The 137,748-nt window shown below is 45.3% G+C and overlaps 1 protein-coding gene across 2 annotated transcripts; it reads right to left on the minus strand.

Moving 5' to 3' along the window:
• Nucleotides 1-27,133: 27,133 nt before the first annotated feature.
• LOC144781658 (uncharacterized) lies at nt 27,134-120,561 on the minus strand. 2 transcript variants are annotated; one of them, XM_078660624.1, is made up of 8 exons: nt 120,405-120,561; nt 95,947-96,073; nt 84,121-84,228; nt 69,578-69,685; nt 52,268-52,360; nt 48,080-48,202; nt 44,640-44,750; nt 27,134-27,809 (listed from the first exon to the last, which is right to left on the minus strand). In XM_078660624.1, exons 1-8 carry the CDS (start codon nt 120,462-120,464, stop codon nt 27,175-27,177), a joined length of 1,365 nt encoding a protein of 454 aa, XP_078516750.1. In that variant the 5' UTR covers nt 120,465-120,561; the 3' UTR covers nt 27,134-27,174. The 2 variants fall into 2 exon arrangements, with proteins under 2 accessions (XP_078516750.1, XP_078516749.1); XM_078660623.1 differs by having other exon boundaries at nt 52,268-52,363.
• Nucleotides 120,562-137,748: the final 17,187 nt, after the last annotated feature.

The raw sequence follows: 137,748 nt of genomic DNA on the forward strand, positions 1-137,748 counted from the left end.
TGACCACTACCTATTTCTCATAAAATGTGTCTTCTTTATGCTACATAATGATCATCCTATATGAACTGACCACCCGGAACTTGTGAACTTGTGAACTTATTTCATATCTTGGACTGATAAGAACTGTGCCATTTTCTGCCACTTTTGCCAGTTCAGTTAATAACTTTATTTCGGCCAGCTCAGGCCATAAAAGTTCATCATTACAATCATAAAACCACAAAAAGAAAATTAAAAAATTGCCATTTTGCTACCCTCCATGGAAGACTTTGGTTCTTTGTAGACTTGCGGACACTCTTGGCTGATGCGTACGCTGCGTGCATTATTTACAGACTACTTTCCCTTTTGGGAGTGAGCGGTTGAGCTGGGATGATTCAGGCCGTTTACCTGAACTCTTCCTCTTGAGCTTGGCAATTAATGTGCCAAAAAAGAATAAAATGATTACTCTGCACTCCTAAATTCAAATGCCTGATATTGATGGATTTACTTTTTAATTAGTGATAAACATCCATCCATCCTTAAAAATGTGTTTCAGTCTCTCTGATTTGTGTATAGTGATTGATTGTGCATTCCAATCTGAGCATTAATAAGGGATGGGAAACTAATAGAGAGATCTCTGGTCAACAGATACTGATGTTACTGTTTTGCATTGCTCTAACTGAACTGATGATTTGCAGGATTCTAGTCCGACTAAATTTCTTCAGGAGATTTGGTCTAGACATGATAGTTTTGTATTGGTATAGACCAGTCTTGAGAGTTATATACATTCATTTAATTACTAGTCTGTAGACCAGTTACCTAATTCCAAGTCCTCATTGGATAACTGGATAGGAATCCCTTTATCCGACCCCACTCAGCATGGTTAAAAGATCCATCGGAGGACCAAGTAAATGACTCTGAGGTGTAGAGTAAAGAGACAAAGTGAGTGAAGTTATTGGGCCCAGTAGCGCTACAGCATCTGTCTATAACACAACCGGTGCTCATGAAAAGCGATCTAATACGTTCAGGTCCAGTTTGCTCTATATAAAACTCCACAAAAAAAAACATTCGTAGATTTTTTTTTGTCTGAGTCTTTTAAAAGCTTTTAGAGTGATTGCAGATCAGTGAAGGCTTGACTGACAAAAACAGCTTGGGCAACTTCCTACATTAATTTACAGACATCCTTACTTGCACACTTGTTTACTGAACTCTATCCTGGTCAAAGCCAAGAACTTAACGTTTGACAGAAATGCTTTAGCCTCAGCCACGGATAACTTCTTGGAAAAAATGGCAAACAGCAGTGGTTTCTGCTCCATCCTTCATTACCATCTCCGAAGCCCCTTCTATGCATCTTTACAAACCTAGAAAAAGCTATAAAGAAAAACATTAAGCTTCAAACAAAAACCGAAACTTAGCTTCCGACCAAAACTTACTGTGCCTAATTTGGGATATCTCACTAATAAGTAGATTGACTTACTTTTCTGGGAGTGTAGATTTACTTCCTTTTGTTTGAGATGGAAATGTTTAGTCATTTAAAAGAATGCTTCTCCAGTATGGGGAGGAGTATTTTTTTAATTTGTATTCCTTTCACCACCTTAATAAATGAATGCTGAAATGTGGATTTTTGCTCAAATCTCCTCACACGTTTGCTTTCGGAGCAGCCAGTGCTTAAAAAAAAATCACTGCTTCAGCTTTTGCATTAACTAAAGTAAGCTAGAGGCTGCAGAGAGACTGCTGCAATAGTGTGTCTGGTATGACCCGCTATTGAGCTGGGGTAACAGAAGAGAGCTGCTCATACCAATCCCTGGTGCCAGATTTTCTAGTTGATGTTCCAATTTCTTGTAGGCACTGACACCACGGCTTGGCAAAAAAGGCTGGTGGTAGGCTGGACCACGGGAGGTTCTAAAGGTCACAGAGACTAGTTTTTCTATCTCTCTGCTGTCTTCAAACCTATGTTCTCAACAGTGAGGGTGAGGTGCATACACTACACTATTAGTGATATAGACCTTCCCAACCCATTAAGGTCTTCAGGGCAAAGGGAGGCACGCCTCTGTCCTTCAGACCTCCCTTCTCCTCCCTACCCCGATGGTGCTTCAGGCTGGGATTAACAAACCTAATAGCAATGTCAACCGTTGGTTTGTTTTAGCAACTGCAGTCTTCCGGCTAGGTAGAACTACAGAAAGCTTCATGGGAAGCAAGGGGGACTCTAGAACTGGTTATATCCCTAGAAAAAGATCTAGATAAGCTACGAGCAGAATATCAAGCTAAGGTGGATAAGAAGCTACTAGATAAGTGGAGTATCAGTAAGCTCCAGCATTTTTCGTATGGAGAAAAGTGTGGCTCTTTGTTAGCTTGGAAGGCAAGAACGGAAAAGGCTAAGAATTTTATCAATAGCCTAAATCTGCGGGGTTCTGGTAGATCAATGTGTAGTGAGGATGAGATATTGGAGGAAGCAAGATGTTATGTGTACGATTTATACACAGAAGATACAAGTTTAGAACCGGCAGAAGTGGAGAGATGGTTAGACGCAGTTATGCTCCCCAAGCTGTCAGAGGAATTTAAGGTTTCTTAACAATCTGAAATCACAGAAGAAGATATTCGGGCCCAATGTAGAAAAACGACTAGGGGGAAAGCTGCAGGACCAGATGGGCTCCCGAGTGAGTTTTATCTGTTAGTTATGGAGAGCATAATGCCGATGCTGAAAATCATGTTCAATAAAATTTATGTTGGGGGCCAAAACACTCCAGCCTCATGGGCAGAAGCTACTGTTACACTAATTTTAAAACCTAATATTACTATTAAATTCAGATTATAAATTGTTTACCGGTATTTTGCCGGCGCGGGTGGCAAAGGTTATTAAGATGGTAGTTCATTCAGATCAATGTGGTTTCATACCTGGGAGGCAACTCAACGAGTCGACCTTCCAGGTAATGGGTGCCATCGACATGGCTGTAGTAAACAAAGCCCCACTGACTATAGTAGCCATAGACGCTGCTAAAGCGTTTGATCAGGTTAGGTGGCCATACCTTTGGCAAACTTTAAAAAGATTTGGATTCCCTGATAACTTTGTTCAAGCTCTCAAAAATGTTTATCTTGGTCCTAAAGCTAAGGTATTGGTAAATGGAGTGTTGTCAGATTGGTTCAATGTAGGGAGAGGCACCAGACAGGGGTGCCCCCTATCACCGTTATTATTCAACCTTTATATTGAACCTTTTGTTTGCAAGTTAAGGCAGGACACCGCTATGCGCCCTTATCGGCTGGGAGAGTTAGAACTTAAAACCACCCTCTATGTGGATGACCTGCTTTTATACACAATTAATCACATAGAAACCATACCACGGTTATTTGAGATGGCAGAAGAATTTGGAATAGTTTCTGGATACGCAGTCAATAAGGACAAAACTGAAATATTGGAGTGGAATCAAGTCAATAGCTATCCAGGGGCAACGTCTAGAATGAGGTATTTAGGGGTTCACTTAGTGCAGAATTTAGAGGACATCCTAAAAGTAAACTGGAAGAAGACCTCGTAGGAAGTAGTCAGTTTATTAACTAAGTGGGCAAATCTCCCCTTAAACATCTATGGGAGAGTAAACCTTGTTAAAATGATTATTTTGCCGAAAATAACGTTCTTATATAACACAATCCCTCTAACCTTTAAGAGAAAAGATATTGCTAAACTGCAAGGTAAAATTAGTACCTTTATATGGGCAACGAAGGGTTCCAGGATAGCTTGGAAAAAATTGAGAAGAGGCGGGGTTAGCCTTACCAGATTTATTATTTTACTGTTACGCTTTTCATTTTAAAAATTTTAGTATCCTGATGAATAACCCAGATTCTTCATCATTAGGTCTTTTGTTTAAAGCCATGTTACGAGACACGTCTCAGGGCCGGGTCTCTTTCCTGTTCAAGTACGGCGATCCAAAATTCTATAAAAAAGTAAGATTAAAAATACTAAGGGCCGCCTTGAAAACATGGATGTTTATAAGGAAAACATGGATATTCCATACTATGCGACACAGGCTCCAGTCTGGGATTCCCCCGGCACTCCGAAGTGCCTACAAGATCAACTGAGTATACCTCTTAAAAGAGGGGGAATAAAGAAGTGGGGAGACCTACAAGATGGTTGTAATCTAATGAGCTGGGAGGCAATGAGTAGGTTAAGCTCAGGATCGTTGACTAGGTTTAAATATTATCAGATTGCATCTTGGTGGTCAACACAGACTTGGCAGGCCAAGGAAGCTTATTCAGAGGTATTAGATCAAATTGTTAGAGATGGCATTTGGAAGAAGGAAGTTGCATATTGGTACAGATCGCTGCTTAATACGGAAGACCAGGGAAAAATGGAGGTAACCAGACTCTGGGGTGAGGAATATGGAGAGATCGGGGAGAATAGTAGAGATGTATATAAAGTTTGGTCTGATTCTTTTGTAATGTTACAGGAACTAGTAAAACCTGCAGCACTGAGGAGAAATCCTCTTTATACAGCTTATAGAGTATACTGGTCTCCAGAAAAGCTGACTAAGATAACGGGGACAGTATACAGCTGTCCAAGGTGTAAATTTACAGAAGCAGACGATGTCCATATATTCAAGGAATGTACAGAGATTAAACCTTATTGGAATGAGGTATGTGCTTTTTTGTAATCTATTTTGGAGAGATCATTTGATATAAGTCCTAGTTTGATTTTCTTCGGTCTACCAAATGATTATCTTATGAACCCACCTATGTATAATTTTATATTTTTTGGGATTATCTTGGCCAGGAGAGAGATATGTAGGCTCTGGAAATCAGCAGATCCTCCAGTATTCTCAGAACTTTTAAGAAATGTGATATACACTAGTGAGAGTGACATGGCTTGTGATACAAAAAGTAAGGTGAAGATATGGGCAAACTTGTTAAATTGGAGGGAAAAAGATACTGGGTCCAATGATTAAGCCAAAACACCGCTGGTCCAAATCTCCCCAGTAACTAGGGCGGATGAAACTGGATAATAGTGAACGGGATTGGAGAAGGTAGCGGTGATATCAAGAACGGAACACCCCATCTTTCTCCATGGCCTATCCGGATGGTTGGCGAAGTATGGCATGGAGTAGTTGGAGGTATTCCATTTTGAGTTTCTTTTTGGCACTATGAGGACAAAAAAAAGCATTAAGCACACTGGTAAGTTCAGGAGTTAGTGACACAACAGTCAGCTCCTGTGGTGGTCAAATAAATCAGCTAACTTACTCAAATTCATCAGGAATCAAATCACCAAATAAATTCCACAAAGGAACATCCGCTGCAGATTGGCACACCACCTCACAATCCCACCATACAAGAGATAAATCAGATGCCACATCTTTCTCTGTTCAAGCAGCTGTATTATGGAATTCATTACCCCCAAACATATGATTCACAGATAACTAACTTATTTTCAGAAGACTACTCAAGAGTTGGCTCCTTCTTACATAACCAAAAGACTCAAACACAAATGTAAAGCATATCCCGTTGTATAGAAACATTTCACTTAATTATATGTATCTGTGTATGTGTATTTCTTGATATAAATATGTACTTTTGTATCTATGTATTCATTACTTTACTCCTACTGTAAAAACAGAAAACTTTGACTCTCACTGATGCATCACCCTATTTTTCACTTTATACTTCTCTCAATATATTCTCTACCTCCACTCTCCGACTCATCCCAAACCGGATTCTTCTACTATGATCTCCAAAATAACCCTTTCTACACTTTTTCCTTCTTGGATCACCCCAAACCTCATTTTTTTAATACCATGATCTCCCAAACATCCATCTAAAATCTTCCCTCACCTATCTCTCCGTTGACTCATTCCAAAAGTCATTTTGGTACTATGATCTCCCTAATTCATTTCTAGAGAGTCTTCCCTCCGTCTCTCCTTATACTCATTCCAAAACTCATCTTACTATAATGATCTCCCATTAAACACTTCCCTCTTCTATTCCCCCACTCCCTCATTATCCTTTTCAATCCAACTATTAGAGTCACATGTCGACCACTCAAATTAACTCAAATTTCACTATACTAATCCACCACTAATCCTTTTTGGGTCCCGGCATAGCGTGCTACTCGCCGAAAACTGCTTTGAAGCCTCGTCAAGGGTAGTAAGCGCTATATAATTAAAATACAATACAACATTCAGGCCTTACAAATCAAGCAAGGGAATTTTCAGCTAATTGCTGTATGCAATATTGTTTGACTTGAAACAAAATCAGGAGTATTTGGAAAACATGTGGAGAAGTAAACAGCATTATATTCAGTTGGTTCTGCCTTAATGGTCAGTGTAGCCATCACCCTTAAGTTTCTCTTTGCCAAATATAATGAACCCCTCACCAATATCAAAAGAGAACCTATGCAACTTTATTGTGTATTGACAGAGCCCCTTCCTTCTCATCGCAAGACATGCTATCTCCAAAAGTGTTAAGGTGGTCACCTCTTGACAATAGAGAGTTGAGTATTAGATTTAATTTTCTAAATCACGAACAAGGTATGAAACCACTTTAGTGCTCTGGTAAAAACAAGACATGTGAAAATAGAAAATATGGCAATCAGGAGGTGGTTAATTTCTGGTAACATTAAAACTGCGAAAATAAAATAAGATGACTTTTGGCCAATTAAACCTTGCATCAGAAAGCCACCTAATGTTCAATGTGATAATTTTAGGACCAATCCTTTCTTTAGGATTAATCACAGGAGATTAATAACTGATTAAATCATATTGGATTCCTGTTTTATTATTTGATAACCATTGATGGAGAAAGGACTCATAGAAATGACCCAATCCTCTCATATAACTTTTAATCCTCTATTAACTTTGTCTCGTGAAAATTAATATGCACAACATTACATTTACAAGAAAGAGAAGCTTGCCTATGTGTCTTACTAACGAGTAACTTGAGTGAGATTCTAAAATGGCCGCTAACTGAAATTCTTTATTACGCATGAGTCTAGTGCATCTACGTAGCATGACGTACTTTCGCTTGGAGGGAATTTCTTGCGCTTGCGCAAATGCTAACAAAATGGCTGCTTTGAAACTCAAATGCTCAGCATCTGCTAGCTGAAAACGAAAACAAGATGTTTTATTAATGCTAACACAAGTAAAGGGTTAATAAGTTACTGGGGTTTCAAAAGAGATAGGTGGTATACAGTGAAACCATTTATTCTTGAAAATAACATCTGTCTTTCTGACTTTATTATTAGTGCTCTTTTGGGCCTCCCAAGCTTGACGGAAGTAAGCAGAATCATGTGATTGAACGGTTCATCCGTGTATGCCCATTGAGAGTGAATCCAGAACGATGACTACAAAACTTGAATACAAGCCAAGGCCACTGAGTGTCCTGGCCTGGGAACAAAGTGGTGAAGAGTTCACCAGGATGGAAGAAACTGTGAAAGCTATTATAAATGTTGCACAATAATATGAATGTGGGTTAGAAATAAAGTTTGAATAAAGAATTAAGGGGATGGGTTTATTAAAAAAGGGCAAACTGAAAAGAGTGATATGTAAGCATGGTGTGATGATCACCTCCCCTTGCCTGTCCAACCGGAATTAGGAGTTTCATGAAATTGAAACAATTCTGGGTGGTACATGTAGACCGTGATGCTGTCGGAGTGACGAGTGATGCTGAAGAAGAATCGAATTTCAGAACTATATATCTTAAGCTAATTAATTTAAAAGAAGATCGCAGAAGTACCTCGAGGAGGAAGAGAGTATCAGAGAGGGGTGCTGCGCAAGCGTCGGTCATAGAGAGGTCATCTGTCCTGATTTCTGTCCTGAAGCCTTTGGTCGCCAGATCTTTCCTTAAGGATCCTTTCCAGCCGCTTGGCCAGGGGGTTGGATTTTACACCATACTTGGTAAATATAATTATATGTCTGTTTATGTGCATATGTTCTTTCGCTCTATCCTCTCCTTTCCATCCATAGTCATTGCGTAGTATAACTGAATGCATTTGATAAATTGATTGGTTGAATTCTTCCTTCCTATGAGAAAAAGGAGACTGTTCCGTACTTTGTAAGTGATTCACATGAGATTAACTTTAGAGAACTATTTAAAACACTTCACGACTCTGTGATCATTTGATATTTACAAGTAAGTTAAATTAATGTCATTTAACATCAACTAGTTCAACTAATTTGGTCCATCGACCAGAAGAAAGAACTTTTTGATCAGTGAGTGGTTAGTTAGGAGCCAGAAAGTAACTAATCTTGATATGGTAAAACATTCATAAAAACAAATGACCTCAGCGGATTATTACCAGGTAGTGTGTATGTGTGTTTATGGGCCCAGGTGAGTATACGGTATTAGAGTACCTGTTGCTGGTAACCCGCTGGATCAGTTTTCTGGTAGCAGAGCTATGGTTATTATTGACTATTTTGGTGATAAAGTATTGATTATTGATTTATGTTTTAACAAAAGCGTTTGTGTTTTGTTTTATGTTATCGAGAATTCCCGGGAATTTGAATAGCGGGTAGCGACAGAAACCACACTGCAGTAAGGTTATTCGTCTGTTGGAATAGCACTGAGAAGCTATGCAGGGCTGGCAGTGTTAAACTAGGGACTATTTTGTTTAAACGTGAGAGTGATTGACAGTAAAGAGTTCGCTGGTGAAACTTTGGTCTGTTATCACTTAGTAAGGTTAACACCGAAGGGTAAACGGAAAGTTTTGCTCGCAGGTTATGAAGAGTAAATGGAAGGTCTTACTCAAAGAAGTGTAAATGGAAGGTTTACTTGCAGTTGAAAGAATTAATCTATCCTTTGATTTAGTGGAACAGATAGAGAAGCAAATGTTTTTATGTTGTTACTAAAGGATTTTATTTGGAAGAAAATAGAGAAAGAAGTTTCTCGTATTACCTTGTAAAGGGAGAGTCAGTCGGCGGAGTAGTACTAACGTCACAGTATGCCGCACAGGGGTTGGTGGAAACAGCAGTTGTGTGTGTGACAAACGCAGATTGTAAAGGAGGGGTCAGTAGTAAGGAGCAGGTCTGACGACATCTGAAAAGCTGCTCTAGCATTGATTAGACCACAAGTGTGACCTAAAGTTTGATTGGAAGCTTGAGTGAAAGCTGAATTTTGGTTTGTTAGCAGAAAGTCATGTGCTTGATTATCATTGTCATTTGATACAAGTTGTCTAAAAAGCAAGAAAGCTTGAGGGTGTGCAGATTATTGTTTATGTATTCACAGTATAGAATGTATGGTGAAGAGAGAAAGATGTCATTTATAAAGAAAATTAAGAATTTCTTTAAGAAAGATAGGCCTGTATTGACCAGAGAGGGAATTCCTATACCTCTACCAAAAACTCCTGCTTCATTCATGATGATGGAGAGAGGATATCATATGTGTGTATGGATGGAGAATTGGATAGAGTACACAAAAGGTGATGGGGTTCTAGCTTTTCCAGTAGTTGGTATCTTTAATGGGAGAATTTTGCAGAATTTGAGGATGAGGATGAATGACAGATCCTAGAACCAGGGTGACACAATATGAGGCATTAGAAGAATGGGAGACTGAATCAGATGAGCGAGAGAAGAAAAGAAGTGGAAGATGCATGGGTCATTTTCCTAGGTATTTGAGTGAATCACCTGAAGGTCAGATGAAGCACTGGAGGAAAGCAAAGGATTATATCCAGTGTTAATGGCTGAAGAACAGACAGGGGGCAAGTGTAAGAAAAAAAATAAACACATGAAAGTGACAGGTTATGGTGGATCAGATGATGAATTTATGGAGGACATCCTAACTAAAAAGCCTCCTCCGTATCAGGAAGGACCCAGTAGAGTCACTCCAAGTGCACCACTCCTAGGAACACCCTTAATTCCACAGATTTTACATGATCCAACTGTTAATAGAATACTTCATGACAAAGAAAAGGAAGCATTGAATAAAAACAGAGATGAATTAATACAGAAGATAGATCAACTAAATATAAACCCTGTAGCATTGACAATACCTGTAGCTATAGGTCCCGTTGTTCCATTGTATGGAGACAAGGTAAATTGTCCAAAGCCGCAAGTTGCAGCAAACAGTCCCAGAAAATAAATTATAATAACTGATGATCAAGCCAGTGAATGCGATTCAGTAATTTCATTAATGGATCTGCCAATAAGGGAACAGATAAATGAAACCCCGAAAAGTGTTACACCCAGTAGTCCAAAAGAAGGAAGGTCAGTGACAACCTTAGGAATCAGAAGTGCAACGACGGTAACTCCAGAAGATCTGGAGAGATGGGCACTGGGAATAGAAAAACAAAGCTCACCCCATAGGATGATAGATATTTACAAATTGAAAGTGGAATTGGAAGAGTTGATTGCTGAAAATGTGGGAATAGATAGACTAAATGCTTACAGTGAAGAAGAGTTAGTGTTCATATGTAGAAGCATAACTAGAAATGCAAAGATATTTCATGAAAAATTGACAGAACTGGCCTCTGAAATGGGAATTGAAAGAGGGAGATCAAAGGTATTGCAGAAACCCTATAGATCAGAATTTACTGACAAAGATTTGAAAAATATGAACGTGTCTGGAAGAAAATTACAAATAAAAGAGTTAATGACTCTCTTACAAAAAAGGGGGGACTTAGACAGGTGGAAAACTAGGTGGACAAAGAAAAAGGAGGCAGTACAGGCAAGTCGGACAACATCTGAAAATGTATTAAAAGAATCAGGAAAGGAAGAGAGATTATGTCCAATGAGGGAAGTTCCCAGAGGGGGATATGTGCATGTTTCATGGAGTAGACAAGATATTTTACCATTTACCAATGATTTCCCCAAGCTGAGAGAAAAAAACAGTTGAATGGTACAAGCAGATTTAAAGGTTTGTGAAGGGTTCAAAGGTTTTGCTGAAAGATTTGGATGGTCCGTTTGACATAGTAGTACCTGCCGATTTATGGACAGAATGTAAAATTACAGTTGATTGACCTAGTGATGAATATCCAAGAGATTCAAAAACAGGAGCCCCATCAGAAAAAGTGATGAAGAAATATCACCAAGTGATTACTTTCTTGAAAGGGAAAATTCCACCGAAAAAAACTAATTTGCTAAAAATAGATAGAACAACCCAAGAACCGAATTAATCCGTACATGCTTATTATGAACGATTGGTACAGGTGTTTACATAATATAGCTGATTTGAAAACATTGGTGATAAGGACATGGGTCATTTTGTGTATCGGTTTGTTTACGGTCTGAAACCAGAAATTAGTCAGATGATTCAACAGCTGTGCTGCCAGGGAAAGCCCATAGACGACATATTAAAATATGCCAAATGTTGTGGAGATGACATTGAGGCTAGACATAAAAAGTTGAAGGAAAAAATGATGTGGGCACAAGTGAAATTGACAGAACAGCAAGAAATGAGAATAAATAATCAAATGGAAGGTCAGGTATTAGAACAGAATACGAGTGATAGTGTGGCAGGTGGTGGTAAACAAAAAAGACTAATGAGTAGAGAGGATGCAAAGAAAAAGTTTCCTTGTCATGGGTGCGGAAAGCTTGGCCATTGGAAGAACAAGTGTAAGAATATTCAGAGTAATAATGGCCCAAATCAAAATTTAAATCCACAGAAGCAGAATGAGGTGTTTGTGAATCAACCGCAGTAGGTAGTTAAACAGAAGTATCAGTTACCACCTGCCCCTATGCCAAATTTTGTGACGCCGGATTTCAAGGAAGTGGTAAGAAACATTCTGTGGTTTCACAATATTTTCTGCAGAACAATAACAAAGAAAATAGTTATATGCAATGACAGTGCCTGAGGGGGGAGGAAAAGGAATGCGTACTTGGCGCATCCTTGCCGGGAGATCAGTCATGTCCATTTATTGATGGGAAAGTAGAAGACAATGATATCACTTTCCTTTTGGATACTGGTGCTACCCGTTCTACTGTGAGAACAGCAGACCCCAAACCTACCCCTCTCGGGTCAAGCTATCCAACTAGTTGGAGTTTCCAACCAGCAAATTAGAACCCCACTCACAAAACCTATGGAGGTGCAAATTGGAACATTCAAAGACATGCATAAATGTGTGGTTTGTGATTCTAGTCCAGTGAATCTATTAGGTAGAGACCTTCTATGCAAGATGAATTGCACAATTTATTGCACACCGGATGGTGTTGCTATTCAGACCCCAGATGAAGATATGATATACAAAATAATGCTAGCTAAGCAAGGCACAGAAATTGATATGTATTCTCTAATGACAAAAATTGACTTACCAGAAGATTTACAATCAACTGTGAATCCAGAAGTGTGGGATTTTACTGGTAAAGAAATAGGTCTAATGGCAGATGTAGATCCAGTGAAAGTAACTGTAAAGGAAGGTGCAGTTTACCCTAACACCCGACAATACAAAATGAGTCCAGAAGTTAGAGCAGGAGTGGTTACTGAAATTGACAGAATGGTTAAACAACGCCTTTTAAAAGAAATAATGAGCAGTCCTTGCAATTTGCCTATAATAGGACTTAAAAAGCCTAGTGGAAAATACCGGATAGTACAGGACCCGAGAAAGATTAATAAGATTATAGTACCATGTTGTCAGGTAGATCCAAATCCAGCAGTAATTCTATATCAGATACCCTGAAACGCTGGATGGTTTACTGTAATTGATCTATGCCAGGCCTTTCTCTCAATTCCTTTACACCCAGACAGCCAGTATATTTTTTCCTTCAAATTTGAAGATCATATTTATGTATGGAATCGAGTCCCACAAGGGTATACAGAGAGTCCTTCAATTTGCAATTAGATTTTGAAAAAATGTCTAGAGAAGCTAGTTATGCCCTGAAATTCAATCTTAGTGCAGTATATTGATGACCTACTTGTGGCATCGAAATCCAGAGATGATTGTGTCACTGATTCAATTGCATTGCTAAATCATTGGGCTGACGGGGGACACAAAGTAGCTCGAACAGGAGTAAAATATTTGGGTCGCCAAATAGAAAGAGGTGTGAGAAAAGTGACTACTGAGAGAATAAGAATAATTAAGCAAATGTAATTACCCCAAACTCAGAGATAGATAAGAATGTTTCTTGGAGTTGTGGGATAATGCAGACAGTGGATTGTGGATTTTTCCTTACTGGCAAAGCGGTTAATTCAGATGACACGAAAGAGAGTAAAAGATTCAATAGTTTGGGATGATGAAAGTGTTAAAGCATTTGTTAAATTACGAAACTTTATGTGAGGCCCCGGCTTTAGGCATGCCTAACTATACAAAAGAGTTTGCACTATTTTGCTGTGAGAGAGAAGGTTGGGCACTCTCAGTCTTAATACAAAGACATGGATTGAGCCGACATCCATTAGCATATTTTTCTGCTTCACTGGATCCCGTGGCTTCAGCATTACCTGGCTGCTTAAAGGAAGTAGCTGCTACTTGTATGAGCATAGAACAAAGTGAGTCAATTGTAATGGGACACCCAGTGAAGGTGTATGTTCCACATTCAGTTGAGATTCTTTTAACAAGAACTAGAACACAGCATCTTACCCCTAGTCGGATGACTAAGTATGAAAGAATAATTTTGGGAGCAGAAAATATTAATGTTATCCGATGTACCACGGTAAACCCAGCTACACTATTACGAGAAGCGAGATGTGAAGAAGTAAAAGATGAGACAGAACATGATTGCTTGGATGTGACCGAGATGTGCACTAAGCCCCGCCCTGACATACAGGAAGACCCTCTGAAGGAGCCTGACCATGAACTATTTGTTGATGGCTCCTGCCTTAGACTTGAGGAAAGTGGATGAAGCGTAGCTTATGCTGTATGCAAATTAACTGGAGTTGTTAAAGCATCCTGTTTACCTGGAGTCAAGTATGCACAAGTAGCCGAATTGATAGCTTTGATTAAAGCCTGCAAAATTGGGGAAAAATTGGAAAGTAACCATATTTACTGATAGCCAGTATGGTTATGGGGTTGTGCATGACTTTGGCCAACTTTGGATGCAGAGGGGATTTATGACTTCATCAAGATCCCCTATGCGGAATGGGAAATTTGTAAAAGAATTATTGGAAGCAATACAATTGACAAAAGAACTAGAGGTGGTCAAGTGTGCTGCTCATCAGTGAGGAAATGACTATGTGACAGCCGGTAATAAATATGCTGACCAGGTTGCTCAATATTGCGCTAAAACAAGCATATCAATAAACAAGAAAATGGAAACAAGTGGAATCAGCTGCTAACTTATGTCATTCTCAGTTATGGAAACATGGGAGGAGGCGAGACAGTTACAGGATGAAGTGGAAGAGAGTGAAATGGAACACTGGATAAAGCAAGGTTGTGAAAAGAGGGCAGAAGATGAAGTGTGGGTGTACCATGATAGCAGATCAGTCATGCCAGATTGCTTGCTCTCACAAATGGCGAGGATGTTCTATGGAGACACTCATGTAGGCAGGGATGAAATAATATGACTATTCAGACAGAATTAGTACAATCTAAGGTTTAGGGTAGTCACAGAGAGCTTATGCCAGAGATGCTTAATTTGTCAGACAATAAATCCAGGCAGAAAAACAGTGGTCAGTGGGGGGAAAATTGGAAAAGCAGAAGGACCTTTCATAAGGTTACAGCTGGACTTCATATCATTGCCACTATGTAGGGGAATGAGATAAGTCCTTGTGATAGTATGTTTGTTCTCAAAGTGGGTGGAAGCATACCCTACCAGGAGAAATGACAGTTGCCAATTTATTGTTGAGGGAACTAATTCCACTTTTCGGTTTTCAGTAACTTTGGAATCAGACAGAGGACCTCATTTTAATAATGAAATAATATGAATAATCTGTGAAGCATTCCACATTGAACAGAAACTGCACTGTGCATATCGTCCAGAGGCTTCTGGAGTGGTGGAACAATTGAATGGCACAATCAAGTTGAGACTGGCCAAGATGTATGCATCCACCTCGATGAGTTGGCCAGATGCATTGCCTTATGTACTGATGGGGCTCAGAAGTATCCCTGACAGAAACACAGGTCTGAGTCCTCATGAGATTATCATGGGAAGAGCAATGAGACAAGCATGTATACCAGGACATACACTTCTGAATATATCTGATTATCTGATATTTGATTCTTGCAAAAGATTGGCTGACCTAGTGCGTTCTGTTTCTCACCAGGTTGGAGAAGACGCAGTGACCAGGGAGCCGGATCAAGCACATGATTTGAATCCAGGAGATTGGATGGTAGTAAAGAATCACACCCTAGGGTCGTGCCTAGCATCAAGATGGGATGAATCAAGGCAAGTTATATTTGTCACCACCACAGCAGTTAAGTGTGCAGGTTTACCAAACTGGATTCATGCCAGTCATACCAAGAGGGTGCAAGCCCCTGATGAAGAAGGACCACAACTAACTCAAACAGTTTGGGCAGCTGAAGGTTGTACGTTGAAGAATCTATAGCACGAGATTCAAGGGAAACTGACAGAGAACAACCGAGCACAGGTCAGGAGGACTGGAAACCAGTGGTTGACATACCAAAACAAGGAACAGAACCAGATTAGAAGAGTAGGAGATTAGAGAGGACCAGTTAGGTATAGAAGAACATGCTCAGGAAAAAGAAAACCAAGGAAATAGCGACCCTGAGGAGAACCAGATAGGGACAGAAGGACAAACTCAGGTACACCAATCAGTCGAAGAACCTGATCAGGGGCAATCAGGCATAGAAGAACACGTTCAGGTGGCAGAAGATCAAATTGTAATAAGTCCTGAACAGGACCAGTTAGGAAAAGAAGAACAAGTTCAGGAAGAAGAAAAGCAGATTAAGAAAGTACCCGAACAGAAACAGTTAGAAGGAGTTCAGGCAGAAAAGGCCACACAGACTAGTCCTGAACAAGGAAAAGTAGAAAGAAACAAAACGAAAATAAGAGCTTGTGAAAGAAACAAAGAAGGTGAAAGTGCAGTACAATTTAAACTGGTCAGAAAAGGTGATAATTGGCCTGGGGAGTCAAAAGATTGAAATATCAACTGAGAAAAACAAATGAGAAACCAGAACAAGTAAATGAGATTACTAGCCAGACTCAGACTGGGCAGTCAATTACTATACATTTTCGAAGAAGTCCAAGATTAAAGGTTTTGAATAGCAAATTCAAGGGACCTGAATGGGACTTATGTGATTCTTGAAGAATTCGAAAATCTAGAGCTAAATGAAGAATCTGACGAAGAAATAAATGCTGAACAGATTGATGAAAAGGAAGTGAGGTCTCTTTGAAGTACTTAAAGATTCTAATTCGTAACTAAGGAAAGAAGAGAAATCTTCTTGAGTCCAAATGGCTGAGAACAGACTTACAGAAAGACCGAAACAACGTTGTACACATTTTTTTTATAGAGCTTGCATATGTAGTATATTATTAGTGATTTTAGTATGGCTATTTATAAAAATAGCGGCTCCTTATCTCATGTTAATGGATAAGAAGAATTACACAGACACTAATGAAAAGACTGCTAACCAGAAAGGAGATAGAGTAGAATTAGAAGCAACAGATGAGACTTACATCCCACAGTAATAGATAATGACACTTCATTAATTGTATTGACAAGGTTGTTGTTTCAGTATGTAGACACTATGGAGATTAGGGATTGTTATGTTTGTATGAAATTGCCTACTTCAGTAGGTGAAGTGGTTACATACCATTTAAATTTAACGCACAAGTTACTTACCTTCGGTAACGATATATCTGTAAGAAACAGTAGTTAGTGTTAGATTCCTTACCTTAGAATATCTCCATCGTCAGACTGGATCCGGAAAGTTTTGAGTAGCAGTACCCCTGCGTGTCGGTAGGCGTCTGCGGCTCCGCGTCTGTCGTCGGCGTCGTGGTCGTGGTCGCCAGGATGACGTCGGAAGACTTAGACGCCGCCCTCGCGCGCTGACGTTAGCTCTTGTACATGGCTTTCCGCGCCAGGAACGCAGAGCCATGCCAGAGACTGACACTGGTGCCATATAACTAGGGCCCTCAAAGGAAAATACCTTAACCCTAGATATTGGTCCGCAGAACGGGGAGGATGGGTGGGGCGGTAAGGAATCTAACACGAACTACTGTTTCTTACAGATATATCGTTACCTACGTAAGTAACTTGTGCATCTGAAAGAAACAGGTTAGTGTTAGATTCCTTACCTTAGAATAGATACCCCAGCAATACCAACCCAGGTGGTGGGTGTGCGGACCAATATCAAACCAGAAAGTCCTGGAGAAAGGACCGGCCGAAAAAGCCATCTCTCCGGACTTGGCTGTCCAGGCAGTAGTGTCTAGCAAACGTGTGCAGCGAGGCCCACGAGCTGCCTGACAGATGTCCTGCAAGGGGACTCCCCGACCCAGGGCTGTAGTAGCCGCTGTGGCCCGAGTGGAATGGGCCCAACAGGGGGCTCCTTCCGAGCCAAAGAGTAGCATACTTTGATACACAATACGACCCACCGAGTGATGGTCCGTTTGTGTACCGCCCGTCCCTTCTTAGCACCCATGTAACCAACAAAGAGCTGGTCGTCCACCCAGAACTGGTGTGTGCCATCAAGGTAGAAGGAGAGCGCATGTTTTGGGTCCATACGGTGAAGCCTCTCTTCCTCCTTGGAAGGATGCGGAGGGGGAAAGAAGGTGGGCAAAGTGATGGACTGCCCGATGTGAAAGGCTGTAACTACTTTGGGCAGGAAAGATGGACGCGTTTTCAACACAACTTTGTCCGGATGGACAGAAAGGAAAGGAGGTTCAGAAGAAAGAGCCTGGAGCTCACTCACTCTCCTGGCAGAGGTGATGGCAACCAGGAATGCAGTCTTAAGAGTTAGAAAACGGAGAGGACAGTTGTGAAGTGGCTCAAAAGGAGCGCACATCAGATAAGTAAGAACAAGGTTGAAGTCCCACTGAGGCATCACGAAAAGAACAGGAGGAACGTTTGTGATGCCCTTCAAGATTCTATTTACAATAGGGGACTTGAAAAGAGAAGGCTGATCAGGAAGCCTCAAGAAGGCGGAAATGGCAGAGAGGTAGCCTTTAAGAGTGCCCAGAGCAGAGCCCCGCTGGGCAAGAGAAAGAAGAAAGAGGAGAACCTCTGAAAGGGGGGCAGAGAGAGGATCCACAGCCTTTGCTGTGCACAATGCCACAAATGTATTCCACCTGCAGTCGTATACCGTTTTCGTGGAGGGACCCCTGGCTGCCAGACTCACACCACATACTTCAGGAGGCAAGTGAAATGGCCTCAACTGCCGCCGCTCAATCTCCATGCATGGAGGTGGAGGCTGGACAGGTTCGGGTGGAGGACCGTCCCCTGCTGCTGCGACAGAAGGTCCTCCTGAAGAGGCAGATGAATCGGAGGATCGACTGACATGCTGAGTAGCTCGGGATACCAATATCTTTGTGCTCAGTCTGGAGCCACAAGGATGACTTGGGCCCTGTCTCTTCTGATCTTCTTCAGCACTCTTGGTAGAAGTGGTATAGGCGGAAAGGCGTACAAAAGACCGCAGCTCCACTCGCTACGAAAAGCGTCTCCGAGCGAGTGCCGCCTTGGAAATTCCATCAGTTCTGCGCGTTCTCTTCGATGGCGAATAGATCTAACCAAGGCTCTCCCCACTGCCGAAAGAGGCCTTGCGCCACGTCAGAGTTCAGACGCCATTCGTGATCCATCATGCACCGGCTGCTCAGTTCGTCTGCCCTGGCGTTCAGGGAACCTGCCAGGTATTGAACCACCAGGGTGATTCCCTGGTGTTCCAGCCATGTCCAGAGGTGCAGAGCCTCCTGACAAAGGAACACCTGTACTACAGTTCCCCGGACAGAGGGAAGGAATGCCTTCAGTGCAAGCCGGATCGCCTGCAGCTCCAGAAGTTGATGTGGAGCAGGGACTCCGCCGGAGACCAGAGGCCTCTGATCTCCCTCTCTCCCATGTGGCCCCCCAGCCCAGGAGGGACACATCTGTCACTACCACGTGCTGCGGTTGGAGAAGGGAGAGAGATCTGCCGCTGACCCAATCGCGGTTCGTGAGCCACCACTGCAACTGTCTCGCAGTGCCCTCCGAGATCCGGACGTGGTCAGACAGGTTGCCTTGATGCTGTGCCCACTGAAACTTCAGATCCCACTGCAGAGCGCGCATCCGCCACCTGGCGTGATGCACCAGAAGGATACAGGAGGCCATGAGCCCCAGGAGCCGCAGCGTCAACCTGACCGAGACTCGGGATAAAGGTTGAAAGAACAGAATTAGAGACTGAGTCTCCCGAACCCACTGTTTGGGGGGATAAACCTGAAACTGTGCTGAGTCCAGAACCGCTCCGATGAAGAGGAGCTTCTGAGAGGGACACAGGTGTGACTTCGGCACGTTGATGGAGAACCCCAGTGAGTGTAGGATGTCGGCCGTAGTCTGGAGGTGGGAGACGACGGTTTGGGTTGAGCCCGCCTTCAACAACAATCGTCGAGATAGGGGAAGACTGAAACCCCTAATATGCGCAGATGAGCTGCGACCACTGCCATCACTTTCGTGAACACCTGTGGGACGCTGGTAAGGCTGAAGGGGAGCTCGGTAAATTGAAAGTGCTCGTGGCCTACCGTGAACCGCAGGTAACGCCGGTGGGCCGGCAGGACGGGGATGTGAAAATACGCGTCCTGCAAGTTCAACGCTACCATCCAGGCTTCTGGGTCCAGGGCAGCTAGGACCTGAGCCAAAGTCAGCATCTTGAACTTCTCCTTCCGGAGGAAGCCGTTGATGCCTCTTAGATCCAAGATAGGGCGTAGGCCCCCTTTGCCCTTTTTGAGCACCAGAAAGTAGTGGGAATAACAACCACGTGCTACTTCTGGCCCAGGAACGCGCTCGGCGGCCCCCTTGGCCAAGAGGGCTGTAACTTCCTCCTGCAGAAGTTGCAAGTGATCCCCCGACATGCGGTGATACTACGGTGGCATGGCTGGAGGGGTCGCCTCGAAGGGGAGAGAGTAGCCCCATCGGAAGATTTGCAGCACATACCCGTCCGATGTGATGGAGCGCCAGTGGAGGAGGTGATGGCAAACCCTGCCCCCCACTGGCGTCGGATGGGCCTGAAATCTCGGACTAGGAGGATTTTGAGGCAGATGCTGCGGGGGTGGGTGCAGACTGGCCTTGCCTGTGTCCCCCGGCACCGCCACGGTAGTTACCACTTCCGTGTTGAGGTGGGTTCTGCGACCTGTCCCTCGCTGGACATGAGGAGGCGCCCCTTCCTTCGCCACGAAAGGGACGAAAGGCGGTAGTCTACTGGCGTTGGCCGAGGCCCAAGGACTTGGCCGTAACCCTGGAGTCCTTAAAACGTTCCAGCGCGCTATCCCCCTTGTCGCCAAAAAGGCGACGGCCATCAAAGGGCATGTCCATAAGGGATGCTTGGACATCGCCCGAAAAGTTGGCGGACCTCAGCCAGGTGTGGCGGCGAACCGCCACCATCGTTGCAATCGCCCTGCCTAGCGAGTCCGTTGTATCCATTCCGCACCGAATGGAGTATCGTGCTGTGTCCTTTCTCTCCGCGAGGGGCTGGGTTAGCTTTGCCTGGACCTCCCCCGGCACTGCGGCAGCACTTCCGCAACCGTATCCCACAAAGAGTGGGAATAACAGCCCAAAAGGCAGGCAGTGTTGACAGACCGCAACCCCAAACTCAATGAGGAGAACAGCTTCTTACCGAACTGGTCATACCTTTTGGATTTCCGATCCAGAGGGCCGGTCTGGAATGTGGTCTGGAAAGTTGAGGCCTGGATCACCAGACTCGCCGGGGTGGGGTGAACAGACAGAAAACTGGGGTCGCCTGGAGCCGGGCAGTGGCGTCGGGCCATGTTCCTGTCCACAGGGAGGCCTGTAGAGGGCTTGGACCAGGTGCCCAACAGAACATCAGAGAGAGCCTCGAACGGCAGGAGAGGCTCCGAGGAGCTTGCCTGCGGTTTGAGGACCTCAGTGAGGAGGTTAGTCCTCACGGCCGCGACTGGGAGCTCAAGAGCCAAGGCCTTGGCTGCCTGAGTCAACACCACACTGTATGCAGCCCCCTCCTCCGTAGCCACGGTAGGAGGGGAGACAAAACCAGTGTCGGGCGAAGTGTCCAGACCACTGGCATCCCCAAGTTCGTCCGCCCAGTCCTGAGATAACTGACACTGCAGTGCCAGAGGGCCCTCAGACCCCTCCCAATCTCCCTCGTCATCCACCTCCTGGAGGTCAGGAAGAAATGATGGAGCCGGATTGCCAGTGAAAGGCTCGCATATCGGCGTCGAAGACGGCGCCGGTCCGACGCCAGATCTGGACCGGGGAGGGGATCGGGCCGCTGCCGCCTGAAGACCGCGCCGGAGGCGACACCCTTGGTGACGACGCCGGCGGAGGGGTCGTGAGGTTGACCGTCGTCGACCCGGACCCAGGCCTGGATCCGGAGGAGCCCTGCGGCGTTGGGACCGGTCCCCCGAGGCGCCAGAGCCGAAACACCAGACGCCGCTGGGGCCTAAGCCGCCGGCCCACCTGGGCTCCCAGATGGGTCCGTGGGGCCCGAAGGCACCTCGGCGAGACCCGATGGAGGGAAGCGCGACCTCATGGCCGTGAGGAAGGCGCTGATCTCCTCCGGCGTCGCTGGCGGCTAGAGCGGAGCCGGTGGGCAATGTCGCCCGAACCGCCCGCCGCGTCGAGCGTCGGGGGGGGGTGGGGTCGGGGGGGAGGGGGAGTCAGAAGAGCTATTCTTCGACTTCTTGTGCCTCGACTTATCTGAGGACTTCGAGCCCGACGAATGGTGTCGACTCGCCGAGCTGTGATGACTGTGACCCCTCGACCTCCTCCTGGACCAGGACCTCGAGTGGCGGGCCGACTGCCGGAGCTCAAGTCGCTTACAGGACTGCTCCCGCCTAGCTTTCGATGTCGGGGCACGACTGGTCATCATGGTCGGCCCCTAGGCAATAAAGGTACCGACGGTGGGGGTCGGTAACCGACATCAGTCGGCTAGAGTCGTCACAGGGTTTGAACCCGGGCATCACTATCGGCATCGGAGTCGGTAAACGACTCGAGAAGATCCAAAACAGATCGAAAAAGGAGTACTGCTCTTCCCGGATCTGCGCTTGCTGGTGCGGAAAAAAGAACTGATGTCAGCACGCGAGGGCGGAGTCTAAGTACTCCGACGACGTCATCCCGGCGACCACGACGCCGATGACAGACGCGGAGCCGCAGACGACGCCTACCGACATGCAGGGGTACTGCTACGCAAAACTTTCCGGCTCCAGTTTGACGCTGGGGATATTCTATTCTAAGGAAAGGAATCTAACACTAACCTGTTTTTTTCAGATATATAATATTTCATGTAGCATATTGTCAAGTTTATTTTATAGAAATGGAAAACTACAATATTATTATTCTAATCTAGATGCAGTGTTTACAGAAATTCCTATTCGAAAGAATATGAATCCAGTACGCAGTAGTTTAGACGCACAATTTATGGGTGAATTTTTCCTAACAATGAAGTCATTAGATATAACAAAGGCACACGAGAATAATAACCTGGCATGCTCATTAAATGAGGAAGAGTAAGTATTTTTGAATTTAGGATATCAAAGAAAAGCTGCTGAACAGAAATACCATATTCCACCAGGGGCTGATTAAAGAGGGTACTTGTACAGCTGGCAAGGCTCAGGCTGTGATGTCCCTAGACTTTGTGAAGACAGGAAAAACATGCCTCCATAGATTAGATAGATTATAATAACATATTTATTGGTTCCAGTTAATGTGAACCTAACTTCCTAATTTTGGGAGGTTGGGGACTAAAAGGGGGAACTGATCCAGTATTTCCTGGAGTTTACTACATGTGTGTGAATAAAGCTTATTATAAGCTGCCTGCACAGTGGTACGGGAGTTGTTATTTCGGAATTGTATTTCCGAAGATTTATCACGTAAAAAGAATCACTGGAAGCAATGAAAACACTAATGAACTAACACAAAGAAAGAGAGCTAGTTTTTCAGAGAATAATAGGTTAACATATTTAGTGCATGGATACCTTCAGGGGGTGTTGTTTTAAATTCACATAGAATCTGTCAGTTGTCAACAGTAGTTGATCGTCTATCGACTGATACTGCTGGAGGTTTCTTGATGATTAATACAGAAATGGTTGCAATTGGATCTATGGTTTTGCAGAATAGACTTGCGCTCGACATATTGGCAAAAGAGGGTGGATTCTATAAAATGTTGAAAGTACAACATTGTTGCACTTACATACCAGATAAAAGTACAGAAATTGAAGGATATATAAAGAATATTACAAAAATGCACGAAGAATTGAAACCACAGGAAGTCGACAATGTATGGGAAATACTAACAAAGCGCATTTCTTCTGTAGGAACTTGGATTACTAATATAGGGAAAAGTTGCCTTGGACAAATATTATTTCCCTTAGTAGGTATAGCAATTATAGTTTTGTCAAAATTATTATGGTGTAAGTGTTGCACTAATAAATTGAGAAGAAAGTGATATGAAATAAATGGAAAGGGAAACAAAAGAAAGTATGAAGAGATACAATTAGAAGAAATTAAGGAAAACTATGACAGGATGAGAGAAAATAAAGAATAATGATAAAAGAAAAAATGAAGAAAGTGAAGAATGTTAAAGTTGGCATCTGATTAGGGATGGGTAATTTTGTGATGGCTTTAAAATGCCATCAGTGAGGGGATTGATGGAGCAAGGACTCATAGAAAAGAGATTTGTTTGGAAGCAATCCTCTCATGTAAGTTTTAATCCTGTATTAACTTTGTTTCGTGAAAATTAATATGCACAACATTACATTTACAAGAAAGAGAAGCTTGCCTATGTGTCTTACTAACGAGTAACTCGAGTGAGATTCTAAAATGGCAGCTAACTGAAATTCTTTAGTACGCATGAGTCTACTGCACTTACGTAGTATGACGTACTTTCGCTTTGAGGGAAATCCTTGTGCTTGCACAAATGCTAACAAAATGGCTGCTTTGAAACTCATGCTCGTACAAAAGGGGGTGGTGATGGACGGAGCATGTGAATCAATCAAACACTCACACCCAGTCAAAAGATCTGGGTTTAATCCATCACCGTTCTTTAGCCCACTCTGCCACCCCAGTTCAGACATGGCTATATGCAAATCAGTCTGACCCTGTGCCTCATGGGAACAGTCCAGCCCGAACTGCCAAGCCATGTCTTCCCTGGACCGGAAACAAGCTTCCGAGGACCGGTTTCTGGCATTCCAGCCGTCTTCAGCCCGGCTCATACGCTCAGCATCTGCTTGCTGGAAACTAAAACGAGATGTTTTATTAATGCTAATGCGGGGAGAGTGTTAATAAGTTAGTGGGGTTACAATAGAGATGGGTGGTATACAGTGAAACCATTTATTCTTGAAAATAATATCTGTCTTTCAGACTTTATTATTGGTGCGCTTTTGGGCCTCCCAAGCTTGACGGAAATAAGCAGAATTATGTGATTGAAATGTTCATCCGCACATGCCCAATGAGAGTGAATCCAGAACGAGGACTACAAAACTTGAATACAAGCCAAGGCCACTGAGTGTCCTGGCCTGGGAACCAAGTGGTGAAGAGTTCACCAGGATGGAAGAAACAGTGAAAGCTATTATAAATGTTGCAAAATAATATGAATGCGGTGGGACATAAAGTTTGAATAAAGGGGATGGGTTTATTAACAAAGGGCTAACTCAAAAAAGAGTGATATGTGAGCATGGTGTGATGATCACCTGTCCAATCAGAATTATGAGTTCATGGTATTGAAACAATTTTGGATGGTACATGAATATTGTAGGGTATAATTGAGGTAGGTCTTAGTTCGTTATAGAGCATTGAGAAGCACAGAGCATGAGACCGGGATGCTATTGGAGTGACTATTGATGCTGAAGAAGAATTGAATTGCAGAACTTCATATCTTAAGCTAATTAATTTAGAAGATAGTGGAAGAACCTCGAGGAGGAAGAGAGAGTCAGAGATGGGTGCTACGCAAGCGTCGGTGATAGGGAGGTCATCTGTCATGTCCGGATTCCTATCCTGAAGCCTTTGGTCACCAGATCTTTCCTGGGGATCCTTTCCAACCCCTTGGCCAGGGGGTTGGTTTTCACACCATACTTGGTACATCCAATTATATGTGTTTATGCGCATATGTCCTTTCTCTCTATCCTCTCCTTTCATGCATAGTCATTGCGTGGTATAATTGAATGAATTTGATAAATTGATTGGTTGAATTTTTTCCTTCCTATGAGAAAACGAAGACTGTTCTGTACTTTGAAAGTGATTCACATGATATTAATTTTAGATAAAGAGTTCAAACACTTCCCGACTCTGTGATCATTTGATATTTACAAGTAAGTTGAATTTATGTCATTTCACTATCAATTAGTTCAACTAATTTGGACCATCGACCAGAAGAAAGAACATTTTGATCAGTGAAAGATTAGTTAGGAGCCAGATAGTAACTAATCTTGATATGGTAAAACATTCATAAAAACAATTGACCGCAGCGGATTATTACCAGGTAGTGTGTATGTGTGTTTATTGGCCCAGGTGAGTATATGGAATTAGAGTACCTGTTAAACAGCTGGATCACCATTGGATAAATAATGTTTTAATTCAAGGTTTTTTTTTTTATCTGCTATTTTTGTATTTCCCTTTAAATGAAGAGACTTTATTTACCTCCACTTTTTACATTTTCCGTACCCCAATTTTTTCATTTCTGATATTGATGTCCAGCATTTTTTTTTTTAAACCAATGTTGAAAATCCGAATTAATCAGCTGTCACCACCACCTATATTCTCATTAGAAAGGAGCGTTTTGCGCAGTGAGAAATTTAATTTAAATAGCAAAGTTCGACTTGCATATCATATTAGAATTGCACCTTAGAATGCGTTTAAATATTGCAGAAATGTTTTGGCTTCTTAATAATGGACTGCATTGAGAGAAAGCTCTTTAAATCCGATCCACCATTTCCTTCTCTAGATTCATGAAGAATACTCCAGAACTGTGCACCTATGTACCTTCTAATGCCGACTGTGCTAACTTTCACCATTTTGTGAGGCACCCCAAGATCCATCAAGCCTAAATAATATTTTGATAACTTATTAGGCAGAAAAGGAATCTCTTTAAAAGCTTACACAGGTGATGCTCAGGTGTACCCCTCTAAACTTTTAAGGGGCTTTCACATTACACCAAGCACTCGCCAGAACCCGATTAGTTCAAACATTCCTTCCATAACCGTGATGTTTTTGCAGTAGATGCCCTAAGTGTGACAGGCATACCCAGACAAGTGTCCAGAGCTCACTGTGCCGTAGGATTTAAGCTATACCTTTTTGACGAGACCCAAGTAGGTTGAAACAGGTCTGGGATTGCAGGTCTTCTTATCTGGATGGCACATGGCCTGCTAATTTAGGAAGGACTGTTCCTACTGGAGCAGGACGAAGACTGATTTGCATAAGGTGGGTAACTGTCCACCATGCCATTACAGTTTGGACCCAGCCATATGCAAATCAGTCTTGACCCTGCGCCAAATGGGAACAGTCCAGCCCGAATTGCCAGGCCAGGTCCTCCCTGGACTGGAAACAAGCATCCTAGAAACCGGTCCTAGGATGCTTGATTCCGGTCCAGGGAAGACATGGCTTGGTAGTTCGGGCTGGACTGTTCCTATGAGGCACAGGGTCAAGGCTGATTTGCATATGGCCATGTCTGAACTGGGGTGGTGTGGTGAGCAAAAAAACAATGGATTTAGGCCCAGATCTTTGTACTGGGGTGAATGTATGACATTGTTCTGCATCTGTCCATCAACTGTTGATTTTGTAACTGTCCAGAATGACATAGTGGGCGAAAAAATTATTGTCTGGAATGTGGCCACGAGTGCTCATCCGTGGCAGAGATTAATTCAAGCATTCCTTCTATCACCTTGTTGTTTTTACTTCATGATACCCTTGGTGCCTCTTCAATGACTGACACAATAGTCTAGAATTTGGGTATAAATAAAACCTGTACCTTGCTGGTGTAAGAGGCTCCAATTAATAACCCAATGGCGTGTGAAACATCAGAAAAGATTCCTTCAAAAGTGGTTTAACTGAAAGCCTACCTTTCCCCAATAATGTTCTTTCATCAACAACAATAATCTGTATGTACCACTGTCACCAGCATACTATTTGTATAGTCTGATTTGCACCACAATTCAAATTTTAAGAATATCTTCCTGGAAAAAAAAAAATCCTTATTCATTAGGACTAGGTGTTTATTCTTGGTTTATTTTTTATTAGTTCAGTTTCTTAAATGACATGTTGTTCTTTCTTACAATGATATCGAAGGTCACAATTCCGAATGAAGCTCATCTTGCATGTTGTGCATTTATATGGTCTTTCTCCTGTATGCAGCCTTATGTGTTGATCCAGAGTACTTTGCCGGTTGAATTTTTTGGGACAAAATGTACACATGAAAGGTTTTTCCCCCGAATGTATTCTGTGGTGCATGATAAAATGGCTCTTCCAAACAAATGTTTTCTCACATTCAGGACATGCGTATGGCCTCGCTCTTGAATTTGTTCTCATAAGCTTAGTACATTTTCTCTTCAGACTGTTGATTTTATTAACTGAACTATATGCGTCCCTTCTGTGAGTATTTGGCATTTCTTCAGAAAACTGTATAATTCGCAGATTTTCATAGTCTTCATCATGGTGTAAACCTAGAAGTACTGGACTGCTGAAATTACTCTCATTTTGATCACTGTTCTCTCCTGTGATATTCGGATTGCTTTCTGTCCACTCACAGCTCCTAGAGTTTGCTTCCTTGTTAGAGCTTTGAAGCACAACAGAGTTGTTTTTTCCTGAAGATTTACATAAGGATGATTTCCCTAAATAAGTTGTACAGCGTCCACCTTTCTTTTTTCTGTTCATGCTTGGATCACCTGTTGGATTGAAATAAGAGACTGTTGTTAAAATTAGCAATCTACAAGAGTATCAGTAGAGAATAGTTTTACAAAACTGTTATTCTGAATACAACTGGTGTCAAAGAATTAAATTGCAGTCCAAAATATTAATGTCCTGATAGCTGTTGCACAAACAAGTACACATTGTACATGATGTTTAATCAGATGGTTTATTTAGAAATTGAAGCTCATAAGCCTAGTACCACAACTGCTCACCATCAGAAAACAAATTAATAAATAATGCTATATCAGGTATATTAGTAACAGATTTTTGAAGTCACGAGGCAAAATGGTTCCCAAGAGAGCCATTTTAAATTGACCGGCGTGCTCAACTTTCTCATAACTTACATTCCACTCCTTCTGTGCTGTAATTCTTGAACATATCAGACAGCACTGTAATGTTGTTTGGTCAGTAGCAGCAGACCAAGAGGGAATAGCTATAGGGAAGACTGAAAAGAACTTTACTAGGGACGCAAGTAGGCAGCCCTCTCAGTCCGGACTATTAAACGAGCTATCAACAACAACAGGTTCAGCCTAGGTAGAAAATGCATTAGCCACTTCACTAATGGGGTATACTTTGGTGGTGATGGAGGCTGTGACATCAGAACACAGCTTCGATGTCAACAAAGAGACATAATGGGACAACTTCCAGGGGGGTTACAGGAGTGTGCGTATGCCAAGCTCCCTGAGAGCAAAGCACGCATGGATGCACAAAATGTACAACTGTAAAGGGACCACCAGCTTCACAAAGTCAAGCAGAGGCCTTTATCGCTGTGAAACATTTTTCTGCTGTGTTAAAAATCTCTCCACTTCCTATGTAAGGCTTACTATTGCAATGCTCAATCCAATCAGGCAATCAGTTACACTCTTAAATGGCAAAAGATTGAAAGTGAAAACATACAAAAAATGTTACCTACCCTGTAAGCATATGTTCGTGGCATGCAGTGCTGTAGATTCACATGTTGTGCATACTTCTGCCATCTACTGTTGGTCTTGAAACTTATGTTATGTTAAAAATAATTTATAAAGCGCACGTTCACCAGCGGTTTCTTTGCGCTAGCGGAGTCAATCAGTTACAGTGACAATACATAAACTTTCAAATATAGGCCTGGACAAATAACCAAGTTTTAAGAGACTTTCTAAACTGGGTGTAAGAAGTAGACAGTCGCAATTCAGGAGAAAGAGAGTTCCAAAATTGTGGGGCCAGAAATGAAAATCTTAAACCTCCTTTTTTTTGCATTTGTATGGACAAGGAGTCAGCAGATTCATATTTGCTGACCTTAAGTCACGGGACGGAACATAGCTCCGTACTTTAGAAGAAATAAAAGCCGGGCCGCGGGCAGAGAGGGCTTTATAAATTGTGCAGCCGAGTTTGAAAAGGCAGCGTTGGGTGACTGGAAGCCAATGTAGCTTTTTCAACAGAGGTTTTACATGATAAGATTTTGGTTGGCCATAGACAAGCCTGGTGGCTTGGTTCTGCACTAGTTGAAGCCGCCGTAATTGGTAAGCTGGAATGCCGGTATATAAGAGTTAGCATAATCAATACGCGACATAACCAGAGCCAGTATGATTAAAATCCTAGCCTCAGTGTTTAAATATCTGCTTATTTTGCGAATTCTCCGGAGATGAAAAAAACAAGCGGAGACCACAGTGCTCATCTGTGCCTTCATCGTAAGCTCATCGCTAATCACAATTCCCAAACTCTTGACCGAGCTGACAGGAGAGGGAGGGCAGCTCAGTGACTGCGGCCAAAAGTTGGAATTCAAAGGATTCGCTGGGTCACCAGTGAGAATCAGCTTGCTTTTATCGGGGTTTAGCTTCAGATGGTTCGCATTCATCCAATTGCTAATAAATAGCATGGTAGACTGGAACCTTTCCCTAGATGAAGGGGAGGCGTCAACGTTGAACACTAACTGGAGGTCGTCAGCGTAATTAAATATATCCACCTCTCTTGTTTGAAGGGCCAAATTTAAAGGACAAATGTACAAATTAATAAGGAGGGGAAAGAGCGATGAGCCCTGAGGAACCCCGCACACCAACTTCCTTTTTTCCGCGAGAAAGCCAGCAAGACGAACTGCTTGAAAACGATCACCAAGGAAGGAGGATACCCATTTCAGTGGGAGGCCCTGGATGCCCGTGCTCTCGACACGGTCGACCAGCAGACGGTGGTCGACCGTGTCGAAGGCCGCCGAAAGGTCCATGAGTACCAGAGCTTGCATAGAGCTGTGTTCGGCCCCCCTGCGTAATTCATGCCGGACTGCTAAAATAACAGACTCCGTGGATTGTTCAGGTCTAAAACCAGCCTGATGAGGATCCAAATAATGTGACTGCTCGACCAAAGTACTAAGACAGTTGGCCACATGGGCTTCCAAGATTTTCCCCAAGAAGGGCAACAATGAAATTGGGCGAAAGTTGCTGGGTATTGACGGGTCAGCACCCGGTTTCTTTAAAATAGGTACAACTTCTGCACTCTTGAACAGATTAGGGACAATGCCCTTGATGAGGGAATTATGAAGAAGTGACATTGGGGGCTCCGGACATTGAAGAAAGGCTTCCCGAAGAATCTGAGGGGGGCAACTGTCTGTAGGGGAGCCAGAGGACACCTTAAGTAAGGAGAAAAAAACCTCTTGGGTAATGAGAGGAAATTCATCCAGGTGGCAAGAGTTGGAATATGAGCCATGAGGATCTGAAGGTGCCGAGGACTGAGGGATACTGGATTTAATGTTTGCAATTTTTTCAGCGAAATAAGTATTAAGGGAGTCGCATAAGAATTGAGATGGAGTAGGCTTTACTATAACACAATCAGGCTTGACAAGTTGATCTACGATAGTAAAGATGTCCTTGGCCTTATTAGTAGACTCCAGGACTTGAGGAAAAATATTCAGATTTAGTCCCAAGAATGGCGCTTTTGTAATCTTTAAGTGCTGTCATAAAGAGGATCTTTTTATGAGGGCAATAATCGTGTCGCCACTTCCGTTCGGTTTGCCGCAAGGCCAATTTCATTGCCTTCAGATTGTCAGAAAACCATTGCTGTGCATCATGGGGGTCTCTTATTCTTGATGGTCTTCAAAGGGGCAATGATATCTTGGGCAGATTCCAGCCAGGCATTAATATTCTCTGCCTGGGTATGAGAAGATAACCTCAAATCCGATGGTTTAGATGCTACTAATAAGCTAATAAATTGTTTAGTATCAACTCAACTCCAGTTCCTGACCATGAAAGAGCCTGAGAAGGAGACTTTGGGGATAGAAATATTTGGAAGGGAGAAGGTAATAAAGTGATGGTCCGACCATGAACAGGGAGAAATTCGCAGGTCAGCTATTTCCAGATTGGCAAACCACACCTGGTCTAGGATGTGTCCCTTAATATGGGTGGGGCCTTTGATGTGCTGGACATAGTTCATGCCTGTCAGTAGATCAGTAAATTCGGCTGAATGATGGCATTCCTGCGCATTGTTAGGCCAGTAATTAAAATCGGCAACAATCAGTACTTTGGCATGGTTTACAAAAGGTAGTCAACTAGTGGGACAAGGGAAGTAAATTTATGCTTCTGTAAAATCAATGCTGCTAACCTCCCCCCACCCCCGGCTCTATTATCTAGCCTGTTAGACTGGAGGATGTAATAATTGTCCAGGATAGCTGCCAGAACGTCAGGGCTAGACTAATCTGTCAACCAGGTTAGTGCACCTCGATATTATTAAAAAGCCCTCACAAGCCCCAAACAGAGTACTGTAGAAAAATAAATAAAAATCAATCAGAAAGTTAAAAGATCAGCAGCGTTACCGATGTAAGCCTCCGCTTTCTTGGCTTACCGTAAGCCAAGTGTGCAACTTGTTTTACTTTAAAGAAGTCTATGAGTCACGAGGTATAGTAACTGCACCAATTACTGGTAATGCACATGAGCACAGGTTCCATTGTTAGATTATTTCCCAGCATGGAGGGAGAGGATAGAAATGGAGAGTGGAGAGTGAAGATACAAAAGATGACCAAGCGAAGAATAAAGGGGGAGGGAGGACGCATGGGAATCTACGGCACTACATGCCAGATACAGATGATTACAGGGTAAGGAACATTTTCCGTTCCTGGCATGTGCAGCTGTGGATACACATGCTGTGCATAGACCGTAAAGCAGTTCTCCCCTAAGCAGTGGCTAGCCGCAGGATGTTGCAGAGGACTGAAAGAGTGTACGGAGTACAACCTGGCCAGCATTAGCTTGTTGACAAGCCAAGACATTCACTCAGGAATGCCTGGTGAAAGTGGAGTAGACCAGGTAGCAGCTTTGCAGTTGCAGCTATAAGGATGATACCTAAGAAAGCGACAGAGGCCCCATTTTTGCTGTCAGAGTGAGGTCTGAGAGGGTCAGGCAAAGATTGTTTGGCTTTGGCGTAACAGTTCTGGACACATTTGACAAACCACTGTGCTATTCACGCTTTAAAGAGAGCAAGGCCTGTGTGTGGTTTTGAAAAAAAGTAAATTAGCTGTTGTTTCTCATGGATGGGTTTTGTCCTTCAATGTAATACATGATTGCCCTTCTGACATCTGAAGAGCCCTCTCTGCTACTGACTCTAGATGTGGAAAGTACACTGGGAGTTTGAAACTGGGATTGAGGTGGAAAGAAGAGACCACCTTGGGGAGGAATCTGGGGTTTGCCATATGGACTACCCTATTGGTGTGAACTTGGAAGAAAGGTTCATTAAGGGTAAGTGCCAGAAGCACGCTCCTTCGCCTGTGGGAGGTGTTAGCTACTATGCAGGCTACTTTCAAGGAAAGGTAGTGCTATGGGTGTGAGTGGTTCAAAAGAAGGGCCCATAAGTCTGGTGAGAACTATGTTGAGATTCCACATGTGGGCACCCTGAGTGGAACGATTCCATGAAAGTCTGAATGACTGAAACTTAGAAGATTGAAGTGTGTTCCCTTTTCTGAAGGGAAGCAGCAATGGCGGCTAAGTGAAGTTTAACGGAAGTATAAGTGATGCCTGACTTTTGCAAATGAAGCAGATAATAGACAATATCTTGGACTGTTGTCTAGATTTAATTTTAGCTTTTATATAGCGTCCGAATGCCCTAGGGCATCTAGGCGCTTATCAAAGTAATGACAAAAAATTGTGGTGGAGGGTGCACAGCTGTTCAGTGTTTAGAAGCTGAAATAGGATTAGCTTGGGGTTTGGTAGGTTGGGTGCTCTCTCGGGTGGCGTCTCCGTCCTGGTGGCGCCTGAAGTATACTAGTAGGTTGTGCACGCATGAGACTGCGTATGCATCCCTGTAGGTAGAGGCACTCCTAAGGGTTCATTAAAGACTCCAAGGTTATTCAAAAGTTGTATGTTATTCTTTATTTTCGTAGGTTTTTTTCCGATATTAGTGGCATATCAAAAAGTTCAAGATTGAAATCATAATGTTTTCATATAGTAGAACTCCGATGCATTTCGGGCTATTCTAGCCCTTTCTCAAGGAGTACTGAAAGAAGAAGATGTAGATGACTAAGGTGGCTGGATTGTCAAACGAGGAAAACCGTGAGGGTTACGACACAAATGAAACAAACAAAACAAACAAAGTGCTCGTGATATGGAGGAGCAAATAAGCGGGTTGTGAAATGAGCTGTGTAGGAGATACATTAGTAAGGTTGTGATATGGGTGGTGTTTGGGGTTTTATTTGGAAATGTGAAGAGGGGGAGGGTTGAAGAGTGGCGTGAGCCTGGTACTTACGGAGCAGTAGCGGCGTAAGCGGCGAGGAAGCTATGGAAAGAGTGATGGGAATTATTTAATAACAGGTTATTTAAATGTTAATTCCTGCTGGAATCGCGAGGCATTAGGAAGAACTTACTTCATGGCGCGAACGCCGATGCCTTGATTTGGAAAGACACTAAAGATTCTCTACTTAACGCACTAACCTCTTTGAACACAAAGGATAAAGGAATTAAATTCACTTGGCAAATAAGCGAAACAGACATTTCCTTCCTGGATGTTAACATCAAAGTCACTGAACATGGGCTCATCACAGATTTATATCGTAAACCCACAGACCGCAATAACACAGAGACAGAGTAAGAAAAAGAGGCAGCGTGGAGCTGTTGGTTTTAAACAATCCTGTAGCTGTGTTTCACTGATCTAATGGAGCTCCAGGGGGCAAAATCGCTTGGCTTTTGCTTAACATTATCAACTAATAAATCTTTGGCAGAGGTATTAGTATATCGACCCCCTGGTTATGCTGGAAGGATTTTGTCATCTCTGGATGAGTGTCTATCCAAATATCTTTTGAAATGTTCAAATGTTACGGTCCTATAGGACTTGAATCTACATCTGGATTGGGTCTCACAACCACATGGTCAACTAGTACTTAAAAATATGGCATCATGAAATATGAGGCAACTCGTAAACCAGTCAACTCACTCGGCAGGCCATATCCTCAACCCTATCTTCCAGGAACACGGGATCTCGCCTTACACGGAAGCGGTCGACTCTGCGCGTCTTTACCCTGACCAGCTGGAGTGACTTCCGATGAGAGCGCACTCGCTCTACCATCCTTCACACTGATCTCCGGCGGATCCCACTGGCTTTAAACTTTAAACACGAGCCTTATCAGAGCTCCTTCCTACGCCAAGTTCTAACACCATTATCCTGTCATATCTACACTCCGGATCTGACCTACAATTACCTTCCCAGGCTTTTGACGACGTGCTGTATACCGGACCTAAAGTCTACCCACTCTTCCAATGGTCCTAAGCCTGGCCGAGTTGGAAATATCACTGGCTAAGCGACCTTCTTTTCATTCACTTGAAAGTTACAGCCCTGATGAGTCGCCTTGCTATGCGACGAAACAGGTGTCAGCTGGATACACAAGAAATTAAAGAAGATTGTCTTTAATATGATGTTTTCTCTGACAGCTTATTTTACAATTATGTGTTCACTTCCTGCTCATGTATGATATGCTTTAGAAAAATTGAATAATATTTACCCTCTGGTTGTGTGCAATGGGCACTTGTTTGATGTTTGTAAAGGTTGTTCAGTGACCAGACGCACCACGGGGGGTTATAGGGCTTATCCCCTCGCTCATTCGCCCCAACATCCAATACAGTAAAATTGGAATAACCTAACGTTTAATTTGCAGAGCGCCCTTTCCCTTAACCCTTAAAAACCCTTTTCTTTGTTACAATATTGAGTCTGATAATCTGGTATTTAATGCTTTGCTGCTGCAGATGGCAAACACTGTTGCTCCTATTAAGGAGAGATCTGTTTTTCCAAGAGCAGACTTCATTCTGCTTCATGGTTTAATGAGGAACTCAGGAAGTTGTGTAAGCATTGTAAATGTTTGGAAAGAGGCTGGAGAAAGAACTACCTACCTCTAGACAAGGAACAATTCAAAAAGCTTTAAACAATTATTGATCGATCAAGAGGGCACAAGCAGACTTCTTTGACATCCATATTGCTGAATCTGGCATCAAATCGAGATACACCTTTAAGACTGTCAAAAAATTCACCCACTCTGATGGTCTACGAAAGCCATAGGATGCATCCCCTAAGTTGTTTTCACAGCTTTCGGACTTTTCGGTAACAAAATTAGGGACATTGTGGACACACTTAACACAGTCAACCCAGATTGCCCCCTTGAAATTAATGGGCTTGATTGTGACCCCATTAAAGATCTTGTCCTGCTCTTTGCATGAGATTGCTCCCATTTTGCTGACGGAGTTTGAACAAGCCTTAAGAGTGTGCAGGTCTGGCTCGCCTGATGACCTCCACCGCATATCGTAGTTACTAGCTGAGCAGGCATCAATCATTTCCTTATCTCTTCTAAATAGTTCCCTTCTATCTACTATGGTCCTATTTGATGGAAACCGGCCAAACTGATTCCCTTGTTCAAAAATCCATCTGCAGACAGATCGATTCTGGCTAACTTTAGACCTATCTCCCTACTGCTGGCTTTTGCTAAGATATTGGAGAAGTTGATCAATCATTAACCATCTAATTATTAAGAACAATTCCAGTTGCTGCATGTTAGGAATGGGGTAGCGTGGTGCTGAGCGGGCGAGCCAAACTCCAGAGGACATGTGTAAAGCATCCACGCAGTACACACAGGCGACACACAAGGCTCACCACAAAAAGAGACCACACCAGGTTAGGTAAGAATAACGTTTGTATTGTCAAACATATGATGGTAATCACGGTAGTCTCTATACTGCGCAAACTGGTGCCAAGGCAATATTTAAAAGGGGATTATATACATGGCAAGGCCAATCAGGCCGCTGACAGAACCATTGCGAAGGACAAAGGAAAAAAAAAGGTAAGTCCATCAGTCACCATCCTGCAGTAAAAACATCATGGCATCAGACCTGAAAGGAAGGAAACCCGGTTTGCAGGTCCCTAGGCATAAAAGCCTAAGCATGAGGTATAAACATCACTCAACCCTGTAGGCAATAGGAAAGAACCATTATCATGAACCAGGAAACAGGGTAGGCATGAGCAGGCAAGCATTGGACATCTGCACACTGCAATAGGCATAAAAACGTTCTCACCAAACATGGACCTGTGGGCATAAACATTAGCATAAACACAATTATCATGGGGCATTAAACATCTGTGCATGTAGTGTCAACCATATTCATGTGGGGCACTAACCCCGATTCTAAATCACCATGGGCCTACACACATTAGCCTGGGCAACCTTAACAGTGGGCATCACCCTAAAACATCCTGGGGATACCGGTGGGCAACATCACATTAGGCAACATTAGGGGCATCAGGCACATGGTACTTGGCATAACACAGGGCCCAAAAAACCTCATTAGCACAAACGGCATTAGCATTAGGCCTTAAACACACTAGGCGCGACACCATCAGCATAGCTGTACAATCACATAACCACTGGGCATCAGCCATGAGCCTAAGTTACAGGGGCAATATCTTTAGGTGTAAAGAACATCAACAATAGGGCAGCACACCTGACATCAGGGAAGGGCACACATGGTAATACCTAGACTCAATGCCTAAAGTTGCTGCAGATTAGTCCCGGGCACCACTGTTCCTAAGGAGCCCCCCTCCTGGGGCCCTCGAATTAACAATGTCCCAACCAGGGCAACTGCCCACTGTCCAGCGGGGCAGTTGGATCCAAACCAGTCACGGCACCTACAGTGTCTCTGGAGCCCCACCCCGGGACTCCCAGAACGTTGCAGCGGCCACTGTCCAGCGGGCCGCTATGTGAAACAACCCAGTCCTGGTCACCGGTTGGAGCAGCCCTCCAAGGAATGCGGACACCGGGGGCGGGCACCGGCTGTGTCCCAACACACCCCTCAACCACCACGCAACTGAGTCCCAATGCCCCACTCACCAGGCTCTCGGGGCAGGCTTCAGCCGTCTCCTCAGGCCAGGACTGCTGGTCAGCTGTCAGGCTTCACACAGACACTCCGCTGTGGTCGCGGGACTCTCCCTTCCTCCTGGGGGCCCCGCGAGTCAATCACCGGATCTTGAGGGAGCTGATCCGGACTCTGGGCTGCAGGTTCCAGCACATGGGGCTCTCCTGATGTCTTCTTTCCGCTGCGGGATGGCGGCAGGCACGGGGCTTCCCTTTTCCACACAAGAGCCCCAAGAGCAGCAGCACCTTCCTGGCAGCTCCCTTCCTGGCAGCTCTCTTCTCTCTTCTCTCTTCTTCACTCCTCACCCCGCCCCCTCCCAGGCCGCACCTCACGCGACCCGGGACTTCCGCTTTGCTGGTTTTGGTAGGCTCCTGCCGACGCCAATCCCAGCACGGCTTCTTGGGGGCACGGCCGCAACGGCCAATAGCTGCGCGGCAGAACGGGGGCGTGGCCGGTGCCCCCATCACATGACAACGGCTGTTCTGGCTTCACAGGCCCAGCGCCGTGGCGGCCCTCCCTGGACTTCGGGGGCCGCGTCGGTGCTTCCCACCAGCGCGTCCCTCCTTATGTTGAACCCGGTTGGCAGCGGTGATCCGGGGGCACAGCAGCGACGGTTCCTTTTGCGCACCGGGGCGGCGGTGAGTACCTTTGCATCGCTTCACACGCGCTTGTACTCTGCCATTCCAGAAGTGCAGGGTGGCCTCCAGCCTTCTGTTTCCAGAACCCCCGCTCCTTTGGGCAGCACACACGCGGGGTGGGCACCCGCTAATGGCGGCAAAGCGCCAGGTAGGCTCCCGCTGAATTTCCAATTTCCAAGGAACGCGGGGTGGGCACCCTTGGGTCCAATTCCACGCACAAAGCAGGGTGGGCACCCGCGACTGGCAGCAGGTATGGCGGGTAGGCTTCCGCTGGGTTTTCAAACAGGCACCTCTCTCGGGCAGCGCTCCACACCAGCAATTTGGATATAGCGCTCAAAAGGCGCTAGATAACTGCCACAGATGAAGGGAACCAACTAGGGACATAGAGCCCATGCTCCTCACCTCATTCTTCTTCTTGGGGGAGTAAGTTACATCGCTCACCATGCGCTGGAAAGCACAGTCCTTGGGAGAATAGCGCTTTCTCAGTCCAGCGCTGCAGAGGACAGACACTCCTCTTCTCCTGGCACTTTAGATGTAGCGATCGCGAGGGGCAATGTCCCACCAGCAGCCTCAGGGACCAAAGATAGCGCTCCTTCTTTCTTCAGGGGCCAGGTAGCAGAGCAGCAGGCACTACTGGGCAAGGTCAGCAGTCAGTGGGCACTCATCAGGACAGGGCGGTAGGTCCTAGAAACCATACCCCTCTGTAGCGTGGCACCCCTCCGGATACAGCAGCCTTGACTCCGGCAATGGGGCTCTTACTAGCCCTGTGGACAGCAGAGGGGTTACAGTTGGGCACAGGGTCCAGCACACAGGCCCATGTGGCGGTACCTCCTGGCAGAAGGTCCCTCACCCTCACTGGGGAAACTCGTTCTAACTGGCTCAGGGGGAGGAGTAGAGCACCCTGGGTGCCAGGCTTTCCCTCCAAAAGCTGGGATGGCTGGGAACAGAACAACTAGACTGCTAACCCACCACAGTCCGGTGGCACCACACACAGCCACGGCATCCATTTTAAAAGCAACATTTCACCAAGGTGCATTCTGGCAATGGGGGAATTATAGGTGCGTGCACCATTGTATCACATTTAACATGGCATCTCACACCACACATGGCCTATACATTTCTCTACCACTGGGGAGACATCCTCAAACAGGGGGGTGAAAAGTAAAAAATGTCAGGAAAAAGGCCAAGTCCAACACTGCATCCTTCTCAATCAGGTTTCCACCCTGGCTTTAGCACTAAATCAACCTTATTGCAAATACTGACACTATTAAGCTTGCAGTAGATCAAGGGAAAGAGGTTGCGTTGCTACTTTTAGCAGTATTTGCGGCTTTCGATATGGTGTCTCACCTTATTCTTTTGCAGCGGCTAGAAAACAAAGGCATTAGTGGAGCCACGCTGGTTTGATTCATTCATATCTTTCTAACAGAAGCCAACCGGACTGGATGGCCAACCATGCCTCGGATCCTAAACTGTTAAGGTTTAGTGTCCGTCATGGCTCGGCTGAGTCTGACGTTGTTTAATACATACATGGCACCTTTGGCTGTATTGGTTGAATCTTTCGGCGTGCAAATGTGTTCTTCGCTAATGACTTTGAGATCCTCCATACTCTTTTTTTAAATAACACATTTAATTGAATTTAGTTTATTTGACAACATCAATAAAACACCAGGTTCAAGCCACCTGGGTCACAGATAGAGCACCTGCTGGTGCGCAGAAGAAATGCAGAGTTATACCTTGCAACAAACATGGCAGATATCGCTGAAGCAATCACATGTATACAATTTGCATCAGAAAACGTTCCCATTCCCAACCAATGCAACCCGTGTCTCCAGGCCGTACCACTAGATTTGGTCATTTTTCTGGGGGACCTCTGCACTTTATACACCTTATTTTCAAGTGCTACGCAGGCGTTCATGCCACAGACCCACTCCTATATGGACAGAGCCTGCGCTTAACTCCAATGCCTGGCAAGGTCTCTCTTGGCCACCATATACGCTGTGGCGAATCAAAGAGCAGACAGCTCTGGATTTACCCACCAATTCTATAATTCCCAATAAAACTATTTTGGGATTAAGGACTAGGGGAATTCCCACTACCTACCACCTTGCCTGATGAAGGCCATCCAGTACGCCTGCGCCTCTGGACAAGCCCAAATAGTATGGTAAATGTTACCTAGAGTTGAACATAGCAAATACGCCAGGTCACAGGACTGACCCTTACGTCAAAGTCATTCAGGAGAGTAATAGGTCCTAGGAAAAAATCAAAACTGATTCAAGTGGGATGCACAGAAATTGCATTCTCGAGCCCATTTACACCTCCACCCCTTCATCCTCAATAGCCCCTACATCCTCCTTACATAGAGCACTCCCTGTCCCCTGGGGGTCGGGCGTATTAATAACAAGAGACTTGTAAAGTCGAGGGATGCCTCCACCACCCAGCTTGTCAGTTACTAATTTACATTCAATCTGGCTTAGTTCTGGGTGTGCCCTCAGCCTATCTGTAAAGCAAGTCAGTGCATGCCGCAGCTGAAGGTAGCAGCAAAAATGGGAGGAGTGGAGGCTAAATTCCTCCGCTAGTGCATCTCCCATTGTGGAGATACCAATCAGATCCCACAGCCGAACTCCTGCCAACCTTGCAGTCTCAGCCAGCCGCGTCCCATGCCCAAGAAGGGTTGCTCCATAAGAATGCTGTACCGTTTAATGTGGCATAGTGCAAAATACCGACAGCGAATGGGGAACTGCATAACCGCCAGGAGGGAACGCAGAAGCTTTCGGGTGTAAAGTAAGGAGAGCAGATTATAGGGGTGAAGGAGAGCTAATTTAATCCGGTGAGCCCCTATCCACCCGGAACCAGTTGTCCATGTTGACCAATTGCAAGGCCCAGCAGTATAGCAGAATGTTGGCCACCCTAAGCCTGCATCAAATGGGGTGTTGTGGCACTTCACGAAAGACACCGAGGGGTCTTCACAGCCCATAGAAAAGTAGTGATGCACAACTGCAGTTCAGTAAAGAAGGTGGATGGTATGATGTAGGGATAATTATGTAGCACATAAAGGAAGCGGAATAGAGCCACCATCTTAGAGAGGGCCTCACAACCTGCAATCGTTATCAGCAACTTAGATCAATAGTTGATGTCTCTCAACGCCCAAGCAATCATGGGGACGATATTGAGGTCCCAATGCCTGGGTTAAGAAAGGGCAACCATGATGCCTAAAAAAAGGAAACAATCCCCTGCAATCCGTAATTTAGAACCCACCCAGTCTCTCCTCCCAACCGGGTACAAGGGTAGATTTGTTCCAAGATCCTCCTCCCTTTAAACAGAAACGTACCTTATGCTTTCAGCAGATTTAAGTTATGCCTAATGGCCGTATTTCAGTAGATGCGTCTCAGTAATCTACAGTGATATGCGAGTAAAACTGAAATTCTGCTATTCTGCGTACACCCTTTCCCCGACCTAGGATGGTGAATTCTGGCCCAGTTTTGTCGCACCCTGCCAGCTCCAGCCACCATTTCACGTAATTTAGGGGTGAAGTTTAAAATAAAAACCTCCTTTGGTCCACACGTAGATGGTGTTATGGGCTCTTGTTTTGGACTTCTGAAATCCCTAAAGAAATTTCTGTACTTGCTTCCAGTTCAGTGTCGGAAAATGGTAATACATGCCCTTATCACTTCTCGGCTTAACTATGCCAAATCTTTCTACTGTGGTCTATCAGCATTTCAGCTCAGAAGACTCAAGTTGGTCCAAAATGGCACTGATCAGGTCTTATTCAAACCCCTTTGAGGGGACAATATCTGTCCTTATTTTAAAGAGCTTAAAGACAAGAGTTTGGTATAAGGGTCTCAGTAACGACGCCAAAACCTCCTGTGATTCCGGGCAAATCACTTAATCTCCCCGTGCCTAAAAAATGAATATGTGTCCTCATGTAACGTAACTGGTGCTATGTAAAGCGCTCCGATACCCGATTCGGTTCGGGTCTAGTTTGCGCTATATAAAACTATATAAAAAAAGGGGCTCATGGGGCCTTTTATCGGAGTGGCCCTTGGTACCTGGTCAATAGGATTATCCCTTCTCAACCGGCAAGAACCCTTCGCTGCTCTGACGCTCTGTTTGCGGTGGTCCCACAAATAACAAGCATTTGCAATGCAATAGGTCTGAATGGGAGAGAAAGACGCTGAAGGAACGTGAAGTAAAGCCAAACAAAAGTATAATGGAGACACGAAGTGGAGCAAAACATTGGTAGGAACAATAATATTTACAGAGACACAGGATAGAAGAAAATAGACTTTCAATACCGAGCTAGCTAAAAAAAGTGTTTATTTCAGCACCATGGTATGTATCAAAGGAAATGTTTGTAGCTCAGCTATTCTGAAAGCTTGTTTACAGTAACACTTACAAATGCGACCAGCTGAATGGCGTCACGGCTGCAAGGCGGAACCCATCAGTTTAATAAATTGAATAAAGCCAACAGATTAACTAGACGTGTTTTTGTAACTGATCATAGAACTCCCACATAATATAAAGCAACACACAAAAAAGAAGCATTCTTTTCTTCCCTGCAGTATCTGACTTAGTGGACAGGGTATCCCAAGGCAGACACAGCAGAATTCTGAAACCGAAAGAACACTTAACTGTACAAAACAGAGCAAAATTACATTGAAAGTACTGTTCAGGGCTTTAGTGGGCCGGGTCCTGCCGGTGCTCACCACCAGAAGTTCTTAAAAGCAGGTGCTGAGACGGGTCCCTGTCGGGCTCTCCATTTTTGCCCTCAGCCTCAGGATAAGAAAATATCTTAAGTCTGCAGCAGTAACACTGCCTAAAGTATTTGATGTAACTTCAAAGAGACTTGTTTTAGTTCTTTTAGTCTCATCATTTCAGAACTGAAGCCTTTTCAATATTATACACAACAAAGCCATAGTTCTTGCGAATTTATTATATGCAACTAACAACCATTGGCAAAGCAAATGGTCCTGGCTTGTTGTAGTTAAAATGTTACTTGATGTATCGTATTTCTGAATGCAATGACTGAAACATCAAAATACCAGTCAGGCGGCACAGATTTTTAGCTTCAGTGTTTTTAAGCCAAGCCCTTATTACATCGGCCACGCCCCCTTTGAGGGGCCCCTCAGTGTTTTCATCCCACTTAAAGCCCTGCGGACACTGCAACCTATAGACACGGAAAGGGGCAAACCCTTCTCCTTCAGCACTGCACCCTCCATTCGTGGTGCAGTGGTGGTGGGCCCAGAAGCATAACATAGCTATTGGGTTTTAGAAATAATACAGTCTCTCACGAAATCTGCAAAATACGGAAGCTGCAGGAGATAGGTCTCCTCCCAGCAGCAAGAGCAGTGACAGCAGCAAGGACAGTGAAAGCAGCCATCAATGGGAGCAGAGGCAACCCCGCCTATCGGGAACACTGCACATTGCTGGATACAGTAGGACATTCCCTCTCGTGGGGGACACTGGACTGCGGTAGGTGATTAAACAGATTACCCTCCCACAGTGTCTCCCCCTCCACCAATGATGCGGACATAAAAACAGGGAGTCTGCCCCGCTTTTTCACCCTCCTTCCACTTTACCCTACAGCAGAAGGAGGCCAGTACTGCCAGAAAAAAACCGCATGCAAGAATACATTTGAAGAAAAATAAATGAAGAAATCAGGGAATAGCCAGGATCAGGAATTCAGCTCCAGATATATTACTGCCCCCATCCTTAAATAACCCAGGATATGTAATCTGGCCAGGCGTGCTGCGATCAAGGGGGTGGGTGGGGGTGGGTGGTTGTGCGCCGCACAGAGCTGGGTGTCTACGTCTATGGGGAATAATCCCGCAATGTAGTCTACGGAAAAGCAAAGCAGGCATTTGGCATCAGGGCGGACCCTGCGTTCACACACACGATGGCAATGCACCATGCACGCGCACCAGGGCACGCAGAGACAAGATGGAAAACCTGGCCGGGTTTTGGGTTAGCTAGAGGGGCGTGGCGAGCAAGGCCCGGGTGGGGAGGGCAGGGATTGGAAAGCACAAGGTGTTTGAGCTCAATGATGTGTGCTGCAAACGGCACAGCGTGAGTATTGTGAAGTGAGCGTAGCTCAGAGGGGGAGAACACTTGCAGGCTGGAATGTCATTCGTTTTCATGAGCATTTTATTGAGTGCATGATGCACATTGGGGTTAATGCTATGTGGAGGGTATCAAACGACATCCATGAAATAAAATGTGTATTAAAATTAAACATGACATCAGAAGCAAATAGAAAAAAGAAAATAGAAAAAATAGAACAAGCGGCAAGCGATCGCTATTGTAAAAAAAATAAAAAACACGCCCACGAGCGCCACAGCGAGACATGTGCTTTCAATTATTGCGCCCATGTCTGGGCACGATAATTGAAACCACATAGTCTTTGGTGCGTAATAGACACCAATAGGCCATGGGCGGAACAATGCGCCCATCTTTGGCCAATTGCGTGCAGTCTTTTATAAAAAGATGCACGCAAAGGCCAATCGCGTCGCACAGAAGGAAAAGCACCCGCAAGAGCGTGTGCGATTCTTAGGTCAGTGCTGAAACCCCTTCTTTTCTTCTCCTGCCACCAGGGACTGGAACGCTCTCCCAGTTCATCATCAGACGATGAAGAATGTACTCTCCTTCAAATGCAACCTTAAGCTATGGCTCTTTGAATCAGCATATCAGTAATCGGTTTTAGCTTTAGGTGGTCAGTGAATCTGCTAGCGCCGGGACAGTCTCTGAGTAGCTGTGCGCTCTACAAATACTGTGATTAATCGATCGATCACATAAAAGCAAAACATTTTAAAAGTCAGCCCCATTTACTCACCAATAGTGAAGCTGTTGCTTCCTCTTCCCTCAGATTCATGGTGGTCCAGGCAATAGCTATCAGTCTCTTCTTTAATTTGAAAATCATCGACTTGTGTGATAATTACATGTTCTGTTATTTAAATGGAAAAATGAATACAATTCATAATTTTGTCATCAGCGTACAAATTGTTTCCTTTGTGCACCCTCTTGGAGCCCTTTTGTCAAATCCTGAATTCACTGTAAAATTAGTACTTATTCTGAGCAACTCCTATTGTCTTATTTTGGGATGTGGTGGCAATAAATGTGCTTTTGGGAAACAGGGGTGCTAACAATACAAGCAGCTATTTGATTCTGTAAAGTGCTACACTGGGACCCTTAGTCACACGGTTCTGCTTGTCCACATTCCTGGCTGAAGGGGACCTTTTAAGCAAGAGAAGCGTTTTTTCGGCATATCGGTGTCTCTATGCAAGCAAATCTCTCCAGTTTCTTTTCTGCGATGGTCTACTAATAGGTCCCGACTTATACCCGAGTGGGCTCTCGACTGATTTTATCCCATCGTGATCTCTTGCCTTGCTCATGAATGAGCACCTGAATGTGCTGCTGACTGTCTAAGCCTAACTGAGCACCCAAATTAATTCCTGACTCTGAATCCCCGAGTGGGCTTGAGTGCTCTCTTCAATGTCTTTAACCCATGCGTGTGCACGCAAATGTGCTACGGAAAGTATCTAACCCCGAGGGAGGGCCTGAACAAGATTATCACACTCTTTAACAGCGACTGAGCTTAGACTCTCTATAACTATGAATTACCTCTTTGCTGTCTATTTTTCTGAGTGGCTCTCCCTGGGTTAGCTGCCATCTCGGACCCTAAATGAGCAGCTCCTGTCTCTACTTCCCGTGCTACCTACTCAATCATGCCACATCCTGGGCCAGAACGAGGCAGGGCTGGGGGTCCTCTGACTGGGGTCATCTAGGGTGGCAGTGACGCACAATGTCACTCCACTGCACATCAAGTGCAGTTTCAGACGTCCAGAATGTGTGCTGAAACTGAATGGTGTGCTTTGTACAAGTGCAGGTATATGTTCTCATAGCAGAGTGCTAAAAAGCGGTGCAGAGTGCATATCGTCACACTATTGTACGGCAGGGGTATTCAAACTGTGGGGCGCGACCCCCAGGGGGGCCGTGGAGTGATAGGAAGGGGGTCGCACATTCCCTTCACACTTCTGCCCAGGCCCATAGCTTCAGCCCCCCTTCCTCTCCCGTCGTGTGTCTCAGCCAGGGCTGCTGGAGTGCAGCTGGAGCTGATGGGGGCTCGGCAGGGCAGTGTCTGGAGTCTTATCTCCGGCACACCCCGCGTTTTTCACAGGTCATTAAAGACCATTAGCATATTTGCAGGCGTCGGGTTTTTTCTAGTTCCAGTACCCCCTGGGCCCCCACTCTGCCTATTCCATACATTTGCATTTTACATTTACTGGGGTAGTGTGAGAATGCATTTCATGAAAAGTAATATACAGTAGGTTTGCCAAAAGAAAATGCCAGCCCTGTGTTGTTTAAAGAGCCTGAAAAGACGTCCTCTTGACACTAAATAGACTTCTAAATAAAAAAATATGTATTCATTTGTTATGTGACTTTTCTGTCTTTGTTCCCTTTAATTATCAATCATTGAGGCAGCCTTAGAACACAATGAAAAGGGCTTTCTATTTATATTTGCTGTTCTAAGTATGCACCGATAAGTGCTGAAAATACAGTTTTAGGTGACTGCTTATTTTGTAACCACCTGGGACATCAAAATAATAAGCTGGCATCCCTAATCATAGGACTGGGTGCGGGACAGCAGTGATAGGGGAAGAGAGGGAATACTGAGGTGGGTGCTGAGCAGTGATTAATTTGTAATAAAACATGTGTCAGGGCCCTCACCAGTAGGCCTCTGCAACTTTAACCAACCACTGATTGCCTTGCTTGCCCGGCCAATGACCATACCTATGCAACTACGAACCATAACACTTGTACAAGTGTGACTATTCAGACTATTTCAAGCCTCCAAAGCTATAAGAATGGCATGGGTGTTAGGAGTTTATCATTTTTAATGTACATTGAATTAATAAATAGCTGTTCTGCTAATCTCTAAATTACACAGATAAGACAGAGCCACCATGAGGCAGACTCTCATAGTGCAAGTGTGCACAATTAGGTGCCAGTGCCAAGCACTGGAAACCACTGCTCAAATTAGGCACTGGTGCTGAGGTAACAGGGGAGAGGGACGTTGGTTCAAGAAGGTGTGGAAGAACAAAGGTGTGGAAGGTGAATGGGGGGACTGAACAGGTGTAAGATACAAATAGACAAAAATTTGAATGGAGAGACTTGAGGTGAATGAGAAATGCTGAGGGGCACAGGAGGTGACGGGGCCAGAGAGTCCATGCGATAAATGCGAGCGACTGTTAGAGATGAGGGCAGTGAAAAGACAGAATGGCAGAACATGGTTAAAGGTGAAGTGAGAGGTTGAATGGGGAGAGTTCGGAAATTGTAAAAAGGGGTGATAGAAGTGGACTGCTAATTGAGAGAGGGATCTGGGATTAGGAGAGGGGAGGGGGTGAGAGGAAAGCGGCATAGGTAAACTACTTAACTCTGCACAAAACCGCCAGGGTTGTAAGGGACACCTGCTGGTCCCGGCCAGGGCCAGGTGAGCTTCTAATGTGGCAGCACGCATTCCTGTGGAGTGTAAGGCCCATCGCAAAGGTTAAATAGACATCTTTCTGACGTTAATTGCTGAATTTTGGTTATAAACTGGTACTGATAGGGTGAAATCGTTTCTTAGTGTTACTGTGTGTAAAAATAATGTAGCAATGCTAGCCCAAAATACGCGGCATCACATAACATTATTGACATTTTCTTCCCACACAATTTGATCAAGCCTGTCGTGTAATATGGTCCTCACCTGCCTCAATTCCAGTAGCCCTGCCTACAGGTTTAGAAATTTTTGTCCGGAGGGGGTCCTTATGCCTGAAAATGTTGAATGGGGGGGTCTCGGCATCCTAAAGTTTGAAGACCTCTGTTGTACGGTGTGAACGGTTGCATCAGTGCTGGAGTACTGCCACAACAGAGCAAGTGTTGTCACAAGAGTATGTATGCTACCACAGATATGCAAACTGAGTGCGGAGTAAAGAAATTCCGAGCAGCGAAGCTATATTTATATATATATATATATATATATATATATATTATTTTTTTTAATTAAGCACCACAAAAATATATAACATTTTTCAGTACATTTTCTTTTTTGCATCTGATGTTTGACTACTTCGATTTTGAATGTTTATACTCAGTGTTAACTTAAAGTCAATGCAAAATCCCTCCCAAAGATGCTTTCAAGGTCTACGTTTTAACAAAACACTGCGTGTTGTTAACAATTCCACATTAAGTCACAGAATTAGCTGAATCCACAAGTCAGCACTATAGACTCACCTTTAGTACATCTGAAGTTACCTACTCCCTCAGGCTCATGCCTGTCGAAGCAAAAGGCGTCTGTTTCTTCTTTATTGAGCAACGCATCAATAGGTGTGACAACCCCTTGTTCCGTTATTAAATCTGAAGCAGAAATGTAAAAAAAAACAAGTTAGAAATTCACCATCTTACCTACAGCGTATATATTCTTTCATGTGTCTGTATATGTGTACCTACATTTAGATGTGCCTCTTGCACCCTGGACAGCCAACAACCCTACAACTTAGATTGAGTGTAAAATGGTCATTATGCTGTGTGCACCAGGATGTATTTACACAGGAGGATGTCGGGTTAACCTGGTTCCTTGCAGAAAGATAACACCAAAAAGCACTCATTTACGATACCAAGCATCTGCAAGATCTCAAGAAGTTTGCACAAGAAAAGAAATTATTGCTCAAGGACTGAACCCAGAAATATTTGTCTACCATATGAGGGTAAAATATTAAGAAGGAATTTTTATTTTGATGCATGATCAGTTACATCCAATCACAAGTGAGAAATCCAAACGGGTAGAGGTGCGGCTGAGGGGATCCCTTGCTATGCATGCAATCAGCACAAGCCCACTGGTTAAGTAAATATTCCTCCGTAGGATGCATATTTGTAAAGTAAACCCAGGTAGGGTGAAACATTTTAATTGCCTTTGCATTTTAGAAGACAATGAACATTTTATTTCCAGTAAGCTTGTATTGCACAAGGGAATTAAAGGGTACTTCCTTAGGGTGCCATTGCCAGTCGGTGCCAAGTTTGTAGGAAATTTGGAAAACATGACTTTTTATTAGGCTTCAGGGATTCACTCTAACAGCAACATGCTATTTTGTCTTGAGTGCTTACAATCCTTGCATTGTTTAGTTCCATTAAACATTATTACTGGTTTCAAAAGCCTTATAACAAATAATTGTATAGTTTAACATTCCACCAAACAGCTTTGCTCTAGCATTTGTACATTCCCTTCTTTGCTGTTATGCCTCTCACAACCAATTTAAGTCTGGTGGCTTCCTAAAGTAAGGTCCTCTTCATGAAGAGGGCTGGCCAAACTGTCATTCCTTGTGTACTGGTTATCAAGAGGTAGGAACGAGAGGAGTACGCAGTGCAGGAACTGTGTCCTCCCAGTCAGATACTACTACTCCAAAAAAAGAAAAAAAAAGGCAATTTACACGGGAGGTCAAAAGGTTGAGTATTGTTCGTTAAGGAGCTTACTCAAGGTATGCAGCAGGTCCAATGAAGGGAGGCACCGAGGGAACCTTCTTTAATCACAGTCATCAAGAAAGCATCCTACCCGAATGCATAGTAAGTGTACTGCCTCCGGATTTAGATTCTTGTATATCCTGAGGAGGGTTCCATAAAAAAGAAGACTCTGCCTTTTAATGAGAGTATACATTTTTGGGGGGGAGTGGACATTTTTGGGGGGAGTGGACATTATAAAGAGGAACAGGGGGGCAGAACAAAGGACATTATTGGGCTATCCTATATTCAGGATTCCAAGTCCTGAAGAGAGGGATGGACCTCATATGGGGCCTCAAAAACAGATGAAACATGTGGACCAAAGGGATGCAAAATTAATGGCATTTTCTCAACATCCCTATAGTCATTTTCCTTCTAATATCCCCTTTGACTACAACAACAAATATCACTTTGGATTATCTATAGATATTTTAAACCACTTGTGTTGGACCTCATAATAAACATAAGTATTCCCAAAAATAATTGGGAGCCCAACTGTCCCACTGAGAATGTCTGATGTGTGAAGCAAACAGATGACGAAGTATGCCACCTAGGATGTTTGGTGAGGGTTTGTCTTCAATGTTTATGAAATCCACACATTAAAGGAGGTATTCATTAAATGTCTTCACTATTTTTGGGGTTACTCTCATATCCAGATTGTCTTTTTCATCCCCCATGTATGCAGATGACACAATATTACTGTAATAAATGATGCCCCACTGGTGTTTTACCAGTTTGGCATCATTTATTACCGTTTTATAATCCTATTTCTGAGAACAACAGAGTCCCATGACTTGGCATTTGGATGACGACTTCTCTTTGCCTAGTTTAAATCTTCTGCTTGCTTCCATGCAAAGATGAAGGCACCATTATCCTCTACTCTCTCTAATGGTAGTTCGGATGTCTACATTTTCAATGAATCTGAATTCCTTTTACGACTCTGTTCACTGTAGGGCCTTATCAGTAATCTTCAACATATCAAAGTCAAGTCCTCTACCATGCATAAGGCACATAATGTGAGCAAGTGCCCCAATGTTTTTTTTTGTTTTAGAAAATGGCCTATGAAACTATATTTCTTAGGAGGATTTACCTGATCCAGCGTGTTTAACGTAAGCTGTTTTGGTGCACAATTTTAACCTTGAAGACATATGGGTTTAAATGATAGAGGTTTTACATTATTTTATGTGTTGATTACCTGTGACAATTATTTGTTCAAATATCCAAAGTTTTACTATATGTTTAAATTATAATCGATCATCTACCCAATCAAGAACACTACCACTCATTGGCCAAAAGAGGTATACCATTCTCCTTATAAAATTCATAAACCTATGTGAGCGTTTTTAATTCCTACAGATAAATCCTCAGCAGTCAACAACCCAAGCTAACAATCCCTTTTTAAAAAGCAAACTGAAGCAGCAGCCACAAGCAGGGGAACTTTACATTTTGACTTTGTGAGACAGTGAAATTACTTTTTAATGCCAATGACCCCAGAAAACATAAATCTTTTTATCTGCATAGTTAAAGCAAATGCCTATTTTCTGTCCCAGCCTCAGAACATATCATGAAGCTACTTTGGTGGAATAAATGTGCCTTGCAAAACTAGAATGTGACCTGAAGTTGTGAGCAGAGGAGTAACATTGTTCACAAAAAAGGGCAAAAAGCAAAGTGCAGCCCCAAGCCAGTAAGCCATAAAGGCTTGGCAGCCCAACCAATCATAACACAGCCAAACTGCAGGCTATGATTACAGAACAGTGAGCTTGGTAAGTATGCATCAATCTACACATGCCCTGTGCCATCCTCAACTTTTATCGGACTAATCAAATCGGATTCGGACTAATCGAATGCTGTTCGAGTCAGTTAAAGCGCTAAAACAACATAGGCTTGGAAACAGTAGTAAATTGTAATACCCACCGTTGATACTGCCCAGTAACAATAGACTACTCCAGTACCTAGAAAAAAGGCCTCACAACTATTGTGCTCATCAAAGCTATTGTTAAACCTTTAGTATTATTTTAGTCTAATCCTTATTATTTAACCTTTCCTATCAGTAAGACGACCAACTGACTTCGAGGAGATTGATGTTTGGTGCACAAAATGCAGTATATAGGATAAGGAGCGCCATGTGGGAGGTGGAATAATTGGGAGCAGATAATGGGCTGACTGGAGGAGGTAGAGGATGACAGTAATGAATGTAGCCTTAACTTCTTAACGGCCGATTACGATCTCGTTCGGAATGGCTCCGAACAGCATTCGATTAGTCCGAATCCGATTCGGAACCAGTCTTTCCAAACGACTCAGACACTTTTCCGAACGACCGATTACGATGGCTGGAAACAGTTTGGACTTTCTGACTCGGTTCTGAAAGGCATTGAGAGTTACAGAGTCGGTCGGAGCCGAATTGCAGCAGTCTACCGATCGTATTTCCAGCCAAGCGATTAGGATGTCAGATCCGGACAGCCTTTCTGATTTGGTTGTACCAACACGGATTGGCTGTCGGAATCTGAATTTGGGGGCCTGTGGCAGGCCCCCCCTTCACCGGGGGCCCTCCGAACCAGGGCGGGGGTGGTAGCCATGGGTCCCCCCTTTCCATGAATGCACAGTGTGGCAGAGACCATGGGGTGCCTGCCACAGGGTGCCAGCTTTTCCCCAACCACCCCTTTTGTCAATGGGAGCCTGTGTTCTCGTTCAGAACACAGGCTCCCATTGAAGTCAATGCGAGTCCGACCGAACAATGTCCGGAAGCATCGTAATCGGTCGGTCGGACTCGCAGGACCCAATTCGGTCGGAAAGGCTTCCAAAACCGATATAGCCTGAAGAGTTTCCGAACGACTTCATAACTGACCCCTTAGATGGAGAGGTCCTAGTTATAGCACCCGTCTCTTACCGTACCCGGCCCATAGCTAGATGCCCATGACCTTCACTTACCGGTAATGGTTTCTCGAGGTTCCGGTTCATTCTTAACAGGGCATTTTTGCTGAATATTCTCTTGCATGGAAACCACAGATGAGATCATTGGACCTGCTGGTTATACACATAAATATTACGCACAATTGTGTTTTGCCTTCAAATATAGAACTTAGCTTACAAAACAGACAACGTAACCTAAGGAAATAAATTGTTTAAGTGCAAAAAAGACGTTTCACAGAGGGACAAAATCAGTGGCGTAACAATGGCCCCTGCAATGCGGGGGGCGGGATCGAGCTCTAGGGGGCCTCTTCCGGCACTGTGCACGGGTGGTCCTGACAGCTGACTGGGTCAAATGCCTAGGGGCCCCAGTCTATGCACTTTGCAGCATGGGGAATGCAATTTTTGTTACCCCCACTAGACAAAATGAATCACATAATTGTGTTACTGAACCTAACAATCAAGAATATTATATGCTATCTATATATTACATCTCCATGCTATCCATCAATTAAACAAAATCAAGTCTGAGAGGGCAGTTTCACCATGCACAAGCATACAGACCAGGGTGCTGTACTCAGTACATCGCATACAAAGAAAAAGTTCTTGAGGGCAAAGTCAAATATATGGTACATGCAAAGTACAATTATACACATGCACAGAAGGCACTGTGCACTGTCAGCAGTACCCCAGTGTGAAATGACTTGTTCATATGATGCAAAAGGACTGGTCTGAGGTCATACTCTCTTCTAGGGGATGTACGTCATTACAACGCAATGTTTTACATCGCAGTACTGTACGACGCATGTTTCACAACGCAAGTCGTTACCACGACTTGCGTTGTTGGGGGCTGGATAGTGAATAGTTTAATTTACTATTCAAACTCCAGTCCCCATGGATAGTAGGGAAGGAGTTGGATAGTAAATTAAACTATTTACTATCCTGGAGCGCCCCCCCAGCGCAATTCGTTGTTACAACTTGCGTTGTAAAAGTTGCGTCGTAAGGGAACTGCGGTGTAACATCCGCGTTGTAAAGGATGTTCCCCCTCTCTAGGTGATGAACAGAATGCATGTCAAGGAGCCAAGGCCTGCTCCAATACACAACAAGCCTGGACTATGGTCATGCTCTATGTATAGTAGGCATGCGCAGTATGCATACTGTGACTTGTGATGTACATTAGCCAAAACCTGTGCAAAGGTTGTCATGCATTGTAGCTATCAGTACCAATGTGAGAAGTTGGCCTGATATAAAATGTTCACTATTCTAGTGAGCACTTTTTATCAGTCCAAACAACCCTTATTGATGATTGGTTGTAAGTCAACCTTATAGACCAGCTATCCTAGTAGCATGGATACGAGCAGTCTAAGGCTAAGACTCTAGAGGGCGTGTTAAGCCAGCTGTTTTACCATCACATTACCCCTTGAACACCAAGTGAAAGGACACCACACAAGTTGTTATCAAAAATAAAGTATATTTATTTATAACAAGACTACCCTGGCTCTTTATGAGACAGGGAGCTAAGCACACAACAAAACTCTTAAGAAAATACTAAAAGTCGCACAATTTACACAAGTACCCGAGGGGCACGAAAAACCATATACACAAGAAGTGGAATGCGAAATTACTAGCAGGTAAGTAATACTTTTCTAGACTGTAGAAACGCTAGGCCTACAATGCTGAACCCTTGGATTAGAAGCAGGAGGCCTAGGGACGCCGTGTGCAGAGTGGGAACTCTCACGCGTGATGCGGGAACAAGTCTATGGATACTAGCAATTGCAAAGTTACTGTTCTCGGGCGAACCCGACTAGGTGGGTCGAAAACAAGAGTGGATCCGAACACTGTTGGACTATGCTGGAGCACCGGAGTACTCGGTTTACCTAGCCCAGGGGCTGCGGCTGCATAGGGTTCAAGTTGCGTCGGAAACCCTCGTTGAAGAACCAGGAGCCTGAAGAAAGAAGTTGCTGGCAGGCGGCCAGTGAAGAAGTTCGTGGAGATCCAAGCCTGGATCAGGGAAGAAGAAGACCTGAAAGCAGAGGGGACCAAGTTCTGAATCACTAGCCAGTGATTAGATGGGCACCAGGATGGCACCGGGCGAAGTCACCTCGACCAGGTGAGTGGGCGCTGCTGGGCTCTGCAGTCTCTCGGACCAGGAGGCGTTGTCGGCGACCAGGATGGAGGTGCGAGCTGTCCCACGAAGGTTTCTGCTGTCGACGTCGCTGGACCCAGGATTGGGGCAACAAGTCTTGGCAAATGCAAGGCCCACGCGGTGGACCTAAAATGGCGTCTGGAGTGGACCAGGAGGGTCCAGGGTGCTTCTCTGATGGAGGGAAGCAAGGGCCAGTCTGGAGCAACCAGACCAGCGGTGTTTGTCATCGTGGAGCGTCGTAAGAGGGTCACTAGCCAACGGGCAAGTGACCTGGACAACGCGGTGAGCAGCAAAGAGCAGAAGGGCCCCACGCAGATCTCGTGGATGCAGGGGGGCTGAACTTCGGTGCTGGAGCTGCTCAGGGTCGGGGCTTCTCTTACCCCAAAGCACTCAGTCGAGGGTCACTCGGTGGTCGTGCTGGACAAGCGTCGTTCAGTCTCCAAAGATGGCCGGTCCCTCGAGGTCTCTTCACACCCACGGATCACAGCTGGGCTGATGATGTAGGTTGAGGTCAGATGTGCCAGGGAAGCCGGTTCTCGTCATGCTGGGCAGTCTTGATCCGGAGGAGAGACTTACAGCAGACCGCGATGCTTGGTTGGTGCCTGCTGCTGCAGGGTGACTACTCCTTAGTCACAAGGGAGAAATCTTAGGAAGAGTCTTGAGTTCCTCTCGTAGAAAGTCGGTTCAGGATTCAAAGATTGATCTAATCTGGAAGGGGGCCTGCTCCTACCTTTATCCTGCAAAAGGGGGCTGGCACGCGACTAAGTCCTGCCCTATGGGTGGGACTAGGAGGGGGGTGGTTACACCCCTCTCCTTTGGCGGGCTTTCCCCAGATCAGGGGCTGGAGTGCCCCTGGTACTGGTTCAAGCCGGCCTATGCACAGTGAGCACCGGGGTGCCACTTGCAGTCACCTTCCTCCAAAGCCCTGCCTACCTAGGATACACAAAATCCTGTCTGGGACGGTGCTGGCACCGCCCCTGGCAGGAAACCCTTTGCCCTTGCCTCCCGTGCTGGGAGGACTCCCAGCAGCAGGAGGGCAGACTTGTGTCTCGGTGGCAGCATCCATCTTGTGGAGCTGAGGCTATGTCTGACTTTAACCGGGGTTACAGGTTACATACATGTCGTGTCCCTCTAGAAGGGTGGAATGCTAACCCCGTCGCCAGAATTGGCGAGGGGTTAGTATTCCAATTCGTATGACACCTTACTCGACATGTTTTGATAAAGCGATACCAGAGTTGGCATATAACCGCGAGGATTATAATGCACTTAAGAGTATATGGTATGCGTTATCATGGAACAGCTATTAGGACTTGGTTCCGCAAGCTGCAAACGGGCTCAGCTCATGCCAGAGCACCATTTCACCTTATTCCACGCACTCTGCCTTCAGGATTGTTAAGGCCTGCCATAGGAGTGACTGATAGGAATAGAGGTGGCCATTTTTAGGGTTAGATATAGGAATACTATATCTAAAGCAAAGGGTGTTTACACCACCTTGCCCCAGCTGTCGTGCAGCCAGTTGTGTCAGATTTGGATGGCCAGCCAGGGGTGGCATAATACATGCTGCAGCCCCTGGTAGGCCCTGGGTACACCTATGCCCTGGGTACCTAAGGTACACTGTACAGGGACTGATAAGGTGACTCAGTATCCAATTAGATATGTACCTAAGGTACATGGAATCCATTTTACAGAGAGAGCAGTGGGCCTGGGGTCCTGAATAGCAGGGCCCCAGGTCAACTAAGTCAGAAAACCAGCAAAACACCAGGCAAAAAGTTGGGGGCAACCATAGTCAGGGATCTACCTTCCTACATAACCCCCCCCCCCCAAACGAAAGGAGATAAGGCTATCCTTGACAGGTAAGCCTATATTGCCTAAGTGGCCATATAAGGAAGTACCAGCACTGGCATGGTTACCCCCTATCTCATGGTCCACTAAGCAATCCCTCACCCTAAGGGTGTCTGAGGGTCTCCACCATATGGAATCTCTACCTGTGGTGTGTTTTGGCAAAGTAAAAGGCTGGTGCTGAGATGGAGTACTGAAGTGAGGCTCCACTAATTTTGGGCTCAGCTTCCTCCAATCATTATCCACCATAGAGGCCTTTCTTTCCAAGACTGAGTTGTGTTGAGCTCTCAGGGTCAACCTCTGGCTACCTACAGCTGGAGGTTGGGTCCCTCTGTTTGGCTTACTGGGGGGACAGGTCAGGTTTGGGCCCTCAGGTCCCAGGTTTGGCTGTGCCCAACAGTGTCCATCTGTGGGAGTTCCCTAACTAGGTTTAAGGGGGATCCCTCAGGAGTTGGTTTTATTTTCACTTGGCTAGGACTACTAGCTTCAGTGCCCTTAATCTGCTGATTGGGGGGTTCTTTTGGACAGGGGGCCCTTTGGGGTCCAACACTGGCCTCCCTGACCTCTACAGCCCTGGGCTGACTGAGGCAGGGTAGAGAGGGGCAGGTTACCTGCTCCAGACTGGGTCCCACCTTGGAAGGGTCCACTGACATCAGGGGCTCTGCCAGGCTAGGCCTGACTACCTCTGGGGCAGTTCCTTCACAAGGGGTCAGATCAGTTCCCTGAGGAGGCTGATCCTTTCCTAGAGTCTGGTGGGAGGGAGATTTCTCTTCCTCCTCAATACTCTCTGTCTGAGTGGCGTGATCCATAGTTTCAGGCTTCACAACACTATTATCTGTCTGAGTTTGAGCTGTGGCCATCACAACTCTCCCAACCTTTTCAGGAGGGGACTCAGTTTGGGTATGGGCTGTTACCATCACAGCCTTGCCAACCTGTTCTGGGAAGGAAGTTGTCTGAGATTGGGCTGTGACTGGCACAGCCCTCCTGACCTGTTCAGGGAGGACATCTTGGACTGGGGCTGTGGCTATCACTGCCCCACTAACCTTACCATGGAGGTTTACCATTTTGAAATGGGTTTCTTGCTCTACCTCAGCCCAGGCTGAGATCTCTAAATCATTCCCCAGTAGGCAATCTACAGGCAAGTTTGATGACACTGCCACTCTCTTGGGGCCAGTGACATCTCCCCAGCTGAGATTTACCACTGCCATGGGATGATCTCTCTGTACTCCATCAATATTGGTCACCTGGTATGTGGCACCAGGTAAAAGTTGCCTTGAGGGGACTAGACTCTCAGTCACCATGGTGATGCTAGCCCCTGTATCTCTATAGGCCTCAACTTTTATACCATTGATGAGGGGCTCCTGTCTGTACTTGCTCAAAGTGTTGGGACAAGTAGTGAAGTTGGCAAACCCCATGCCATTTTCACAGACAAAAGTATCTAAGTCAGGGGACCTGGTTAGGCCAGAGTCCCCAGGAACTCCCAAAGTAAATGCACCCAAATTCTTGGGGGCACTCCCACCACCTGGGGGATTACTACTAGTAGTAACAGGAGGTTTGGGAATGTTACTTGGGGGTATGTTCTCCTTATTGTTGTTCTTTGGGCAACTGCTGTCAGTTTTCAAATGACCCACCTGTTTACAGGGATAACAATAAGGTTTCTTCTGGGCATTGGAAGGATTCTGGGACCCACCCCCCTCAGAGGATTTTTGGGGCCCTGATGTGGTTTGATCTGCAGATTTATTCCCACCCTTCTCTTGAGGCTTGGTTGATTCCTTTTTCTGGTCACCACCTTGGTTCTTAGGCCTAATCCTGGTTCTGACCCATTTGTCTGCCCTCCTACCCAATTCTTGTGGAGAGGTCAGATCAGAGTCTACCAGGTGCTGGTGTAATAACTGGTTCTGACAATTATTTAAGACTTGCTCTCTGATAATAAGATTATACAATCCTGTGAAGTCAGTAACCTTGCTACCCAGTAGCCAGCCTTCCAAAGCCTTAGTGGCACAATCAACAAAGTCAGCCCAATCCTGAGACTGAGTTTTCAGGGTATCCCTGAACAGCAACCTGTACTGCTCAGTGGTTAAGCCAAACCCATCAACCAGTGTATTTTTCAGGATTTGGTAATTGTTAGCATCCTCAACTCTAGTAGTGAGGAGCTTATCTCTACCTTTGCCATCAAAGGAGAGCCACAGTATAGCTGCCCACTGACTTTGGGGGATGCACTGTACAGTGCAGGCCCTCTCCAAAGCAGCCATCCATTTCTGGATGTCATCCCCTTGTTTAAAGGGGGGCACTATCTTTGTCAGGTGTTTAGTATCTAAACCCTTCTCTTTATCTCTTGGGAGATTGCTGCCACCAGTGGGAACTGTCCCACTCCTCTGCTGCTCTCTAGCAAAGGCAAGCTTTTCTTTGGCCAGGGCAAGTTCTTCCCTTTCAATCCTCAGATTAGCCTGCTTCATCCTTGCTTCATGCTCTCTTCTCTGAGGGGAAGTCAATCTCCTCTGGGGAGAAATCCTTCTCCTCTGAGAAGAGGCATTAGAGTGCAGAGATATACTGGAGTCCCTAGAAGGAGATCTACCTCTTCTAACTCCAAGGTTAGGCCTCATTAGGGTCAGTACTGGGGGTCCCCCAGATCCTTGCCCAAGTAGGTCTAAGTTGGCCCTAGTGAGTCTGCTGACTAACTCAGGACCCTTGTTTGCCTCACCCTCAGAGAGTTCCTCTAGATCCTCCTCCTCAACTGCATTTTCAGTGTCAAGGAGGTCTGGATCCCCAGTGGTACCCTCTAGGGCTGGCATATTCCCATCTAGCTGAGAAACTTTCCTAGCATCATATGTCTCTAAGAGACCTATCAGAAAGGGAATGGTGGGGTTAGACCCCCGTTTCAGTTTCCTGGAGGTACACACTTGTCTCATCTCCTGGAAACTGAGAGCTGCATATCTTGAAGTGACCTGTGGAGGGTCAAGGCTTACCAGGGGAGTCTCAGTGGACTCTCCATGGTTAGACATGCTTTTCTAGTGAGGTGTAAGTGGTGCACTTACCTACACTATTTTGTTTGCCTACTGATCCCTTGCTAGAGTTGTAGTTTAGGGTGTGCTAGGCCCTAGGAGCTACAACAGCTGGTTCAGTAGAACTCAGAGTATTCTAAGCTAAGTTATATGTACCTTAGTACTTATGTGATCTTTCAAATGATATTCTTAGGATATGTGTGGTAAAACAACAGCAAGCTCAAATCCCAACCGCTGCTCACCAATGTGAGAAGTTGGCCTGATATATAATGTTCACTATTCTAGTGAGCACTTTGTATCAGTCCAAACAACCCTTATTGATGATTGGTTGTAAGTCAACCTTATAGACCAGCTATCCTAGTAGCATGGATACGAGCAGTCTAAGGCTAAGACTCTAGAGGGCGTGTTAAGCCAGCTGTTTTACCATCACATTACCCCTTGAACACCAAGTGAAAGGACACCACACAAGTTGTTATCAAAAATAAAGTATATTTATTTATAACAAGACTACCCTGGCTCTTTATGAGACAGGGAGCTAAGCACACAACAAAACTCTTAAGAAAATACTAAAAGTCGCACAATTTACACATGTACCCGAGGGGCACGAAAGACCATATACACAAGAAGTGGAATGCGAAATTACTAGCAGGTAAGTAATACTTTTCTAGACTGTAGAAACGCTAGGCCTACAATGCTGAACCCTTGGATTAGAAGCAGGAGGCCTAGGGACGCCGTGTGCAGAGTGGGAACTCTCATGCGTGATGCGGGAACAAGTCTATGGATACTAGCAATTGCAAAGTTACTGTTCTCGGGCGAACCCGACTAGGTGGGTTGAAAACAAGAGTGGATCCGAACACTTAGGGTGTTGGACTATGCTGGAGCACCGGAGTACTCGGTTTACCTAGCCCAGGGGCTGCGGCTGCATAGGGTTCAAGTTGCGTCGGAAACCCTCGTTGAAGAACCAGGAGCCTGAAGAAAGAAGTTGCTGGCAGGCGGCCAGTGAAGAAGTTCGTGGAGATCCAAGCCTGGATCAGGGAAGAAGAAGACCTGAAAGCAGAGGGGACCAAGTTCTGAATCACTAGCCAGTGATTAGATGGGCACCAGGATGGCACCGGGCGAAGTCACCTCGACCAGGTGATTGGGCGCTGCTGGGCTCTGCAGTCTCTCGGACCAGGAGGCGTTGTCGGCGACCAGGATGGAGGTGCGAGCTGTCCCACGAAGGTTTCTGCTGTCGACGTCGCTGGACCCAGGATTGGGGCAACAAGTCTTGGCAAATGCAAGGCCCACGCGGTGGACCTAAAATGGCATCTGGAGTGGGCCAGGAGGGTCCAGGGTGCTTCTCTGATGGAGGGAAGCAAGGGTCAGTCTGGAGCAACCAGACCAGCGGTGTTTGTCGTCGTGGAGCGTCGTAAGAGGGTCACTAGCCAACGGGCAAGTGACCTGGACAACGCGGTGAGCAGCAAAGAGCAGAAGGGCCCCACGCAGATCTCGTGGATGCAGGGGGGCTGAACTTCGGTGCTGGAGCTGCTCAGGGTCGGGGCTTCTCTTACCCCAGAGCACTCAGTCGAGGGTCACTCGGTGGTCGTGCTGGACAAGCGTCGTGCAGTCTCCAAAGATGGCCGGTCCCTCGAGGTCTCGTCACACCCACGGATCACAGCTGGGCTGATGATGTAGGTTGAGGTCAGAGGTGCCAGGGAAGCCGGTTCTCGTCGTGCTGGGCAGTCTTGATCCGGAGGAGAGACTTACAGCAGACCGCGATGCTTGGTTGGTGCCTGCTGCTGCAGGGTGACTACTCCTTAGTCACAAGGGAGAAATCTTAGGAAGAGTCTTGAGTTCCTCTCGTAGAAAGTCGGTTCAGGATTCAAAGATTGATCTAATCTGGAAGGGGGCCTGCTCCTACCTTTATCCTGCAAAAGGGGGCTGGCACGCGACTAAGTCCTGCCCTATGGGTGGGACTAGGAGGGGGGTGGTTACACCCCTCTCCTTTGGCGGGCTTTCCCCAGATCAGGGGCTGGAGTGCCCCTGGAACTGGTTCAAGCCGGCCTATGCACAGTGAGCACTGGGGTGCCACTTGCAGTCACCTTCCTCCAAAGCCCTGCCTACCTAGGATACACAAAATCCTGTCTGGGACGGTGCTGGCACCGCCCCTGGCAGGAAACCCTTTGTCCTTGCCTCCCGTGCTGGGAGGACTCCCAGCAGCAGGAGGGCAGACTTGTGTCTCGGTGGCAGCATCCATCTTGTGGAGCTGAGGCTATGTCTGACTTTAACCGGGGTTACAGGTTACATACATGTCGTGTCCCTCTAGAAGGGTGGAATGCTAACCCCGTCGCCAGAATTGGCGAGGGGTTAGTATTCCAATTCGTATGACACCTTACTCGACATGTTTTGATAAAGCGATACCAGAGTTGGCATATAACCGCGAAGATTATAATGCACTTAAGAGTATATGGTATGCGTTATCATGGAACAGCTATTAGGACTTGGTTCCGCAAGCTGCAAACGGGCTCAGCTCATGCCAGAGCACCATTTCACCTTATTCCACGCACTCTGCCTTCAGGATTGTTAAGGCCTGCCATAGGAGTGACTGATAGGAATAGAGGTGGCCATTTTTAGGGTTAGATATAGTAATACTATATCTAAAGCACACCACCTTGCCCCAGCTGTCGTGCAGCCAGTTGTGTCAGATTTGGATGGCCAGCCAGGGGTGGCATAATACATGCTGCAGCCCCTGGTAGGCCCTGGGTACACCTATGCCCTGGGTACCTAAGGTACACTGTACAGGGACTGATAAGGTGACTCAGTATCCAATTAGATATGTACCTAAGGTACATGGAATCCATTTTACAGAGAGAGCAGTGGGCCTGGGGTCCTGAATAGCAGGGCCCCAGGTCAACTAAGTCAGAAAACCAGCAAAACACCAGGCAAAAAGTTGGGGGCAACCATAGTCAGGGATCTACCTTCCTACAACCAAGATCTGCAAATCCTGCTGCAGGTTCGTGGACCCTAACAACCGATTTCTGGACAACCAAAATGAAATATGACAACCTCCAGTTTTCACAGCTCTGCCTCATAGCTGCCAACTTGAACACAAATCTCACCATGTGAGGAGGTGGTGGGGCCTTAGAGGGAGTGGCGCCTCATGCCGAGAAGCATCTAAGAGGCACTGTACCCCACCCTGCCCCAAAGTCTTCTCCTCCTCCCCCCAAAAAGAAAACAAAAAGCTGGCTGAGGCTAGTGCGGATAGAAACCAAACACAAGGAGATGATGGCCGGAGCACTGAAACACTCACCCCCAGTCACTATTAGATCTGGGTTGGATCCATCATCGTTCTTTAGCTCACTTCACCACCCAAGTTTAGACCCAGCCATATACAAATTAGTCTTGAACCTGTTCCTCATTGGAACAGTCCAGCTCGAAGTGCCAAGCCAGTTCTTCCCTGGACTGGAAACAAGCATCCTGGGATTGGTTACAAGGTAACACCCCTCATCAGCCAGGCTAGCTTGAATCCAGTGGCCAACTGAGCAAGGGACCCACGACTGGGCATACTGTGTTTTCACACCCCTTAATGAACATTGGCAATTCATAGCCTCGAAAAACTAGCTGAAAAACCACTGTTTACGGCTTTCAGCTAGTTCTCCCTATCATCGTGGGATATCGTCTCCTCACCTTGTGATGGGAGCGGATATCGTGTGCCACGCGGAGGAGCTGTGTGAGTTGACAGATATGCTGCCCTTCCCACTTAGCGCAGGCCCATCCCTGACTAACCGCCATCATAGCTTCCACAAAAACAAGCATTAGTAAAGCATGGCGGTTTCTCAATGTTTTCTAGATAGGTCAAGCATCCCAGATGGGGTTCATCATGGCTTAATAAAAAAAAAAGAGAAACGCCTATGATGGAGCCAGCCGTGTCACCATGTAGACGCACACACAACGCAGGCGCATACTCACAAAATGAAGTGGATGCCCGACCCCTTTTTATTTGCTAATCTGAGTTGGCTCGACAAAACAAACAAAAAAAGAAATGGAAGTGTTTTGAAGCACGTGTGGGTGTAGCAACATAGAGGGCGTGGGTGGGGAGAGCAACAAGGAGGACACGGGTAGAGTAACAAGGAAGTGGCTGCAGGTGGGAAGCAACATGAGCAGAGGGGGTAAAACAACACAGAGGGCACAGAAGCGGGAAGCAATGAGGTGGGGTTTAAAAAAATGGAGGACACAGATTGTGGCAGAAGTAAAATGTAGAGGTGAGGAGAAGCAACAGGCGATAGAAGGGGGGCACGTGGGGGAAGCGTCACAGAGGGACGGGGCAGATGTAACATAGAGGCCGTGTGTGGGGAGGAGAGGCAAGAAAATGAGCGCAACAGTAAGGCCAACCAATGGAAAGTAATGGGTCGGCTCCAAGCCCCTGTATGCTCTTGATAACCCCACAATAAGTCTTTTGCAGCCACATCTGGTTGGCTCAACCTAAAAAACATTCAAACTGAATACACAAATCTAGATCTGTAATTAGCAGGATTCTGTCAATCAAATGCCTGGCTCAGGTATGCCTGTGCTGTGGGCAACAAATTCTTTACGAGGGTGTCAACAATCAATCAATCAGTTAGGAATGTTGAAGCGCAACTACTCACCCGAGAGGGGCTTAAGGCGCTGGGAGGGGTTCCGTTGAGTGTAGGGGTCGTCCGAAGAGCCAGGTCTTGAGGTCCTTAGTGGACTGGGGGCCAGCCGAAAAGCCAGGTCTTAAGGTCCTTCCTGAACTAGGACAGTGTAATTGCTTGTCGGAGGTGGAGGGGGAGGTCATTCCATACTTTTGTTGCGAGGTAAGAGAAGGACTTTCCTCCTGTTCTGGTTCTGTGGATGCGAGGGTCGGTGGTCAGCAAGGGGTCGGCTGATCAGATGTGGCTTATGGGTGCATGGAGGAAGAGGTGGTTGCTCAGGTATGATGGTACGGTGTTGTGCAGGGCCTAGTATGCAAGGGTGAGGCATTTGAAGGTTATTCTTCATTCAACTGGGAGCCAGTGGAGATCGTGGAGGTGTTGGGTGATTTGGCATCGGAGGGGAATGTCGTTAGATCAGTCTGGGTGCAGCGTTCTGGACAGTTTGGCGTTTACGGAGCAGATTCTTATTGATTTCGGCGTAGAGCGCGTTGCAGTAGTCTCGTCTGCTACTGATGAGCGCATGAGTGACGGTTATTCTGGATCCGGGTGGGCTCCATTTGAAAGTTTTTCAAAGCATGCAGAGGGTGTCGAAGCAGGTCGAGGATACAGCCTTGATCTAGCGGTTCATTGTGAGCGATGAGTCCAGTATTATGCCGAGGTTCTGTGTGTGGTCCGTCTGGGTGGGGGTATTTCCTAGGGCGGGGGGCCACCAGGAGTTGTCCCATACGGAGGGGGTGGAACCTAGGATGAGGACTCCTGTTTTCTCAGAGTGGAGTTTCAGGCAGCTGTTCTTCAGCCATGTGGCGACGGCTTTCATCCCTTCTTGGAAGTCGTGTTTGGTAATGCTGGGGTTGTTGGTGAGAGAGAGGATGAGCTGGGTGTCGTCTGCGTAGGTGACGATGCTGAGCCAGTGGATTCCGATGATGGATGCGAGGGGTGCCATGTAGATGCTGAAGAGGGTGGGGCTGAGGGAGGAGCCCTGGGGCACTCCGACTCGTTGGGTTCTGCCAGTGAGGAATGAGCCTATTCAGTCGAGGGCCTTGTCGCGGATGCCGGCGTCTTGGAGTCTGGTGGCTAGGGTGCGGTGTTGAAAGCAGCTGAGAGGTCAAGAAGGATGAGGGCTGCCATTTCGCCCTGGTTGAGGAGGGAGCGGATATCGTCGGTGGCGAAGAGTGGGGCGGTTACGGTGCTGTTGCAGCGGAATCCGGATGGAGAGATGTCCAGGACGTTGTTCGATTTGATGACATTTGCTAGCTGGGTGTTGACAGCCTTTTCAAAAGACGTTGGCTGCATAGGGAAGCAGGGAGATGGGCATGAAGTTTTTGAGGTCATTCGGGTCGGCAGAGGGTTTCTTCAGGAGGAGGTTGACCTCGGCGTGTTTGCAAGGTGGTGGTCTCGAGGGAGCAGTTGATCGTCCGGCGTAGTTCGGTGTGATAAATATGAACTATAACTTCTGGTAGAGTCCCCAAAGCCCAAGGCCCCTTCGCCAGTTACGTGGACATACATTTCTTTGGAAATTACTTGGTGGATTGGTCTATGAGACAAAGTTATGAAGTGACAAAATGTTCTCTTCCAAAGGCATGTACCAGGAGAGTGGAATTTCTATTACCCAAGACATACTGTTTGCGATCTAGGATGACACATTTTCATTTTTATTTTATCCACTGGCAAAGGAGGTCCAACCCCTACAAGCTCTTTGACTGCCATTTTTCAGTGCCACAGTATGAATCTGTGAAAGAGAAGCTTTCTATGCATATGTACAATTGGGTCAAACCTGTGCATACAATTCATTAATACAAAGCCTTTACTATTTGGCCGAGCATGCTAAGAAAAATGTAGTAAGCTCGGCTTGCATTGCTGACCGTGGTTACTGTATAGAAACACATACAGTTTGCAAAAGTGTTTGCTTTTTTTAATGCCCTCAGAATTCTTCCCGATAATATGTAAATAGATAAATATGCATAAAAGTAAAATTGGTTATGATCTTCAAAATAAAACATACAAAAAATTGCAGCTTGGAAAAAGTGTTGGTAAACTACTGTGCAACTTTAGGTAACATTCTTCTGAGGAATAGTTTAGTAAAACATACGGATGCCAATATTTAAAGAAATACAAAAAGTAAAAAAAGATGAATAATAACGAATTTGTTTAAAACCATTGTGGCCAACATGGAAATAAATTAGGGGCCAGAGTCTCAAAAAAAGAAAAAAAATCACCAAAGTGCACATGCACATATATGTCTCTGCACTGGTAAAGATCTAACAACTTAAGAAATTCACAACCGTTTACAGAAGTAGGATTTCAAACATTGCTCCTCCCAAACTTTTGTACAGTCTGTAAGCAATTCAAAGTCTTTATTTCGATAAAAATCATAAAAGACACATTTTCCATAACAATTTACATTTGTGGCTAGTTTAAAACAATATCCAGCAACAAAGGGCATCCAAAGAGCAGTAATACATACACAAAATCAATCACCATCATTAAAAATATAAATAATTCATTTATAAAATAGTTATGAATTTTATAACCAATTAAGGTAAAAACCTATTTTTTTTTAAACTATTAAAATACAGATGGTTTAAAAGCACAGAAGTAATTTCAGCTCTGTATAAAAAGGAAAACTCTCAATACACATTATTTACAGAGACCTCGGACTCGTATAATCCACATCCAATGGAGGAATTTTGCAACAGAAATGACCACAGGCTGCAAGTTGTTTGTTCGTAAAATCCTCAGTGCCTCACAACCTGTTTGAATACCCAACTGAAGACAAATAGGTCTCAACCATGACCTTCTGGGTATTTTATATTCGGGGCATACAAATAGTATGTGGCCAATGCTTTCCCTTTCAGAGGGACAGAAAGGACATGTGGCACCGGAACCACTGCGCCACTTGGCAGTGTTAGTGTTGATAGGTAACGTACCCACCCTAAACTGATGGTATCTTTTCCTATCCTCAGGTGCAGTTATATAGTCCCAGTAGCCCTCAAAAGCTGCTATATGTTTCATGTCTAAAAAAGCAGCAGTCAGGGAAGAGCCACTACAACGACCAAATCTTTTCTGGGCCACCAGACTCCAATACAGTTCTCTAATTCGATTTCTTGGTGGGAATACATTAGCCTCAGGGTCTTGCCAAAGAGGCAATAGCCCCATTGCTTTATACGTTATCCCAACCTCCCTCATCCATGAAATTTTTTGTGCCCTATCAGCATTTTGTACGTCCGTGAAAGCCCTAGCATACTGGAGGAGTTCAGGAGTAACCCACAATCTTCTCCAGTATGCTATCGTTCTATAACGAGCCATGTCCTCCAGATGCAGACATCCCAAGTCAAAGAACAAAGGTGTCAGGGGGGTTGATGCCGGGAGACCTGTAAATCCTCGTAGAAATTTATTTTGGGCTGTAGTTAGACAACTGAGGTTACTAAGTCCCCACAGTTCTGCGCCATAAAGAACCGCGGAGCCAATTTTCGCATCATAGATCTTGAGAACTGGACTAACCGGCCTGGTATGGGAAAGACAGAATTCCTTTGTTAGGGCCCCTGCCAATTGTGCATGTTTAATGGCCATTTGGTTGGTATGGTGTTTCCAGTCCATTTTAGAGGCCATGGTGATACCTAGATATGAAAAGACCTCTGTCTGCTCTAGCTGAGCCCCGCTCACAGATGCCCTCCCTCTACCATGCTTAGATTTATGTAGGACCATAAACGTAGTTTTATTAACGTTTATAACGAGACCGTGGTCCTTGCAAAATAATTCAAAGACATCTATGGCCTTCTGTAGGCTCTGCTGAGTTTTAGAAATTAAAAGGGTGTCATCGGCAAACATCAACAGGGGGATCAGCTTGCCATCCAATTTGGGGGCGTCTGTGGGTTGGTCTTTGTAATAGCTGATCACCCTGTTGATGTATAGCAAAAAAAGGGTCGGTGCCAAGACGCACCCTTGGCGTACACCCCTAGCGATTGGGAATTTGTCTGTAACCCCCCCTGCCGATTCCAGCGGACTTGGGCGTAGTTACCCTCATGTAGCTTTATTAGTAAAGCAAGAATGTTCGAGGGCATACCCTGCTCTAAAAAAACAGTCCACATTTTATGTCGTGGCACCAGGTCGAACGCCGATTTCAAATCAATAAAAGCAGCGTACAGAGTGCCCCCCCCTAGTACCACCACCCGCCAGTAAATTAAAACAAATCTGAAGACTTGGTCGATCGTACTGGTATGTATACGGAACCCAGCCTGGAGCGGTGAGTACTTCTTCATCCTCAATCCATGCTTGTATCCTCTGAAGGACAAGCCTTGCTACTGCCTTTTGGATGCAATCGATTAAGCTGATGGGCCTGTATTTTCCCGGATCTGAGGGATCCCCTTTTTTATGTATGGGAATAATCACAGCACCCTTCCAGGTTTCGGGTATAGGTGAACCCCTTGCTATACTGTTTATTAGTGCTAGAATATAAGATGCCCAGACCTCCTTATCGTGCATGAATAAATCGGCAGGGATTGAGTCCAGACCAGGTGCCCTGCCTTTGGGGATGTTGTCCAGCACCCTTCTGACTTCAGCTCTAGTGAAGCATAGGGGGATGATATCTTGCTCAACACTAATCGGGGCATCGCTATCACCCATCAGCTCATGGGATGCAAACTGGGTGGCATAATGGGAAACCCATAGGTTCGGGGGAACAGAATTGGTTTGTAAGCAAATGTACACGCATACATATGCTCTAAGAATATCTGCTGAGCGATTTCAAATTTACCTTCCTTCCACCTCCTTTTTTCCCTCTCCCTGGAAAAAAAGTGTTTATCCTGACCTTGACAGGAGTACGTTTCCAACCTTTTGCGGTGTGTGAAGACATTGGAGCGGAGTTGGAAAATACTCTTAAACTTGTTAGTTTGTTGGTGCACACAGACTCATAGGCCATTATGAACTTGAAGCAAACTACGGCTTGCCAACTAGTGCCAGCCCAGTATGTAGATTTGCAGAAAGGTGTAAAAATCAGGACTTTGCTAGAAAGCCAAACCCTGATGTAATATGAACTCTAACACAATTAGAGAGAGGCTATTATGAGATCTCACCTATAATGAGACTACTGCAAAAACATGCAAACTCACTACATGCCACCATATGAGACGAGGATTTTTTTTAGCAGGACAAGTAGATTACTGATGAATCCCATCCCTTGAACAACTAAATATTTATACAATTCCTCAACCCTGATAAAACAATGAACTATAACTACAGAGTCCAATCAAGAACACTGTATCATTAGAATGTGGTTTTTGAAGGCAGACGGCCTATCCTTGCGAACTCACATATCTTCTTTGTAGAGAACAAATCCTATAGCCAATTAAAACTTAATTATTATGGCATCTTCTCTATAAAGGAAAGAGGTTTGTCTTTTTCAGAGTTTTGGTATTAGGCTACAATTAGCCATCAATATACAGAGTATCAATGTTACCTTATTCAGCCTCTGTGATGATGATGATACTGAACTGATGAATTGAGCAGATGTGGAAGTCATTTGTGATTAAAAGAGCAAACTTCTTGATGTGCAATCACTAGCATATGTATATATTTTATGGAATTCTTAGTATTTGATACATAGGTGAAGAGTGCACACTAAATCACCGTCAACAGCTTACAAACACACCACGCACACACACACACACACACACACACAGTCAATTCTTCTCACCTGTAGAATCATTGCTTTGCCCACTGTCTGCATCTGGAGCATCTGTCATATACTCAGTCCCCTCTGGATTTCCTGTGAGTGACCCATCAGGAGTAGAAATAATTTCACCTGAAAATGAACGATTCAAAAAACAATTTAGAATCTTATATGAAAAAATTGTCCTATGGGCCCCTGCCTTCAATTCTCAGTCTTCTCTCATTAAGATCTAGACCTCCACATTTTCAAGACATCCGTACATGACACAATGGGTTTAAATGAAAGTCACTATAGAGAACAGGGTTACCCTGAAAATCGGGCATGGCTCTAGATCGCCGGTTCTTACCCATTTGACATCTATGGACCCCACTGAGTAGAAGCTGCGGACCCTAGCCATAGCAATTTCTAGAATTTGGACCTCAAGACGATGCACAAATTATGAAAAACATTTTTTCATTCACATAATATAAAATATACAATTTTTGAACTTTTATTTTAATAGGAAGGTTGGAGGGTTTCAGAATTTGCCCCCTTGCCCGCAGAGGCCCACAGGAGGCAGGGCTCTCCTATGGGCCCCCAAAGTCCCTTTCCGTCTGCCTCTACATGGCAGTGGGGCCACCATGTAAAGGCTGAGGGAAAGGGACATCCTAAACTCTACGGTGGTGCCTCTGAAGGCACCTCTTCCATTGTAGGGATAAGGCTACTACCACTGCACCGACAGGCCCCTTGAACCTCTCAGAGGCGGAGGGTTTTCTCCCCCGCCCAAATCGCTTTGACCCCCGGTATCTTCATTTAGCCGTCGGACCGATACACTGGATGTCAGGCGGACCACCACAATGGCCTGTCGGTGACGGTCTGCCCGACATCCTAATGAAGCCCGTGGTTGGATTTCTTTATGGATTTCTGAAAATGACAAGACTATATGATAGACATATTGATTTGTCTTTTTACACAGTCACAGGCTCCCTGAGTAGAGGACTGGAGTTGAGGACTTCATTGTAAGAATGGCTGATTTACACCTTGACTTAAGTTGGACGCCCATGCTCAAAATGAGAGGCCTGTGGAAAAGAGTGTAGCATACCTCTTGTGTGTTGTTCATATGGTTGGAGTTGGGGTGAGACAGCACGATATTAAGCTTGGGGAGATTAGGTGAGGTCTGCCAAGGAATGGAGACATGGAGCAGGGAAATCCATGAACCAGGGGAAAGAAATAAGGAAGACCGGATTGGGACAGGGGAACTGTAGGCAGAGTGTGTGGTTGAGATCTGTGGGGTATTTCTTGGAGGTATTGTGCTCATTTACATCTCAGGCACTGATGAAGAGGCCTCGCTGGATCCAGCACAAACTCTGTAGCCAAATACGAGACCATAGCTCCAACCCCCACCCCCCCCCCCCCCCAAAAAAAACACCACCACCCGGGAAACAGTCTAGATAAGTAATCTTGACTGAGGAGTGTCCGAATACTTTGGATGCAAGTTTTGAAGGCTGAGCTTTGCAGAAGGTCCCTATTGAAGGCTCTGGACTATGGTCAGCTGTTCATTGTGCAGTGGGATGCTCTGACATGGAGGTGTGGTCAGATTATGTTGTTCTGATTAGGGCTGGGCTGCTACTAAAACAAGCACTGGCAAAGCTAATAGGCCTTGCCTATACAAGAGCTATTGCCTTTGACAGTGTCTTTAATCCAAGTTGTGTGCAAGATGGTTTAAAGTTAAATAAAAAGAGCTATTTGTAGCCATGCCTCACACAACATGGCTAAAAACATTGTCTAAGCTAATAGGTCTCTCATAGGAGAGACTTATTGGCTTTGCCATTGCCTGTTTTTTTCTTCTTTAACAGTTGAAGTCCATTCACGTCTACATCAAATAGTTCTTAAAGCAGCAATTATTTCAAGAGGGTTCTCAAAAGACTCATTCCCCCAAACGTTGACTCTTAAGAGTCTGAGGTCTTGAATAAAAACATGGTCCATGTGATATGGTTCTGGAGGGCCTAATCTTGATGAAAAGTTGTGAGCAAAAAACAATGAAACAGATAAGACAGTCAAGGAGGCTGTGTTTTTTTATAAACACTGTGTATGGGTGGAATAAAAGCAATGGGGAGGGGCAGGAGCACATCAACCGCTCATGCTGGAATTACATTGAGCAATGGACATATGAATGGGCGTGTGCCTACATAACAGCACTCCTGAGAGTCACAAATATCTATATTATTCTCCTTTTAAGTTGTAGCCCGCTCCAGTCACAGTTAATGGGTAAAATACAAGCGCCAGATTTATTTGTGGAAAACTCCCTTTTAGGTGTCCTTAAAAAGTGGCACATATGCAAATTACTGTGGCTTTTGAATATAAATAGTCAAACTGAATTTTTTTTATTGAAAAGATACAGTGCCATGGAGTGGTTGAAGTTTGCATGCATGTGTTAACTAAATAAAGCCGGTGAAATATTTGGCCTGCAAAGAGTATGCTCAGAAAGAAGTTATGTTTACTCTTGCAAAATATGCGTGTGAATGTAAATATATATATTTGTTAAATCTGTTGCATTAAGTGTTTTAAGGTACGGTGTAAGTCTTCAAGCGTTTTCGATAGAGTAAGAAGTAATAAACATAGTACCTCCATCACAGCACGAGCAGCGGAAGGACATGAATCAAGATGAAGCAATCTGTACTTGGTCCGTGCTCCCGAGGAAAAAAGAGGAAGTGAAGCTGCCATGTACTGCTCAATTAGGAGGCAGAAAATAAGAGCGACAAAGAAGCCAAAGAATGATAAGCAATGGGAGGGCTACGAGCTCCTTGCTGTGTACAATCTCTCATGTAAGCAAGAGCGGATGCTGAGATGTAAAAACAAGCATTTGCAATGCAATAGGTCTCGCATTAGGAAAGTTTGGGCTATTGGTATTGTAAATTACAAATTTTGTATTTATGTTTTGTATTAGAAAATAGCTAAATTAATAGCTTTGTCATTTACAATGCCAATAGTTATAACTTTCGCAAATGTGACACCTATAGCATTTGTAATGCAATATGTGTTGCATTTACGTGACTTACATGTATTGATATTACAAATAACAATGGCTTTTAATTTCTTTTCAATAATTAATACTTCAATAAAAGTTATTGTAATTTATAATGGCAATAGCTTAAAGTTTTGTAAATAACTGTTGTGAAGATTATGTTCAGTGTATTTTATTGTGACGAAAATCCAAGAACAGAAGTGACATATTAACATCTTTTTGTTACATTTGTAATAAAGCTTGAAACATTGAGAGAACATATTTGAACCAGGTGTTGTTGAATGGTTGCACAGATTGATGCTGTGGTGGCGCTGAGTGATGCAGCGATGGCGAACGAGTGACGCCGTGGCGTTCAGTGATGCTGTGGTAGCGCATAGTGATGTTGTGGTGCCCCTGAGTGATGCAGTGGTGGTGCGGAGTGATGCTGTATGCGGAGTGATGCTGTATGCTATGTTTTGTTTTGCTATCCTATGTTTTGTTTTGCTATCCTATGTTTTGTTTAGTTATGCTATGCTATGTTTTGCTATCCTATGCTTTGATTTGTTATGCCATGCTATGCTGTGTTTTGTTATGCTATGCTATGTTTTGTTATGCTATGCTGTTTTGTTGTGTTTTATTACGCTATGCTTTGTTTTGCTATGCTATGTTTTGTTATGCTGTTTTGTTGTGTTGTGCTATGCTATTATATGTTTTGTTTTGCTATGCTATGTTTTGTTTAGCTATGCTATGTTTTGTTGTGTTTTGCTATGTTTTGTTATGCTATGTATTGGGTTTTGTTATGCTGTTTTTTGTTACGTTATGCTATGTTTTGTTATGCTAGGTTTAGTTTTGCTATCCTGTTATGCTATGCTATGTTTTGTTGTGTTTTGATATGCTAAGCTTTGTTTTGTTATGCTATGTTGTGTTTTGTTATGTTATGTTTTGTTGTGTTTTGTTATGCTATGCTTTGTTTTATGTTATGCTATGTTTTGTTATGTTATGCTATGTTTTGTTCTGCTATTTTTTGTGTTTTGTTATGCTTGGCTATGTTTTGTTATGCTTTGTTTTGTTATGCTATGTTTTGTTTTGCTATCCTATGCTTTTTTTGTTATGCTAGGCTATGCTATGTTTTGGTATGCTATGCTGGTGAGGGTGTCTGAGTGTGTGAGAAGGTGAGTGAGGTTGTGAGGGTGAGGGGGTGTGAGGGTGAGGGGGTGTGAGGGTGAGGGGGGTGTGAGGGTGTGAGGAGGAGTGAGAGGGTGTGAGGGTGAGTGGGTGTGAGAGGGGGTGAGGGTGTGTGAGGGTGTGTGAGGGGGTGTGGGGGTGTGAGGGTGAGAGGTGTAAGAGGGGGTGTGAGGGTGAGAGGGGGTGTGAGAGGGGTTGAGGGGGTGTGAGAGGGGGAGGGGGTGTGAGTGTGCGGGTGTGGGGGTGAGGGGGTGTGAGTGTGTGAGGATGTGAGGGTGAGAGGGGGTGAGAGGGGGTGTGAGGGTGAGAGGGTGTGAATAGGCGAGACCTAATAAAGATACAAGAAGTGGGGCAGAGCTATCATTTTAAGTAGCGCCACTGTGTCCGGCATGGACAATGAGGGGAAGACTGTAATAATCTGATGGCCGTACCCACATTCCTGTCCAGCAGATCCTGCCTGCCATGGTACATTTTAACCCCCAAGTAAGTGAGGCAATGAGGTTCTCACCTCAGCTCCCCCAGTCAAATTTCCGACAGGTGGCGATTCGCCTTCGTGGGGTGCAGGCGGGATTTCTGCCAATTGACCTGCAGTCCCGAGAGTGAGCTGAAGCCCTTCAGCAGGGCCCTAGCTCCCGTCAGGTCCGTACTCCATAGTCACGTCTAGGCGCCACGTCCTGGCCCGTCTCATCTCATATCTTTGCTTTGTGCGGCAGCTGTCACAGAGAACGCTCACATGTTTGCTAAACATTGCAGAGGGGATGTATTTTTGTTCCCATTTCTCGCCTTTTATAAAAAAAAAGCCTTCAGCTTGAACTCTAGGTTAAAGTAGTCCAACACACACACACACTATTGCACGCACACACCATTTCACGTGCACCCATTGCACGCACTCAAATACAGCTTTATATTTCAAAGTTTAAAAGTTGCAAAATCTGCATGACAATGGGGTACAAAAATCCCACGTTTATTATCTTTTTTTGTTGTTGCAAAATGCTGCACTGTAATGATTTTAAAAATGCAACAGGATATGCAGTTATTTAATCTAGTAACACAAGACTGTTCATATTTGCGACAAAGGCGGTAGTATTTTAGAGTGCACAAGGTGTTGGACTGTTAAAGTTCTTTGAAGTGACCAATTCAATCATGTTGAACTGATCCTAGCTGGGCACCATTGTCCACTTGCTCTTGCCACTTTACATTTATTATGTTGATTACGTGTTAAATACCCGAGCTACCAACCTCTATACAAGAAATTTTAAGTATAAATAAATATCCCTGTATGTACGTCACTGTTTTATTGTTTTGTATACTCTATGTATACTGTCACAGTGAAAGTGAATATGTCAACTTTGTTTTGGGGTGACGGTAACAATTAAACACCGGAAGCTTTAAAATCTGTTAACCATTCCTACATCTTTTATCGGGGATAGCGGGATGGAGTGCGTTATTGAAAGTCGAATTCTTCATAATAAGTATAATATACGAAGACCTGGCCATGATCCCGTTGACCATGAAACATGTTTTCTTAATTATAAAGTATACAATGCATAAAATACAAATACACAGTAGTTTTTCCATTCCTATTTTATGGCCTGAAGCACTTAAGCGTGTACTGTCTACCTCTCTATTGCAACTATCGAGAACAGCCTCTATATCTAAATTCAGACTTGCCATGCTACATCACATACAGGAATGTATTCGTGCAGTGTTCACATTTTAAAGTGAATCAAGCATTTCCCCTGACAAACCGTGTTATCTACATGAGGTGAACGTTGTGCTCAAAGCTACCGCAGTGATTAAATGCACCTGGAAGTGGAAGCATGGATCTTTTTAATGAAATTTAAGTAAAGTTATGCTTGCGATTGGCATGCTGAAACCAGAAGCGCGCCGGGCATGGAATGCATTTACCACAGTTAATTATTTTCCCCTTTAAAAATTCTTGCAAAGCAATCTTTACATTTACCTATTAATACTTTTTTCTTTGCCTGCGTTTTTCCACTGTGTAGATAAAAGTAAAGTTGTGTGTCGGCAATGCTGAAACCAGAAGTGTGGGGTTGTGAGCTGCCGCAATGTTTAAAGTCACTCAGAACTTGTAGAAGATAACATTGCACCCACATTCTAATCTGCTCTGTAGCTAGCACAATGATTGCCGGTAAAGGAAAGCTTTTTGCAGCATTAAATATAAGCGGCGGTCGAAAGTATTAATAATAATGAGACCTTGCAGCCCATGCCCTAGGTTGTTTATTCACGATTGGTTAATAAGAAAAATAACAAGTCTTCTTTAAAAACAAGCTGCCTGTGGGAGGGAGGTTGATGATGTGATGACGGGCAGAAATGAGAAGCAGCCTTGAAGCAGGGGCGGGGCAGCGGAACCCTTTGATGTAGCTCACGGCCGCAATTAGGGGGGAGGAGAAGTGAGGCTGGGGAAGCCTGTGCGAGGGAGGCTGATGGCTTTGATGAGGGGAAATGCGCTTGCTTGTGTTCACGTGATTTCACGTGAACTGTTTGAAATCCGCCCGATGGTTTGAGAACTTATTTTGCCCACTAAAATTCTCCCCTATCCATTCCTGCGGAATGGGATAGGCTCGACCTACAAAGGTTCATTGATCATCGGGGCATTTAGAAAACTCGGGCCTTACTTGTTTTGGGAAACTTTTGAGGTGTAAGTGGATCAAAAACCTCATGTGACTGGTGGCCATTTCCCCAGCGTGGACTGTACTGTTGAGTGTAAGGCAGGGTTATTTCATGGGAATGCAAACTGTCTTTCCTTTCAGTTTGCCCAAATAGATGATTGTGCTTCTGCAAATGAGGAGCAGAAACATATCAGTGTAATTTATGAAGGTAGTGTGATGGGGTGGAAAGGTCTTGCGGGGTGCTAGACGCTCTGCTCCCATACTCCGTGTCATGGTCACCGTACAGTGTCTGTGTTTTTGACGTCTCCAAACCCCTAAGTTATCGTGCACACTCTGTGAGAGTCTGTGTTAAATGGACAGACACCCCAGAGGGGCATTTAGAAGCTGAGGGGACGCCTAAGGTGCACCCCTCTTAAAAATAATGATGGTGGTCCTCTTCCGTCAGGCTTTATGATGATGGCTGCATAACCTGTATTGAATAGACAGGTCATTACCCATCCTCTTCATGTGGAAATGCCTATTGGCCACACCAGTGTAAAAGGTTCTGCCAATTTCCTTTAACATGGTCTTTTCCTTTTATGTATGGCCCGGGGTTATGTGTAAAGGGTGTGTATTCACATTATGTGTTGTGAATGGAGTATGAAGATTGTGGGCTTCGTTTACATTCTGGCACACTGTCTGGGAGTCTGCTGGGGGTGTGAGGGGAAAAAACTATGGCCTCTATCACCCTGTTAGAGCACCATTCACCCCATTTAGAGATCCCTACCTGCTAGGTGGGAATTCCTGTGCTGTGAGTTTAGCAGCCGCCATGGTGGCTGCCTTCACCACAGTGGTTAGCCAAACAGACCCCATGTCTTAAGCGTCTGTGAGGCAACATTTTTTGTATTTAAATAATACATTCCCAAAGTATGAGTTTGTTTTCTCAACACAAAAAACAAAATCACCAAACGCACTGGGAGTTTCCCCCCTACATATGATGCCCATTCTCCGCATGGTGAACACGGGTAACAAAAACAACTGGCGAGCACTCCACTCTTAACAGGTTAGGACATCTGCAATTGTGACCAGGCCGATTCCTTCATAGACCAAGTCAGAGGTTTACACAGGATCAACCAATGTAAACAGCACTTGCCCCAACTTTAATTAGCGCGAGGAAACAGTGTGTTTGGTGGTCAGGGCACCACTGAATTATGAATATTGACCGGATACACATACACAGTAAACATTACAAATTGATACAATTAGTGTGCTATCTGAGGGGTCTTAAAATCCAAAGCACTCTGTTTTGCCTTATTTTGTTTAGGCAGGACCCACATCTCTCACAAGGTGATTCAACAAGACTGTTTTGAGACTCTGGGATATTCATCAGCTATAATGAGAAAGATCCAATATAAGGTAAAAATCTACTAATCTGATTTCTTCTCAAATGGTAGACAACAGCCAACACATGTTTCTGTGTATAAATATCCCCAAAACTCAAAACAGTATTACAAATTGATAGTTGATAGTTAATGTGGTTCTCAGAAAGTTCATATCTAAATCATAATGCAAAGGTCCACTTTGTTTAATCCAATCTATGTTAATTGTTACGGCTGTACAGTCCATTAAAAATATATATTTTTTTAGTTTGTAGAGGTTCAATCAACACATGCATTGCCCTAGAATGACAAGGGAGCCTGGGGCTTTTTCAAGACGAGTATGCAACCAAGCTGAATCCTGAGAGTACATTTGCTCTATGGTAAGAAAACCAATATGCAACTAGCCAGAGAGTAGGTAGCTTTTGAAAAACCTTATTTGAATAGTTATATGAATATGCTTTTATTGACCGGTAATGACTGGACTGGAAAAACAGCAACAGGCCATCTGAAACCAGACCGCATGAGGCATCTTTACGGGCATAGATGGCCTGCTGGTGCTCTCCCAATTCGGAAATTATCGGTCAATGAAAGTAGTCATAAAGAGTACTAAGAATGAAACATGCATTGGAAGGGGAAACAATCACACCACAGAATTAATCCTTTTGAAGAAAAGTATTAATGCAGGCATACATTTAACTTGAATTAACATTATGAAAATTCACACGAAATGAGGGGTTACATTATCGCAAATAACACATACATGTACAACAATTATAACAGCCTTTTACTGTCCAATGTTGAGATACGCATATCCGCCAATGCACTCGTGTATTGTAGTGCCCTTTTGGATTACACATATGTGTTCAACATAAAATGAATGAGGCTTTTTGTGACGCTGCTCATGCCAGAGGTGTCCTGATAAGCCCCTATTTGTGCATTCCTTTCTCAAGGGGATGTAGTGGTACTCTGGCAGGTGGTTCAGGGCCTCTTTTGTTTGAATCTTGCCAATATAACTCTGTCAGAGACTTCTCCTCCGAACTCTCTACCCCCCCCAGCCCCCACCCGCCTTAGTTGTCCCTGCAAGAGATCTTGTCTGCTGCCTGATCCCTGGAAAAAAAAAAAAAAAAAGCTCAGGGCGGGCCTGTTGTCCCTTGCACTGAAATTAACTTATACAGGCTATAAATGGAGGGACCCCTAGAATCTGAATATTCTGAAAGGGGTCGATGGTCAGCTTTAAATAGAAGTACTGTCCCCTTGATCAGTAAGTTGGTTCTTCAATCTAAAGTGGAGTTCCGTGCCAGTGGAGTAGAGATACTTGTATTCTAAGGTCAGCATTTGGCCAGTTCTCGTCTTCCCTCACCAAGCTGGTGATACCCTTCGGCCCTCAAACCATGAAGAGCTGCACTATTGCTCTATTACAATACGTATGTTGTGTCTGGCTGGGAGACGCTGTGCAGCACCTTGTGAGGAGGAGGGCCTGTATGCAAGAGGATCAGTGTTTTGGATTGGAGTGGGGGACATTGTTTTGGATGGAGTGGGGCAGATTGTTTTGGTTCTGCCCACTCCAATCTGCCCCACTAATCGGCCTCACTCCAATCCAAGAAATCTTCCTACTATACCCTAATCCAAAGAAATTACCCCACTCCAATCCAATCCATGTCACCCCAATCCACCTACTCAATCCTAATTCACCCCACTATAATCGACCCCACTCCAACCCAAACATCTGCCCCACTCCAACCCAAAACAATACGCCTCACTCCAATCCGCACCACTCCATACCACCCCACTCCACTCCACTCCAATCCACCTCACCTCAATCCAATCCACCTCATCCCAATCCAATCCAATGCACCCCACTCCAGTCCACCCCACACCAATCCTATCCACCCAAATCCAACATAACCCACTCCAGTCCAGTCCAGTCCACCCCACTCCACCCCACCCAATCCAATCTACCCACCCCAATCCATTTCACCCCACTGCAATCCAATCCACCTCATTCCAATCCAGCCCAGTCAATCTAATCCAGCCCAGTCAATCTAATCCACCTCACTCCAATCCAATTCACCCCACTTCAATCGAATCTACTCCACTCCAATACAACCCCTGCATCCCACCTCACTCCAGTCTACCCCACTCCAATCTACCTCACTCAATCCACTTCACCTCACTCCAATCCACCACATGCCAGTCGACCCCAACCCACCCCATGCCAGTCTACTCCACCCCATCTGAATTCAATCCACCCCTATCAAATCTAATCCAGTCCACCCCACTCCACAGCAGTCCAAACCACACCACTCTACTCCACCACTTTTCCATAATCCAGTCCACACCACCTCACCCCAGTTTAGTCCATCCCACTCAATCCAAGCCATACATCCTATCACACTCCGATCCATTCCAATCCTCCCCAATCCAGTCCATTCCACCCCACTCCAACCAATCTAATTCACCCCACTTCATTCTAATTCACCCCATGCAAAACACACTACTCTAATCCAATTCACCCCATCCCAATCCAATCCAATCCACCCCAATCCTATCACTCCAATCCACCCATGCCAAACCAATCTAATCCACCCCACTCTAATCCACCCCATCCAGTCCACCCACTCCAATCCAGCCCACTCCACTCAATCCAACCCACTCAACCCCAATCAATCTTTCTCGAACTACTCCAATCCAATCATCCACTCTCCGACACACACTCTACGCCACTCCACTCTACAACACTGCACTCTACAACAGTCTGCCACTGAACCACTGAACTCTGCTCCCCCTACTCAACTCTATGACACACTGCTCCAACAAATCCAATCTACGACACTTTACTCCCCACACTCCACCCTAGGACACTCCACGCCAATACATTTAGCCATGCTGACCAGCTGCCACACTGGTGTACAACATGGCAAAACACATTGACAATAGCTCTTATATAGGCAAGACATATTGGCTTTGCAAATGTGTCCATCTGGAGGTCAGTTAAACTCCTGGTCATGGCCAAAATAGCACGCTCCAAAATGGTGGCGCTGCCCAGGCTCCTATATTACTTCAGAGATATGGATGCCCTGCTGGATCAGAGATATGGATGCCCTGCTGAGGGAATTGGTTTAGGATGGGGGGCAAAATAGGATCTCCCTAAAAATCTTGAGACAACCCTTAGCAGGGGGAGCTAGGTACTCCAGACTTTGAAGCGTACTACCTAGCGCCAAAGCTTCAATGGCTGGCCCAATGGCTGGAAAGGAAAGGGTTAGAGACATTGGCACTTCCAGAACAGTCCTTCCGGGTGGACATTACTCACTAGTATGTTAAAACCCAAATACAAGAATAAAAATATGGGAGTACCGCTTGAAGTAGCATTGGCATGTTGGGACAGATGTACAAAATGAGTGGCGGAATCACCACTTTACGCACCTGACATGCCAATACTGGGATTACCGCGGATGGGGATGGCCCCCCCCCCTTCCCTCAGGACCAGTTGCAGGGATGGGAGGAGGCAGGAGTGACCACAGTTCCGGACTGCTACCAGGATGGGGAATTAATCCCATTAGCAGAATTCCTGGAATATCACGAATTATCGCCAGGGCAGTTCTTAAAGTACCACACTGCCCGGGGGACACTCTCTGTACTATGGGGTGGAGGCACACACAAGCCGACCACGCACACAGCCCTCCAAGCAATGGGGACTCTGGGATCAGCGAGACACTTACTGAAATGGCTCTATGTAGCAATAATGGAGTTGACTGAGATGCACCTGGCCCATGTACAGGAGAAATGGGAGGACCAGGTTGGGAGGCCATTGACTGGGGCGGAATGGAAGAAAGTCTTAGGAAGCCCAGAGAAGATATCGAGGAACGCTAATTTCAAACTCATACCGTTCCATATAATTCACATGACATACCTCACACCACACAGGTTAAATATCATGTACGGGAAAGAGGATCAGAAATGTGCCAGATGCACAAAACTAGATGCCAATTTTGCACACATGATATGGAACTGTCTGGTACTTCAGATGTACTAGAAACTATCGTAGAGACCATAAACTGAGTCCTGGCACGCATAATGGGATGCTGCCCCGGACGTTTGCCTGCTCTGACTATTCCCAAGGCCTAAAGCGAAACAAATAAGACACAGGTTTGCCGACCCAGCTTTGCTACTGGCAAAGTGGCGAATTGCCCTCAGATGGGGCGCAAATGTGGGCCCAAAAATAACTGATTGGGAGAGGGATGTATCGACTTGAGGTAGGGCAGAAGAACGGGCTCTTGTGCGAGAGGACAAAATTACAAAAAGGCGTAAACAACTGGCTGAACCATGGGTGGAAATATGGAAATATTAAGGGCATGGGACACAAAAGGAACAGGGGACGCAGTTTCCCATAGCGGGGACCATCTGCCTGTAGCAGAAGGGGAGGCCAATGCTAGTCAAGAGCCTGCTTAGCAGGCTGTCAGATACATGTTAAACCAAGTAGATAGTGCAAACAAGTGACTGAGATAGTCGATTTCGAAAAAGATCCCCCAAATCCCTCCTGGCCCAGGGAGTTTGTGATATACGGTTAGACTGGACCCTTCGCACAGAATAGGAAACTGTAGATTGACTGAGTGCTGACCCCGGGTTGAAGTAGTTTTTTTTTTCTTTCTTTGTTTATGGAGTTTTTGTTAAAAAAAAAAAATAGTATACAGTGCATAGAGCTACATGGGTATAAGATATTGGCAGCCAATGCGACATACTCCCCACACGGACCAGTGTTACACCAGGAGCAAGAGATTAAATTACAGATAAGAAAAATATAATATTCAGACATGTAAGATGGTTAAGAAAGGAAATATGGGTAATTCACTGAACATGTATATGCTTACTGCTGTTCTACTCCTATACCCCACTCATGGAAAACATGTCATATTGAATGTACTACTATTGCAAATGGCACGAAATGTGGATTGTAAGATAATAAACAATAAAATGCCTATACATTTTTTTTTACAAAAAAATGTTCAGCCACCCACCTTTAGTCTAGTCTTACGTCCTACAACCTCAAATATGTGTAGTTGTTTAAGAAAACCACCACAGTACAGGAGAATTACTGATACATTACTCTAGTCAGCATTACATGCTAGGAAAGGTACTTCCTTATGAACTTCGTCAATTTCCTTGTGAACAGAATACGGATTCAAGCACCTGATAATAGCAGGAGCAAACCCAACGATTAAGCACGCCACTACAAAAGGGTGCTGGATCGACATACTATTTTTAAACTTAGAGCAAATATAGATTTGGCAGACCTTCGAGTACCTATCTCTAGCACAATATGAAGAGCTGATCCCCTTCACGTTTACAAAGGCTTAAATATCATTGAGTGCATACACTTCTATTGTCTTTAATCAGTCGTAGCTTGCATGACTTGCGAGTGGGGGAGGGTGTTTGGTTCGCGTAGGGGGGGGGATTCATTTAAAACTAAAACTTACCTCACCGGGTCCCGCGCCGCCTACACTGCTGGCCGGGGCCCATGTTTTCCTGCTGCTTCAGGAGAACAGGAAGCATGCATCTTCCCTCCCCTACGTCAATCACAACGCTCCAATGGCAGCAGTGTGATTGGTGCAGACGGTGCCCTAGCCGGGCGCCTGTAGGGAGAGCATTTTCTCTATGTAGGCTACATGCAGCCTACATAGAGGAAATGTAGAGTGCGCATGACCGGTTTGGTCGGCCCGAGCAAACAGGGCCCATAACAGTGGGCGAGCCACTCCTCTCCAACCCAAACCAACCAGACATACCCTCCCGCCCGCCACCAACCAGGAGTTTTCGCAGCGCGAGAAGCAGAAACATAAAATGGTATTTAAAATACCATTTTATGTTTCTGCTTCTCGCACTACGAAAAAGCAGTGCGGATGCGACGCTCCTCCTTCCTAATGGAGGAGCCCCCCCTGTATATTCTACAAATCCTTTTGGCAAACAAAAGCTTATAGTGCTGCTACCTTCATGGCTATATTGGCGACTATTAGCCTGGTAGTCATATATTTTCTATCTATACAGAACCCAGTAACACAGTTCTGCAGCTTCATACAGCTTTAAACGAGTGTTATTACCCCTCAGTAACACAGAGTTCATCAACCTGGCATGGTGAAATACTGAGTCAGCACTCAAATGTGTCTGTCACCTGCAGTTTTGAGTTACCTTACCGCTGTGTGGAAAGGTTTGGAGAGTAATGGAGGGATGGCGAGGGGAGCGTGAAGGTGGGGAAGCAGTTTCGCATCTCATAAGCACTTCTATTCAGAGGCTTAGGAGTTTTGGGGGGGGAGGCCTCCCCCACTCTTACCTGTGGCCGTCACGTGGCGACGAACGCAGGGGCCGCCACGGGCGGCATATAGCCTAACTGCGCCACTGCTTAAATTTCTCACTCACCTTGGCACTGTTTAGCACGGGATCTATGCACGGAATGGGAGCTTTCCACATAGTACATATCCTTTGCTTTAACTCTCAGTGAAAACACAGAGCTGGCAATACGAGGACCTGAATTGAAAATACAAAGAGAGTAATTAATCTACAGTTGCCATTTAAATGCTTAGATGCAGGAAGAGTGTTATCCTGGTGAACATTATGAAATAAAACAGCCACATCTCACTTATCAAGGCATTCTGGTATATGTAGTCTTTATTATTTATTCTCAATTAAGTACTATTCCATATAAATTCTTGGTTTAGATATTTTCTTTAGGATTTTAGATCTAAACAAACAGCATGACATGGCAAATATAGACATTGCTGGAGTTTAATTTGCTTACAACGCTGCTGTGCCACTCACATATTTAAACTAAAGGGAATACGCAATACACATGCGTATTCCTGGGTTGAACTACTCCTTTTGTTTCTCTTGTACATTATACAGTAAATTGTGTGCAGAAACTTCGCATACTGCAATCTTATCTATTTGTTGAAGGGGAAAGAGCCCTAGCAATGCGTGTGTTCAGGTGGATTGTGTTCAACCCGGCTTACATAGACGTAAATGCAGTATCAACTTACTACACACACACTGTTAAATATACACAAGTCACAAAAAGGTACCTGGTAACACACTGTAAGTTACTGGACCGACAATCATTGTGTTTCATCATTTACTGTTTGCTCAAGAGGTCTGTTTTCTTTATCAGCTGCATTTAGGAGACTCGTGTCACTCGCTGTCACCTGTGCAGTCTCTACCTCTGGACTTGTAAGGCCCTATTCAAAACAGTACATTTACATGTGTAGATTTACTCGTGTGTAAATTAAGTCTTACACTTTGAAGTAACTTTACTACTTTTGACTATTCACCATTTCGGTGTGTAAAGTTCCCCTAAAGAGCAGACTTATATATCCCCATTTTAACACAAACCCCTCAACTATACATTCCACCATAGCACTCATTTGGCTATATTTCAAGGAAGTCACCATCACTATCCTTGAATAGATCTTATCCGGCCTCATTACTCTGCCCAATGACGATAGTTGTGTCATTGCACAATAACAAACTTATACATCCAATCTCTGGTTGCGTCATATTCAAGAGGGCCACAGTCTGGTAACACATGATTTTAAACATACTTGTAACATGTTTGGAGCATCAGTTACACTGAACAAAACAAGAAACCATTGACAAGAACTTATCCAGGCCTGCACTACAAACCTATTTTGCTCCTAAAGCACATTACACAGAGACCCACGTTCAGTCTCAGAAATGTAAGCTTTTAACACGAACCACAGCTAAAACAAAGCAGAAGTGCTGATGATGTTTTAATTGTACACCAGTTAGGGCAACACTAGATAGAGCATTCATTTCCTTATTACATACTCTAGTAACAATACCAAGACCAGCATAGCTTTCAAGATACACCACTTTATCATGCGAATACAACATTAAAACCCTTTCTCCATCCTGCCTCTCACTGGCGGCAGATTTTAAACAAACCCCCTTAAAGCCCTAAACTCTTTTGTTCACATTCCAAGAAAGTGGTGCGTTCAGACTTTCAATCATACCTTGCACATTTAAATTGTAAGGCTGGGGAAGGGGGGCTGGAATACAACAAGGGTGTGTTCTCACAATCAGTAAGCTAGTAGTTTGGTGAAGATCTGGGAGTTTCTCAGCTCTTATAAATGTACAAGTGTGTTACTGGCCACAGGGCACATACATTCATCCTCAAGTTTGTGGAACGGTCTGTGCGGCTGGAAGCACAATTACAAACAGCCTTTGGTATCAGTTTCCGAAAGCCTGTAAGAAGTTTGAGTATTAGGTACTGTGTTATCCGTTTGCCATTGTTCTTAACATTTAATTAAGATAAAGTGTGCAAAATGCAGCACCTCAGTATTTTATGTCCCTGAATGCTGATATTAAGATCTGCTAACAGGGATGTCCAGGTATTTTGTTCATGTCGCAACATTTAACAAAACTAAGTCTTGGAGTGAATCAAAACAGGCTGCTTGACTGGACGGGACCAGAAAAAATAACACAAGGCCATTAGCGTGTTCAGCCTGAAAAGAGCACAAATGACCAATCCCCGAACCTGATACTGAAGCTTTTTAAACACATTCCCACATATCAAAGCCAAATGTATTATACCTTTTTATGAATTGTTGCAGTTTTTTTTTAATAGTAAATCTGTCTCACCCCTTGTCAGGAGTGCTCCTCTGTGCTTATCGAACTCCAAGGTCAATACCCGATTTCCCTGACCGGGCATGGGCCCCGCCCTAGGTGCATAGATTGCATTTACCAGTAGTAGTGTGGGGACTAGAAAGAAATACCTAACCTAACTATGTTAATTCAACCTCTTTGAACGGACCTGTGTGGGGTAAACCCCTAGAAACACCAGCCTGAACTAAATGACCTTCGGAAAGGTCTACAGACTGGCAGTGCTCGCTCATGTTCCAATGAATCAAGCAGACCTCTGAAAAGCAGAAATGTGGCTCTGCAACCCCGAAAACTTGAAGTGTGTTACATGTTCTGTAGTGACTGCACTTCATTTTTCCTTCCCCATAGTCTTCTGCCTAGCCCTGTAGAATGTTGACATCATGATGATGTATTAGAATTCTACACAGCTCTAGGATTTCAGTTGAGAGTTAGGGCTGAGCTGGTACCATTTCAACCTTTGCATAATGTAATTCTGTTTGTTTATTATTATATCTTATATGAATTTCCATATTTATTTCAAACAGATTTTCACATGATACATTCAATTTTTATGTTTGTTTGAATGCAGAATTTTCGCACCTTCGCTTCGTTCTTGCTCTGTGTATTTCCTCACAGGTTTTAATTTAGAATATGTTTCATTTCACATAATTCTAATATCTTGTTCTAGGATGTCGACTCCTGCATTTTCTTATTCATTCACTATGTTACTCATGAGTTTTCACAGCGGTTCTGTGCACAGAACCCCTGTTAATTGATGTTCTTCTAAAGTTATGCCAGGTTCTGTCCAATTTTACGCAAAGTTTTCATTCTGACATTTTCCTGGCAATTAAGGTTTACATTTAATTCATTCTTGATTATTACTCCTTTCGGGTTTGTTTTTTCCTCACTCTTCTTCTTAACACTTTCATGTGTTGGAGATCTCTTATGCTCTCCTGTTGGAAGTAATTTTCTTGCTTTTATTTGTTATCTGTTTTTTCTTTTCATTATTCAGCGTTCTTTGATTCATGCATCCATTCCAGTATGGCCAACTGGTGTGCCTCGCTGTATCTTGAACTTTTTTTTTATATACCCGTTACTTTACATCCTTCTGTGCATTTTTTGTTTTCCCTCTTTCTCTTTCCTATTTTGTCGTTGAAGGAGAAGAGGTCTGTGGTATCTCCCACCCTGACCTGCTGTCACCCCCCTGCCCTCCTCACGCCCTGGAACACTCCGTGTTGACATCACTTAGAATGTCACCACTGCGAGGGTTCTAGGGTGAGCGCCGGCGGAGAGCGGAGTTCTGAGACGTCGCAGCCAGACTGTGACCTGTGGCTGAGGTCGTGTCAGTATGAACTTTTATTCTGTTTACTGACCTTGAATAAACTACGTGAGCTGTACCTGCATTGGCTGCCGGTTTGTATTCTTTCACACTGGCGACGAGGACCGGGATCTAGTATACGCGACCTCAACACGGAAAGCTGGCGAGGAGTAAAGAGAACTGCGCAACGAGTAAGAAGAAGCACAGTCGGGAGAGGAACTGTAGATCCGATCTGTGAGTAACGGAATGAGGAAAAAATAGCAGGAGAAATGGTGTCAGTGGAGGCGCTCCTCAGCGGGTGTAGTCTATGAAAGAGGAGAAGTGCTGTGCGACTGATGGTCCGGAGGGTGGCGATCCTGTGAGGGATACTGCAATCATCCCCCCCCCCCCCGCTTAAAGAGTGGTGTTGTTGAGAGATCTGTGAAAAAGACTACGTGGCAACGCTCACTCTAACGAGGAACACCTGGCGAACTGAATATTTCGGAAGCGTGAGATCGGTGAAGCAGGAGTGCGACGCGGGAGGCGGAGGCTGCCCAGTGTGACGTGACTGGACTGGTTCAGGAGTGTAATCCACATAGCGTATCAGAAGATTTCCTCGTCAACCGGATAAATCCTGCGCTAGCCAAGCTTGGGAAACATATCGCTATCTCACCTTATCTGGGCCCCCGCATGCAATCGTGTAGCGCATAGAACTACATTAAGCTCACACTGTATCTTGGTTGAAGCTGGAGGGGCCTCTTCCCCCTCAGTCAAGACATTTCCGGTGAAACTAACAAGAACAGCTGCGCAGGCGTGGGGAATCTGTCTCTCTGAGGGATGAACAATTTTTGAACAACTGTGCCACCTTGTGGATGTTTAAGCAACGTGTTTTTGAAACTCATTTCAACAAAGAGAATGCAATTGTACAATTGAGAAAGGGGTTTTGTTGGATGTGGTTAGCGCCACCCCTATTTTAGAAGTAGCATTACTTGTTAGTTGTCTCTGTGGAGGAATATGCAGAATTTAACGCCACCCCCAATGTTTTTAGTAAACCCAGGGGAACCTGCAATACAATGGAAGAAAATGTTTATGAACTATGCTGTTTGCGGGCCGAATCTGGGGTTGGAGAGGAAAGCGGCCTTGTTAGCATAATATTTGGGGGCAGAAGGTGAAGAAGATTTAGAACACCTCCCAGAACTTGGTACTCAAGAGGCTAGAGGGCTGAACGAGTTTGAGATAAGCATTAAAAAACTGGACCTACACTACCTCCCTAAGACTAGCACCATCATGGAAAGGTACCATTTTGGGAAGAGAGGACAGAAGGAAGGAGAATCCATGGAAGACTTTGTGTCTGACTTACGTAAACTTGCTGCGACATGCAAATTTGGGGGCTCTAGTGAAGAGAGGATCAGGGACCAGTTTGTGTTAGCGTGTAGAACGGAACGGGTACGGGAGGAGTGGTGGCTAAAGGATGACCCTCCACTAAGAGAAGTACTTATTGTAGCCAAACAGGTGGAACACATGATGCAGTGTGTGAGTGAGATAAAGCAAGTCTGTGAGGGCAAAGATAGCGAGGGGAAGGTTAAGGTGAGCGAAGTGGTGACAGAAGAAGACAAGGTATTGGAAGTCAAAGGACAGAAATTAAGTCACAAAGAGCTGAAGGAAGGCAAAGTAGGCTGGTCCTTTAAAGGGAATTGTTATAGGTGTGGTAAACAAGGCCATATGGCGAACGACAAAGATTGCCCCGCACTCAAGTTCACATGTAACAAGTGTGGCAGGAAGGGACATTTCCGACAATTTTGCAGGAGTGGTCAAGGGGTCAAGAAGCAGACTAGGGAAAATGTGAACACAGTGTGTGATGAGATCGTCCTTCAAGTAAGGAATGGTCAAGTCAACAGTCCCAAAGACAACATTGAGATTGAGGGGACCAACATTAAGGCCATGTTTGACTCCTGCTCGAAAATCACGATCATCAATGCTAAAGAGTTTGAAAGAGTGGCCAAGGGTAAGACCAGGTTGAGCAGAATGGACGTTAGACCAGGGGGATACAGTGGTCAACCCATTAGTATGAAGGGTTTTTTCTGGAGCACAATAGAGTACAAAGGTAGACTCATTGCAGAGAAGGTGTATGTATCCTCCAAGGGAGACAATATCCTGGGGTGGAAAGCACAGAAAGAGTTAGGCACATACATTGACCCCAACAAAATCCCACAGATCTTGATCCATGAAGTACAGGGAACCAGGGACGACATTGAGACGGAATACAAGGAGGTGTTCAACGACGAGTTAGGGTGCCTGAAGAACTATTCACACAGAATAAAGCTGAAGGAGAATGCGGTGCCTGTTGTAGCCAAGGTGAGGAACCTACCACTGGCTATCCAAGAAGCGGTCAAAGGTGAACTGGAGAGGCTGTGCAGCCTGGGGGTCATAGAGCCAGTGGAAGCAACGGAATGGCTCGCGCCGATCGTCGCAGCAAGAAAAAAAGATGGATCTGTCCGCCTATGTATCTACCTCAGGGCGTTGAATAAGGAGGTGGTCGTGGATAAATTTCCCCTGCCCAACATCACACAGATGAGGAGTATGCTGGAAGGTGCAAGGGTATTCTCAACGTTGGATCTAACCTCAGCCTACTTCCAGATTAGGCTCCATGAAGACTCACAGGACCTAACTTAGTTTGTGACGCCCATGGGTGCTTTTAAATTCAAGAGAATGCCTTTTGGGATGGTCTCCGCAGCTGCGGTGTTCCTGAGAATCATGGGGAGCATACTTAGGGGTGTCCCCGGAGTTTTATGTTACCAGGACGACGTACTCGTGTTTGGCAGAGACAACGAACAACATGATGGAAGGTTGAGGCAAGTATTGGCGAGATTTAAGGACCAAGGCCTCACCGTAAAAAGGAAAAGTGCAGGATTAGGTGCAATGAGCTAGACTTCCTGGGACACAAGGTGACGCCGGATGGTATCCACCCTAAAGCTGAGCTACAGAACACCATAGCGAATTTGATGCCGCCAAAGAGCAAAGAGGAGATAAAGTCATTCTTGGGAATGCTAGAATTCTACAGTAAATTCGTAAGAAACTGCGCTGGCAGAACCTTTACCATTCGACGCCTGCTCAAGAAAGATGTAGTGTTCAACTGGGATGAAGAATGTCAGAATGAGTTTGAGGAGGTAAAGAAAGCACTAGCAGAAGCACCCAGCCTGAAAGCATTCTTTCTCAACAGGAAGACCGTGATAACCACTGATGCGAGCTCGAAAGGACTAGGGGCGGTCCTTTCTCAAGTAGGGGCGAAGGGAGAAAAAACCATAGCCTTTGCATCCAGGTCCCTACAGAAGTCGGAAACCAACTACTCAGTGATCGAGAAGGAAGCATTAGCGGCACACTGGGCCATGAGCAAGTTCAGAGACTTCATCTGGGGTACCAAGTTCACCCTGCGTAACGACCACAAGCCCCTAGTTGAAGTGTTTAGCAAGAAGGGACTTGACGCGATATCGAGCAGAATCAGACATTGGGTGGTAAACTTACAAGAATACACGTTCTGTGTTGAATACGTACCCGGAACGAAAAATCTTGCTGCAGACTGCCTTTCGCGACTGGTAAAAGATAAGGCAGAAGACGAGCCCGAAGACATCAACAGTGAAGAAAAAGAAGACTTCCAAACAGAAAACGTATGCGTGATCACCCAAGGGGCCATAAGTGTAGAAGCGTGGAAGGAGGCCTTGGAGGCAGACGACCTATTGAAAAGAGTGAGTGAAAGAGTAAGAGAGGGGTGGAGACATGAAGATAAGCAAAGCGAAACGCTACGCCCATACTGGATGGTCAGAGAAGAAATATCTGAGAATGACGGATGTCTGTTCAGGGGAACAAGGTTGATCCCGCCCAGAGCGGTGAGAGGACAACTCGTGGATTTGGCCCACGATGGACATTTGGGCATCACTAAAACAAAGCAGAGAATGCGGAAGGACTACTGGTGGCCGTGTATGGACCATGATATCGAAAGGAAAGTGAGGGACTGTATCCGGTGCACGGTTAGCGACAAGGTTTTGAAACAACACACTCCACCAATAGTCTGCAAGCCGCCTCCCTCGGGACCGTGGGACGAAGTGCCACTTGATATAATAGGCCCGCTGACTAGAGAAGCAAGCACGCCATACATCTTAGTCCTGGTGGATTTGTATTCAAGATGGCCAGAGGTGAAGATCGTACCAGAAATCACCACAAAAGCTGTCGTCTAGTTCTTACGGGAGCTATTCCTCAGAGAAGGCTCACCTAGCAGTCTACTGACAGACAATGGAGTACAGCTATGCTCAAAGGAGATGAAGGAGTTTCTCAGGAGTTATGGGATCGTACACAAGTGATGTGCGCTTTACCACCCTGAAACCAAGGGAATGGTAGAACGGTTCAATAAGACCCTGAAGGATAGCATCCAACTAGCCAAGACTAATTGTTTGAACTGGAAAGGAGAAATCATGAACCGTCTGGAAGCCTATCGCCTAACTCCACGCCAGACGACGGGAGTAATTCCGTTTGAACTACTCAAAGCGAGAAGACCCAACACCAAACTTTAACCAGGGTGGATGGGTTGGCATAAAGGTTGGACTGATCACTCTAGAGAGGCTACAGCACTAGAGAGGAAGGAAAGATTCGATAGGCTGCACTCCACCCGGGAAGTGGGTTTCAGGGTGGGTGACAACATATAAATCAGAGCACCGACAGGGAGGGCGAGTTGGTCGGTGTTCAGCAGACCCACCAAGGTTGTAAAAGTATTCAGGAACGCAGTGAAGACCCAGGAGGGGAAAATTTGGAACTTGGGAAGAGTAGTGAGGTATCACCCCCCGAAGGAAGCTTCTGTAGAGGGGGAAGCGAGGAGAGAAAAGCCCCATGTGCAAGGTGAACAGCCCCCTAGGAAGCGTGATTAATTAACCCATCCTGCCAACAGGACTAGCCAAAGGGTGGTTAGACTGCCCAGACATCTGGAACAATATGTGACCGAGCTTGCAGAATGTTGTCTGATATTGACATATTGTTTTACTGTTATATTGTTGTTGTGTAGGGAAGGGGGATGTGTGGTATCTCCCACCCTGACCTGCTTTCACCCCCTGCCCTCCTCACACCCTGGAACACTCCGTGGTGACATCACTTAGAATGTCACCACTACGAGGGTTCTAGGGTGAGCGCCAGCGGAGAGCGGAGTTTCGAGACGTCGCAGCCAGACTGTGACCTGTGGCTGAGGTCGGGTCAGTATGAACTTTTATTCTGTTTACTGACCGTGAATAAACGTGAGCTGTACCTGCATTGGCTGCCGGTTTGTATTCTTTCACACTGTCCGGTCTTCCTTCTTTCATCGTTGATTATCTTTCTTCTTTCTTCCTGGCTTTGTTCTTGTCCTTCTCTGTGCACACTAGCAGTATTTCTTTCATATTTTCTTGTTTTTTGTTCTTGTGTTGTATACCTGTTCCACCTTATGCTTTTATTGCTTTTCCTATTCTCATTCTTGATGTTCTTTTCTTGTTGTTCTTTCTTTTAGTGTTTTTCTTATTCTTCTCTACTTTGTTTTCTTCTTACTGCATTGTTTAAGCCTTATGTTTTTTTTTATATTGTAAAAGGGGAAGATGAGGAGGGTGGGCCCTGCCCGATCTAAAAATGTATTACTGGGCAGCTGCCCTACAATATATGTCAGGCTTAACCGGAGGGGTAGAGGCGGAGGGTCAGGATGAATTAGGAACAGTAGCCATTTACGCCCTGGTCCTGGGTGCTGAAACAGAGAATGTTTTTTTTTAAATGTACAGATTCTAGTTATTTTAAAAGGACCAAATTCAAAATGTTGATTGCAGTACACAATATCTGGAAGGCCTTTACAAAACAGTTTGGACTAGGGAGATACAATGTATATACTAGGATGCTTAATAACTACACTCTGGAAATATTCTCAGATGCAGTATTTGCAGGCTGGGGGAGACATGGAATAATAAAATTCGGAGATATGATGGGGGCACAGGGAACGATGCAATTTTCTGATATCCGGACAATGTATGACTTAGACCCGAGGCATTTCTTTAAATTTTTACAAATTAGAAGTTTCATGTTGGCAAAAAGGGAGGATCTGTGGGGTTTAGCAAAAACTCAATTTTGGAGTTTGAGGGCGGAACAGAATGTACAATAAAAAGATTCTATGCTGAATGGATAGAAGCCAGATGACCTGGAGAAGTACGAAGATAAATGGGCACATAAGTTAGGCATAGATAAGGAAGTCTTCCGTTTGTCATTAGATATGGGGTAGAAACTCCTGTGTTCAGCAGCCCTCCAGGCGCAACATTATAAGACATTATATTCACTATATTATACCCCTGCAAGGATTGCACAATGGGGGGGGGATAGCCGGTATTAATTGCCCTAGGTGTGATAGCCTTCAGGCTGATATAGTACACATGTTTGCTACGTGCACTCACCTTCAAACCACACGGGAAGATATTATATTCTCAAAATGACACCAAGAATAGAAATTAATTTAAATTCAGCAATAATTGTAACTGGAGTAATCGAGGCCGATAGGCAGGCTGAACACAGCTACTTTATTTTTGTAGCTATGGCAATACTCCGCCTATCTATTGCAGCGGCATGGCTCGATCGTATTCCGCCGACCTATCATCAATGGTTAGCTAAATTACTATCGGCATACAATTTGGAGAAAGCAATATACGCAAGGAGAGGGAAAAGGGGAAGGAAGCTAGGCTTACAAATATGGGATCCTATAACTAGATGGAAGGAAGAAGACCCTAGGCAGAATTCATAAAATGAAATAACATGTGTTTTTGTGGTTAGAAACTGCTTTGGCTATATTATAATATAGGTACAGAAAAGTATCCTGGTCCAAATGTTATTGAGTTAATAATCCTCTGTTCTTTCTTTTTTGTGTATGCGATATTAGTTATGTGTGGCATTTTTAAAATTTTATTTATTTTATTAATTTTGTATTCAAGTAATGAACTGCTGAACCTTGCACCAAAAAAAAGGGGTAAATACCTTAATAATTTTTTTTTTTTTAAATGGGGACGATGTGTAGAGACTGCACTTAATTCTTCCTTCCCAATAGTCTCCTGCCTAGCCCTGTAGAATGTTGACATCATGATGATGTATTAGAATTCTACACAGCTCTAGGATTTCAGTTGAGAGTTAGGGCTGAGCTGGTACCATCCTGCTCCTGGTGGGGTTATTATTTAATTTACTATTATTTAATGAATGTACTACTATCCTGTACCATCTTACTTCAAATAAATATTCTTCATCAACTACCTGGATTCCTGATCATCCTTCAATACATGTTCCCCCTCATAAACACACTTGTAAAGTCCATTAACTCCCCATAGAGTGAGCATTTTTGTCCGAAATTGCACACATATGGCGTGATGCACTGACTCCATCGGAATGCCCAGTCATCATGATGGAGCCTGTGCCCCTGCCCAGCAATAATCATTGGGTTAGGGCAGGGCTTTATGTGGGATCTAAAAACATGGGGGTCTCTCCAAGGGGCATGGCCAATATAATTAAGGGCGTGCCTTAAAAACACAGAAGCTAAAACTCTGTGGGTAACATAGTGTGCCGCCCGCCTGGTATTTGACTACTTCTATCATTGCATCCAGATATATACTACAACAAGTAATAATACATATACATCAATCCAGGACTACTGGCTTTGTCAATGGTTGTTAGTTGCATAAGATAAATAAGCAAAAACTATGGCTTTGTTGTATAAAATATTGAAAACGCTTCAGTTCTAAAATGATGAGACTGTGAAATAACTATAACAAGTCTCTTTGAAGTTACATCAAAGGCAGTGAAGGGTGGCACTGCTGCAGAGTTAAGATTTTTTTCCCCACCGAGGGTGAGGGCACAAATGGAGAGCCCGCAAGGGACCCGTATCAGCACCTGCTTTTTAGAACTGCTGGTGAGCACTGGCAACACCCGGTCCACTTAAAGCCCTGGCCTAGGGTATAAAATCTCCCCAACACGTTGGCAAGAAGGCCGGAGTACATATCAGAAAGACTGTAGATCCTGGCTGGTGTTCGGAATGAGCGTGGGGAGGAGGACATCTGTTGAGTACAAATTACAGGGATTCGGACATCTGACATTTTTGAATTTCACTAGAGACTCACACAGCAAGCCACACTTCTGTGTTCTTAAAAGTCTTCAAAACAGACATAATAGATTACATGAAAATGTGTTTTAAGAAAATAAAAACAGATCTGCAGGTCCTGTTAAAAGAATTTACAACTCACAGAAATAACATGAAATCATACCCAGCGAGATCAAGGTTTGTTCAATTTCCTTCATCACATTGTTGTAGAGTTCCTCCTGCCATTCATTTAAGAGCTTCCACTCCTCCTCAGAGAAACAGGCAGCAATATCATGGAATGTAAGTATATCCTGCAAAAACATAAATTGCACAGGATTACATTTAAGAAATAACTTTGATTTTCTTTATCCTTAACTTGATTGCCTCACATCAGCCCTGATAAACACGTTACCACCCAAGAGGGTCCCTGTGCCAATGGGATCTTGCATACAGTGAAAATGGAGTTGGATTATGCAGCCAATGGCAATCTCACTTTATTGAATCCCCTACTGACCTCAGATTGTTTATACTCATAATTCACTTATGGATTAGATTGGTAAATAACAGGCAGTAATGCATGCCATCTTTGCGCACACACACACATCAATCAATCAAACAATACTTGTACAGCACAGCTAATCTCCCGTGAGGGTATATTGGCACCGAGGATCTTACTGTGGCGGCTTCAGTCGAACAGCCAGGTCTGGAGTCCTTTCCTGAATTCCAGCAGAGAGGGTGAGATCCGGAGGTAGAGGTCGTCCAGGACCTGGCCGCAAGGTAGGAGAACGAATGACCTCCGCTGTCTGTTCGTTCCATGGGGAGGTTTTGTTCCTGAAAATCAGTATGTCTGTGCTCAGTTTAGGCAGTTTTCTCTCATCCAGTCGGCGATGCTCGTCATGCACCTGTGGAAGTTGACCCATGTGGTGGAGGGCTCTTCTGATAGCAAGAGTAGGAGCTGAGTGTCATCAGCGTAAGAAATTGCGTCTAGTCCATGGTTCTGACTAAGTCGGGCGGGAGGGAGGGGGCGGGGGGAGTTGTTGTATGTATTAATCAGGGTGAGGTTGAGGGAAGAGCCTTGAGGAATGCCTCAGATTATGCTCTTGTCTTCGGAGATGAAGGTAGGAAGGTGGATTCTATGGGTTCTTACAGTGAGGGATGAGGCAATCCATCTGAGGGCATATCCTTGAATTCCGATGTGGTGGAGCCTAATGATCAGGGTGTAGTGGGATGTGTCGTTTGCTGCTGAGAGGTCAAGGAGGATCGGGCTGCTGATTGTCCATGGTCAAGGAGGGCTCCGATGTCCTCGGTGGCAGCAATGAGTGTGGTTTTGGTGCTGTGGCTGGTGTGGAATCCAGACTGGGAGATGTCCAGAAGATTGCTGTTCTCCAGGTGTTCTGTAAGTTGGCGGTTGATGTCTTTTTCAAGGACCTTGGTGGGAAAGGGGAGCAGAGAGAGATCGGACAGAAGTTGTTGAGTTTGCTGGTATTGGCGGACAGTTTCTTGAAAGGGGTTTGACTTTAGCATGCTTCCCTTTTTTTCTTGAAAAGCGACCTTGGCGATGGATGCATTGAAAATGGTGGTAAGTATTACTGATTTACTTGCTTCCCAAGTTGAACGTTTAATGGAGATAGGGGTGTGTAGGTGCTCCTGAGTGGACAGAGTTCAGGATGGCCGTGGTGTTTTGCATCATGAGCTGGTCTCAGGTGGTAAGTCGGTGGTCAGGATATACACCGGTGGTGACGATGAGGCTAAGACTGTAGGTGGTGGTGGTTTGGGGCTCAAAGTTTTTGTACATGTCGAAGATCTTGTCATGGAAGAATTCCACCAGGGTGTGGCAGAGTTCCTGGGAGGGGGGGCGATGATGTTTTCAGTGGCTGAGGGGTTGGAGAACTCTCTGACAATGTTGAAATGGTCCTTACTGCTGTTGGAACTGGCCTTGATGCGGTTGGCAAGGTCGCTCGGTTTCGTCTTTTTCAGGAGTAGGTGGTATTGATTGAGTGATGTTTTGAAGGAGGTTCGGTTTTTGGTGTCTTTGCTGGTGCGCCACCTTCTTTCAAGTTGCTTGCAATTGCAATTTGATGTTCTCAGTTCCACGGTGTACCATCTGGCCTATTTGGAGGGCCTCCAAGGTAATGGGTCTCTGTTGGCGCAGTCAATGATCCAGGCGGAGAAGTTCATGACAGGCTGTTCTAGGTTGTTTGAGGTGTCCGGTTTGGGAGAAGTAGAGGGCGTCAGTCCATTTGCTCTCAGACACTCTGCTCCAGTTCCAGTGAGAAGTGTTGGGTGGTTTGGCAGAGGTGCCGGGAGGACCGGTGATGATGAAGTTGATGATGGTGTGGTCTGTCTATACATCCCATTATGATGTTGTTATATTTTTTGTTTATGTCATTTCTATGGTGTTTTAGAACATGGCGATGTACATTGATAAAACTATAGAGTCCAACTCAATAGGATCAGTTCTAAGAACCCTTCGTTGGGCTCTAGGTTTGTGTAAAGTTCTGTGTTAGAAAAGGGTTAGCCCATGCTCTACAGTAACTCTTCACTTCCCTTCATTTGTTCCTGAATATATGTTGATAGTCAGTGTTCACAATAAAAAGTTTTAAAGATTTAGCTTTAGCTCGTTGCAGCCATCATTAGACCAAAACCACCAATGGAACGGCCTGTGCCTTCCATAGTCTGACGATCTCTTTTTTAGCAAACAAGAGGCGCAATGCAACCACTTTCTTACCAGCATAATTCACATCACTCCCAGACCCTATTCCCAACGTTGCCATCTTGGGTTTGACCGAGATGCTCAACCCCACCACCCAGCGCAATATCTCATATATGCTTGCCGAGTATCCACATATCCATAGACATTCTCATACCATGTGCATAAAATAGCCCATGTTGCATCCACACCACGTGCACACTGGGTCAGAACGTTTCCCTTTTTTGTGCAGGCATTCTGGTGTGAAACAAACTAAGTGATAGGATTTAAACTGAATAAGACTGACCCTTGCTGGATTCACGAGTATCTGGGGTGCCATTTTAGCTTTGACCCAATCCTCATCCTCCAGGGGGCCCAGATCAAGCTCCCATCTCTCCCGGAGGGTCAGTATTATATCCAGCATATTTACAATTAGAGCTCTATACAATCTAGAAATAGCTTTTTTGCCCATATGCTCCAGCATCAGTTTGGACTCTAGTGATTGAAGTACGGGATCTCTTTTAATCACTCTTTCAAAATATAAAGGGCATGTCCTATCTGGAGGTAACTAAAAAACCTGGGCACCCCACCTCCAGTTGACCAAATGATTTAATGTGCGAGGCCCCCAGATATCCCTTACCCTAGAAATTCCAATAATATCCCAGCCCAAGAAGCCCTGCCACTGGGAGACCTTAGGTAGCCACATCACGTGCCATGGGAGATGGGGTCACTTTCGTAGTCCGGCTATACCATTTAATAGCCCAGAGTGCAATCTAAAGTGTTCCTGGTGGCCAGGGGCAGGTCTTTGTTTACTTTGTAACTTAGAACCGTGACAGGAGTAGCGGGGCTCTTTCGAACTCAACCTCCAGACATATTGTGGAAGTTGCCCTGTCTGCAAACCACCAGTCTTTTCTAGGAAATAATTGCGCTGCCTGATTGTAACATCTAATGTCAGCAAACCACAATCCCTTGTCATATGGTGACTACATACATTTGTTAAACAATACCCTCTGTGTCCTTCCTGCTCATATGTAATTTGTGATAGTAAATTACAGTGAGGTGAAGAAATCCCCTGGGAGAGAGTATGGGTATTGTTGGAGAACATTCAACAGTTCGGGTAAAGCAATCATTTCAAATAGGGCAGCACAGCCCATCAATGAAAATAGCAGTCCACCCAAAACCCCAAATTGTGCTTTTAGTTGGGACAACATGGGAACAGTGTTAAACTCCCAACACCTCGTCTGATCTAGGGAAACATATAAATCGAAATATTTAAAGTTGGGGATGCTCTTTAGATGGCTGTTTCTGTCAAAACCCATAGTACTTGGCAAGACAGTTTTTGGGAAGATCTCCGATTTGTCCCAGTTAACAGGGGCCATATTCTTTTTCATATATTTTGAAAATGTGCACAAGGTGGGAGGAATCGAGTGATCAGGGCGCTTTACGTACAACAGTGCATCATATGCATATAGGCTGATGAGATCTTCGTGGTACGGATACAGGTGCAAGCCCCATACCTGAGCGTTGCACCCATTCTGCCAATGGCTCCCATCTCTGGAACAAACAGAAGCGGAGAGGAGGTCAGTACTGCCTTGTGCCTCCTTGTATCAGAAAGGAGGCAACAGCACCCCATTCACACTAACCGCCGCCCACGGGGACTCCTACATGACTCTTATATATGCCCTAAACATTGGGCCAATATTAATTTCCTCAGAAACCCCGTACAACAAAAAACGATTTAATAGAGACTAACATCTTCTGGAAATCAATTGAAAGAGGAGTCTAATGACTACTCAAAATCGATTGAGATACTGTCCTCGGGCGGCAGCAAGGGGAGATCCTTGAAAATGGGTCTGTCTAGAGTCTAGGGAATCGTATCCCTTTTTGCATTTAACTTTGTGTTATATTTAGCCAAAGCATTTACAATCCCCTGGGAATCAGTCACTGGGCCCCGCTTTGAGTCAAGGATGTGAGGGGCGTATCTAGCTTCAATCTCCTAATTGCCAAACCAATATATTAGCTTGCCCACCTTGTCTCCAGCTTCAGATATTGCTCACTGGAGACCAGAATAGACATTTTAGCACATTCCCTTAATATAGTTTCAGGGCCTCTTTAGTGATTTCTAAGGTTAGAGATACCGGTGCCCCAGGTGCCCGGGCATCGTTCTCTTCCAAGTCTGCAATTTATCAGTCAAAGATGGTGTATTCTCTGATTTTTTCTATTTTACGTTTTGTGTCATAGGAGAAAATATCTCCTCTTATGATTGTTTACAGTGACTACCATACCATGACCTCAGAGGAGGAGAATTTAACAATTAACTCTGACCATTTCTTGATATTCTTCCTCTGCTAGGAGCCAGGTATTTGTCCAGTTTTCACTCTTGAGGCACCACATGACCATCTTAGTAGGCGAGTGATCCGATAAGCCTCTAGGGAAGAGTCTGGAATCTGTGACCTCAGGTAGCTATCCAGTTGAGGCAAGGAAATAGTCCAGACTTGTATTTGGTATGGTGTCTATATGAGTAATATGTGTACGCGTTATCCTAGGCTGCATAAGCCTCCACAAATTACCTAGGCCCAGTAACTGTGCCCATCTCTTGAAGCTGTCTACCTCACATGGCAAAAGGAGCTAGTAGTCTCCAACGTAAAGTCGACAACGGAGTATAAATCTCCACCCAGCAGCAATACTCCTGGTTGGGTCTTTTGCAGTAACGCAGCCAATTCCAGACCATGGTTTCCCTAACAAGAACCTTGTGATCAACACCCTCTGACCCAGGGGGGCATAGGTCGCGGCCTTCAAATCGAAGGGGAAAGACATGTGAAGTAGTATTGCCACCTCCCAGAATCCCCGGTATACCCAGAGTGGAAAACCCCAGTGTAGCTGAGGCTACCCAGGAACTGGCACTTTGTGTCCATTAGGTGTGTTTCCTCTAACAATAATATAGGCGGGCCCTCTTCTTGGCATGCACCAAGACCGCCCCCTCCTCTTTACCTTCTTATTTACCCAATTTACATTCCAGGGTACCACCTTATAAACCCTTTGGGATATCTCAACTGATAAATGTACTGACGTACAATGATTAATCAAAAATTGCAACAAAAAGGTGAGTTGCATGATAACAGTTGAACACAACCACCAACATTTCCCAATATCCCCCACCCCACACTTTGAGAACTGAAGTATCTGTTGCCCAGTTAATAAGAACTTATAAACTAACTGGCAAGTGGCTTGAGCTCATGTAATGCCACTGTGCACAGGTGAAAAACAGTAAGTCATTGGTGGGCAGCAGCTAAATGCAGCGAGTGAGAAATACAATACCCCTGTACAATGTCTTTTATTCAGGATATGTGTGCCATAAAGGGCCATCAGCATGTCAAGCTTCCAGTTCCTCTAACCACACCACACCATCTATCAAAGGTGAGCCTACATCATCATGTTCAGGCCAGTCCCATCACTTGCATCAGAAGAAGAAGCAGTGCCAAGTGTCTCTGCAATGTTTGTTTTCAGTGTTGACCAGCAACAACCACCTCTTAGGGCCAGATGCTGCTGATCTGGCCTGTGACCAGTCCTTCCCCTCCGGGCGCTGATCAAAGAACGTGGGCTTATGCAGTGAAAGTGGCGCTCTCTCCTCAATCAACCCCCATGCAGCCTTGGGGGTATAAAACAAGCATTTACAATGCAATAGGTCTCGCAGCAATAAAGTTTGAGTTACTGGCATTGTAAATGACAATGCTTTGCATTATTTTATTTTTTATTTGCAATTGGTATATAAACCTTGTTTGTGAATGGTTAGCTGTTGCTTATGCTAAGCAAAGTTGGCAGTGAAGCTGTATAAATAAATGATTGCTAGTAATCGTATTGCTAGTACCATCAGAAGACTAGACCGAATAATCGCAGGGGCTCCAGGAGGAACAGCGTAACCTTAAAAGTGTCTTACCAGAAGCACCCGGTTATGTACAGTATTTAACCTATGCGTAACTGTTCAGAGCTTTTGTAATCGGAGGATTGCCTGCTGGCACTGCATGGGACAGCGGAGAGAGGATGTCATGCTGGGTGGCAATATGTGGAAGGAGGAGAAGCTGAAAAAGAGATACCGATGACAGGCCCATCAGTCAAAAGGGGCCTGTTTCCCCCTGTATTTTTACGCCATTATTAGCTGTTTTGCCCCTCTCCTGACCCGTGGGTTGGACAAAGCTCATTGACATGTCTCACAATTCACGATCTGCTACAGATCGTGTCCCCAAGTTAGTTTAGTGGTTTATCTCGATAGTCCCTCATCATATTACTGATCACCCTCCACTGTTTGTGACAGGCTCAGTGTGTTTTTAAATGTCAGTTTCAGTTTTCCCGAAAGTATCTCATCCTTGTACTGATAAAACGGTGTGCTGTGAAAAGTCTCGAATCATGATTTGTCAGTGTGGACGCCCAGCACGGGTTTAGCCGAAGCAAAAGCGCACACACTCGCAGTCCTTACGCACTGCGCATGCGTGCTGCCAACTTTGCCTGGGAGCGCGCGGCAGTGTCTGGCTCCCGTGAGCTGAGGGAGCCCCGCATTTTCGGAGCCTGTACAAGAAAGAGCCCGGTGAGTGGTGGTGGTGGTGGGGGGGGGGGGGGGGGGGGGGGGGGGTGTGTGTGTGTGTGTGTGTGTGTGTGTGTGTGTGTGTGTGTGTGTGTGTGTGTGTGTGTGTGTGTGTGTGTGTGTGGGTGTGCGCGTGTGTGTGCGTGTGCGTGTGTGTGTGTGCGCGCGTGCGTGTGCGTGTGTGTGTGTGTGTGTGTGTGTGCAGCCTGCCGGAATCGGAGCGCGTGTTCACACGCGCGACCTGATCCGATTCCGGCAGGATGCGTGCGCGTGCCAGTCTCTTGTCTCCTCTTGGTAGTCCTTGAAAGCTGAAACGACTGAAACGATCACAATAGACTCGCTTTGCAACAGCAGGGCTTCGCCCTGCAATCGCAGGCGCGAGACCTAAAAAAACGGTGATAACACTCCCCCGAACAGAACCTTCAACTTGGCCGGGAACAACAGTATGTAGGGTACTTGCATCGCCCTCAATTTTTGCTTAACTCCAACAAGGGTTTTACACTGTTGTTGGACTATGATAGTATAGTCCGGTAAAAAGATCCGTGGCTGATTCACACAGGAGGTCTTTCTTTTGCCAATCAGTGTAGAGGATAGTATCTCTATCCACATAATTTAGGAGCCGCATGATGATGGGGAGTGTGGGTATCCTAGTTGGAGATTTGGCTGCCAGAGTGTGGTCCGCCTGCTCCACTACAAAACACAGTGATAATGCTCGTTTGGGAAACCAGGATTTTACCCAAGTGGCAAAATATTGTTCAGGTTTGCTGCCCTCAGGACCCTCTGGAAACCAGACCAGGTGAAGGTTGTTTCTCCTGGATCTGCCTCCGCGTCTTCGGGTCTCTGCTCAGGGTGTTGCAGTCTGCTTTCTTTTTACGACTAGCAACATCATCCTTAACTGCGGAGACCCTGGTTTCCTACATAGTCGGCTCTGCCAATTTACACAGATTCTGGCGTAAAAACAACACCTGGACACGCCCCCGTAGCCTCAATGAGATCTTCCAGTGCCAGGGAGCCCACGTTGTTACTCGCCACAGCATCGTTGGGTGTCCTTGGAGGTCTAGCGTATCTATCAATTGTTCACTGTGCAGCAGGGGCCTGCATCTTATCCATGCCTATTCCAGCCCTTTGCCCAGGCCCCCCGAGAGTCTATGGGGCAGATCTATGAGGGCGACCTACAGCCAAGGACAGTTAGAGCTTCTCCTTCCTCCAAGCTGCAAGAAGTAACACCAAGCAGACTTCCACTGTCATTGCTGACCACACATTGTTCAATAGTCTCCCCACCGCAGCAGGATGTAGGGTATCTCAAAGACCGCAAATAGTCCAACAATGCCTAAAAGCAAAAGGAAGGGAGAAAACATTGGGAAATGGAACATGAGTGTCTGGCTACAGCGGTTTTGGTGTGCTATGTATTTTGCCCCAGTGTTAGAAGTGGGCAGGATCGGAAGGGCACAGCGTGCCCCTTCTTAAAAAAATTATTTCAGTCCGTTACCCTACTTCTCGGTTTTAAAAACGCATCCCGGGACTGCAGGAATAGCCCTACGTTTAAAATTGCAACTTTATCTTTCAGTCTGTGTGGTGCACATCAAGGAAGGTCTCTACAGTGCCCACAACTTCTTCCCCCTTCCCCTCTGTGACTAGGGGCCTGCAAAACAACACCGAAAGGGCCATCAGTCTTCGGTTAGCATGAAATCTGCTACCTCTGATGGCCCTGCTGCTGCAGTGATTCACGCCTCATTTAGTGGGGCCACTACATGCCTGCACCCACTGTGACCAATACAATGGTCACATCAGGATACTTTGGCATCCCCGCCTTTGACCTCCTCTGCCCTTTCTTTTCGGGCTCACGCAGACTGACGGTCGCCACCAGGAAAAAACAAGCATTTGCAATGCAACAGGTCTCTCAAAAGCATTGTCATTTACAATGCCAAAGGCTTAAACTCCGTAAATGCAAGACCTATTGCATTGCAAATGCTTGTTTACGCTTGCTGTGGGTAATTTACTTGTTTATATGGTGGTGAAGCCATTAGTATTCCAAGCCATATGTTTTCAGTTGTGTGTTAACCAGGAGGGTAGGCAGAGAGGAACTCACCAACAACCATTCCATTCTCTGACAGGACTGTCCAACGCAAATGTTTACTTTATGTAAGATTTGATGGAGGAGTTATGAGGCACCAGTCTATTTCCTTTGCAGCCTGGAGCCCAGGGAAATCTATTGGGGTCCCTGAAATGTCAGCTAGCAGCAAAGCCTTCGATCACGCTGTGCACGGGATTTCTACTATAAGAGGCCAAGGACGGAATGGGCATTGATATTCTACTCATTCTTTGCTTTGAATGAGAGTTCCTCAGGGAATGGGCTCAGTGGAGTATTAAATGTACCAGCGCCCCAATGCAGGAATGAAAATCTGCATTAGTCCAAGTCTTCCTTGTCCCAATCTTTGTAAACCATTCCTCTTGCTCAAGGACCAGTTTCAAACTTTCCAGATTACATATTGCTTGGTAGTGAGTCCTTACTGAAACAGGAGGACACGGGCAACATTTTAAAAAACAACGGAGTTATTTTCTTTTTCTAAAGTTCACATCACTCAGTAATCCATTGGACACTCCGATTCACCACACCTAACAAAGTAATCTTAAACGGAAGTTCAGATTTGCCAGTAATCATGGGGGAAGCCATTAAAGTGTACATGAAACCTACATCTATTCATCCATACAGCCTTCTGTCCATCTTAAAATCATCTCTGGAATACCCCTTAAGCTTTATGTGGAACTGTATGTATATGTGAATGTACATGGGTGACAAATGGGGGCGTTCTGCACGCAGTGGTGCATGTAGGTTTCTGTGTAGAAATACATTAGGGTTTCGTGTTATTCTGCGTAGGTCATAAGGGGGGTGTTGCTAAATGTGAGGGGACACCTAACCTACAACATACGAGTCATCTAAAGCAACGCGGCGTCATGCATCACTGTGGAAATACATGCACTGTAAAACGACAATCTACTTCGTGGTTTCTCTAATACTCAACAGTTTTGTTCAGTGTTACAAGTTAGTTACAACGCACAGCCTCTCATCTTCCCAAGTAACGACCTATCATAACCTTCCGGCTCATTATTCCAAACCACCATGGTTAAGAAAACAAGCATCGAGCTCTTGTCTTTATGGGGCAATGTGTTTCTATTTAGAAACACATGGCCCCTTAAAGATAAGAAAGTCCTTTCCGACAGCAGCAAAGCAGGCAACCCGGTCCGAATTGGAGGCCAAAGGGCGTCAACAAAAACCCCTAATTTCCAATGGCAGGCCACCATTTAGCACAAACGGTGATGCCAGCCAATTAAAATGAGGGGCAGGGCTTCAAGTCCCCTTCTCAAATCTACTCTCCTACAAAATCTAACGCACAGCGACAGCGTTTTGCGCTGCAATGCCACGAGAGACCTAAAGAAAAGGGCTTCACCGAGGACTGCGTGGCTTGCTGTAAATGAGCTCTCCACCCAGCCAGAACTTAAAAATAGGAGGCGGGAGGCTGCTGTACAAGAGGCCCTCAGCTGACCCAGCCCCACCAGCCTCTCCTGGAAGTTGTTCTCCATGCCTGCCCAGAGGTCGCCAGCCCCTCCTTAGCAGCTCTGCTCTTTTCTCTGCACTGGGGCCTGGACTGCCTCTGAACTCCACTAACATCAAGTTAGTTGGGAAAATGAAACACCTGGAGCATTTGTTTTTAAATAACTTGAAAATGTCGACTGTCTTATCTGCTATTTTTTTATGTTATTTTTTTTAAATGTGTACCACTCCTTTGTGTTTAGGGATGTTGTCTTTTAAAACAAGCATTTGCAATGCAATAGGTCACGCATTACTGAATGTTTGACCTATTGGCGTTGCAACTAATAAGGCACGCCAAAAGCTCAAACTTTCAGTAATGTGAGGCCTATTGCATTACAAATACTTGCTTTTTTAGGCATGAGTTGACTAAGTGATTTGCCCAGAATCAAAAGGATGCTTGAGCCTCCTGCCAGACCCGAACCTGGTTCCCCAGCTTCAGTCTTGTAGTGCACCAACATATGTTGATTATGGCTACTTCTAGAGTTGCCCCTCAGTAGCACCCACGTTCACTCTGAAGCAAGGTGTCAGACAAACAAGGGCTGACAAAATAATGTAAAGATGAAAAAGAATCAGTTTCTAAGCATGTGAGCTGTGCTATTGCAAAGCCAGCGTTGCAGCACCAGCCTGTGGTTTGTTGGTAAATTGCAACATCAGTTCAACTTGACTTGTGTACACATCAATATTAGTTGCAAAGCGCTTTATAGCACTTCTTCCATTTCTAAGCATGATGTATCCAATTTAGTGATACTCAAATTTACCAACCTGGGAAGGATTAATTGGTTTTGTCAGCGTGATCCATACACATGAGACGCCAATGACGAGTATTAATTCACTGATGTATGTTGGCACCTTAGAAATACTGTCCATAGTGCCTGCTAGCTATTTCAGTCCGCATTGTGTTGGTTACAAGGTGGAAGCCATGCATGGCACACCCTACCACAAAGGTTGCACAAATACGGAAGAGCACATTTACTCAGGTAGAGAGAGGCACAGGGGTGGAGCTTTATTGAGAACCAGGTCAAGTGCCAAAACATGTGTAATTAACCTGCTGGAAAATTTAGTACAGGTTTTGACAACATTTTACAGCGATAGTTGCACTGATGACCAGTTACAAATCCACATTTGCACTGATAAATCAACTAAACATAACATTTTATTTTTCTGCCTGACGGAGGGTCTAACTATTGGTACAACGATTCCCAGCATACCAGCAAAACAACATGCTACTTGTGCAGATCACGAGGCATGGTCCATAGTGTTTCGCACCTGAGCATCTGCGCTCAAGCCAGCCAGTAAAGTGACTGTGCTGTCCCTGCTCAGTTCATGATGAAGCCTGCTGCCAGTGCTTAATTTAAGCAGGTGGCTGCAGGTGCGGATATTCAGCAGGGTGGTTCCATGAGTTAATCACTCACCACTGAGATCTGCGGGCCACTAGTCGTGCAGCATAATGACTCACTTTTAAAAACACACAAATCACTGCAGAGTTTCTTATAAACCCAGTCGTTTTTCTGCAACAATAAAAGTCTTAAGATTGTTTATCTTCCTGCTGGAGAGAGATTGGAGTTTTGTTTGTTGGAAGTTTTTAGTTTTGACTTATCTAATGTAGCGCACAGGGTTAATACGCCTTCTGCGAAGAACGTGTACCATGCATATCATTTTCATTTCAAAAAAACTTTATTTCGATTTCATATAGAAACCATAAAAGTATACATAACAAATTTTAAAAAAACAATAAAATTAATCAGACATTGTACATGTTTACATACTTTTTCTTAAAACCAAATGCCATCAATATCTATTTCGAATCACCAGAGCTGATCTGATAAAATTTAAGACGGCATTACAAATATGTGCAGTTGACAGGGATAACAAACAATCATACGCTTCTTTATAATAACGTGTTTGAAATGATGCCAATAAAGGTTTAAGGAAAGTGTTTCTTGGTACTTTATACAAGGTACAGAAAAACAAAAGGTGGAGAGTATTCTGTGAAACCCTATTGTTACAGGGGCAGCGGGGTAACTTTTCCCACCAGCCCCCCTGCTTTGGGAAAGCGAACAAAAAATGTAGGGTACCAAGGCGAAATCTTGTTAGATAGAAACGCCATTGCGTGTTCATAATATATGACAAATAAAACTGGCAAACTGGCTTTCCCCGTGCGCTCAGTGCATGGTCATTTGTCCTAAAAGAACCCAAACTAGTTTTAAAAGCGTTTTTAATAATCTCCTTGGCATCCCTACCAAGTAGTTCCGGGTTTGTAAACATTTTACCTAGGCCAATGTTAAAAAAAGTCTCTCTAACGTATCTTAGCCACGGGATTTGGGTATAATAATCAAGTTTAAGACAATCTTGGATGATATCTTTTGTTAGTTTCAGGTCTTCAGATTGCCAAACCTTTGCCCATAATATTAGAGGGGCAACGTGAATGATGTCACTTATAAACTCGATACCAACTTCTCCATGGCAGAAAATATTAGATGTACCCATTGGGACAGATAACAAACGCTTAACAAACTTATTTTCCACAATTTGTATTTTTTCACATTTATCCGAACCCCACACCCCTGAACCATAGGTCAAAACGGAAACACACTTGGCCTTATATAATGATATAATTTCTGCTACACGCCGCTGGCCTAATTTACTAGAAAAGCGGAAAAGAGCTTCGGTTAATTGTGCAACCTTCTGAACCCGTGCTGTCAGCAATGGTTCCCAACTCAGTTTTTTATTAAAGAGGTTACCCAAATAACAGAAGTTATCCACTTTCTCAATGGTAGCATTCTTTACCGTATATTTCCGTATTTTAACATTTTTTGGACCGCAAGTCATGGCAAAAGATTTAGTAAAATTAACACCTAATTCTAAATTGCCCATGAAAGTATCAAAAGCATTCAGAGAAATCTGCATGCTGTTAGGGGTAAGTGCCATTAAAACAGTGTCATCAGCATAAGACAACATTGGGATTCTTTTTCCGTTTATCTTTGGAAAATCAGCAGATGTTTCTAACAAAAAGCCCTCCAAGCCATTTGTGTAAACCAAGAATAAGAAAGGTGCTAAAATACATCCTTGTCGGACGCCTTCAGTAGATAAAATTGGTTGTGATTTTTCTCCACCACGGCCATATCTGACCCTGACCGTTGTAGCAGTGTGTAGCCTGCGGAGCAGGGTAACCAGTGGTTCTTCAAAACCCATGGAGTCCATCATACGCCATAATTTTTCCCTGCACACTGTATCAAAGGCGCTGGACAAGTCCATGAATGCCAAGTGTATAGAACCATTCTTGGCACCCATGTACTTGCCCATAATCAAAGCAAGGTTCAAACACTGCTCGGTGGTTCCTTTCCCTTTCCTAAAACCATATTGCGATTCTACAATTACCCCTGATGACTCAGCCCATGTTTCCAACCGTGCCAATATCACCCGATCCATCAACTTACATGTTGAGTCTATTAGCGATATTGGCCTATAGCATCTTGGATCATACTTGTCGCCTTTTTTAAAAATTGGGACCAAAACGGCCTCTTTCCATGAGGTCGGAATGGGGCCAGTTATTATTGCCTTAAATACATTCATCAGTAGAGGAGACCAAAACTCTTGATTAGATTTAAAAAGATCTAGAGGTACTGAATCAGGGCCTGGGGCCTTTGAAGCTGCCCCCAAAGTCAAAGTTAACTTTACTTCGGCAAGCGTTATCGATTCGCTGAACTTCTTAGCTGAGTCCATATTAACATAACGGGAATCATCCTCCTCCAGGGCAGCAGTATATAATTTCTCTTTGGGATTGAAAATTTTGTTATAATGAGTTACCCAAGTTCCCTCTGATAGGTGAACTCGAATAGTATTTTCCTCCCCAGATTTTAAAAAGGGCCTATTTATAACTTCCCAAAAGAGTCTGTTATCCCTTAAGTCAGATGCCTTATCTAAATCTTCCCATGCTTTAGTTTTCAATTCATTTTTCCTTTTTTTAATTGCCTGCCTATATTGTTTCCTTGCTAGTATTACCATGTTTCCATCTCTGGGTTTTTTACGCAGTGCTTTAGCTAAGGTAGTTTGAGCTGCAGAACATTCTGCGTTAAACCATTTGGGCCCATGATCTTGATTCTTCCCCCCTACCTTTACTAGTAAATGTGTAGCTACATTTTCCATTAGCTTCTCGAAGCTCCTAATTATATGAACTGGGTCGGGATCAGATGATAGACATATGTCTATCTGAGCCACATTTTCTTTAAAGATATCCTTTTCCAGTTCCCCCACGGCTACTTTATTCCATTTTACAGTAATACCCTGATTCTTATTATATGCTACTGGATGTTCCTGAAACCTTTTTGAGTCAGCAGCAATAGTCAAACTCAGGGTTAGGGGGTTATGATCGCTAGCCGGGTTTACCTCAATTTTAAAATCATTTAGATAACTAAAAAATCCCATGGATACTATAGCAAAATCAATTGTGCTAGTTCTGCCCCTTATGCCCTGAAAAGTGGGTATGTTCATATTCATATTCATGTTACCCATAAAATTCTTCGCATCAAGAATAGATAAATTATTGTTTACTAAAATACTATTTAGGGCCTCGCCTTGTTTTGTATGAGAAAAATGGGCCATAGGGTGGTCATTTAAGTCCATCATCCCACAGGCTCTGGACCCACTAAATTTACACAGCTCGCAGTTAAAATCACCTAACCACATAATAAGGAGAGGGAAAGCTTTATTTCTTACTTTAGCAATCTCTTCATACAAATTATCAATAATTTCCGTTTTATTTGGGTCAAATATATTGTAATACCAATTAATAAGAAGAACAGGTTCTGTAATAAGGTTCTTAATAATAAATAATTGGTACCAAGGTCTTTCCACCACAAGATTTACGGTTATTAAATTATGTTTTACAGGGATTGCTGTCATAAGTCCACCCTTAGCTCGCCCTGAGTTTGATGGTATTGCTGGGGTATTAAAAGCCTGGAAACCATCCAAACTCAAATCCACTATACTCCAGGTCTCCTGAAAACAAACTAAATCAAAGGACTCCACAAAATCTACCCATACCGGATCTTCCCCCCTATGGGCAAAACCCGCTATATTCCAAGAGAGTACACGAAAATTACTAACCCTCTCACGGGTATTAGAAACCTTTTCACAATTACCCTCTTTTCCCACTAGCAATCTATCTGGGAAGGGATCTTGGGCACATTGGCCTGCCTTAGTTTCTATAATATTAGTTCCCGGATCGGCGACCTCATATGCCTCGTTTATGTAGGTGTCCTTGTCATCACTACTCTTTTCCAAATCCTCACTTTTATTTGTAGCTCTACAAGGAGCCATGTTATCCCCCCGTATTGATTTAGTTAGAGGGAGTCAATCGTTCAGATTCAGTGGAGTCAAGGGGTAAAACATGTTTGACAAAGGAATATTCCAGAGCTCCCTCGGATCAATCCGGTATTGACTATTTGAATCAAAGTACGAATTTCGATAATTGGCTGTGGTGTGGAATCTGGGATTTCTATTTGTATAATCAAAGGCTGGATATTCTATGGGTGGTTTCTGATAATGGTTAAAATGTAAACCATATCCCTGCCGTTCTTTTTTCGATGGAAGCATCATATTTTCCGGGTAAAAATATGTCAGGCTACGTGTAGAAACTCCACCCTCATTACTACCAACAAACCAATCATTTATATAGGATACCACCCTGTGATCCTTAAAATTCACTATGATCAAGTCACCATCTATATCCTTGGGACGTATGCCTACCCATTGACACCTCCTAACAAATACAATGTCCCCATTCAAATATGCAGGTAGTGGTCTATTCACGGACAACCAATGAATCACTTTATTTTTTAAGCTTCTGTTTGATTCAGTTTCCTCCTCTCCAACTACTGGAACTCCAGTTAGAACAATAACAAAGCCATATGAATCTGGGGGTAATTGTACCGTGTTTTTATATTGTAATTTAGCCTTACCAATATGCGACGTTTCTAAATTAGTTGATTTATTACTTTCTGTAGGCTTTAAAAACAACAGCAGGTACTTTCCCTTTTTCCATGTTTTTAGGTCTCGCCTGTCGATGCGCATGCGCATCGAGCAAGGCGAGAGTATTGGCACTTATCCGCTCTTTATCCACACTGCAAGGAATCGTGGCGATTCCTTGCAGTGCACGAGAAATTTAAGCTCAATGCGCATGCGCATTGAGCTTAAATGCGCGTGCACATGCCCCCAGCCGCCTACTCTCTCTCACAGCCTCCCCCAGCTCCGCCCCTCACTACTTGATTGCACGGCCGCTAGGCCGTGCCTCCCCTACTCTCCTCCCCCCTCCTCCTTTCCTCCCCTGCCTGCCTGCCGCTAGGCCGTGCCTCCCCTACTCTCCTCCCCCCTCCTCCTCCTACTCTCCTCCCCTGCCTGCCTGCCGTGTCGCACCTCTCCCCTCTCCGCCCCCTCCCCTGCCCGCCGTGTTACGGTGAAAGGCTTGTTGCTTGTTTGCCTTCGTCTCGTTCCTCCCCCCCCTTCTTTTAATTCTGTCCTTCGTTCCTTCCTTCTATCCATCTTTCACTAACTTCCATAACACTCTCCTCCTGCCCTGGATTTCCTTCCCTTCGTCCATAGCTGTTTGCTCCATTTCTCCATCGTTGACTCCCTCCTTCATTGCTATTCCAGACCTGTTCTCAGGCACGGGTTTCTTTCTTTCTGCCCTCCATCTCCTCTAATCACCCAGCTCTTCCCGTGACCTCTGCTCCTTTCAATCACGGAGAAAGCCCGCGTTACCATAACAACCTAATGCGATCACAGAGAAACAGCGGCCTCCTCTGCAGTCGCCGCCAGTTGCAGCGGCCGCCTGGGGCCTTGAGCCCTCGGAAGCGATGGCTGCCCACCCCCCTCCTCCCGCGTAGAGCCTACAACGGGAGGAAGAATAGTGAGGTAAAAAGTGCATCCGAAAATGTTTAAGACATTCTGATCCTCTCAAGGGAGGCTAGGGGGTTATTTACCTTTTGTTTATTTTTAAATTACGCCAAAACATTCTTTTTAAAGAAAGATTTTCGGTTTGGCATGCAGTTCTGAGACATGGCTGTGCCAGTGACATTTTACTTCGTGGCTGCTTTCACGATTGGCGGGCCCGAGGGCTGCCCTCCAGCCCTCAACACAGCCCCCTGACCTAAAGCCTCCTGGCGAGTGCCCCATGTCCCGTATGCTCACTCCAGCACCGACGACAGTGTCAGGAATAATAATAATAATAATAATTCCTGGCTGCTCACTTCCAGCCCTCTATAATCTTGGATCAGTAGAGCAAAGAAAATATTAACTCAAAAAATCGCTGATGGGTTTGGCACAACACCTGACTCTGAAAGATTGTTCTTCAAGCAAGGTTTTACTGCATGCACTGGCAGGGCAGCCATGTAGCGGAAGAAATCATTGACAAAGCCAATGGCTTTCATGGCTGTTGGGGCGTGAATGTTCCCTGTATGATAAACATGTTCCCCTGCCCGAGTGCCCGACTCAGTGAAAAGGCCCGGACCTTTATTTTGCCCCTGGAGTCACATTATTCTAGTCTGTGCACAGAGGCAGAGGCCTGTCCCTGACAGAGAAAGACCCAGGAACCTGTCCTGTGACCAGCAGGGTTATACCAAGCATAGCATGTTTCATGCTTTTTTCTCAGACAGGATTCCCTGGTTTTAAAAGCAATCCTGAGTTACAGGACAGTGATAATTTGAATGGGCAATCAACCTGACATTAACCTAATTGCACTCACCCTCAACCCCTCACCCTCACTCACCCTCACTCACCCTCACCCACCCTCACCCACCCTCACTCACCCTCAACCCATCACCCTCACTCACCCTCACCCTCACTCACCCTCAACCCCTCACCCTCACCCCCTCACTCACCCTCAACCCCTCACCCTCACTCACCCTCACCCACCCTCAACCCCTCACTCACCCTCACCCTCAACATCAACCCCTCACCCTCACTCACCCTCACCCTCACTCACCCTCACTCACACTCACCCTCACTCACCCTCACTCACCCTCACCCTTACTCACCCTCACTCACCCTCACCCTCACTCTCACTCACCCTCAACCCCTCACCCTCACTCACCCTCACCCACCCTCACTCACCCTCACCCACCCTCAACCCCTCACCCTCACACAGTGGAATAGGTCTCGGAGCATTTGAGTTAGAGCTTTTAGAAATGTTTATGGTTTTTTTTTTTTAATTCTTTAGCATTGGCTACAGGAAACAAAAATGCTAAAGATTTACAAAAAAACCCATAAACAATTCTAAAAGCACTAACTCTAATGCTGCGAGACCTATTGCATTTCCAATGCTTGTTTGGTGCTGGGGTTACTTGCGTATGTGATAAAGATAAAGGGTTTTTATCAACAACTAATTTCTTTAATTTGTTAGGGGGATTATGTTGGCTAGGAGGTTTACTGGTATTTTGTTCTCCAGGACTGATAGCCGAAGCGGGTAATGCTACCTTCTCTGGGAGTATAGGTTGAGGAAGAAGACAGTCTAATTTTTTTTCTAAGATTTTTAACCTTTCTACAAGCGGTAGGACAAAGGCTTGTAACATTTTTTTGAGTGCTTCCAGAAGCTCAACATTGGAACTTTTATTATCCTCCCCAACTGCATTTAATTGTGTTGTTTCTATTCCCTCCGATACCATATCCCCCGTATCTACTGGCAACAATGGTCTTGGGGATGCCATCTCAGAGGGTTTCCATAGGTTAAGGGACCTATTTTTGTTTTTGTTTCCCCTCCTCCTTCTTTTCCTTTCTGGAGAGGATACACCATTTTTACGCTTCTGACCATAGTGTGCCTTGGTTGTTTCAGGAGAGGGAGGAGAGGGAAGCAAGGTAACAACCTCTGTTTGTATCTTCAGAGGGGGTGGAACAACATTAACATTAATGTGACAATGAGTATCAATTTCCTGGGGTAACGGGGTATTAAGATCTATAAGATTATCAGTTGTTACCACAGACGATTCACTCAAAATGGTCACCATCATACCTTGATCCCCCAGGGGTAGCAGACTTTCCTGAAAAATTAACGGGATACTATCTGTATTAAAAAGTTCTGCATCTATATCCGCCTGTTCTACTATGGATGCAGAAAGTACACCTTTATTGACAGAAGTAACCTGTCTTTTAACTGCCTCTACAGATAGGCGCAGTTCGGCCCTTTTTTCTGCCAATAGCAATTCACGGTCAATGTCTTTAGTAGCTTTAGTAAAGAATTTATCTAAAGGACCGAGTATAGAAACACTCACATGATCAGGTAGAATATTTGGGGTAGAAGCAGACATCCTTTAACAGACTATAGGGTTAGATATTTAAAAGACGATAAAAATAAGGGTAACAGATATGAAGGACAACAATTTACCCAAGAATGAATTCTAGTCCATTTGTCAGAGCGGTGGCCCGGCCCGGCCTCCTTCGGCCCCGGACGGCCACAGACGGTCCCGCCCTTCTCCCGGGCTTCTCCCGGGACGCTCCCGCACGCTCCCGCTTAGCGGGTACTGACCCTCCCTTAAATGAGTAGTCCGTAGATTTGCAGGCGGGGCGTGGTGGCCAGGGAGAGCGGCCAGGTGACGAGAGGCGCGGTGTGCAGGAGCTTCTGGGATTCGAAGTCCTGCCCCGCACGCTCGCAGCCCTGGTCCTTCCCCGCAGCAGCAAACCGGCTCCCCTGTGACTCTGGGGCGCAGCGGGACCCGCGAAGCGGGTTCCGCAAGTCGTAAAGCGGCTAGAAGGGGTCCAAACAAAGTCCTCAAACGGTCAGCAACAAGTACAGAGGTCTCCCACGACGGACGGTCCTCACAAGCCCTTTGAAGGTTGCAGGCGGGGCGTGGTGGCCAGGGAGAGCGGCCAGGTGACGAGAGGCGCGGTGTGCAGGAGCTTCTGGGATTCGAAGTCCTGCCCCGCACGCTCGCAGCCCTGGTCCTTCCCCGCAGCAGCAAACCGGCTCCCCTGTGACTCTGGGGCGCAGCGGGACCCGCGAAGCGGGTTCCGCAAGTCGTAAAGCGGCTAGAAGGGGTCCAAACAAAGTCCTCAAACGGTCAGCAACAAGTACAGAGGTCTCCCACGACGGACGGTCCTCACAAGCCCTTTGAAGGTTGCAGGCGGGGCGTGGTGGCCAGGGAGAGCGGCCAGGTGACGAGAGGCGCGGTGTGCAGGGGCTTCTGGGATTCGAAGTCCTGCCCCGCACGCTCGCAGCCCTGGTCCTTCCCCGCAGCAGCAAACCGGCTCCCCTGTAACTCTGGGGCGCAGCGGGACCCGCGAAGCGGGTTCCGCAAGTCGTAAAGCGGCTAGAAGGGGTCCAAACAAAGTCCTCAAACGGTCAGCAACAAGTACAGAGGTCTCCCACGACGGACGGTCCTCACAAGCCCTTTGAAGGTTGCAGGCGGGGCGTGGTGGCCAGGGAGAGCGGCCAGGTGACGAGAGGCGCGGTGTGCAGGGGCTTCTGGGATTCGAAGTCCTGCCCCGCACGCTCGCAGCCCTGGTCCTTCCCCGCAGCAGCAAACCGGCTCCCCTGTGACTCTGGGGCGCAGCGGGACCCGCGAAGCGGGTTCCGCAAGTCGTAAAGCGGCTAGAAGGGGTCCAAACAAAGTCCTCAAACGGTCAGCAACAAGTACAGAGGTATCAAAGAGCAATATTTTATGTTCATAGCTCAGTGAGTTACTGCTTTTTGTTCACTTCCCGAATGAAAATATAATTTTGCCTTTTACTGTCAATATCACTCGTTTTTTTGTGAGTAGAAGAGTTGGCCAAGCAGGACAATTCAAAAGGTATCCTTTGCAGGACACTTGAATACATATGCAGCAAGCTGTCTGAGCCCTTGTGGGTTTCCGTGAGTCAGATCAGATTCTCTTGAAGAGGGCCTTTCTCTTCCGAGTCCTGCTTAACACGTGTGTACAGGAGGAGCCCTGTATTCATGTCCTCAATGTTTGAGTAAAAAAAATACTCATTCATTTCTGAACAATGAGAGTAAAAGTGTTAAGGTAACATGTCGATCATGCTTATATTTCGCATGCTTTACTTAATCCTGCATTCCCTATGAGTGTTTGCCTTTTCCAGAATGTTGTTACTTTTTTATAGGCAGTGCATAATTTGAATTGAGTCACATCCAGGTGTTTATAATGGGGCAGAATTGGGTTGTAGCTGAAGACAGTGCGAGTTTCACTCAGTGGGGCAGAAGGGTGTTCGGGGGGATAGGATGTGGCATTATGGCCAGAGTCACAGAATTCGGAACTGGGAAACCTGATTCAGCATTCATGACTAGTGCATCAGACCACTCTCCTGTGGGAGCACATTCCCTTACTAGACCTTAGAAGGCCCTACTAGACCTTAGAAACCCTGGTCTCTTAGCACCAGCAGGTGGACCCTTACCGGTGGCCAGTATTGGTTAACCTTGAAGCCCTGTCCCCCACAATCCATACTGAAGGTCACCTCCAGTCTTGCGGGTAGGCCTACAAAGCAGCACACCCTAGAGCAGCAGTGACTTTGCCACTGAGGTCACAGGACCCTTGAGGCCAGTCCGCCTCACCCATTGGTGCCTCCATTTGTCTTGTTCCAGCAGTACTAATGCCACTCACCAGGGATTGGCAATGCAGGATTTGCATGCACACCGGACTAAGGGGAATGTCTACAAGGGCCTTGCATCATGCTTGCACCTTGCAAAGTGGTACATGCACAACACAAAGTTCCAGCTGGGTGACCTATCCAGAAGGCTGCTGCGGCGTGATATGACTATATATGAGGCGGATCAATACAGATGCAGGTTTTAGTGCTTGAATCAATGGCTGATTCTCCTGTGCCCTTTGCTACAACTGCATTAAATGCTGATGGACGGATGCAGTTTCCTGGTGTAGGACTGCAACAGAACAAAGGCTGTGTTAGCATCGATAGAGCACAGTTCTTTAGAAGCTTAGCAAATAAACTGCGAAAAAGGATGACAATGACTAATGCATCAAATCTTTCTAGATGCACAACCACAAACAATGACGAAATGGAATACAAAGAGATGGTACATAAAATGAAACTCCTACAACCAGTTTATTGGCCAGATCCAGTGGACATCTTATATGGTGAGGGAGAATTACAAAACCTTTGTAGCAGGTTGAATGTATTTGATACTAGGAAGTACATCCTTGGTTTCAGAGAGTACAAACAAAATAATAATTGCATCCCTAGAAGCCTGAAACCATTAGTGCACATTATAGACACCTTTTGTACCTCCGCTGCTGAATGTGAACAGTGTTTTAGTGTAATGAATGAGGTGCTCACACCACTGCATAACAGAATATCAATCAATCGTCTGTCTTCTATAATGTTCTGAAAAATCGTGGAGCCTCCTGTCATAGAATTTAAACCTGAATTTTATGTTCAGAAATGGTTAGGAAAAGGGAGAAGTGCTGATGATAGAAACTGCATGGCTCGGACACAAATGGCTTGTAATTCCCCTTATAAACGTATTTGGAACATTCTGTGATTGGCAACATGTCCCAGATTGTAAATGTATTAAATGTAAACAACTTATATATTAAACCTCAAATAAACAGGTTTATCCATTGTTTGAATTAAATAACACTATAAGCTGTAACTGGTCAGTGAAATGCCAAACGTACTAAAAGTTGACATGTTTTGCTATGTATAGCCACACTTCCGACTCTGCCACTGATACAATTTTCGGTTTATTCCCGCCCTCTGATTCTCCGCCCACAGTTCCCCTACTTTTTTCCCCCCACTTCGACCACTGTTTTGGCCATGTATCAGGCGGGAGGGCTTGTTTTCATGTAAACAACAATTCTTCAAGGCCATCCAATGCCAGGCCTCTTTACCTTGCACCCGTGGGGCAACTGTCCTGCAACCTTAGACACTGCCTTCCTGCGAGTACCAAGGATGCAATCACCGGCAAGCAAGCGATATGGCGAAAACGTCAAACACTGCAGTGGGCAATTTTAAGACCAAATCAAAATGTGCTGAAAAGGCAACTTTTTGGAAAAGGAGTTATTTGTGCGACAGGGAGGGGCGACAATGCACTGTGACTATTTGATAAACCTAAGGGGTCGCTTTGTGTAAAGTGAAAAGTAGGATTACGTCTTCACCCTAGGGGGCCACTTAAGACGGCTGGCGGTCGGTACACAACGAAAGATTACGCTGGCAAGAGCAAGTTGCTGCCATCAGATCCATGCTGAAAACTAGCTGGTGAGAAGAAGTCTTGGCGAAACGGGGGTCACCTGAATTTGTTGAAATTGGTCATCACTACTAGAAGGAAGATTAGTCCAAAATTGCACCGCTAGAAAGAGAAATGTCGTTTCTTATAACGTATTTACTTTTAATTCTATTGTTCGCTTATGATTTTTTAATTGGGCCACACGTTTAACTAAATCGGTGCTCATTTATTTTGCTTAGTATATAACTATTTTTAAGAGTTTGATTCTTATTTAGCGTTCTTACAGCTAAACCAAAAAGGTAATTAACAGATCCCCTAAATATAAACAGCCCAAACTATGTCAATCTACATCTCTTAAATGTTTTGCAGGGTATGTCCACTGCTACTCTCCTTCATCCACTCCAAGTACTATCATAATGACCACAGAAAGCCTATCTATCAATAGTGCACGTTCACCTCAAGACAGGCGTCTCGGCGCTGTAGAAAAAAGAAGTCATGAGGCCCTGGGACACACAAGGGTGAGCAGCATTTGCATTTGTGCACATAAAAACACACGTATTCAAATTATTGATCACAAAGACAGAAATGACCAGCACCCCTGCGAAGTCACCACGCACCTTATCTGAATCCTGTCGCAACATTTCTCGGCTGCTTGTATTTTCCAGGTTACAGGTCATTGTCCGATAAGTACAAAGACAAAAGCCACATAACACTCTGCTCACACTTTTGTGTGCACGAGCTACAGGAAGTAGACCTCTTTGGGTTCATGGCGCAAGCGCAGAGATAGAGACACTGGTCAGAGTGACGTACTCAATGACAGCTGCGCAACGGAGCGCACTCCCGCAGGAGGGAACCCGGAAACGGGCCAACCGGAGTTACAGTGTCTTAGCAGACAGGGGTCAAGAGATGTAATTGTCATTGGATTTATATAGCGCTTACTACCCTGACCACTCGCTGGAGCGCCCGAGGAGTCAATCCCTGGGAGAATGCCAAAACGCACGGGTCTAAATCAAGTTAGAGATCTCATGTGACCGCGTAAGTGGTCTCCGGGGGCGATAATAACTCAGGGTGAAGGGTGTTTTTTGCACCAGAAGTACGGTGTCGTCTTATTTATTTGTATTTATTTTTTAATATAGCGCGGACTTTGCCCGAAGGTGTCCGAGCGCTTCACAATAGAACACATAAGGACTTCAGAGTACATGGATCACAGTAAAGATACAAACAGATAAACGCTAAGTTCAGATAAGGATAGAGCTACATGTACTCAAGTTGCAGATTCACTCAAGATTACATTTTAAGGAAAGTTGATTCGATTAGGGTTGGACAAAAATATATTACATATTTATGTGATGTACCAAACTTCCCCAAAAGAAGCGCTGGAGACAGAGGAAGTTTGGTAGGTTATTTATTATAATTAACAGCAAGAGAGCAGCGGGAACATCCGGAGCTCTCAATTTACTTTTCCCGAGTGCGACCTAAAATGGCCGCCTCGTGCCACGTCATCGCGTCGTGCGCGCCAACTAGAGCGCGACGCTACATATCTCCCTTCTTTATATAACAATAAAAAAACTTAAAGTCTGTTTATCAGATCACCATTATCTCCCATCACCCAGTTCGTAGTCTCTGTATTTGGTAGGCTTCACAATTGCTCTGCCTGCCCGTGTACGTCTTACCGGAGTAGAGGAGGCATTCCCTAGGTTGTCCTCCGCCTGGTTCGCCAGTCCCCCTCCAGTTACCTGGGGACTCTCTCTCCTCACAGTCTCACCATCTTCCTCCTGATGTTCCCCTGCAACGGGATTGTCTCCATCCTCGAACTCAGTTCTGCTTACTCCTGCTCCTGAGTCTTCCTCTCCTCCTCGCTGTACCTCTTTGTCTGTGGGTGGGGCTTGGTCTTGTGGTGCCTTAGATCTTTCTTCATTGGCCCACTGCAATATCTTGTTGCATTTGGACATGAGGTCCTGGGACCAGACGTTCCCATCGCTAAGCAAAGCTGTCCTGTCGTACTCCTCCTTTACCTGCATGGGCTGGCTGTATTTGCTGTCCCCTTTCCTTCTCAACTGGGTCAGTTTGACTCTGACCCACTCTCCTCTTTCTAGCGAGGCCTCCTTCACATTGCGTCTCTTATTGTAGTGCTCGGTGTATATTCTTTGTGCTTTCTCCAAATTGTGCTGAACCACTGCTGGTGACCACTTACTCATGACGGTCTTTTCTTTCCACGCTAGGTTGTCTTTGGTGAACGGGTCACGTCCTCTCAAGATCTGGAATGGACCATACCCTGTGCTAGTGGGTGTAATTCGGTAGGCCCACAACATACTCTGCACTTCTTTTTCCCAATCCTTGCCCATTGCAATGGCAGCTTGTATAGAGCCCATTATGACACGGTTAAACCTTTCGACTAGGCCGTTGCCGGTTGGGTGATGTATGGATGTGTGTTTCGTATTGATCCCATTCCGCTCCATGTAATTGTACCATTTATCCGAGGTGAATTGGGGTCCATTGTCACTCAGGATGGAGCGGGGTATGCCTTCTCTGAGGAATGTGGCTGTTAGGAATCGGAGGACTGTTTCCGTGTCCATCTCCTCTTGTATGTCTATTTCGGGCCACTTCAAATACCTGTCGATGAGGACACACACATACTTCGGGGTACCCTGTGCATCCAGTACTGGCCCCAGAATATCTATCAACACTTCCTCCCAAGGATTCGCAGGATTGTCGAATTTCCCTAGTGATGGCCTTAGTGGGGTTTGAGTTTTATCCGCTCTCTGGCACTGGTCACATTCCCTTACATGTCTTTCAATCTGGATGTCCATTCCTGGCCACCAGTACATCTGTTTTGTTCTCGTCTTCGTTTTCACGATACCCAGGTGACCTTCATGCAGTACGGCTAGCAGGTGAGGTATCAGCGTCGTTGGAGGAACCACTTTGTTCCCTCTAAACAGGAATGTCCCCTGATCTCCTATGGACAACTCCTCGCGTACCTCGAAGAATTTCCTGAGTGCTGCCCTGAGCTGTTTCTTTTCTGGCCATCCTTGTAGCAGGAAGTCTTTAACGTCTCTGATGTCAGGATCCTCTTCATAGGCTTTTGTCCATTCTTGGCCACTTATCACTTTCTCCGGGTCTTCTGCGAAAGCCACAAGGTCTTCGCCCTCGTCTGCGCTGGTCGGAGCTTCCTCCATCGCTGAGGCTCTGCTGAGGTAATCAGCTACCTTATTCCTTGTCCCTGGGATGTACTCCACATCATACCTGTAGTCTAACAGTTTCAGAGTCATCTTGGCGATGCAGGGTGTAGCGCTGGTATGGCCACATGACATGAGTACTTTGACCAGGGGTTTATGATCAGTCTTGAGCTGGAACCTCGTGCCCCACCAGAATTGGCGGAATTTCCCCATGGCCCACACTACAGCCAGCATCTCCTTTTCTATTACACTGAACTTTTGTTCAGTTGGGGATAGGGACCTGGACGTGAAGCTGAGGGTCGCCATTTCTCCATTCTTCCTTTCCTGCTTAAGGACCGCTCCTAGTCCTTTTTCGCTGGCATCTGTGGTTAATATGGACTGCCCATGTGGATCATATCCTTGAAGAGGTACGGCTTTGCTGATGCCTTCCTTTATTTTTCTGAAGTCACTTTGCACCTCTTCGGTCCATGTAAATGTTGTCTTGTCCCATATGAGCTGCCTCAGGTGGTGCGTCTTGGTAGCAAAGTGTTGCACAAATTTGCTGTAATATTCGGCCATCCCCAAGAAGGACCTCACCTCCTCTTTGTTCTTTGGTGCTGGTGCTTCGCATATCGCCTTTACGTTGGCTTGTTTGGGTGTGATGCCTTGTTCGCCAATCTCGTGACCTAGATAGGTGACTGATGTCATTCCGAACCGGCACATTTCCCATTCAGCCGCGAGACCATTTCCTTCCAAAATTTAGAGTACCGTGGCCAGCTTTTTGTTGTGGTCGGTTTGATCCTTGCCCATCACTAAGATGTCATCTTGGAAGTACTGTACTCCCTCTACGTCTCTGAACAATTTGTGCATACGTTTTTGAAACACTGCTGCTGCTGCTGACGTTAAGCCGAAGGGCATGCGGCGGAACTGATAGCATGCGAAGGGTGTTAAAAAAGATGTCAGTTTCCGGCTCGTGGGGTATAGGGCTATCTGGTGATAGGATGAAGTGAGATCAATGGTGGAGAACCACTTTATCCCCTTTGTTTTCGCCAGCATTTCTTCTATCCGTGGCAACGGGAATTTCTCCACGATTATGCACTTGTTCAATTCGCGTAAGTCCACACATAGACGGACCTTGCCATTGGGTTTCATTGCCACCACCAACGGAGCTAGCCACTCTGAGCAGTTTATGGGTTCAATGATCCCATTGTCTTCCAGTCTCTGCAACTCTTGTTGTACCGCCTCCCTGACCACTATGGGTATGTTCCTCACTTTGTGGGATACCGGCGTGGTGTTCTCCTTAAGGTCTATTCTATGCGTGAAATTCACTAATTTACCCACAGTTCCTCCGAACACGGTGGGGAATTCACTTTTCATCTTCTCGAAGTTCGGTTGACGCTCTGTGCTGGTCATCAGTACCTGCGTGTCTCCTCCTGGGTTCAATTGTATGCCCAAGTCACCTTGATCCATTCACCCAAGGACCGACGGGCCCTTTTCCCCCACATATAGCTTGCACTCGGCACTGCGACCTTTGAACTCGAACTTCAAGACTCTGTATCCTACCATTGGAATGGGTTCATCCGTGAACGTGACTGGCCTTATGTCTGGGGGTTCCAGGTGCGATACCAGACTAGGTTTGAAGCTTTCGCTCCACACTGTCCTTTGGACGATGGTGTACGGGGAGCCCGAGTCCGCTACCATCTTGATCGGTATCCCTCCTATAACCATGTCGCATTGTGGTTTCTTGGAGCGTATGCAGTCAATGCCCAGCACTTGTTCTTCGACGCACAGTACATTGTCCTCTTCGTCCAGTTCTCCTTCTACCTTCCTCCTCCGGTTCTTGTGTCACGTATTTCACTGTTGGTCTCTTCGTCTTGCGGCGACACACTTTTTCAAAGTGTCCTACAATCCCGCAGTACATGCATTTCGCTCGGAACGCCGGACAGCGTTTGTCGTACGCTGCATGGGACAGGCTCGCGCACCTGTAGCACGTGTTTGTGCTTTCTTTGTTGTGTCTTTTTTGCTGTGCTGGTCTTGCCGTCCATTTATTTCGCGCCTACCCTTCCGTTGCGATGGCTTTGCATCTCTCTGGTGGTTCTGCTTCATCGACTTTATTGACCATGGGTCTCGGGGTGGATTCTCTTTTCGCTGCATCAGCGCATCTTTTGGATAGTTCCGCCTTTTTTACCATGGCAATAACTTCCTTCAGGGTTGCGTCTCCATTCACCCATAGTTTGTTTTGGACTGCTTTGTTTGTCGTGTGCATGACTATTTGGTCCTTTAGAAACTTGTCATGCAAGACACCAAATTTGCACGTGATTGCTAGTTTTCTTAGTGCTGCTACATAGTCGTCTATAGATTCACCCGTTTCTTGTTGGAAATTATATCTATCTATGGATGTGCACACTGCTGGCCGATAATGATTGTTTAGATCCTCTATCGTGTGCCGAAACACGTCGTCGTCTGCGGCTTGTCTCGGAGTGGGTACTAGATTCTGTAAGACCCTGATCCCTTCTAGGCCCACGTTGTGTAGCAATATTCTTTTCTTCCTCTTGCTGGGATAGGCTTCTCTGCTTTCATCCTCCAGGGCTTCTATGTAGTTCATAAAATATTCTCTCCAATCCTCCCACTTCATCAAGGGTTCACCTGGTTGGGTTAGAACGGTACAGGATTCGTGAGTGAGGATGCTTGCGCGTACATTTCGGTGCGTCTTTCTGGTTCTGTCTCTTGTCCACTTGGGCTGCCCGGCGCGCTTGCACTCACGCCATGTGTTTGGTTCAGTTGGGGCTCTAAGGCACCCCCTTCTCCGTGTTGCACTATTTCGGCCAGGGCCCTGGGTATCTTCTTGGCACCTGTGGTGGTTGACGGCCTTCTGGTGGGGCGCTATCCTTCTCTGCCTCACTCCTTACCCTTATGGTGGTCGGTCGCCTTGTGGGAGTGGTCTCCTACACTGCCGTGCTTATGTGCTGCTTGGTCGTGCTTGGTAAGGCTTGTTCTTCCCCCTTGGTCTCTGTGAGCTCTTTTTTTTCCTTTTTTTTTCTTGTTTAGGGCGGGGCTGCTCTCCTCCCTCTTTGTTCTGGCAGCTGGCCCTGCCCCTTGTGCCCCTGGTTGCCAGTGCCCTGGATGCTTGCCTGTGGTGGTAATGTCCTCTGCCACGCTCTCTTGCTGCTTATTCTGCTCCTCTAAATTACTGCTCCTTGTAGTGTCTCCTTCTGTGCCTAGTGGGTCCGATTCTCTTTTTTTTCTCTGGAGCCCCGCCTCGTCGCCACTGTGATGTACCAAACTTGCCCAAAAGAAGCGCTGGAGACAGAGGAAGTTTGGTAGGTTATTTATTATAATTAAAAGCAAGAGAGCGCCGGGAACGCCCGGAGCTCTCAATTTACTTTTCCCAAGTGCGACCTAAAATGGCCGCCACGTTATCGCGTCGTGCGCGACAACTAGAGCGTGACGCTACAATTTACACAGCATGATCATCTCACCATTGCTGGAGTTTAAGGATTTTTGGGGTCCCGGGCAAGAAATATTTGCGGTCCCTTGCTTGGAGCAATTTTGTTTATTACGACCCATTTTCACCTAATTCATGCCCACGTGATGACTGATAAACAATCTTTCAGAAAGTGGGTCATACTAAAACCGTTGAAATATGTTTTTTCCAGCGATCCCAACAATATTTACGTTAACAGTGGGCAAAGAGATATAGTCAGAGGTAGCGTTAGCCATAGAGGATAGAGTTTGACGTATAAAACTACAGGTCAGAGAGAAAATTCACTTTCTCCGGGGCCCTTGGCAGGTGGGGTACCTGGGCAATTGCCCACTTTGCCCATTACTTTAACTGTCTGTGCTGAAGTAGTAGCAGTAGGCAGGGCTTTAAGTGGAATGAAAAAACTGGGGGGTCATTCAAAGGGGCGTGGCCAGTGTAATTAGGGGCGTGGCTTTAAACACTTCCGCTAAAACTCTGTGTATAGCATAGTGTGCCGCCCAACTTGTATTTTGCTGTTTCTGTCATTGCATCCAGATATGTGCGACAACAAGTAACATCATAACTACAACAAGTAAGGACTATTGGCTTTGTCAATGGTTATTAGTTGCATAAGATAAATAAGTTGCAACTATGGCTTGTTACATACAATATTGAAAAAGCTTCCAATTAAAGCCCTGGTGACCCTACCACAATGTCGCTGCTCTTGCGTTTCAGACAGAGAAGGGAAATCCAGAAAGAAAATGACTATTTAAAGGATTTCCCTTCCCCCAACAATGCTCACCTGGCATGACGCCATGCCGTAACTTTTACACTAGTGAGAAGTGAGCAGTATGGGCAGCTCACATTGATGTGCTTGCTGTCTCGAAACGGGTCTGGCACTTTTTTTCCGGACTGCAGTCCGGAAAAAAAAACAGACCGCCTGTGCCAGGGCTCAAAACAGAGCACCATAGAGACCCATTTTGAGGCCTCCTTTAAAAAACTGCCGGTGCTCAGACCCCTTGAGACCCGTCCCACTTAAAGCCCTGGCAGTAGGTGAGACCTTGCAACCTCGACCGTGGCTCAAGCAAGATGTCTGGCTATGGCTCCATGTGAGGTCCTCTTGGACCCTCAAGCCCAAAGGGGGGCCCTCAGCAGAAAACTCTGGCCGGAGAGCTCCAGATTGAGTCTGGAGGGGGCCCCTCCATATGCCTTGCAGGAGGCCCCCGCTCAAGTTTTGTTACTCCAGTTCGCCTAGGTGGCTCCTGACCTGCAAGTCCTCAGGCTAGTGAGTGTAGGGAGAGTACATGCAGCACTGGCATTTGCCAAGATTGCGGCTTGGGCGATTTTTGTGTGTGGGGAATGGCGTGGGACTTTAATTTTCACAGATCACGTCCTTTACCCCTCACCTGAAACACATATTCAGTTGCTAAATTATAGGTGAGAGGCCATGAAAGGGGGAAGTGCAAAAGGGAGAAGGAATGGAGTGGAGTGAAAGGAAGAAGATCATGATTGTAGTGTGTGGATAGACCGAAAAAGAGCTAGTGGGCTGAAGCCAAAATAAATGATTATATTCTGGGGTGTCCCTCTGAATCGAGCACCCTGAGCCAAGGTGAGAAATTATCTGCAAAGGGGAGTTTGGTGGGTAGCCGAACGCAGTGAGGTCTGCCCCCTGGGTAGATTGGGAGGGGCGGGGCTGGCCGAATAACTGCCACTTTGTCAATTTGGGGAAGGTTGTATGTAGCCCAAGTAGAGCCCAATTTACATAAGGGCTTGCACGGGGTGCTCCCAGCCACCATTTTAGGTGTGGTGACCTGGTGGCTAAGAGCAGGGTAGTGTAGTTAGTAAAATCTTTTTGTAGTGTTAGCTTTGCAGGATATTCGTAGGAATAAAATGCAGGATTACCGGGATCTGGAGGCAGTCCACTTGCTGAGTGAAGCAGGGCATCTGAACCTTGTCTTGCTGGAGGCGGCTGGGGCTTCACCCCCCTCAGCGCGCCTCAGCCGGGCTGGTGGCTGCCGTTGCTGCTTACACCTCCCTGAAGCGCGCGAAAATCAGGGTGGTAAGTTCACGGAGCCGCTCTTATGCTCGGAGAGTGGCTCCTGCTTCTGCTGATGCTCTGGAGCCTTGTGTGCTCTCTGAGGCTCCGGCGAGGGTGTGTGGGGGCAGGGCCCACATAGGAAGAAGAGCGTGTCAAGCACTTCATCGACGGAAAGCCAGAAGGACGTCCTGCCTGCTCGGGAAAACGGGCGAGTGAGCCAGAGGCCCCTGGAGCAGCAGGACAAATTGAGAGGGAGGAGGCAGGGAGAAGGAAAAGGGGTGGGGAATGGAGCGAGGCAGCAGTACGCCTAGAAGGAGAGCAGGGGGCCCAGATTTGGCAGGAGCAGGAGGTACGGGGTTGGGAGGACCGGGAGAGTTTTCCCATCTCAGGAAATTTTCAAAGTGTCTGGGGATGAGCCGGCCCTCAGTGGGGACCAGCAGGGGCAGGTTTATTATACTGGGGGAGGGAATCCTTGGGGAGAAGAGCAGGGAAGAGTACGGGCGGGGGGGGTCGAGTACAGGCCATCTTTCAGTCAGGGGAGAAGAAGGAAGAATTCCCTGGGGAGCTTGAGCCAGCAGGGGGCAGGCACGCATTAGAGGGTTTGGATATCTTCACCTAGTGGAATAAGGAGGTGAGAGGTCTAAATAGGTTGGGGCAGATAGATGCATATTCTGCGCAGGGAGGATCTGTGGGGTTGGAAGCAAAGTGTTTGACGCAGAAGAAAGGGGAGGAAGGGGGTATAAAGAAGGGCAGTGTAAGGCAGAGTAGTGGGACCCCTGGGGCAGGTGCGTGGCCTGGCCAGTCATATGCGGGCGTTACAGCCGGGCTGGAATGGAGTGAGGCAGAGGAGGGGACAGTGACCGGGAGGGGGGGGATTTATTCAGGGTAGGACGGCGGTGGGCAGAGAGCACTTTGGGGATAAGTTGGAAGAGATGAAGGGAGCTAGGGAATGGGTTGCTTAGGCCCAGCACACCAGACCTGTTGTTTATGTTTCAGGTGGAAGATCAGCATTGAGGTGCAGACTTGGCAGAGCTGGGAGCGGCTCATTGGCGCCAAGAAGAAGGGAGGGCGGATCCTCTAGTGGCGCGCCCATTACCGGTGGGGAACCCCGTCGCAATTGGCAGATGTAGGCCTCGAGCGGTCTCGCTGGCCTTAACACCGACGGATCTCAGCGGTCCGCAGGGCGACAGGAATACGCAAACAAAGGGTGCAGTGGAATACCGGTGGGTGCAGTCGGCACCCCCCCCATCCTCCAAGGTAAGGAATAGAGGGCCCACTAGGGGCCAGCAAGGGGAGATTTGCGAAGAGTTAGACTTTGACGAGGAAAGCCTTGAAGAAGGCAAATTGAGAGAGGAAGGAGAAGGGGTGGGGGGAAAGAGTAATGTGTCTCATACTATTTTTCAGGTTACACGATGGGCGTCTGAGCCTGCGGAGAGGCCAGCAAAGTAGGTACAGTCCACGGGCCCAATGGCGAGGCGGACTGCAACAACAAGGGCACCCTCCTTGGAGCCAGGTAAAGCACAAAGGAAGGGGGGGTGAAGCCAAAGATGGTCTCAATTGCGACAGGGGGGGAGGAGGACAGGGAGAGGGAGGAAGAGAGGTTGAGGAGTGGTAAGTATGTGCTGGACATCGGCATGGGCATGGACGACAATGGTAAGACAGCCACAACCAAGACTGAGGATAATAAAAGCGCGTAGAAAGCATATAAAGGGGAGAAAACAACTGCAGAGAAATAAGATACAGTACAGAGTAAAGAATTGAAGATTAAAAAGCTACCTTATATGGGGACTACTAAACCACTGGGAGAAAATATGATGCTGGCGACTAAAGAGCGCATATGGAAGGGAGAATATGTTGAAATGCTCAAACTTTGACATGGGGGGTGGATATGCGTGAGCGCAGTACAACGAGGAGTTTCGAGCACGCATGACTTGGGATCCCGAAGCAAAATGGGGGGGGACTGGATACAAATTTATGGCAGCACACTATGGGGGCGTCCAGAGCGGGCAGGACAATTTCCACTGCCAGTGGGCTCCCAATAGTGTACCCGCCCTTTCAGGGGAAGCCCAGCTGGGGAGGGGTGGGAGGTACTGGGAGAGGGCAGACAGTGTAGGGAGAGTCCTGTTGGGACTTTATCAAAAGTTTCTGCACTTGGGAATTTTGTAATTTCGACATGAGTGCTCGAAGTATGGGGGTAGGCATGCACTGCTTAACTGCTTTGGGGCAGGGGAACCAGTAGGGAGGTCAGCAGTGGCAGCAGGGAGGAGGCAATGCAGAGGGGCAGCAATAATAACACTTTACAGGAACGCGGGGGGCTCGGGGAGTTCAAGGGGCTGGGTTAAAGGGCTCATACGCCAATCAGGTCAGAAAAGTTGGAGGCGGCCTTACAGGGTTATGAGAACCAGAAGGCTACAGAAGTGTGTTGAGGGAGGGCTTCAGATCGGGTTTTAGATTAGGGTATGGGGGAACGAGGCACAGATGGTGGGCTGAGAATCTGCAGGCAGCGAGGGAGCATACACAAATAGTGCAGGAAAATCTAGCTAAGGAAGTGAGGGTGGGGAGGATGGCGGGCCCCTTCACGGACTGGCCTCTTGAAACCATTGGGGTAGTGCCAAAGAAGGAACCAGGGCAGTTACAGCTTTTCTAACACTTGTCATGGCCAGAAGGGAGCTCATTGAATGATTTTATTGACGAGAAGGAAGCTACTGTTTCATATTCATCAGTTGACGTGGCCATGTCACTGGTTGTGTCGGTGGGCACAACGGCAAAAATGGCAAAATATGACATAAAATCAGCTTTCATTTTGCTTCCAGTCCATCCAGATGATTGGGATATACTGGGTATTCATTTCAACGGGAAATGGTACGTGGACAAGACATTACCAATGGACTGTTCTATGTCATGCGCATTATTTGAGTGCTTTAGCACTTTTCTGCAGTGGCTTTTCTTAAAATGCACAGGTCACCAGTTGGCAACACATTATCTGGATGATTTTTTCTTTGTGGGCACCTACGGCTCCACGGAGTGCCAGGTGACACTGGAAAACTTCAAAGAGTTGATGAGGGAACTAGGGGTGCCGTTGGCTCCTGAGAAGACAATGAGCCCAGCACGGGTCTGTCTTTTCTAGGAATAGAAATCGATTCCAGGAAAATGCAGGTGCGCTTGCCAAAGGATAAAAAACAAAACATTTTATAATTGCTCAATGAGATGCTAGCTCTTGAAAAAGTGACAGTTAAGGAGATTTAGGTGCTGCTAGGACATCTTAATTTTGCATGCAGGGTTGTGAGAGTTGGGAGGATATTTTGCAGGAGGTTGGGTAGGGAACTGGCGGGTCAAAGACTGCCTCAACATCATGTGCAACTTTCAGCAGGTGTGAAAGAAGACTTGAGAATGTGGAGGATGTTCTTGCAGGCTTTCAACGGGATTTCACTTGCAAGGGTCTTGGATGTACAGATTTTTTCAGATGCAGCGGACAGTAAGGATTTTGGCCTTTTCTGGCAAGGAAAGTGGCACGCTGAGCAGTAGGGGGTATGAGCATTGCATTCTTGGAGTGGACGCAGTGACATTGTGGGGAAAAAAACTAGCACACAAGAAGGTGACCTTCAGAGTAGACAATATAGCAGTAGTAGAGAAAGTGAACCGCCAGTCAGCAAGGGACGAACAGGTGTTAAAGCTGTTGAGAGCTTTTGTCTTGGGTTGTTTGTGCCATAACATAGCATTTAGAGCTCTGCACGTCCCGGGTGTGGACAATGACATAGCGGATGCTTTGTCTTGTTCACAGTGGGGGAGATTCCGTGGGCTAGCCAAGGACGCTGACAGGACCCCGACGCCCATGCGGCAGCAGTTGTGGTACATAGGCAACACAGGATGCAACAACTGGTGGTAGGGTCGCTGGCAGTCTACTAGGATAGCTTACAATTTAGTGTGGAAAGAGTTTTTGCTCTCAGGCGCCCAGCGGCGTTTTAATAAAGAGCAAAGAAAGGAGGATGTCATCCAGTTCATATTGGATATGATTGAGAAAGGTTTATCTAGAGTTACAATTGCAGGGAAGTTAGCGGGGATCACCTTTGTTGGTAAGCTGTTATGGGGCTACTCACCACCAGCAGGTGAATATGGTACCCGAATGCTAGAAGGTTGGCCCCGGGAACAAAGCCAGACGATACAGGTTAGGAAGCCTTTGTCGTGGCAGCTGCTGGGCAAGGTAATACAGGTACTGCCAACAATTTGCACGGACGGCTTTGAGACTTGCTTATTTTCCACATTAATGGTGTGGTTCTTTTTTGGTGCCTTTCGGGTAGCTGAATTGTTGGGTGATGGAAAGGATGGGGGGATTACGTGGGAGGATGTGGTTCCGCGTAGTGAAGGGGTACATATTTGGTTGAAAAAATCAAAAACTGATCAGAGAGTTTTAGGGAAATGGGTGTCACTGCAAGCTTCCATTCCTCAAATCACCTATTCTTGCAGGTGAGAGGCATGTTGGTGGGCAGCATCCAAAAGGATTGAGGGGTCAGTCAATGCACATGCTAATGGGAGCAGGGTCACAGCGTTCCAGCTGCCGGCCATGCTGAGGAAAGCACTAAAGGAACTAGGATTCAACTCTGCTTATTTTGGGACTCACTCACTCAGAATTGGTGCGGCATCTGAGGTGAACAGGGGGTGGGGGTGGGGGGGACATCATGCAGCTGGGAAGGTGGTCATCAGATTTTTACAAGCGTTATCAGTGTGGCAATGTCGGGGGGAGTGGCGCGGTTGCTCACAATGCATGAGTCCACACAGTTTTTCTCATTTCAGGTTCGGTGTCCGGCCCCCTTCCGTGGAGATGACAATTTGGGTAGTGGGGCATTCCTTCATGAAGTGGGCTCAGATCCAAGCCTGCAAGAGTTATTTCGGAGAGAACTTAGGATTTAATTAAAGGCTTTTCAAAGTGGAGTGGAAGGGTAAAGGGGGCATGCTATGGAAAGATTTGAGTCCTTGCCTGAATTGAGTGTTGGTAGCAGACAGGTGTCCGGACATTTTTATTATTCACCTAGGTGAAAATGATTTGTGCAAAGAGAAGGGTATAGTTCAGATGAGGAGTATGAAGAGGGACTTGGCCCTGATCGAAAAGCAGTGGTCAGGCTGCTTATATGTTTGGATGGAGTTTGTTTCCCGTAGGGTCTGGCATGGGGCAAGCAATCCAGGGGTGGTAGATAGGGCCCGGAGGAAGCTCAACACGGAAATGGTTCATTTTTGTAGAGAGCTAGATTTTGGCAGGATTGCTCACAGTGAAATTCGTTTTGATACAGTTGAGTTTGTGAAAGGGAATGTCATTCACCTTTCTTGGATGGGCATGGATCTTTATCTCTTGGAAATAAGGGAGGTGTTGGCTAGGACTCTCCATGTTCAAAGCCACTCAGGAAGGTAGAGCCTAAGAAGAAGGGGTTCAGAAAAAGGGTAGGCGGAGTAGCCGGCCAACCTTTTTTCATGGTGGCAGAGTTTTGAAAAGTTGGTCTTGGTTTGGCTTGCCCCCCTCCCTCCCAAGAGGGGTTTGGGGGGAAGCCAAACGCAACGAGGTCTGCCCCCTGGGGAGATTGGGAGGGGCTGGGCTGGCCGAATAATGGCCATTTTGTCAATTTTGGGCTGGGGCAGGTTGTAGCCTAAGTAAAGCTCAATTTTCATAAGGACTATCGCAGGGCGCTCCCAGGCACCATTTTAGGTTTGGTGACCTGGTGGCTGGGAGCATGGTAGTGTAGTTAGTAAAATCTTTTACCCCCAATCCCTCTTTTGAAGAATTTGGCCATCGGGTTGGTCATTGGGGTCTTTATGGTTCCTTAGGCTAGGTTTGTTGAGGACAGGTGCATAAGGGGTGTTTTTTGTATAATGTCACTTGGAACAGGTGCTGGCGGGGTTTTAAAAAGTTGGCCACGGTGGCAGAAGACTTTGGTTAAGTGCTGGAAGTTCGTGAGCAGGGGCAGGGAAAGGGTAGGTAGGTAGGCTAAGTTTCAGAGTAGACATTTGTTAGTTACAGTTGCAGAAAGGCAGGTAGGGGATTTGGATGGACGGCATTCGTTTTAACTGCGATACAATGTAATGAAGTTGTTATGTTAAGGGCAGGGTGGGGAAATGCCTGAGGGGATCGTAGGGGCGGGGGGGGGGGCAGTTATTCGATGTATAGTGAGGTTTTCGTTTTTTAAGGCAGTTGTCAGTGTTATTAACTGTAATATGCACATGTTTCAATAAAGCAGCCTTTTACCCACACAAATTAGTTGTGGTTTGGCTTGCCCCCCCCCCCTCCCAACCTATAAACCATACCCTTATCGTGCCCAATAAAAACACACCTTTTTAAATCTCTGTAATTTGTACTAGAAGAATCGCTCTGCAACACCAGCTCAGTCCCTCTTCAGTAGGAACTCTGCACCATCATGGTGTCAAGTTTAAAGCTCCAATTTAGTGTTTTTTTCTACTCTTCTCTCAGGAATTGACAATGGCTTGTTTTTATTATCGCGTGAATTGCTGCAGTTTGCTTTTTCTTAGTGTTAAGAAGTAACTTGGTTTTCTTCTCTTCAATTTAACATTTTCGAGTTTGTTGGCATTGGAAAGGCGTGAAAAGCGAATACGCATTCTTTGCCTTGCCCACCTCTAATCTTTGTGCACCAGTGACATTGTTGACAAGACAGGAGACTTGAATGTTTTTATATTTATGTTTAAAAACAATCACTTTTAATATATGCCTCACATTGCAGTGATATATTCAGATTTCCAAAGGTGGCAGCCTTCACATGGTGGAGAAATGTAGTTGTTTGAATTCTGAAGAGATTTCGTAATATTTTTACGTAAAGTTTGTTGCATGATTTGAATGGCAAATATTTTCAGGGTTTGGCTCATTCACAATCTCTTTGAGCCCAGATATAACCTTGGATCGACTCGTCCTGTTAATTTCTTTTCACTCGTCCACCTCTTAGAAGTATGTTCTTCTCAAACTGTGCACATGGATATGGCTCCGAATTAAAATAAGAACAATTACAGCATGAATGGCAGTAGTGAGGAAGCACCGGCCAGCCCCTCCGTACTGTTTACCAAAAGTCCAAGTGTAACAATCTGTAAATGGGTGTGCTCAATGTACAACACTGTGCCACTCACCCAGTGTTATCTTGTATGGAAAAACTTGTTCCCATACACGTAACAACAATTAATTAATTACAGAGCACAGCCACTATCAAGTTTCACTACTGACCTTGTTGTCAGTTGTTTTCATAATAAACATAGCACCATTCTGTGTATCTAGTCAAGGACTTCTCCAGTTGAAGCAAGACGCGTTTCGATATACCCAGCTTTGTACAGCAAGAACCTTGCTGCTGTACCAATATATTTACTAATGAAGTTTTGGGGCTCGTTGCACTGTTATACAAGCTTTTCCGTCGTTCTGACCTTCTACACACTATAAGTAATACTCTGCAACTGAAAAATCAAAGTATCTGGCTCATCGCTATTCCTTTGGTATATCCCATACTATTGAGGGATCCTGAGGATTTATGTTACGATTCTCTCTACTGTTTTTCAGGCCTTGAAGAAGTTGTTTATATGACGAAACACATGTCTGCTGTCTGCATCAACAACATTCACTATGTGTCAACATAATCAAGATAATCTTTGTCTTCTTGCTTTTTTTGTACTTGGACGACTACTGTTTTGACTAGATACACAGAATGGAGCTATGTTTATTATTAAAACAACTGACAACAAGTGGCTGTGCTCTGTAATTAATTAATTATTACAATAAGAACTTTGATTTGTGAAGTATTGAAAAGGGGTGGCCTCATATGTATATGTGGAATTGCTTGGGCCTGGTTGGCATAAGTGATGATTTTGCCTTTCCTTGCTAGATCTTTTTTGTACAGGGAGGGTTCCAGTCCCTTGGGCTCTCGTCTGATAAGTCAATGAGGTGCCAGAGGTTGAGGTATGCCATTATAATGTTGTCTAGCTGTACATTCTGGTTTGCTTTTTAATGCTGGCTGTCCATACTAGTGTGTTTCTGGACAACTCCTCAGAGAGGCTCAGACATCATGGCAGTGTAGCAGATGTGTTGCCCATAACATTTGGCAATGCCTAGGAATCTGTTTACTTTGAGGGGGGATACTGGTTTGATGCCTTGCCACTTTTGTGGGTTTGCATTTATCCCAGTGGCTGAAAAACGTATATCCTAAGAATTCTAGTTTATTTTTTCAAGAAATCTACTTTTCTTTATGTATGGTAAGTCATTAGTTATTTAGGTGTTAAAGGGTTACAAAGAGATACTGACAATGTTCCTGTTAGGTACTGGGATGAGGAGGATGCCATCAGTGACATTGATCAACCCTGGTTGACCAGCCGTTCTTTTTGATGGTGTGATTTGATAGATGCATGTCAGGTTTTCAGATTACTAGGCCTTTCATGTCACTACAATGGGTGAGACCAGGGAATGTGGAGCCGTTCTCAGTGACTCCCATCTTCTTTTGGTTTATTCTGCTTGTTTTTCTTTTGCCATCACATGTACAAAGTAATTCTATGGTGTGGTGTGGTTTGGCAATTGGCTTTAGCGTAGAGTCGGATACTAGATGATGTTTTGTTTTCAGACGATTCCCTAGCTCAGTGAACAGCAACGCAAATTTCTCCAGTTTACTGACTAATTCGCATTGTCCAACAGTCAGTGTGAACTGTATCATTGTCAGCTACTGAGGATTCCTGTTCATGTAGTAGTAATGAGCACATGGACATGTGATATCTAATGGACCATTATGTGCTTTCAAAGCAGTCTTTCAATTGGATGTCTGCCATCTCTATACACAAAAAGCATGCCTTTTAAAGGTTTTGGACATAGTTGACAGTCTTTTTCATATTATATTTTCTAGCTGCAGCTAGCAGAGCTTAGCCAAAGGCCGCACAGACCTTACGTCCCTGACATTAGAGATCAATCCCTAATGTTCAAGTGATCTTACTGGTTCAGGTCACAGTCATTCCACAAGTTGTAGTACATACATGTTTGAGTTTAAAGCAACAATGCTATCTGTCGGGTTTCAGAAATATTTCAAGATAAGGTTGCAGACAACAGAGTTGTTCTTCCGGTAAGAAATTGCACACCCTGTGTACAGCAGATCAATGCACCTGGCTTCAGAGATCTCACATGTTTAGTGAGTCCCACTATGTCTAGTTAGAAAATACGGCAATGGAGATGTCTTTCACAGTGTCTCCGCAGTGCTCAGATTGCTGACTGCTCATAACTAGGTTATGTCAAGGACTTGTAGTTGACCATAGGCTATTCGGGGAGGTGCTTTCTTTTCTAACAAAATGGT

Source organism: Lissotriton helveticus, chromosome 9, assembly GCF_964261635.1.
Source record: "Lissotriton helveticus chromosome 9, aLisHel1.1, whole genome shotgun sequence".
NCBI classification, from domain to species: domain Eukaryota; kingdom Metazoa; phylum Chordata; class Amphibia; order Caudata; family Salamandridae; genus Lissotriton; species Lissotriton helveticus.

What these genes read in the sequence shown, in the direction of transcription:
- LOC144781658 (XM_078660623.1), bottom strand. Translation starts at nt 120,464, where the DNA reads ATGACCTGTAACCTGGAAAATACAAGCAGCCGAGAAATGTTGCGACAG. An exon ending in GCAAAGCAATGATTCTACAG is followed by an intron (nt 52,364 to 69,577) that starts GTGAGAAGAATT and finishes GTGTATAACCAG; the next exon opens with CAGGTCCAATGATCTCATCT. An exon ending in AAGCAACAGCTTCACTATTG is followed by an intron (nt 27,810 to 44,639) that starts GTGAGTAAATGG and finishes TCAATCCAACAG; the next exon opens with GTGATCCAAGCATGAACAGA.